This window comes from Pyrgilauda ruficollis, unplaced genomic scaffold (assembly GCF_017590135.1).
Source record: "Pyrgilauda ruficollis isolate IOZ18807 unplaced genomic scaffold, ASM1759013v1 scaffold24, whole genome shotgun sequence".
NCBI classification, from domain to species: Eukaryota; Metazoa; Chordata; class Aves; order Passeriformes; family Passeridae; genus Pyrgilauda; species Pyrgilauda ruficollis.
The window spans coordinates 3819133-3962156 of record NW_024523648.1 but is presented as its reverse complement, the minus strand read 5'-3'; the positions used below and the strand labels follow the sequence as shown (position 1 = coordinate 3962156).

Genomic DNA, 143024 nt, shown 5'->3' with positions numbered 1-143024 from the left:
GGGGCCGCGCGCGTGATGCCGCGGGGAGGCCTCGGCCCGGCCCCGCGGCGCCGCCATGGCGGTGTCATGGCGGCCCCGCGCGGCTCGGTCCACACCCGGGCTGAGGGGAAGTGGAAGGGCCCGGCAGCTGCGGCCCCGGCGTGTGCCCTACGGGGGAAGCTGCCAGGCGCCCGGGAAGGCCCCGCCTCCACACATGGGGTTCCTTTCCCGGACCCCGTGCCCAGGACTGACCGTGGCTGGACTCCAGGTGCCCTCTAAAGCCGCCCTGGCACTGCCCTCCGCAGCTTGGCACGGGAGGGACAATACAACGAGAGGCTCGTGGGTCGAGATCAGGACAGGACGAGATCACTCACGAATTGCCGTCATGGGCAAAAGAATCTTGACGTGGGGAAATGAATTTAATACCAGTCAAATCAGAGTAGGATCTTAAGAAATAAACCTAAATCTAAAAACACTGTCCTTGCCTTCCTTGCTTTTCAGGCTGATTTTTGCCTTCCCACTCACGATTTTTGGGATGCAGTCCTCCAGGAACAGCCTGCTCCAGAGGGTGCCCCCTCAGGGTCAAAGTCCTGCCAGCCAACCTGCTCTGCTGTGGGCTCCTCTCTCCATGGATCCACAGATCCTCACAGGAGCCTGCTCCAGCACAGGCTTCCCACAGGGTCACAGCCTCCTTTGGGCACCCACCTGCTCTGCCCTGGGGTCCTCCGTGGGCTGTGGTGGATCTCTGCTCCCCATGGACCTCCCTGGCTGCAGCGGCACAGCTGCCTCACCAGGGGCTGCGCCAGGGGCTGCAGGGGGATCTCTGCTCCAGCGCCTGCAGCACCTCCTCCACCTTCTTCATTGGAGTCTGCAGAGTTGTTGCTCTCACTCCCATTCCACTCTTCAACTGAAGATGTTGTTGTGCAGACTTTTTCCCCTTCTTAAATCTGTTATCCCACAGGCACTACCCCTGTCACTGATAGGCTGAGCCTTGGCCAGCAGTGGGTCCATCTTGGAGCTGTCCGGCATTGGCTCTGTCAGACACAGGGCATCCTTCTGGGGGCTTCTCACTCTAGCCCCCTCCCCAAGCCCCTGCCACACAAACCAAATACACCAGAGATGAAAGGTCTGGAAGTGGTGGGAGCCTCAGTGTGTGTATTCTGGAGCTTTCTGACCAGAAAAGTAGGCAGGCACGCTTCCTTGGGATTCATTGTTCAAGTCCCTGGTGGCAGTGCTGGGGGATATGAACTTGCACAGCCCTTGTTCACACTGATGAGGCCAGACAGTGGATTCAGTGGGAGGTACGAACAGTTGCTGGCCTTTCCAGGAGCATATTCTGCAGCTCAGGGAAACTGCAGCTCATTTTTTGCCTGAAAATTTAGGTGGCTTGACAGTCAAGCATGTGTCTCATGCTTCTGTGCATTGCCCAGCCATGATGCTTGGGTCGCTGCAGACATTTGGCTGCTTTGGCAGTCACCCATAGGGGGAGATGGACCGCAGCAAGACCCAGATGTAACTGCAGGAGGTCAGACTATTCCAAAACTGAGCTGCCTCTGTAGATGAGGTGCAGGGAGGAGACCTGTGCCACCTGCTGTTGTCAATTGAGAAGCCTGCTGTATTAATATTTTCATAAAGTAGAATAGGAAACAATCCACTCATCATTTAGGCTGGAATGGTATTTAGATGGGGAGAGGGACTGCGTGTCCACATACTCATTGCACCTAAATGGAAAACTAAATGCTCCAAGGTGCAAATTGTCTACCCAAGGGCTTGTTAAAACCAAAACTACTGTTTCTTTGCTCTTTTTGATTTTTAAACCTGTGCCAATCACAAGCATCAGAAAACATAGATAACAAAATACTAATAATACTAAATTCTAGGTATAATCAGGAATACCAAAAGAAACATTGCAGTTGAGACAGCCACAGTACATAGTATCACCATACAATTGCAGAAGATTTTAACATTCACCCATATAGACTAGCACAATACCACATCAGACAGCTTCAGGTGTCTACCCATACAGCATAACACTGCATCACCTCAGAAGGCTGCAAGTGTCTGCCCTCCTTGTTCTTTAGCCCAGCCTTTTATACCCCTCATTGTTCATGCATTGCACCTGTGTGCTTTCTGTTCCCTTTGGTGACTGGCCAGCACACCTCACCACTCCATGGCTCATTACCTTCAATGCTGTTCTCCTGCTTTTTGCACTTGTACCCCACTGGGGATGAGGCTCGGCTGCAGCCCTACTCCCAATTAGCACAAACTGTGTACCTACAAAGAAATGCATTTTGTTAAATTACTTCTTATTTTCTAGAAGTTCAAACAAGCTTACCCAAAATTCGCACTGGTTTTAACAAATGTGACATGTTTGCATCCAAGGACAAGCACTTATGTGGTAACCTGTGTTCTATTTAGATAGTTCTGTGCGAGGCTGAGTCAAAGAATAGGGGTTAGGGAAAAGGAAAGGTCTCTTACTGGCAGTGTGTGCTCAGCAACAATAGCCTTAATCCTTTACTGAAACAGACCTTGATCCTGTGGAAGCTATTGAGGCCAAATTCCTGTCGGTTTCTGTTAGAATATGACCTAAAAAAAGAAAGCAGGCTTGTACTCTTAAGGGATCTAAAGAGTTCAGGCAAAGCTACTCTGACTGCATGCAGCTTTGTAAGAAAGGCAACACCTTGGGAAGACTGTACTTAGTAAAAAAGAAGTATGTGGCTGTGTATGGATAGGCTTGTGAGTTTCACTGCAGCTGCAGATGAACTGAGAAAATGTGCTTGTGAATGAAAGGTTTTATTTTACACTCCATTAGTTATGGAGCAAGGATGGCAATCAAAGGAATATCAGACAGTGCCAAAGTTAGTAACCTGCATTGCACCTTACTAGACTAAAGGAATAAGGAGCATGGAGAGGTATCTAGTTGAAAAGACTGCAATAAGGGGATCAGCTCTAGTAATACATCTTCTAAAATGTTCCCTATATGGTTATCAATCCATGTTACCAGCTCCTATTTCGGTCAGAACAGGTACTATTTAAACATCTTTTTTTTGTGTTTCTGTTTTTGGCAGGGACACAACCTATTCTTTCCACTGATTGCTTTCTTTATGCCTATTACTTTGTACCTGTCTGTTACAGTTGAAATCTCCTCAATTGTACCTTTTCTACATCTATTTGCTTCACATTTCTGTTGTCTGCTATGTTTCTCCTTGTGTATTTTTATTGTGGTCTGCAATGTCATCACTGTGAAAAAAACCCACCACTTTATCTGCTAAGTGTCTACAGTCCCACCATCAATATTTTGCTATGATGATGGAGAACTATTAATCCATATGTGAAACATTTTTTTCTGGTTCTTCAAATCTCTATGATACTATGTAAACCTTTGCAGATGTGCCAATGTCTTATATTCCTCAAGAGCTTAATCCTTGCTGCAGCTGAGATGAGAGGGGAGAAAAGCAGTTTCCTTCTGCTGTGGTTTTGAGTCAATTTATATCAAAGCAGTTTGGGAAGTTGGTGTGGAGAACATCAAAACTGCTGCAAGTCAACACTATCAGCAGAAGAGTGGATGATGTGTGGTATCGTGCCAATTCCACACTCCTGCACCTTCAGCAAACCCTCTGTAAAGTCCAGAGAAGGTGTAAAGTTGGCAGTGCACTGCACTTGTCTTTTCCTTGCAAGGGGCCACAGAGGGGCTGAGAATCGAGTTACAATGTGTGAATGTACTAAAGACAAATCTTGATTTTGCTTGAGTGGTACATTCCTTTATGAACCCCCTGTTGCTTATCACTCCCTGCATTCCTTTTCCTCTAAGCTGTCCTAAAGCAGGAGATTCCCATGTTGCAGTGCCATTTTCATTGAAGTAATAAATGTCATATTGTCATCAAAAACTAAGATAAACAGTTTTTCCAGGATTATTTCTTCTTACAAATGATATTTATAGTTTTTCACAGTCCAAGACACAAGCTTATCCCTTGTGTTCAAGTTTTAAGATGGTGTCAGTGAGACAAAATGGCATTCACTTGAACTCTCTTGAAATGCGATTGCAGTTGTGCCAATGATGTATGAAATGTAAGTTGATTGATGGAAATCCAAAGCCCCTTTGGGTTAGCAAGTGTTTTTTTCATTTTGACTCTCTAGAAACTGCTGAGGTTTATGCCTGTTTCAGCAATCTGCATTTACAGTCCTGCTGCACTGTAGCTAAACTGATTTACAGTTGCTATTTGCAGATCCAGAACAAAGTGTCAGTTAAAGGCTGAATTGGTGTATGGAAATGCAACTACTGTACCTCATGGAATATCTGTATTTTGCTTACATAATCTAGATATGTAGTAACTTCTGCCAAAATTGCTGTTATTTAACAGTTTTGGAAGGATTGTGCTGGTTAGTCATGAGAACAATCCCATTTTGCTTTAAAAACAGGAAGCTGAATGATGCTGTGGAGGAGGAGTGGGAGAAGAGGAGCTCAGGACGAGTTCTTTTTCTCAGTTCTCTCAATCTGTTACTTTTGCTGTATCTGTACCCGTTCTGTCTGTAAACTCCCAAGGAGAGATCCTGATTCTTTTGTTTTCATTTAGTGGCATTAAAAAATTCCACACAGCATACAAAACAAATTTATTTTATTGCCCCAGTTGGCAGGCAAGGTAACATTTTCTTCTGCCAATAAGTAAACATTGACTTTTTCCATTATCCCAGCTGTCAAAATCATATCACAGTATATGTTGCTGTGGAATTGAAGTCATCCATATGGTAATGCAGACAAGCAGAAAAATCCCACCACAAAACAGTTATTGCATTACAATACAGTGTGTTTAAATCTTTTAGTTTTCCAGGCAGTGAGTTTGCAGGATTAAAGCCTTCTTTTCCCAAAAGCAAATCTTGTGCCTTAGTCTCATCATCACTTGAATCCCATTCTCTTCGATTTTTTCCCTATCAAGCAGGGGAGCAACTAAACTCATTAAAAAGAAAAGTATTTTGGTACCTTCAAAATCAGGAAGTTTACAAAATTTACAAGGCTAGATTTTGTTTTTTGTTTTGTTTTTTTTTTTTTAAATTTGCCCCAAGTTTTACATCTGTAGGACTTAACAGTAACTTATATATAACTGCACATATAATATTCATCTGTAGGTATAAGGCAGGCTTTGTTTTAACTTTATTGAAACTGAAATTCTTGCAGAATCATACACCTTCAGGAATGAAATCCTGAAAACTAGCTGGAGTCACAAGATTCTTGATATATGGAAAAACTGTTAATCACAAGGAAGAGGTAGTGCACTCATACTATATTTTATTTTAGTGAAAGGAAAGCAAACTATTAAAAAATGTTGTCATCTTCATCTTTAATTTTTAAAAAGTGAATGAGCAATTGCAATTTCCTTTTGTATCACTAGATGGTATATGGTTACTGTGGGGAAGCTCAGCTCTTAAAAAAAAATGGATATAGTATAGGTACTGCTGTCTCTCCTGATCCAGATGTTGCACTGACCAGACTCCTTGCTTACAGAAGGAATGCCTGCAAAGCTATTCCTGACACCTAAAACTGCTCCTTGTTGAACCAAACCCCTGGCTCTGTTGTAGGCAATGGCAAAACTTACTGAGTGATTCGGTGCTCACGTTTTCTGGGAAACTGCACAGTACTTAGGCCTCAAACTCAGAATTACATTCTTGAAAAGGGGAACTCTACATTAAAATGCTTGAAGACACCCACACTTTATTTTAAAGTTAACAAAGTCCTCAAACATTGTGGATCAGACCCTCTGAACTACCAGCTGGTGAATGCTCAGTAGGAGTAAAAGTCCATATGCAAGCAGAACCAATGGAAGTTTAGGTTTGTAATTTTAGTTATAACAATATGAGCTACCATATAGTTTCCATGCAAGGACCTACTTTTACACTAGAGGGCATATTTTTATTTTCTCAGGAAATATTTTTGAGTGCTACATTATCACAGTCAAAACAGCATCTCCTATAGTAGTTATATATATATTAAAAAATATGCTAGTATAAAATGTTTGCTAGAATTTTATAAAAGAAGCAAGAACATTTTATGCTGTTCCATTTGGCTTAACAGTTCAGCAGCTTAAATGGATCTGTTTCCATGTAGTTGCTGTAGTAGTCCATGACATTGTAGTTTGAAAACTACCAGTTCAAAATTAAAACTTTCCTTGATGACTGTCTTCTGGGCTTTAGTTGTATGAAAAGGGTGTCATAAGTAAAATTTATAGAAACAGTTCCACAGTTAAATCTTATTTCTCCTGTTCCATAGGACCCAAAAATTTCTTAGTGCTTTTTAGAAAAAAAAAGATGTCCAGTTTTCAAAAGAAAAAGGTGTCCAGCTCCTTTGCTGTTTGGTAGCTTGTGCTTTTTGCATTCCCTTGGTCTCTCGTATGCTTAGACTCTGTGACTTTCTGCGTGAGAGACCCATTATGGTGGGCAGTATCATATGAAGCTTTCATAACCATGTCTCACAGTGTCACCAGATTCCCCAGCAGCAGGAAATGGTGTGGAGAAGGACTCAGAATGCAGGGCTCTGTTCTTCGCAGCCTGACCCTGCTGGGCCCTTGCTCCCCTTGGTCTTCTCTGCAGTGTGTGGCAGGTTCCTCAGGAGGGAAGGGAGTGAGGAACAGAGCCGTGGTGTGTGATGTGTCATCCCCCAGCACTGCACCAAGGCAGCGAACGAGGAGAGAGTGTCTTTCTATGGCTTCACCAGACTTTTCTCCAGAAAGAACAAAAAGAAGATGGAGTTGTTATGGTAAAATCTTGGAAGGAAAGTAATTTCAATCAGTGCTTAAATAATTATTCTAATTGCAGTTTTTATGATTGTCATGTCTAGGAGCCACACAGAGTGAGACAGTAGTGTTTCTTCCATCTGTAATATTATTTGCATTATTACCTTAATGGATGGATGATATGGAAGAAACACTATCACTTGCTTTTGCATCTGTCTAATAAAGTGTTCTGAGACAGTATGGCAGCATTGCACAGAAATTTCTTAGTGGCATGAAACTTTGAGATGATAGGAGTTCATTGAGGATTTGATGCATGAGTCAGTAATGCTGAACTGCCTGTTATATCTTAAGAGTTTAATTAACAAATTCAGTAAGGGACAATAGCGTCCATAAGCTGATAAAGGGACATTCAGCATAGCTTGCAAAATAAATAATACAGTAAAAATTTAATAATTCTGATAACCCACATAGCTCCCAAGCCAGTACTTACACACCTTACATTTTGCAAGTAGTTTCATTAGATCCATCAGGATAGACAGCCCAAGTGAATATCAGTATGTGTTTAACTGCCTGCTACCTGCAACCCACTTGGGTTGGCCCAGGGTGCATGTGGAAAGTTTTATGCCTTCTCCTATGGAAGGGAATGGTTTGAAAACATGACAGTGTAATTAACCCCTCTGTAGATCTTCTCTGAGGGGCTGAGAGTGACAAATTTACATCCTGGTTTAATTTGCTGCCAGACTGGTTTAGAAATGGCATGAGCAGGCTGCCCTGATAGCACCATTTATCAGAAAGAGGTGCTCCAAGAGAAGATAAATGACTTGTAATCTCAAAAGAGAAGGGGTGCATTTTCTGCAGCCTGGAGTGCAAAGCCCTTTCCTTCTGTATGCTTAATCCCTTAACTTCAGCCATTTCCTGCTCATTCCGTTTGCTCTAATAGTCCTAGCTTTTCTGATTGAGTTCATATCAGTTCTGTGGATTTCATAGGATGACAAAAATTAGCTGCAGCAATACTATATTCTCTCTCTCAACCCAAGTGAAGAGAGCAAGTAAAGGAAAATGGAAGGCATGAAAGAAAAGTTCACAAAACGATCACAGTACTTTTGGGATCCCAAATTTGCCAGATCAGTGATCATTTTAACTATCTATGAAATGAACTATAATACTGACCTGTTTCACTGGGATCTTATCAGAATTCATTAGATATAGTCCTTTGAAGATGGAAACTACAAAGTGGTAGTATTCTGCTGACCCCAAAATCCTCTCCAGGTTCTTAAGTATCAGTAGGCAGCTCTCTGGTTAGAGCAGCTGTTCTCAATCTGCAGTTATGTATTATTTATTGTGCGTACAATAAATTATTGTATCTATTATGTATGTTTGCATTTATATCTGCTTGGGTTTTCTTTGATGCATTTTTTCTTCTCTTTAGTTTGGTTGATAGGATCTCAAGATGAAATTAATTTCTTCAGCTCGTGGTGAAGCTTCTCTGGGGATGACTCACTTGAGCCTTTGTGTGCACCAGTGCATAATTACTGATCTCACTGGAATTTTAAAAAGTGCTGTTCCAGGGCTTCTTGTTGTGTGAATTAGGTCTCTTGGTACATCTGTAATGTTAGCTTGGAGTTTGTTTGTGGTTTAGGTATGTTTTATAATCATGAAAAGCTTCTGATGTATTAGTGCATCATTAATTTTCAAGAGTATGTATTCTGTTAAAGGGCTAAGGTAAGTAGAGCAGGCATTTTGTTATTTCATTTGAAGTCTTCACATGACCTGCATTTCTAGATGTGTTCTAATTATGGAGGGCATTGAGAAGCAGTGGAGGGAAAAGCAATGGAGTAAGATGTTCTTGCTTATTGGCTTCCAGCAGTGCTGATAAAAGCTCATGAGGGCTTCATATTAGAAACAGATGAGGAGTCTCAGTTCCATCACTCTGGTTTTGGGTGGGATGCCACTTAGGGCTCCATTCTGGCCATTTTTCTTGCTGAGTAGCACTTAACTCTAGAATTATTTTCACTGTTTTCAGTTAAGTCATTCGGTTGTATGATGATCACTTCTTTCACTGCTGTTCTCTCTTCAGGAAATTTGTATTAGGCTTTTTAAAACTCAGGTAAAGAAAATGGCTACACCATTTCCAGTAACTCTGAAACGAGCTCGGAAAAATCTCACTTTTGCATTTCTCCATTTTGTGGCACCACTGAGCACCACTGCCTTTAGCTGTGTATTGCCTAATGTCAAAGGAACTCTCTCACAGCCAGCAGAGCTCAGTGCCATTCTGTGGAGTTAGCAAAGTTTCAGCTACTCACATCAGCAATGATTAATGTGTAGCTTTTAAAGTACACAAGTATGTGATCAGCAAGATGAGTAGTTTGTATCTTCAGATTGCATAAATTCCTGGATTTATATGAGGGCTGAATTTATGGCATCTATTTACCTGGGGCCTCAAGGCTGCTCCCATTACTCATTTTTACCAGGATGCTGGAACTATGTTATTCCACTGATCCTGGCTTAAATTCACTGCTGTTGTAAGAGGATGTAACTAACTCCTTGAGTTCCAGTGAAGTGACACTGGTTTACACCATCCACAGACTCACTTGTATGATTTCATTCAAGATTCCAACACAGCTGGATAGTGAAACAAAATTGAAGCATAATGTAATGGCTTAAAGAGTGAGCAGTAAGGCTAGAAAAGGTGACCAGGTATGAATGAATGAATGAATGAATGAATGAACTTAATTGTGATTCATATTAAAGACTCTGCAAGGCTATAGATTTTAAAGATGTGGCTGTACATTTTACACGATGCATAATGCTTGGTTTGAATGGAGATGATTGATTCTGTACTTCCATTTGAGTTTCCATGGTGTGAAAGGAATCTATGTGTTTTTAACGAAGGTGTGCAGTTGTATACATCTTCACATATGCAGTTGATGATACATTGTGCTTTGTGTTGTGTGGCAAATTTCTGTGATGCTTAGGCCCCGCAAAGTAGATCTTCTCTGTAGGTTCAGGTTAATTAATGCTGGTGTTTTTGGTTCAGCTTGATGTGATATCAACTAATTATGTTGATGGAGCGATTATTTGCACCATCTAGCTTACTACACCTCATTACTCTCACCTAATTTTCTAGTTTGCTGTAAAATAACAGCAGGAGGGATAAATTACAGAACACTACAGGAGAAGCAGAAGGCTTTTCAAGATCTGCAGAGGAATATTCAGGACTTAGGGTATCTGGATAGATGTGGTGGATAGTTAACGATTGCTGAGTATGTGCAGAAGCTGGATATTTCTGCTGAAAAGATTAGCAGTGGTATGATTACTCATTCCATAATTCTAGTCTCTGATTTTATCAGGCTTTATTCTTCAGTGAGGCGCATAGTATCTATCATTGTTTGTCTTCGGTTAGCTGAAGAGCTGCTGAATCTTCTTCAGGAGCCCAGATTCTGTGGCATTGTTTTTTCATTATCTCCAACAATGGGATAGAAAGCTCTTGTAACTAAAATAAGACTGGGAGAAAACTTACAGCTTTACACAGAACAAGAACTTATAAAGGAACATTCTTTGACTGATCACCCAGCTAAAATGCAGTAGCAGTCAAGATCTCTCAGGAAAAAAATGAAAGCCCATACTGGAGAGGCGCCTTGGGGTGATAGTAGACTGAAAAGGGCAAAGAACAGAGGACTCATATTTTAAACTCATTTAAAATTGTTAACTTTGTTTAGAATAGACAAATGGTCTGGTTATGACAGCTTAAGAGCTGATGCTCTTAGCTGAGTGCCCGTAACTGTCTTTGTATAAACTTTTCATCCAAAAGGAGCAGGTCAAATCTGGGTCACATTGGGAGATTCAATATGAGTATTAAATACACTTCAGCCTCTCTAAGTGTCTATAGCTGTGCCACACGTTTAAATTTGTGGAAGTGTATGTAGGCTTCAGGTGTCTATGTGCATGTGTCTTGGGCCTTGTGAGATGCTGTAGAGTTTCTGAGAATCCCAGTGGGGGCTGGTACAACTAACACAGTGCCTTTGGGACACCGAGGTCTGCAGTGGTATCTGAACTCCAGGCACGCTGTCCCAGAGCATCTCAGATGGCCATCCATGAGCTGTTCAGGAAGCTGCACTGAGCTTCTGGGCCGTACAGTCAGAAGAGCCACTGGATCAACTCAGTTTGCCCCAAAGTGACTTAAAAGGCAGGTGACAGCCATGCTTAATTTCAGATATGACACAAGCTTTACAGGAGATGTGCCCTTTTTGACGTTGTGTTTGGAAGTCAGCACAAGCTTGATAGGGAATGTAAAATCGCCCTGGGCACTTATGTTTGGACAACTGCATTACCCTCCAGCCTCCACTACTCTGTTCACCAATTTAATGTTGACAAAAACAGGATTTTAGACATCTTGTCTGTGCAGACACCTCCATGGAAACAGTGAAAATTTGGCATGGTAATCTCAGTGTGAGCCTTGTCCTTTGCCTCAGCCCTGAAACAGAGAGGTGAGAGAGGCTGATTTGGCCAATGATTTATGCTCCAGCAGGTCACTGACTCCTTCACCAAAAGCTGCTCTTTCTTGCTGGGGATCACTCTTGCCTGTATCCAAGCATCCATGTGTTGGTAGAAGCCAAGGGTTTTAAGGGCAGCTGTGAGCAAAAGAGAGGCTGTTGCACTGGTCAGAGCTGCAAAGGCTTTTGTGTCCTGATGGCAGATGATGAAGAATTAGATCGCAAGAGCTTGCACTTGTGTTCTTTTTAAAATATGAGACGTACATAGAAATTCCCACTGTGTGATGGCAGCAAAGAGACAACGTATTCAAGGGGCACCAAAGTTTTCATCTTTCCATTGCCCATCTGTGAGTAGCAAGATGGAGTAATGCCATAATAGAATAATTACCATAATATTCTTTAACAATGGGAGTCTCACTGATAGCTGAGCATATTTATGTCATTTCTCATGATGCAGTGAAAGGCAGTATCATTGTCTGTCAGTATCCATAACTTTACAGGTAATTGCAGTTATGTATGAGCCATGCTCTTGGTTGATTAAATTTGTTTACCCAATAATTGAAGGGTCATTGTTGTATAATTGTAATTGTAGTACACTGTATTATTTCTGAACAATGGAAAAGTAAAGGCTAAAGGGTATCCAGTGGAACAAACTACCTCCTGCATGCAAATAAATTGTCCAGTTGCTGTTATAAACAAGAAGCATTATGTTCTGCCAGACTTGCAACAAAGAAATCATTATATGTCTGGCCTGTGTGTTGAAGAACAATGATCTCTATTTCCAAAATTAAAACCATAATTAACCTATTATTATGAGTCCACAACACAAGAATGAAGAAAATGATAGTGTTAGGCCCCTCTGAGTCTCACATCCCCAATTAGCAACCCCTGAATCAGTGGTTCAGATTTTTCCCACATGAAGATTGCTTCATGCCTGACTCTCTGTTGGTTATGGAGGCATCATCCCATGCTCTGAGTCATTGAAATGCTTCTCTCATTACCTACCTGCTATGCAGGACATTGCCAAGAAAGGCAAAGTCTCATATGGATGTACCTCAAATACCTTAGGAAGCAACTTAGGCCCTGTTAGTTACTGGAAACCAGAAAATTATACAGGAGGCCTGTCACTGGTAAACAGTTGTCACAGAAATTTTTTTAGCTAATGAAAATAAGCTGAAATCCCTTCTTATGCCCTTTTTCATGCCTGCATTTCACTTTCCTTTGGGTATTGCTGGGAGTCTTGGTCTTGATCATTCTGTCTTAATAGAATTGTGGAAAACAGAGTAAAAAAATACAAAGGTAGCATTTCAAGAGTTCTACCAAAACAAGGTCTCTAAATTACAGCTGAGTATTTACTGACGTGTGTGTACGTAAGTATTTGTTCACATCCTTATTACTGTCAGAGGTTAAGGCCAAGATCTTCATAAGTCTTATGTTTCATATGTGTTGTTAATGTGTCATTGAATTTAAAATGAAGACATTGTTCAGGTCATCTGAACACAGTGGCAAATAGTAAAAGTCAGTAAAAAGTCTCTGGGTGGATCTTCAGTATCACCTAAGCTTCTGTGGAAAATGAGTGAGAGCATTGGAGCTAAAGAGTTTGCTACATTATTTAAACTGGCTGACAGTGCAAAAGTGACTTCAGATTTTGAAATACAAAACTGCAGTGAGTCAGAAAAGAAAGAGAATAATTTTAATGTGACTCACCCACTCACATCCTATCTCCAGGTTTAAGGCTGCAACCAGCTGTGCAGTCTGGAATACCCTGCAAGTAGGGTCAAAACTAAAGCCAGATGACCAGGTCTTTTCTTTTTGTAATGAAAACTTTGAGGAAAAAAACTTGATCCGAGCTAGAAATCAAGAAGGTCCGGGCAATATAGGTTTTACTGACTTAATGTTATGGCCAGATTTCCTATCCCATCAGTTGTTCATGTGACTTCATTCTTCTTCTACACTTCTGGTTTTCTGCCTCCTGTCGTGCCTTTGGAGGGACTCCTTAAACCACTGCTTTCCTCAAATGGATCCTTCCTTGTGCTCACATCTCTTCCCCTGCCACATCACTTTCTGCCCTGCACACCCATGTTTTGCTGATGAGCAGATGTAACTCTGCTCAGCCACTGAGGCCGGTGTCAGAGATCTCAAAACAGTTTTTCTTTTAATAGATGTTGCTTTGCTTCCTGGCCATGCTAGCTGCCTTAGTGTGCATGGTCTGAATTGGAACAGTCACACAGTAGGAACGCTGCTCTGCTCGGATGTCTGCTCCAAACTGGGACACTCAGCTGAGAGCCCACCTGTCCAGTGAAATGTCACTGTCTTGGATCTGGGTATTTGGAGTATAGGACTCTCCCTGTCCCCTTGCATGCGTTTGTTTTCCTTGCAGATCACAGCATGTGCATGAAATAAATCACTTGCTTGGGTAGACATAGGCATTGATGCACACACCTGGAGATTCAGTCCAAGAATTCACTTTTTGATTCTGACTACATTAGATAGCTCTTTGCTCTGCTTTCTGATGAGAGCGGTATTGGATCCTTGTTTTCAGGATACACTTGGAGTGGGAGGACTATTTCAATATCGGGAAGTCTGCACATGCTGACTGGTAGCTCAGGATCTGTCTGTTGAACGCCTGCTTTGCACACACTTAACTTTTTTTTTCTCCCCAAATTAGGGTGAAACTGGCCATCAAGGTGGAAATTTGCTAGGCCTGCTCACTACCAGTTTTCCAGCATGGTAGCACTATTTTTTCCACTAAGAAAGATGATAGCATTAATGTTTTGCATTTTTCTTCCAAATTAGGAGGCTCCAGTGTTTCTTTGAATCATTGGGAAACAAGGAGAGTAAATTTTATTTGGAAAAGAGTAGGAAAGGTGTTATTCTTTTCTAAAATAATGAATGAGGAAGCTAGGAATGCAAACACGCACATCCTGAGAAAGGGTAAAATTAGATATTGGCTACAGATGGGATGGAAGAGATATGTTAATTTCAGTGCTGGGAGTCTTGTGTTTTGTTTTCTCTTTTGCTAAATGCTCTCAGTGAGTTATATTGTTTAGTATATCCAGAAAGGGAGAAATTTGTACAGATAAAGAATTATTTATTTCTGTTTCCTACAGCTGATTCCCATTTGTGGCCATATCCCTTTCATCTTTGGCAGTGCTGCTGTATGGCTATTATCTCCTTAATAGGTAGGTAGGTGTGGGAACATTTTCTTTTTTAAGCTTTGATCATTCTCAATGCTTTTGCCTGAACAATTTCTAGTTATACCACTTCTTTCTTCAACTGTGGTACCTTAAGGGGACATTGTAGTTCAGCTGATACTTCTGGCAATACTGAGTAGAACAGAAGAATTGTTTCATATATATTTCAGGCTATATTTCTGCATGTGTGTCCCAGTATGATGTTTGCTTTCTTTGTGATATGACACTATTTACATTCAGCTGTGAATTACCACTGCTGCCTAAGGGGCCTTTTCTTCTTACTCTCTGAATTTGTGTGTTCCTACCTTCATGTGGTGCTCTGCATTCTCCCCTTTGATTTTCATCTTGCTGCTTTACAGAAGCCCACAGGAACCTTCTCAGCCTTTGGCCACAGCCTTCTGAGAGATTTGTTCTTGTTCTTGGTTGAGGAAAGAGACTGTGGGAGCTTCAGACCAGCTTCAGCAGAGCTTGTGCAAGGGGACTCCTGTTTGTATAGACAGCTTTATACAGAATTGTAAGTCACTGTTACTGCTTGCACAAATCATGTGCAAAGACACCTTGACTACTGATCTGTGTCACTGTATTAAAAAATCAAGGTAAAAGCTGTTTAAAACAATACACAGTGCTGTCAATGCATGCTTTAAGTAATCCTTTGAGCGCTTTGCATCACCTGTTGCCTTATAGCAAGCACAGAATGTCCACTTTTCAAATTAATACAGAAATGCCTTTTGATACTGTCAACTGTTCTTCAAAACATGGCAGTTATTGCTGTCCCACAGGGGGACATGGCTGAACCATGAGGAGGATGCTTCTGCAGCTTCCCCTTATAGTAATAAATAATACAATGCATGGTGCTGCTACTGTGATTTTTTATGAAGTAACATTTCAGTAAAACTGGTTATAAAACATGCTAAGTATGATTTATAGGCCTGAAATGATAACTATCCAGCATTTCTGAGTGATGGATTATTTATTCTTGTAGTCAGAAGACAAAGCTTTCTATATTGAAAAATAGCTGATACCTCTTTAATTACAGCCTAGGTACAATGTGCACATTGTGCTTCTTAACCACCCACTGACAGACACTAAAGTGCAGCGGACCTGCATTTCCTAATGTAAGAAATTGCTCCTAGGATCCTGCAGGACCCATGAGAAAATTGCAAAGAATTCTTACTTATCCCTGAGCAAGTCTGTCTCAGCTGAATAAAACTTCTAAGTCTTTCTAAAACCTTCATTCTTAAGAACTTATATTGAGATGGCCCCCTAACGGTGCACCAGAATTTCGGCTTAAGGTGCCCAGCTGACTTTCAAATTGTTACTTTTAATTATCATTCTTTTCTTTCCCCTGGGATTAATTTTGAAAATGTAAGTCTCTGGGTGCATGGGCTTAAGAAATTTTCTTGTGTTGGCATTTCTCTCTTGTACAAAAAAGGAAAACAAACCAAAACAAGAATTTGATATTTCAAGCAAGATTTCTACTGCCATGAGAATACTTGGTTTTCTTTTTCTTTTCCTCTAAGCAGCAAGTACAATATGTCTAGACTTCAGTAATGCATTTGGCACAGCAAATGTAAGGTTGTAGGAAACAGGCTGTGAAAAGAAACCACAGATGAGGGATGCTAATTACATCGTTTGATGCACTACTGGAGCTCAGATAATGCCAGCAAGGTAAAAGGATTCATAAGGAGTAGAATATGTGCTCTTGTTCAAGATTATCTGGAAAACTATCACCAAAAGGTACTCCAGAGAGGATTTGTCAGGATGGAGAGTAGCAGGTGGCTCAGCCCTCACTATTCATTAACTATAATGTAAACAACTTAATTAACATTCAAGAAGACTGTTCATTTGTTACAAATCCCATTAGAAAGTGAGCTGAGCATCCGTAGTGAGGAGAATAATACAGAAATAGCGCAGTAGGTGCTATTTCTACAGAGGTGTAGAAATGGGCCAAAGCTGTAGCCCACAAGGTCCAGCTCTACTCTTGGGATTCACCTCAAAGATGACTACAAGAGGCTAAAATATGTGAATGGTCTCCCACAGGCTTTCAAGGTGTTTTAAAGTATAATTTTGGCTCATCTAATATCCCCCGTTTTTTAGAGGTGTCTAATCCAAAGTGCAGTCTCCACCAGTCCTTACGTCCTTCACTCCAGTCACACACACAGGCACATGAGACATCCAAACCACACAGTCTTGTTCTCAGCAGAACTGGGTTAGTTATCCTACATGAGGCACATCTACATAACAGAAGGCAGGGGCTAGTAGGTAGTAGAAAAATGTTTTAGAAAGAAATAACTAACATCTGGAAAAAATAGAAACTCCTCACACTCTGTGAATGGTCAAAGTCACTCTTTAATGGAAGTAACACAGTAGAAGAAAGTAATATCTCAGGTATTATTACTGAACAGTGACAGCAGGACATAAACCTCTGACATGGGAGACATTATCACCAAACATGACAGAATTGTGCTTTTCAGCCACTGTTCAAAAAGTCTCCTGGTTTAAAAACAGGCTGTTTATTTGGTCTCTGGCTTGCAAAACCAGATGCTTTTTTATCAGCTAGTTTAGGAGTAACGGGGGGTAAAGGGCTGATAAAAGGATGACCATGAGTTTATTATTTTGGATATTGCTTTTCCAGTAACTAGCAGGATTACGCGGTTATCCATCAGTGTCTTGTGGACATAGTTTACTCATTTTTGGTTCCCTCCTGCTGTCTGAAACTGTCAGAGAACAGAATTATTAAAGTAGCTATAGGACAGATTCTGTTGTAATTTACTCACTGGAGGTTTATTTTATGAACAAAGCGTCACTGTGAAAAATAACCTCCTTTACCCTTTGGAATTGTGCTTTTGCTGTGAGATGTTTTTCAGTTTCTACCATTGTTCAACTTTGACAGCAGACTAAACCAATACATCATTTCTAATGAAAAAGGAACACAGCCCTGAGCAGATTATGCTGATTTCCATAAGAAATATTACCCAGATTTTCCCTTCTCATGGCAGATTCCTTTATGAACTGCTATGTATTTAAACAATACATGGATGATGTAGTAAGGATTGAATCATTTGTAAAACCAGGTATTTTGTGCTATAGCCTAAAGTAGGAAGGAACTGCCCTCCTCTTTTTCAGTCACAAAAATTACCTCAAAATCACAAAAGCAGTTCCTTAATATCATGTTCTGGGAAAACACTGGAGTTTTACTAGAGCAAGCCTCCTGTACTGCTTCCCCCTGGACAATGTCTGTGTGAACATCCATAGAACTTTAATAACCTGTTTAGACACAGGGGTACTGGAGTAGACTATAAATGAGTAGAGATTACTTAATGCATAGATTAAATAATGGTGTCAACATGTTTTTCAGCTTCTTGCTTATCTGCAGCCAGCCAGCACTCTGTTCCCTTCTGTGCATTAATTTGTCTCATCTCTGGTTTCCTTCTAAATGCACATCAAGAACCAAATTAATTGAATCCCATTGGTTTCCTTCTGGGATCATTTATCCTAGTGCTTTATTCCCTTTATACAAGAAAATGTGGTTGCTGTTACTAGTTTAATTGTGTTCACATCATCCTTTTAAAGCTGGTAGACCAACTTTTTTCTCTCCTGTCCTTGCTATATGGCCTCATATTTTTGTGGCATCTGCAGAATTTGTTTTGCTTCCACAGTAGTGACTACAGAAGTTGTGCTGCCAATTTTATCCAAGAGAGGCTGCTTACCTTACCCTTCTCTCCCATGGCTGAGATTCCAGGTGAGTCTGCTAGTAAGACTGTTTGGTTTCACTTTGTTTTATATGGACATTGTTAGCACTCTGAAACACTGTATAGAACATTATCAACAAGAATTTGCACATGAAAACACAGAAATTTCTGTGTCAAACCAATCAATGGGTACTCTTACTTTTTAAATGCAATTAGCATTCCAGATCTGAAAGGGCAGGCCTAACTAGGAGTATCACAGTGAGGTTAGGAGAGGAAGAGGTAATTATTAAAATGGTGAACAAACATGCTGACTTCACTTCTCTTTAAATTATGCCAAATTATTGCAAAATACTGGGAAAAATCCAACCCCCCATTAACAAGAGACCACATGAGAAAATTATTTGTGGATGTGTAACAACAGAGTGTACTTGCTTGCAAGAGTGCAAGGTCTTTAATGAGTAAGTTTTGTGCTAAATAACAGCAGTGGAGTAGGAGACCTGAGCCTGCAAATGTGACCAAGCCCTTGCTGATGGACTTAGGAAAGACTGAAGCTGCAGCTGATGCTTGCAGAATGTCACTTTGAAGAGTAGCTCCCATGATCAGCTGTTATGTCATCCTATGCAGAGGTTTTTGTTTGAATTTGTGCAACTTCATGTGAACCATGCGAACTAAACCCAGTGCTGTCTCTGCAAATAACAATGCATAGCAAGTAAGTACAAGTGTCATGGTAAATTCATGCTGCATCAGAAAGTTCAGCTTTCAATAAGTTTCAGATCCTAAAACCACAGAAACAAAAAATAATTATAGTGACTCATGAAGACTACAGAGGGATTCTTCCAAATTAATAACAATATTCATATGCTGCTTTCCCGTCAGCACATCAACCACAAGTACAAGGCACAAGACTTTCATTGTGGGGGATGTGGGTGATGATGATGGTCCCATTCTGCTGATGGGTTCTTCTGCTGCCACTTTGCTACAGGGTACAGCAAAACCTGTCATTTATTAGTGCATTGGTCAGCCTGACAACTCTGCTGTGGTGACTCAGAATAAAGCTGCTGGGACAAATTCAGTGAAGGGTTCAGCAGTTCAGCACTTAAACTCTTTAACATTGGATTCCTTTATTCAGATCTTCAGGTGAGAGAACAAGCTACAGACAGGTCTGAAGCCTGGGACATAACAGTTGTTTGGTTTTCTCTGTCTCTTTGTTACTGATGACAATTCCTTGAGCAGCTTAACTGTCAGAAATAGCACTCAATATGTGTTCATCTACTGGCCTTAACTGGTATTTAGTATTTTATTTCAGATATATTCTTTCATAATTAGTACACTACGAATTTGGCTTATAATTAATGTCCATTCAATTTCCATTTTAAGAAAAGCTGTTCATAATTCTCTGGGAATCACTTCAAATCGCCTCTTAAGATTTTGAGATATTTTTGAACTTGGAAACAATTGTCAGGGAAGAAGTTTTGCACAGATCAGGTCACAGCTACTCCTATCACCTAATCAAATCTTCTCCAGTAAGGTCCTATGAGTTCTCACTAGCTCTTACTAGCATGTAAGACCATTGATTCCTCATTTTACACATTTGTTACTGGATGGGCAAAAGGTGTTATTGCAATACATTTGGCCTACAAAGGTCCATATTCTCCTTCAGTTTCTTGGGAGTGCCAATTGAGTTGTTCACCTACCAGCAGGGTGCAAGGACTTGGGAAAATTTTACTTGCCCAAGTGACTTGGATATACTTCTTAGTGCTTCACCATGGCTATAGGCAATATTATTGAACATTTTTCTGAGTGGGAGGAAGCAACATGACAGCAACTTCCTTGTTCACTTCCAGGAAAGAGGTAGCATGTTTTTTCAGGTAGTTATACTATAAATTATTACTGCCGTGGGCCAAATTCTGTTTACATTTTTATTCCTTGCTGAAAGGCAACAGCATTCCAAGTTCTCCTCTTGTGTAAGCAAGGGATTTGTAATAAAGGTTTTTGTGACAGTGTATAACAGAGATCACATTTGTATCCTAAATTACTTTCTTTTCCTTTCTCCCTCTTTCTTTTCCCTCAGTCTGTAATTCTTGAACTACTTGATACTGCTTTTCCAGTCTCCTGTTTATCTTTGCCAGATAAATGGCATTCCTTTGACTCCTCTAAATGTTGTAGTAGAGAATAACTGAGATCAGGGACATTCTGAGTATAGCATCTAGTTTTGCTTTTTCCTTTTTTTAAAAAAAATTCCTCTCTGAACACTCTTGTTTATTTTTATAGATTTTGTTTGTGCTTCTATCGAAAGCAATTCTTCCATACCAAACCCCCTTGCCATTTAGCTCCTATATTTAATCAAGGCAGGGAAAAAACAATCCTACTGGTTAGTTTTAAGAGTTGCAGACAAATCTTCCCTGAGTGCAACTATTCTTGTGGTCCAGCTGCTGACCTAGTTTGCTAGATCCAAGTAGGGATGCTTCATCTGGCCAAAAACCTGTCTTTGGAGGAAGTAAATTGAACAGTAAATTCTTTCCGAGCAGCTGAACATCCCTGTTTGCCCACCAGCACTGCAGACAGATGAATGACTGCAGCTGTAGGAGAGGGTTTGAAGCACTGGCTTCCCCTTTCTCTTGTGATACCAACACCTCTCATCCCAGAACTGCTACTTGCACCTCCTCTGGTGCCAGGAGTCTGGCAGAGTGAGGATTTCTCCTTTCCTCTCTCTACATCAGCATCACCCAGAGCCTCAGTGGTGCACACAGGTTCTGCACCTTCCACTACTCTAAGACCAGCTCCTCCTCAGCTGCTGCTGCCAGCAAGGTGGTGGAGGGATTTGACTGCTGCTGCTTGAATCAGTAGTGGGAGACTGAGACCAGACCACTCTGGAGGAGGGTATAAACAAGTTATGCAATGGAGCTGGGAGCTCACAAATAGTCACCCCTGCTCCAGCCTTCCACTGCTAGACGCTCCTCACAGGCATTCAGCACACCCTGCTTTGCTCTCTCACCCCTTCAGACTCCATTGTGTGTGAGGTGTGTTACATGTGTGTGATTCTCATCTCTGTAAAATTCAGCCTTTTGTTCTTCTCAACTGCAAAAATATAGTAAATGCATAAAATCTGGGACTGGTTACAGAGAGTTTTAATTAATTCTCATGAATGTAGGAGGCAAACTGTGGAAGCCTTAAACACTGTGTGGTTAGACTACTGCAACTACAAGTATCATTAGAGACAAAGCTCTTACAAAGCAAACTGCAGGAGACCATCCTACATTGCTGTCTAGGTGATTTATATATGAGTTGGAAAGTCACTGGCACCTGTCACTCAGGTGAATTTACCTGAGAAACAGGCTTCAGCATTGGACAGGTCTTTTTTGAAGTCAAACTCACTGTGAGAAACAGAAGTAGTGACAGGGAGGGGAACTGACTCCTGCCACCTGTTCTAGTCCACGCTCCACAGTGGGTGGGCTGCTACCCCCGTGACAGCCGTCATTGGGCAAAACATGGCAACAGAGCACAAATTGTGAAGTATGTTGGTTCCTCGACATGTTTCTGGAAAGGGTAATTCCATTTCTGAGCAGCAACTCAGTGTGTAGCACAACCTGTGTTTCACTGATGGGCTGCTCTAGCCTCTAACATACCACAGGATTTGGTTTGTCCTCTGAGCAGTGGAGATTTTCACTTCTGCTGTGTCAGAGAGAAGAACCAGAATAGGAATTTAAGTAAAATTGGACAGAAGTTTGTAATTAGTATATGTTTGTAATTTCTTTTCGTGGATATTCTTTTGCTAGATGCACAGTGTGGGTGTAAGTTGTGTCCTCTTCTGTCTGTGAAGCTATGAAATTATTCCCTTCCCCAGCAGAAAAAGTGACACCATCACTGTGAAAAACACATACTTACATGATCTATTTTTCTGGTTTTTATTAACTCAACGTTGTCTCCTACAAATACGATTTGTCATTCACCAGAAGATTTGAAATGTAGACTTAAGTTACACATAGGTATAAAAAGCATAAAACAGCACACGGTACCACTGTTTAGACCAGAAAACATTGTGTTGTCCACAGATAAGAGCGTTATTTGAGCTCAGCTCAGTTTCCTTCTGCCTCAGGGATTCAGTCCTCAAAGCTGCAGATGCTTCTGCTTCTTACTCCTCAGCAGCTGAAGCCCTGCTGGCTTTCTCCTGATGTTTCTCACCCCTGTCTGGAGCATGGACCAGGAAAACATAGGGCAATCCCATCCTGCTCCACCAGAGATTGTAAAACCTTGGGCTTCTACTGGCTCTTCAGAAATGTTTTCCTCCTTCTCTTAATTATGTACAATATATGAAGGGATACCATTTTCATCTTTGATTTAGACATATCTCTTGCCTCATACTTAAACAATAACTTGAAAAATATTTTACAAAGAAAAAGAACATTGTTCATCTGAAAGTCATTCATTATTATATTGCTATATTTTATACCCTATTATTATTATATACAAAATTTCTTAATTGCCTTTTACAGATGCATGGAAGCATATAATATAACAGTTTTAAAGGATCCCATCTTTAGATTCTTTTTTCCTTGGCTCATGTCAATCTCTTTAATAAACTATGGTTGCTTGGAGAATATAGGAAGTATTTGGAATGTTGTTTAAAGTTTAATAATAACTGGTAGCATTGTCCATTTGCGGCCTGAATGGTTGGAACACCTGTCAGGGCGATCTGGTAGAGATAGCAGCATCATAAGACTTAAACAATCATGGAGGGCCACTAATGTGCAGTGTCAGCGGGTGCCAGGTCCTGTTCTTTGTTTGGGGCTTTCCTTTTCTTCGGCTGCGTTTTGTTGTTGTTTTCCCTCTGTTCTCGGTTTTGTCTTCGGGCTGCTCGCCCTTTGCTTTCCTGTCTTGTCTCCTTGCTTTCATCTTTGTTCGATTTTTTCCTTTTCTCCTCCCTATTTTTTTTCCCTGAAAAGAAATGATGGCATGTTAGAAGATTTGCTCAGACTACAGAAATTTCTGAGTCCCTCGCTTTGCCATAACCCGTGAAACCAGCCCTGGTTTAGCACCTCCCATTAGGAGCTAGACACTAATATTTGGAAATGTCCAATCATCACACCCACATCCCAGGGGATTCTTGGTATTGCAACATGAATCCCATGGCAAAGTGTCTGCTCCAGCACAGGTGTGTGATGGTCTTCAGGCTAAAATATGTCTCAAATCAAACTCTAGACCATTGTCACAAAATTAGGTATTCAACTACTTTATTGCTTTAAATAAGATAAGATGTAGAGGAATTTGTTTCTGCTACAGACCTCTCCAATAAAGCATCCTGTCCCCTTAGCAACATTAAAACTTTGTCTATTGGCTGTGGAGATTATATAATAGAGTGCATTTATGCTTCCATGTGAGGAAGAAATTTTTTATGCTGAGTGTGGTGCAGCACTGGAACAGGCTGCCCACAGAAGCTGTGGATACCTCATCACTGGAATTGTTCAAGGTCAGGCTGGATGGGGCTCTGAGCAACCTGATCTAGTGAAAGATGCCACTGCCCATGGCAGAGGTGATCTTCAAAGATCCTTTCCAACAAGAACATTTCTGTGATTCTATGATTCTGTTTCTTAGCTTTACAAACCAGTGCAGGAATGATATTGGCTTGAACTTGTAAGTACACACGAGCCTAAAACAGATTAGATTTTTTGTCTGTCTGGAACTACTGAGCTATGCAGCTGAAATTCACCTGCAGTTAGATGAATCCCAATGATATCGTCAAAGGCAATCTCTCTGGAGACTTTCCTGATAGAATGTCATACTGACCCCTATGTCTTCTTGCATGGAGAAATTTCTGGACAAGTATTGAAAAACATCTGGCTAAACTCTCTTTTATGATATCTCAATAATGATACTAATGAAAGTAATCTATCCTTCTTTGTTACAGAGAGAATACTTTTGATTTTAAATTTTAACAGAGATAAGCCAGGCTTTCCTGCACTGGTGTAGAGGGAGTTACACAAACCTGGCAGTAGTTCTTGCTGTTGAGGGTGCTAAATTTTTACCAGTTTTGCCCATTCCTGCCTCAAAACCAAAGACAGTGGTTTTTGATGCCTCACTGAGCTCTGTGGGAGTATGTCACCATGAGAGAGTAGCTGCAGGGGAAGTGACTTTGTTCTGAGAACAGATAACCATCCAAGGAGGTTCAGGGTGCAGGTCAGATAAAGGAAGAGAGATTCAGAGGAGGTGAAGAGAATGCAGAAAGCAAGGAGCAAGATCAAGATGTGAGAATATGCTCTATCTTCTTCTTCTTGTGTAGCTCTATGGGAATATTTTACAGCTTCTCCATTCTCTACCACCACTGCCTGGGATTGGAGAGTAAGGGAAGTTTAGATACACACATTAAGTCAAACAGTGACTAATATCTGCCTTTATCATTTGTTGTTTCTGAAACAGTAAAACTTTAAATATAAAACGACACCTTAAATTTTAGGGAACCACTTAGAGATTACCTGAGTATACACCCACATACCTGCAGAATCCCTCTCTAAATTTGTAAATGCCATCTAAGATGCCCAGAGGTGAGCAGGGGAGACCTGCAGAACTGGTGTGGGAGGCTCAGAAAGAGCTACTACCACTGGGAGAGCTGGGAGATCTCCGTGCAGAAGTAAGGCTGCATCTTACCCAGCTGTAATGCTGTCTCTTACTAATGGGTAAATGACAGTATGGGATTTCATTCCAGTGGTTTGTAAATACTATTGGCCCAAGATGAAATGTTATTTGAATGGAAACTGTCCAGACATCCAGTGTTTGACATTACTCACTTGGTGATTAGCCAAAATCATTCAGCTGTGACTTCCCAGCCACAGTTCTTTAAGTGTGTTGGAATGATGTGTAATGGTTTCCCATTCAGTCATGGACCAGGATATATGTATTTAAACGTGTGTGGATATACTAAGAATAAGATATCTTTGTCTAGCTAGAGACTTATCTAGGCACAGCTTCACTGTTTCTGTTTTAATCAAACTGGTGTCTTTAAAAATGACAAGGAAAACTGATCTCTGGAAAATACTTAAAACTGAATCGCAATTCTCTTCTGCTCTGAGAACAGCTAATTTGGAGTCCTCTGTGCAGTTTTGTACATGGTTTAATGTTACCCCCTCCATTCTGCTGCCATTTGTGAAAAGATCTGACCTCTAAACCTATAATGTTGTGGTAAAGCAATATAGCATAGAAGGGTCACCTTTGCTGGCTCTTTAGTTCCTTTCACTACTACTTTTAAAAATGAATTTTTGTATGACAGTGTAATGTTACTCCTAGTCAGTCTGTGTTTCAGTTTAGACCCAAGAGAAGATTCTAGCAGCAGTTCTCTGCTAGTACTGGGATATATTTTTGTACATCACCCTCCCTGCTCATATCCTTTCTATCTTCTTCCCAGAGAGTTGTTCCTGAATATTTTTTCTTCTTTCTTCTACTTGCTGAAACTGACTTCATAGCAGCCCATTGAACTGGGTACCAGGTATCATGGAAATTCACTGAAAATTTGGGCATTTCGCTATCTGTGAAATGAAAAGTGCAAAAATTACATGGGCCATTATGTTTACAAGTTCATCTCTGAATAAGAGTTGGCCTTTCAGTGCTTAAAGAGAGCTTATAAAAGAAGATGAAGAATGAGTCTTTATATGAAAAGATAGTGATAAGACAAGGGGGAGAGATTTTGAACTAAAAGAGAAGACATTTAAGTTAGGTGTTAGGAGGAAATTCTTTATTGTGAGGGTGGTGAGACATTGAAACAAGTTGTCCAGAGAAGCTGTGGATGCCCCATCCCTGGAAGTGTTCGTGGCCAGTTTGGATGGGGTTTGGAGCAACCTGGTCTTATAGAAGATGTTCCTGTCCACGGCAAGGGTGCTGGAACTAGATGACGTTTAAGGCCCCTTCCAACCCAAACCATCCTATATTTCTATGACCTACTTTGCCTTTGAAGAAGATGACGGACAAGGCCATTATTAAATCTGGAACTCAAGCGAAGAAATAAACGATGCAATAACATGACCTGGAAGAATACATTCTCCTGGAATTTCAACTGACTTTACCAAGAATGTTCCCGCTAGACCCTTCTCCCGGGCTGAAGCCTGTAACACTTCGGGCACACGCCTGTGTCCCTGTCTCTCTCGTCTCTCGCTGCGCGTCGCGGCCCGCTCCCCGCGCTGCGCTGCAGTGCCCGCGCCGCCCGCGCGGGGGCGCCGCGGCTCCGCGCCAGGCGGGGCGGGGGCGGCTCCCGCAGCCGCAGGGTCCCTTCCCCGTCCCCGCGGCCGCGTCCCGAATTCCCGCCCGTGCCCTTCCTGCCGCTGCACCGGCTGTCTGTGCTTTATTTTGCCTGCGGCTGAACTTTCCCGATGAGTCACGGAATTCTTGCTGTGATGCACTAACGCTGCTAACGTTTATTTCTTCTTATGGATTCAATACAACCGTTCAAAATTTTAAAAAAAGAAAAAATAGGCTGCGTATTTTTAGACAGGAGATTAAATATTTTCCAATAGAGTGTTTTGCTTATGAAGAGACTATATGTAATATCAGAGAAGTATTCATGAGAATCTAATTATATATTAGATTTATATATATTATTTACATATAAAATTTTATATATTATTTATATATAATAATTTATCTATATTATTTATATATAAGTTTGTCTATATTATCTATATATTATTTATATATTTATTATTTCTATATTTATAATTTTTAAATAAATTATATATTATGTGATATATATTACAGCTATTGTATTATGAATGTATAGTGCTATGAATATATATTACAATAAAGTAATTAATGGGTGTTAAAATAGCTTTTATGTTGGAACTAAAGCTTTGTACAGACAACTGTACTGGAAGAACTGATCTGCAGGCACTGTGAGTTTTCTGGTACGCAGGAGATATCTTTCTGCTTCTAATAATAGCAAATTCCTATATTGATGAAAATCTAGTGACTTGCTGTAATTTAGAGAAGCACAGTAGTTCAAATTAAATGCAGACATGAAATTAGTTTGGATAACAATATAATTACATGTCTAATCAGATTCAAGGTGCTGAGTTCTTGTTAATATATTTTATAGCCCCGGGTCAAAGAAATTCCTGAGTCTGTATTTACGCAATCTGTGTCTGAATGCATCTATTTAAACAAGCCAGAGTATTTCAGAGAAGCCTGTGCATTATCTCCTCAGATGTGGTGTTTCCACTAGATCTATAGCTGTATTTTATGGATTAGTGGGAGGACGCGTTGGCCATGACTTGGGAGGCCTTGGTGCTCAAAAGCTCTGTATGACAGACAGTTGCTTAGCAAATCATGGCTGACACGGATCAACTACCACAGGTGACAGATTTCTTATGCTTTAAGCATTGTCACTTAGTCCCACTATTATATTCAGCTGAAATGATTACAGGAGACTTGGGTGCTGAAATCCCAAAGCACCATAGGAAGACATAAAATCTGATTGTGCAAACTGCTTCACTTTGATGGGGGGGAAGTACTACAGGGTAGGCTTCATGGAAATCCCAGAGGGATGAGAATCTGGCTTCAGACATTTGTGATGATTGTATTTCTTTCATCACTCCCATGAAGACATTTATCATGGGAAAGCAAAAGGAGCAAGAGGGTCATGGAACTGCTCCTGTTGGGACTGCAGGCACTGATATAACAGGCCCCTCTTTGGAAGGGTCCCACTGCTTCTGCTGTGACTGTCACCACGGACCACAAATCCTCCCCACTACACTGTAATAAGCTGAAGAGCTGCAATAAAAGACCACAAGCCACTGCTGTAACATGCCACAGTGTTCTTTCACACTCCTCAAAGCCTTGTCTGACCTCTCAGCCCTTTCCTGGCCACTGGAGCACTGTCAGCACTGGTGCTGCAGTAGCAGTGACCCAATCCCTCTGTACCCCATGAGACACCCAAAGGTTAAGTGCCACTACACTGTGTTGCTCTCCTTCCCACCTGTCCACACCCTTCTCAGAGGCATTTTTAGTCCTCTTAGACGAAAAGTCTGTCATGCTTTCCTCATCGTGTGGCCTGGACAACATCAGCATGACGCAAAGAAACCATGCTGAGCAAAGAAACCAGGAAGAGAAGCATGCCCCAGGCCCTGAACTCCCTTAGTCTAGCTCTGTCAACAATACAGTCATGCCATATTATGCAAATGAGCAGATCATTCTCATTTTCAAGAAAAGTGACACATTTTTTTTCTGGAACATAGCCTGTAGAATGTACTCACACTACTTGCCAAGATAACATCCCTCCAAACCCCCAGCTCCCAGTGATGCAATGGACTTTCTCCTTTCATTCCCAAGCCACAAGTGGCTGATTCATCTGGTATGTCTTTTTGAAGTTTAAACAGCATAACTGCATAACTTTTTTCACAGCAGTCCTTTTTTTTCTTTTCTTTTTTTTTTTTTTTTTTTTTTTTTTTTTTTTTCTTTTTTCCCTTAGCTATTGTGGCCCTACTTTATAATCACTAGATTTCCAGGTAACCAGAGTGTGAGGGTCAACAACTTCAGATCAATGTAGATACTACAAAACTTAGTGCAGTTCCTGGCCTGCCTTACTGCTGAAGATGTTCCAAATGCTGAAGAGAATATAGGTAAAAATTTTAATAGAGCTAAGGTCCAAAGACATTCAAGGAGCAAATAACTTGGCCAAACCTATGTTCTCCTGCTCTTGAGATGCATGATGGTAGCCTACCTGGTTTCCATACCAGTCCAGATGGATACAGATTTAAGGCACGTGACATATCCAGAGTTCTGTGATTTTAGATAATCCAAGATACCTGGGCAAGCTCAAAAAGTGGGCCCTTGGGAATCTCATAAGGTTTAACAAGACCAAGTTCAAGGTGCTGCACCCGTGTTGGGACAACTCGCAGTGCCAGTACAAGCTGGGCGGTGAACAGATAGAGAGCAGCCCTGCCGAGAAGGACTTGGGAATGCTGATGGATGAGGCTGGACATAACCCAGCAATATGCTCCTGCAGCTCAGAAAGCCAGTGGTATCCTGGATTGCATCCAAAGCAACGTGGCCAGCAGGGCAAGGGAGGGGATTCTGCCTCTCCTCTCTTGTAAGACCCCGCCTGGAACACTGCATCCAGCTCTGGGGTCCCAGGCGCAGGAAGGACACTGACTTTTTAGAGCAAGTCCAGGGGAGGGACACCAGGATGATTAGAGGGATGAAGCCCCTCTCCTATGAGGAAAGACTGAGAGAATTTGGATTGTTCAGCCTGGAAAAGAGACAGCTTTGGTGTGACCTAATTGTGGCCTTATAGTACCTAAAGGGAGCCTACAAGAAAAATGGAAAGGGGCTTTTGACCAAGGCAGGTAGTGACAGAACAAGGAAGAATGTCTTTAAAATGAAAGACAATAGGCTTACATTAGATCTGAGGAAGAAATTCTAGAACTGTTGCCCAGAGAAGCTGTAGCTGGCCCATTCCTGGAAATGTTCAAGACAAGGTTGGGTAGAGCTTCAAAAAACTTGGTCTAGTGGAAGGTGTCCCTGCCCATGGCAGGGGATTGGAATTAGATTATCTTTAAGGCCCATTCTAATTCCAGCCATCCTGTGATTCTATGGTGATGCTATACCTCAAAAGCTATTGATACTTATGGTTGAGCAACTGTATTATTGGATTTGGTGACTAACTTGTTCTTACGTGTCCTATCTCCTCTTAAGAGTGGAAATACTTCTCTAGATGTAGACTTTAGATGTCTTTGTATAAGGATCCTTAAGGTTTGTTTGCCTCTGAAAATAGGATCTGGACCACTAGATTGCATTCACTTGAAAAATATTCTTATTTACATTGTGTGTGCTAGCTTGTCCTTGCAAGAACAGTGCTGAAAGAGGCACATTAGCAGGAATGAGAATGTTGTTTCCAAATACAGAAATAGCTGGGGCCTGCACCACAGCTGTTGGCATAAAGCAGGCAGAGAGGAATGGGAGGAGGCAGACCAGATTAGTTACGCCAAGACAGGAGATGTCGCGTTTTTCACTGCTGTAGGAGATAAGGAGAAAGTTGTATCCTGTTAGGTGTATGGGAAGTCAGGAGATATAATTTCTTATGTGGATGGTTCGGAAATGACACTTCTACACTCATGAGCTCATAAGCAAGGTTTATGGAAAGTCCCTGGCTTGTGATGACCTCTTGTAATAGAAACTGGTTGGATGTGCCTTTCCTGTGCCATAGAAAAGATATTGCCAGTGCCTGAAAATAGAATATCCTTCAGTCAAAACAGCAACCAGAGAAGGAGGATTCCTATAATGAGTTCTGTTTGCTGTTTGTGGAGACATTTACTGCTGCCTCTTCAAACAAGTGCTTGTGGGGATTTATTCCCTTCATGCTTGTCTGTTGGGACTAGGGGAATTTGCTAGCAGCCTTGTTTTAATCAGGATTAACGTGCTAACAACACCAATTTTGTAATTACATTACAGTTTTCATCTTATAAGAACCCGCAGCTTATAAAGCCTGAACACAGCTTCCAAAGACAGGAAAGTAATGGCAATTTAGCAGACCAGAAAATCACTCCCCATTCCTTAGGATAGGAAATTACCTAGACCATGCTGGTATTTAGGAAACTAGCATTTTCTTCTTTTGAGACTTTTAATGGTGACTTCTGAATGGGATTGGGTTTTTACAGCTTTCCTAAAGGAGGGGAAAAGGTCCATGAGTGTCCAAATGCACTTAATGGGCCTCTTTTCAGACTAGGAGAATCAGGAACCAGTACAAATATTGGGAATAATAGTGATTGGTACCAAAAGCCCTTACCCTGTTGTTAGAGCATCGGGATATTGAGAAAAATCTCTAATAGCCTGTTTTCCTTTTAGTCACCAACAATCCAATCCCATTAGCTTGGATTGAGGTCATAAATATAGTCCTTTTTAGAGACTTTTTTCAGCTGGTGCAGTCTTTTGAACAAACCAGAAATAAAAATGTGATGCTGCATTATGTCAGAGCTTCATGTTTAGTCTGCTGCTCTAGAAATAATCAAGAAAAGTTATACATGATAAGAGACAGATGCTGGTACCTCAGCAGACATTTAAACTCTTTCTAGTACAAGAGTAAAATGGAGAAAACCCCCTAAGAAACTTGTTTTCAAGTTTCTCAAACTTGTGCTCAGTGTGCTCTGAAGAGAGGGATGAGTGAGAAAAGATGTTTTCCTTGGCTTTACTTGAACTGATTGCCTCAATGGAACCTGGTAATTCAGATGATACTTATATGACCCCAATATCTGGGTGCATCCCAAGGAATGCCTTTTTTCATTATCGACCATGGCTCAGAGCTGGGCTATACTGGTGATTGGGTACAGATCCTGGAGGCATTTTGCAAGTGCTGACTCCAACACTTGAATCAGGCCAGCAGTTCCTGCCCTGGTACTATACACCAGGACCAGCTGCCTGGGCATCTTCCACCATTTCATTTGCTGGTATAGGTGCACCTATACCCTCCCCCTGGAATCCCCTCCTTACATTTTCTTAAGTTTTCTGATATGCCAGGAAGGTAAAGGAAGATGAGGAGTCAACAGGATGCCTCTCTGGCCCCTCTCGGCATGGTTCACTTGTCCCTTGCACTCTGAGCATCGTTTGTTTGCATTTCTGCCTGGGGTGACACCTGTGCTGACAGGTAGACAGGAGCCCCTGTGCACCCCAGGCCAGCTGAACAACTGGATCAGCCTGTCAGCAGCAGGTAACATACAGGGAGACAGCAGCTCCTGATGGATCCTCTCAGCAAAACCATCAGCACAGAAGCAGGCTGTTTTTACCAAAATTCACCGGGGGCCCAATTCTGACCTCTGTGTTGTACTTGCTCACACACACAGAGGTCACCAATGTTGGTGTTTGGTGTAATTGAAGGGAGAATTTGCTTTCAAGGATACTTTTCAAGTCAAGGTGTTGAAAATTGACTGTCTCTTTCTGTTTTGTGCTCCAGTGTGTGTGTACTATTTCAGCTGGCCAAAGCATTGATCCTCCCCTCTCTAAGTAATGCCAGTATTTCCAAATACATTTTCACATTGATTAAAGTGACAGGTCAGGCTTCTAAATTTCATATGGATCAGAGACTCCAAAAGTTCCCTCTCTAAAAGAGTGACATGAGATTTAACTTTGGCCATCTCCATGTGTTTCTGAAGGATTTTTCTTACCTATTGAGAGCATACCTGGCAGTTTATTGGGTGGAGAGAAGCTTAAGGAAAAGGACATTGGGATCACCAAGACTCATGGGCTGCCTCTGAAAAAGGCTCAGGGAATTTATATGCCAGAAGGGTTCAGAATTTAGCCCAATGAAGCCTAGGAATCTTGGACCAAGTTGCCAAAGGGATCTCAGGTTTTCAGGCTGCTGAATCTTTGTCAGTCTGCCAGATGGGCTGCCAGAAGCCAACGCAATGGACAAGCTGGAAGGATACTAGGCAGAAACCTCACACAAATGCAAGGTTCTTTCAAAAACCTGCCTACTTTCAACTGGGAGTTCATTGAAATCAGCAAGTTTCTGGGAAATGTGATGACTGTAATCTGGTATTTTCACTTTCTTTGGAAAATCAATGCCTATAAAATATTTTTTAAAAGTGTTTCTGAGTGGGGTTTATGGTGGATGTGCACAAAAGGAACTTGAATGCAAATATTTTAGCATTGCTCATAACTCTTCAATTTAACATGAATCACAGATAGGAGTTGTCCATGTGAATTTTATCCAGGCTGTCTTTCCTTCTTTTATTTTTCTTTTCTTCCCCAAGAATGTAATAAGTTTATTCTTTTCAAATTCCTCTGAGGATGAACTTTGCATTTAGAGCTTTTTGTAGTAACACAGCTTTGCACACTGAAGTGAGCAGCCAGCTTTATGAGTAGCTGGAAGTGGAATGTGAAGAATGATTTTGCCATGTGACAGTGCATCACTGGAGCCCACTTCACTTAGGATACTTCACAAATTGACTGCCATGGTTTTGAGATGGATGCAGGCAAGCTTGTGTGGCCCAAAGGCTGGAGGAGATACAGCCCCCACTGAGATGAGAATGCAGCCTCTCATGAGAGAGCACCCCTAAGTGCTAAGAAAGGTCTGGAATCCCTGATCCACCTCCACCAGGAGATCTGCTCCATGTCCTGTCTCACACAGATCCTGCCAGCAGTGCACAATGGCCATTCTGCACAACTTGCATGTTTTATGTTTTGGCTTGGCGGGTGCCTTAAGAGTGTTACAGCAGCGCTGGTAAAGTGGTAACGCCCCTAGGTGTTCCTGTGGTGTGTGTGCAGCCTGTACAGCAGGGCTGGTTACGGGAGCTGAGCTGCTGGAATGCAAGAAAGATCCTAAGGAACCTGACGCAAAAGTTCGGCAAGTGATATTTTCAGTACAATGATGTATTGCACAAAGTCAGGATCCTCTCTAGCCTCTCTGGGAAAAATTGGGACTGTGGGGATCAGCAGCCTCTCTCTCCAGCTGCCTCCTGCCTCCAGGTGAACAAGCCCACTGTACAGTAGTCACCAAATATGTTCATGCTTCTCTTTCAAACTGAGTAACTAATCACTTTCTTGCCTGCTCCAAGCACTTCTGCTTCAGCCAAAAAAATCAGCAATTTCTGCTTCAGAAATTGCTCACTATTTCTACAGATTTAAGCACCACCTGCTTTTGCAACTACTTTGGCACTCTTTCATAAGACCTGAGATCAACCCTGTAGCCACTAAAGGCTAGGGTCTGGAATGGCATGCTCAGAAACAGTTTACAGACAGTGTAAAAACCTCAGGAGCAAGAAACCACCAAATAATTGGTGCACACATACTGTAGCAAGATACTATAAGGAGGAGAATGTTTTGTCCAAGGGATTCAGAACAAATAGACTCTTACTCCAACCTCAACCAGAGACTCTAAGAAGTTACTTGAAATTGTTGTTGTACTTTTGAAAATGTTACCCAAGATGTCTCTATGTCCAGGAAAATAATTTATGTGCAGTAAAAGAGTTTATTTCAGATCAAAACCAGAGATTCCATCAGCCTTAATTAGTCACAAGAGACAAGACTCTTCCATCTCCATGTTATATCTTCCACTGTGTCACATTTAAACTTGAAAGATTTATGCATCATAGTTTAGTTTAATTTAAGTTCACTATGGAAAAAAATCCAGTAACAAAAAAACATACTGTGTCTGGGCCTGCAGTCTTTTTTCTCAGTGACAGAGACTTTTTTCTTTATAATACTGTATTTAAATTACTTTCTCGGGTTCCACAAGTATAAAACAGAGGTCAGAGTTCCTTAATTTTGGTGCTTTAGACTCTATGGATAAAAACCACTACTGCTGCAAATCAGAGCTACCAAAGTGTGCAGAGAGTTCCCCTTACTTCAGTTAATGTTTTGAAGGACCAAATGTCATCCTTCAAATAGAGGGCTCAGGATTCTTCTTTCAAGAATTATTGTTTCCATGCTCCTGCTTAAAGGTAGCAAGGGCTGGATCACCCACTGGAATTCCCCACCACCACCCCACATCCATACAAGAAATAAAGTCAGTTCCTCTGGATTTAAACTAAATACTTCTAGTTTAGCAATGCACGTTTCTGCTTAGGCAATAAACATCTGTCATCTGCCATTCATTAATATTAATTATAAATGGTCACTAGCTCATGGGATCCAAGTCCACCAGCTGAGATTTTTCCAACTCTGACCTTGTGAGGGTTTGTATAAAAAGTGCTCAGAAGGGCTCTTCGATGCTCGAAGCCAGCAATAAGTGCAATTTGCAGAGTGTAGCATTTAGATTGTGCACTTAGAAAAAGGGCAGTCACAAGGGGTGATGGGGAGTGGGGGAGGGAGGGGAGGAGGGAATACAGAGACTGAAATGGAGCTCCTTTAAATGCTTAAAGAGTTTTAGCCCTTTCTGCGGGCTAATGACAGGGAGAGGCATTGTCCATAATGAAACCAGCCCATCCATTAAACATTACTGTAAATGAAAGGTTGCATGAATTAAAGGTTGTTCATCTCATGTTTCAGGAATGTAGCTGTGTTTCATGTCTGAAGCCTGTTTTCCTTTTAAATGGAGTTCTTCAGATGACAAATGAGAGAGAATTTCAGAAAGCAAATGGGCAGAAGTAAATACATGCTCAAGAACAAAGCAGAGACATAACTGTAGCTGTAAATCTTTACACTGAGGCTACTGTTTGCTGTAGATATTGGGGAGGATTAGATTAGAATTGAGAAATTTCTCAATTACTGGGTCATTTTGTTAGTAAAACAAAACAACAATAGAAAATCCCCACAGTTAATTGTCAAATTCTGACCTTAATGTTAGCTGTATACATTTCTCTCATGCAACACCAGTTATTTTTTTTGCTACCATTTTGAATTTCAAGGAACTAAAAATAGAACATTTAGAAAATGCCTTTTCAGAATCTTGAATGGCCACCACATTTTTAAATGAAGAATGTTGGGTTTTTTCTTCCAATAATTTTTTGTCACTGCAAAATTGCTTCAACAAAAATTACTGAAAAATACTATTTGTTGGCATCTGTCCTTATTTCTTTTTCAGGCCTAAACATGCAGCAATATGCCCCTCATGGACCGTATCTGCATCTGCTCTTAAAATAGACACATTTTCTGTGGCAGAGAGTTGCTACCTTGTATCTCTCATAAATTAGCAAGAAAATCCAGCCCTCCACTCTTCCTGTAACAATTGTTCAAATCTGGTGAATGCAAAGAGAAACATGAACAGATATCTCTGCAATGCAAATGACTAAACTAGACAAAAATAATGAAAAGTTGATTTCAGTTCTTTGACCCAGGCCCAAATAAAAGTCTGAGCTTGGTAAATGACAGCAGGAGGCCTTATACTGATGTCAGTGGACAGAGATACTTGGATTTGTGCTCTGTAAATAGGCAGTACACTGTCTTTTTGTGGGAGTTTTCCACAAAGCAACAGGCAAGAAAAAATTTTGTGGAAATTTTGTTGCCATTTTATAAATGCTTCTCAAAGAATTACCTAGTCCCTTACTAGTCTATGAATCTGAGCTACTATACTTAGGCTGGCTCTGATAATTGTTTGTCTAACCTCCCTAAAAATCTTCCATAGAGATTCCCACAACCTCTCCCTCGATCTTTAGGATCTCTGAGAATAACACTGGATGTTGTCATCTCATTGAGAATGTTTTGAAGCTTCCGTGGTCCTTTATAACAGAAGGTTATGGCAGCAAGTGCTTTACTTCATAACTTAACTCCATACCCTTTTCAAAACTTAACTTCATACCCTTTCCAAAGTCATGAAGGTGAAAGGGAGGTGGCAGCCGAAGCAGAGCAAAGGCTGCATGGAGATGCAGAGATCTGGGTGGGGAAAAACAAACAGAGCTGCCTGGGTGGGGAAGAAAAGGCAAATATCCAGAGAGATGAGGAGAAGCAGCAGCCAAAAAAGTCCTCCTTTGTTTTCACTTTGTTACAAAGGAATGCTGAAAATCCCTGCTTTATGGTTAGATCCACAATACTCTGAAGTCAATGGGATTTCAGTGGGTCTTGGATCAGGCCCTTTAAAATGAGGGCAGCTGTAACACAGTAATGAATGAGTGCCATGCTGCCCATGACTGCAGTGTTGTAACAGCATTGCTATACATGGAAGTGTTCCATAGCCCAGGATTTAGCTGATTAAACAGTGCTGGATGTGTCGCCATTAGGCTTGAAACATCCACAGCCTGATTTACTCTGTAGCTCACATACCCCAAATGTTTTGCATTCTTGGACTAAATTTGATAGATGCCCTATCAAACTTCTCTCTTGCATTTGTTCCTCTTTCCAGGACACTCAGGTCAAAATAGTGAAGGGTTTAGTTCTCCAGGTGGTGAGAGCCAGGCGGGCCCTGCTCCCAGCAGCGAGTCCCTTCACGTTTACATTGTAGCAATATTGTCCAAAAGTGAGAAAACAGCTTGATGTGGGGTCTGCTGGAGCGTCAACAGAAAGAAGTTGGTATCCCGCTGAGGCACACATCCTGGAAGAGCCTCATTTCCTCTTCCAGCAGTGACAAACGTGTCCCTTCCTCAGAAAGAGCTCCTTAGATCACTAGGAGTTAGGGGAAGGGCTTTGGAAGCATTAACTGTGAGCTGTGATAGAAGGCCAGCATGGGTATGCGAGGATGTTCTGGCAGAGGAAGGAAGGGATGAGGCATAGGAGAGAATGGCACGCTGCTCTTCTGCACATTGTCTCTGCCCTGCAGCACTGAGAGGGGAGAGTGGTCGAAATTTCCTGTGTGCCCCTCCCTGAAATGATGGAAAGTCGCTGAAGGTGAAGGTGCCATGAATAAGTTGTGCCACAGTTGTTCCCAGCTGTGCCGGGGAGTAAGATCAGAGACTAGGCAGACTCCTGCATGACTGCATAACATAACTGGGAGTTTGTTTAAGGTCTCTGTTCAACCTGCCCTTCCCCAGTCATATCTGCTATGGAGGGAATAGCCCCAGCTGGTTTGGTGGCAAGCCAGAAGGTGGATCTGGACTTTGTGGGCAAGGAGCAGACCTCTGCTTTCTTTTCTTTCGTGGAATACACACAGATGTGGGTTTCACTTTCTGAAGCTGGAGCTTTCAATACCAAACATTTTTATTCAAGAGGGAAGAGTTTAGGCAGGTGCTAGAAATTTAGTGCTGAATGAATACCTGATGGATACTTTGCAAGGGGGAGGAGGGAGGGTTCTTGAGGGGCTTGTATTCCCTTCAGATTTTCCTACAAAGCTCAGGCGTCTAAAATATAGTCCGCTAGCCAATTCTGGAGCACAAGGAGGCACCAAAAGGGAAGATCAGAAGGGAAAAAGAGCTGATTTCTATCCCTTATTTGGTTTAGTGATCTGAAGACAGCTCTCACATTGTTCACATTTTAATAAAAGAATGCAATCAGCTTTTTTCTGATTCACTTCCCTTACAAGAACAATTGACCACATACTTCTGTCTCAGCTTTGACACTATTCCTATTAATGTGGGCTTGATGCTTTTTATCAACAGCATGCCCAGCACATTTTTTGTAGCATGCTCCAGAGGAGCTCAGGGCATCGGAGTCACCTCCTCACTGCTCCCAGGCTTCCAGGAAAGGGAGGAGACAAAGGTGGCAAGAGACGAGCTAGTAGCAGGAAAGGAGAGCATCTTCCAAGGAGCACAGAGACAGTGTCAGGCCAGCACCCTGTGGGGCTTAACCTAATTTTGATATCTGAGGGCACAACCATTTTCACCTGACTGTTCATCAAGATGCATATTATTCTGTACACGTGCACCTTGGCATGGTGCACATGTACAGAAGGTGTGCATTCACGTGCAGTACCATATATACAGAGGCACACAGCATGGATGTACTACCTGCTTGTGTAGTTCATGTGGGTCTGTCAGAACTGAGGTTTGATGAGAAGTTAATGTTCACAGTAGCACAAACAAAATAGCTTGTCGTGAAATTGAACATTACTAGTAATTAGTTCAGTTTTGATGTCTCTGTTTGCAGGTAGTAACTTAGTAAACTTAGTAAAACTTTCAAAACTGCCTATGATCAAGTCTTGAAAATGCTACAAGGTTAAAAATAGTTTTTTTTTCCAACATTTTTAGCCCTTGATTTCTAGTCAGTATATCCTCTACTATTAGCTATTTTGGATTCACAAATCATTTTGACTCATTTTGGCCTTATTTTTCCCTCTGAAGCCTGTTCACCCAGATCTCTTCTCTAGGCTGTGCCCATGTTTGCTGGCCAGAGGCAGTGGCAGCTGGGTGCTGGCCGTGCTCTGCCTGGTTTGGGGTATCCCCAGGATGCCATTTCCCTTCGTGTTGCAGCTAGTGGATTCCCAGTCTCAGCAGCCCTACTATTGGAAGCTGGAAATGTGTTAAAGTTAAAGAGTCAAAACCCTTGCAAGGAAAGGAAATGAGAAGCCCTCTTGGCAGCAACAAATGGAAAATAAACAACCAAACTCTTCACAAGACAGATTCCTCAATTATAGTAACTCAGGCTCGCAAAGGCCAGAGTTAGGGCCCATTGGCATATGCAATATGTAAACACAGGGATGCAGTAATTAGCTTCGTGTTCATTTTGAGGTTTCAGAAGTCCTGTGACCTGCCATGGAGTAAGGTCATTAACCATAACCACACTAGTGACCTTCACACAGGACACCCCGTCTCTCACAGTTACACGAGTGAACTGTGTGCTGGGACGTCTCCCTGGCTCACATGCTCCAGCCCTCTCGTTTTAAATGCCACTGAGCTATATATGAGTGAGAGGATGTGACTTGTGGACTGTGATAGGAATATCTTGCTTTCCCACATAGCCATGCTTAGGACTTAAATGTGATTAAGTAAAAGTAGTCAATACCAGAAATATCTAGAATTGTAGCCAATTTTTTTTTTCTTTTAATCAGAAAAATATTTGCTTAAAAATAGTATTCTGAGGAATTACTGAAGCAGTATGGGCCTCCATTGCCTTGGGAAGAGACTTTTATCTTTGGAGTATGGAGTGTATAGGGATAGACTATTCATTTGAAAAAAGTAGATGTACAGCCATTACTACACGTTTATCAACACAACAAAATGTTGCTCTGACCTGATTTTGCCAAGACTAGGTAAAATTAGTACTGAACATGAATATTTTTCACATCCAATTTTTGTTTTACTGTGGTTCCCCTGAAATGCAGTCATCACACCACAGCCAATTGAAGACTTCTTCAGACATTATCTGATTAATATGTTTGGAAGCATTATGTGGACATATAAGAGGTGGAAGAACTAGCACAAAGAAACAACAGAAATGAGCTGAGTCTCAGTTCTCTAGGCTATTTTATGGAACCTGCAGTTTTATATTCACATGTATGTCATACAGCATAGAAGTTATTATTTTAATTTATTTACCAAAAATTTATGCACTTCCTCCTTAAAATTCCTTAGCAACAAATCTTGTTCCCTTAGTTCCCTTCTGTTCACCAGCCTGCATCTAGAATTCAGCTCCTCACTTCAAAGGCATTTCTCTCTCTCTTATTCCTGCTGCAAACTTAAAAATAATCACAGCATAGTGTCTCTATTCTGTAGAGCTTAAACAATTAGCTGACAAGATACCTCACCTCCAGGGGATTGTAGTCTTTTGAATTTTAACTAAAATTATCCCTCTTCCTCTCATAACAGTATCTTGCTTTCAGACTGTACAAGGTAACAGCTGCTACATTCCACAGTGAAAAGGAAGCATGTTATTCTGCATTCACCCACCCATGTCTTCATGTCCAATGCTTGAAATTTTGCCTGTCAGGAATGGGAACTTTCTTTGGTTTGTATTGGCACAGAATGGGACACAGTTAATATTGCTTCTGTCCTCTAAACATCGAAACACCACCAGTGTGCAAAAATTCAATATAAGAATGAGAAACAATTGAAATGTATTTATTTGCTTACAATAATGCAGCTGTGTAACCAATGTCATCTATCTATTGGCTTGCATAATACCCAGATTTCTAAGGTGTCTTCCTTGTTCATAACGAATACTAGTTTTGGTGAGTTCTTTTATTATCTTCAAACTGATTAAAATATATTCTCTGAAAGTATGTGAAATTGTCTGATCGATGGGGGGTTTAGTTGGGACTCAACAGAAAGTCATATGGTGAATATTCTCTTCTTGGCAGAATTAGTCATGAAAACATGCAATTCTTTCCCCACAAATACTTTTGTATGCAGAATATCGGAATTTCAGAATATTTGTCTTTCGTCCAATAAAGTCAATCTCATACATTTGCAAACAGTAGTCCAAAGGGACTTGTGTTAGGCCAGAGCACATTTATTAAGACAAAGAAATAATATTGATGGATGATTTGCAGTGGTTGAGGAGCTCTGGAAGTTTTACTTTTCCAGGACATCTCTTTGCCATTAACAGACATGCCTACAGGAAACACGTGTCTTAATTTTTATCTGTCAATGAAGGGTAGAAGCCAAGAACGTGTTATGTGTGGGAAGGTAAAAGTTACAGTACACTGCACTGAGTGAACAAAACAAAAAGTGTGAAAAAATAAAGAAAAAAAGAAAGAACTGGAAGAAATAACTGGAAAGAAAAAACTGTAACTTAATATCATATAGTAATGCAGACTAAAAAGAACACAGCATCATGGGATCAAAAGAGGAGAATGATGAAATAAATTACAGTGAGGTTTGGATGGGACTGAACTACAAAAGGAGCCTGTATGTGAAATACATGGGAATTACCATGTCAGATCACACTGGGATCAACTAATTTAGTGCTAAAATAAGTAAAAAGAACGTTTTAGGCTAATTGAGCTATTTGAGTCCTCATTATTCCCATTTGTTTGCATCCATTCTGAAAATATTATCATCTTCTCACAGTAAAACATCATTGCATAGCCATTGAAGGAGAAATAAAGGGTTGCAAGACATCTCATCATCACCATCAGCTTCAATGACACAGCAGCAGATGGAAACAAAGAAAAAAAGCCCCCTTCATCTGCTTTATCTCGTTCTGCGTAGCTGTTCCAGAGACATGTCCTTGCTGCTGTGCGATAGCAGCGCCTCCACTGAGCAACATCCTGTCGCTGACCTCAACGTCTCGAGCAAAGTCATTGAGGCATCTGTGACGAGCACACCCCGTCATCATGTGGTCTTTGACCTAAATCCCTCAGCCACAGACATCTATCCAACATGGAAACGGCCAAGAGTGACCGAGCTGACCCTCTCTTCATGGTCATGGAGAAAAGATTAGCAGCACTGCTGGTCACTGCCGGCTCTGCTGCAACACTTCAAAAGCCAATGCCATGGAAGTTCAACTCTAAAGCAATGCCTGAGTGGCCACAGGGAGTTGTACAATACAAAAGAGCCTTTTCAATATTTCTCAATAGTAAATACAAACTTATCAACTTTCCCTTTCCTTTCAAGTGTTTCTGTTGTCACCTCCTTCTGCACTCACTGACAGGCCACAGCTACCCTTAAGAACACAGCCTGGCTTGCTTTCTTGGGCAATTATTCTATTGTTCAAAGGGAATAGAAATTTATTTTTGTGTAATAAGGGACAGTAGCAGTAGGGAAGATATGTTGCCTGGAGATTAAGTTGGAAAGCTTTTTTTCCCCATTTCAGTAGGAATAGAAGGACAACTTATAGCTTAATTCTTACCTTCCTAGCCTGTCACCATAATTCAACCCTCGAAGCTCTTTTATCCTGATGTTTCATATGTGATATTCCTCAGTTTTATTACAAATTATCTTTCTTTAAAAAATAAAAAAAAATCATCTCCCTGAAGTGATGAATGTGAATGGAAAAGACTTCTGTGAATACTGAGAACGCAAATGTCAGAAAAAAAGAAAAAAAAAAGGGGGCGTCTCAGACATAGGCATACAAATCCCAAGGACACAGACAGAGTGGGAACACAGGTTCCTCATTTGAAGGAATAATCTACTGAGTACAAAACAGGCTAGAATATAGACTGTGATTTGCACGAAAGATGGAAAAAAGCCCACATTTATGCATATTGCAGAAAAGAAGGAAAGAAAAAGATTCATGATTGTGAACAAATTCTTGTGGTGCACAGTATTTTTCAAGTATGGTTTGGCTCAAATCCCATAAAATAAGAATGGATAGCAAAATACGTGAGTAGTTTCTTCTAAAGTTCTTATTACACAGGAACAGCAGGCATTTCTCAAACAGAAATGTCTTGTCCAATCTGAAGTGTTTGCCAAATTGCTATAAGCAAACACATAATATCATCACCTCAAAAAAAAAAAAAAAACAAACCAAAAAACAGTTTCATAGTCCAAAATTACAGTTCAGTTCTATATTTTCATCTCTGTCAAGATTAGGCTTTGGTAGGGAAAAAAATGGACTCTTTCCCCCGTTACAGTGGGCTAATGAGAGGCTGTTTCATCTTGTGCCACTGTGTAGAAACAGAAGCAAGCATGGACATTTTGAAAGTAGAAATCTGTAGGATTTCTAAAGGGAATCAGTAAATGGGTTTTCTTGACTGTGACCTTGACACAGGTACAGCTCTCTACCTCTTCGGGACACTGCCTGACACAAGGAGAAGGTGACATCTATGCCCTATAGATCAGTAAATCTACCCAGTTCTTGGGTGAGGAGGAATCACCTCCTGGTGAGGAGGACCTGTAGCCATCTGGTCCATAAGATCCTCCTTCCAACTACAGAATCACAGAATCTATATTGGAAGGGACTCTCAAGGATCAAGTCCAACACCTGGCCTTGAGCAGGACACCCCAACAGTCACACCATGTGCTTGAGAACATTGTCCAAATGCTTCTTGAGCTCTGTCCGGCTTGGTGATGTGACCACTTCTCTGGGGAGCCTGTTCCAGTGCCCAGTCACCCTCTGGGTGAAGAACTTTTTCCTGATATCCAATCTAAACCTCCCCTGATATAACTTCAGGCCATTCCCTTTGGTTCTGTCACTGGTCAGCACAGAGAAGAGATCAGTGTCTGCCCCTTCTCTTCCCTTCATGAGGAAGTTGTAGACAGCAAGGGGATCTCCCCTCAATCTCCTCCTCTCCAGGCTGAAGATCAAGTGACCTCAGCTGCTCCCCATATGGCTTCCCCTCAAGGCCCTTCAACATCTTTGTGGCCCTCATTTGGACTCTCTCTAATAGCATTATTGCCCTTCTCATGAGGTACATCCCCAGGGAATGAGCTAACCTTCAAAAGGGTTACAAGATCCAAGCTCCTTGAGTGTTTCCCTAAGTCAACTGCAGCAACCCTGGCCATCATTTTACAGTGGAACAGGGGGTTGTTGCTTGGTGCCAGCAGCAACTGCTACCTTACAGATGTTCACATGGAGGGGCAGCTGCTCCACCTCTTCCACTCACCCTCCAAAGGGGTGGGAGGAAAGAGAGAAATAAATGAGATGTGGAAATTGGAGGGACAGAGAAAATGGGAGGAATGGAGAAAAGGAAATAGTCCATAGTTCCTCCTCTGTCAACCAAAGTAACTTCACTGAGGACAGATCAAGTAACTTCCCCTCTTCAAGAAGGGGAGAATAATCAAACAGTATCTACTGAGTGGAATTTGTGTAAATTGTTATTTCATAGACTTTTTAAGCATCTCCCAGTCTTAATTGATGTGATGCCACTCCCTCACTGCCATGCTGGGGAGTAAGTCCCACAAGCTGCCTTTCATGACCCAGATGCAGATGGCAGGATCAGGTTGTGTTGTTCAGCCAGAGCCAGTAAAAATAGTTCAGGCTGGGAGAGAGGCCACAGCACTGCATCTACAAGAGTTAAAATCTTGTAGGGAAGCATGAAATAAGAATTGGTTTGGAGGAATCCCTCTGTTGAAGCACAAAACTTGGCTGCCTGATATCCAACAGACAACACCCACCATGATGTTTTATGATGGATCTGTTTGTTCTGAGCACTACAGTGCAACTTTTCATCTTGGCAACTCTTTCAGCAGACAGAATTGGGAGACAAAATGCCTTCCCTTCCAGCCCACCCTGTCCTCTCTGGATCATACAAAGCACATTTTTTGAGCAGTGTTAGGATTTTATTTTCTGCAGGCAACGGCACAATTCTCTCCAGCCCAAAAACCACCACATCAACGGCAGCTTTGGTGAAGCCTGAAATTGAGCCCTAAGAATTCAGGTGTGAATTATTAAAAAAACCACAGTATCAATCTCATATTATGATGATGATAACTTGGTACCTTTTCCTTCCTTCTGACATCTCTTTCTTTGTACAATACATTTTCTGCTCTCGGTTGTAGCTGGGCAAGGATTTCCCCTTGCTGACGGATGCTGTATGATCTCTTTGACTCTTACTTCATTTCCTCTTTTGAAACCACAAGTTTTTCCTTTCTTCATGCAAGGGCTCCATGGACTCCACTCACTGGTTTCACAGTGCACTGCAATAAACATAGAACAAATTTAGCCTGACCAATATATTTTTGTATACAGAATACATATGGTACATTATTTTCATTCTGCATCAGCCAAAGGGAGGCAAAAACTAATGGAATTAATCAGTAGTGAGTTGCAGCAATAAATTGACAGAAATTGGACTGTTAAGGATATGCAGCAGAAAATACTGTCAAATAATTATGACAGTCACTATTTTCTACTCGCTGTTTTGTACATTCCTGAAACAAGGCAGTAACAGCACAATTGGTCTTAATGGAATCAGTTACTGGGGTTTGTTCTGACTTTGGTTTGATGGAGGTGTAAATCCTTTCAGCTTCAGTGGAATAAACTTTGGTCATGCCTGTGTGAAAGGTGAGTGAAGCCTATGGGTCAAGATGCTGCAGCTTGTCTCAAAGGTGGAAATTTAGAAATTGGTAGTTATAAAGGACCAACTGATATCAAAAAATGTTACATTGGAAGTTAAGTGTCTTTGGCCATCTAAAGACCCATCATCTGTAGCATACACAAGCTGGAAACAGGCAAAGCAGAGGAGAATTTGGGTCATTGTGAGGCTTCAAGCTTTTCAGAATGGTGCAGGTTATCCATTCTAAACCAGAGTGATGTGACTGTGCATCCTGTACTGTTTGGAAGTCAGAAGGTGTGTCATTTCATGCTTATCCAAAGAGTGTGAACAAAAAATGGGAGTAAACTTGGAAGGCTAACAATATGCTTTTAATAGCTGTCCTTCTCTTATGCCATTTCACTATCTTTCTCTTGAAAAAAGATAGTAAATGTATATATTTGCTTTAAGTCCAACTGCATGCTTAAGGTTATAAGTCACCACTGAAGAAGGAAAGACTTCCTGCTCCTCTATAAGGAGGCATTAGCAAGTCAACATTTTTCCAGATCCAGAATTTACTTCTAAATTTTCTGAAACTAGAAATATAACAGACTTTAGGCAATCTCTGAACCTTCCTCCACTGGATTGTCATATGGGTCACTTTTTTCATGTTACACTGAAGCTCTTCTGCTAAAATAATTGGCTTTCACATGCACAAAAATGTTCTGTTTTTACTCCATAGCTTTAAATGGCTTTTCCTCTCTGATACTGACTCATTGTTAAAGCAGCTGAGTCTACAGCAGTTCAAAACAGCCCTCAAGAAACAAAAATGATCCCTTAAATTTCTTTCAAAGATGAAAGTCTTTGCTTGAAAATAAAACCATAAAAGCCTACACTACCACCTGAACTAATATATATTTGAGAAGGAAAATGCCAAACTACTGCACATTATTTTTATTCCTGCATTACTTCCCCTCCAAAACACTTGATGCCAGAGAGAGCTATGTGCATGATACTGTGGAGAAGATCTCCATCACTTGGGCCAGACTGTGCCTGAGTACTCCCTGGTTGCTGGTGGCTGAAGAGGTTACAGCTTGCAGTGCAGCTCGCAGCCCGCAGCCACCACAATTCACAGCCAACATACTGAAATAAGCTGAACCCTGCCACAGCTTCAGTGTGCCCGTGGTGGGGGATGCTAACTGCAGCTGTTCACAGGCAAACATATCACTTGTTCTTCTTTCATTTGGAGGGATGGCCAAGGGATGGAGCAGACAGTTAGGTGTGGTGATGTCCACAAAATTGCCCTTGTGTGAATAATTGGAGCTTTTGAGTCAGAGACTCAAGATACAAAAGCAAGTCTCTTCTCCACAGCCAGTGAGTCACAATGACATCAATCTCACTCCTTCAGTGTCAGTGACACCCTATTTGTAATCCTCATTTTCTGAAGTCAGGTGATTATTGCACCATTTTGGAGATTGGAGGTTTTCTGGGGGGATGTTTCCTTAATACATTAGTTTTTAGCCTTAACCTTTGAAAAGGTTAGCTTCAAAATGTTGTTGCATACATGCTTTGAAGGCTCAGGTGGTACAAGAGAGCTAAAGTAAAGCCGTTAGTATTTTAATCTTTTTTAAACTACATATGGGATCTGACTCAGGGTTTTTTAAACTTTGATGTTAGTGGTGCTGCATAACACAGTAACCAAGCAAGAGATGTGTGTCTTGCTACCTCAGGGCAGACCAAACAGGCTGTCCTTCCTCTGGCAGAATTGCTCTTAGCATCAAGGCTCTTTTTGTGGGACACAACCAGGTTTTGTGCCTCTTGTGAAGTGGCAGACTTGGGAAATACCTTGAGTGTTTTGTGCTGGGGAATACATCTTGTTATGAAGAACATTTAATTTCCCTGGTGTTGTAACTGATCATGCCTTCCTTAGATCCTACACTCCCTCTGAGAAAACAAGGTAGGACATGGGGAGCAGCAGACTCACCGATGCTGGTGCACTCCATCGTGTGGTTGTTGGCTTCCAGCCCATCAGGGCACTTTTCAAGGCACTTTCCACTGTATAAGTAAAACCCACTTTTACACTTTGTGCAGAAGTTTCTGGTGAAGCAGGTATCACAGTCAGCTTTGCATTCTGAAACGCAAACAGTAAACAACAGTGTTGTTGCCCTTTGCCATGATCTGCCATGGGCTCTCTCACATATACCAGAGTCACACAATTCTAGCAAAGTCAGACAATCCTCAAAGGAAGCAAATTATGTTAGGTCTTCTTCCTGGCCAGTACACATGGTGAGGCCAGCCACAAGTGACCCTAGCATGGGTGAGAATTGAGATAGGGTGGCCTGATGCTGAACAGCCTCACACTGCTAATCTCCTTGGAGACCTGTGCAAATGGCATGCAGAGCAGAGCACAAGAGAATAACACTGTGCTGCCTCTGCCCTACTCTGGCACCACATAGGTACTAATTAACCCCATGGGACACAAGTGCTGGGTCAGCTTTACCCTCCTATCTCCTGTCTCCAGGAGATGAAAACTAGTCATCCAGGAGAAAAAGAAAAAAAAAGCCAGAATTTAGAATCTACTTAGGAGTGGTTTTGATCAACATATCTTTCTTTTTCTTTAAATGGTTCCCTGATGTTCAAGCAGATGTTCTGTAGTATTTAATGTATTCTCTATATGACTACCCAAATTGGCATTGCTGCTACATTTCCCAGTTCTCAGAAATTTTTAAGAGAAATGCATAAAACTTTATGTATGGCACAGCTCATGTTTGATATGCAAGGCCACACACTGCTAAAAAGTGAGCAAATACTTTGCAGTGTCAAATTACTCTGTAAGACTTTACTCTGGGGTCCATTCATTAAATAACTTTTATTACCAGGTAAAAACTGGGAAAGTTTCTTGGCCATCACTCTTATGTTTTTATATCACCTGTGGGATTAAAAACAGTGAATTCAACAACAAAAAGAGGAGTGGGGAGGACATAGTGATCTTTTCCAGTTCATTTATGGTTCAAAAATCCATAGTGGGGTCATAATGTTGCCTGAGCAGTAAAGAATACAGTTGGCTTCTCTGTCCCCCAGCCCGGAGACAACACAAACCAGTAAATTTCCCCAAATCAGGCTGAAACCTGGTTAGCTTCCACGGGCATTCAGAGGACTACAGTGAGCATGAGAACAAGCTATAAAGAGACCAGGGCCAACCACATCTCCAAAGCATGCCACCTGCCACCTTATTTCCTTGTCACAGGGGTCAGGCAAGCAAAGGCAGTGGGTTAAACAGCTCCAGCCACCAAGATTCAGCATTCCTCAGTCCCCTCTCTCTCTTCAGAGCTGCCGGCGTTCTCTTGCTTCTGGAGGGCAGTGCCTGGTGCCCACCAGTGCTTCCCCTTCACATGGGGATGTAGAGGAGGAGGAGGCCATCACCTGGGTTCTAGGCAGGTCATTCATGCAGAACCAGGATCCCTGAGCTTTAGGCCATTTTGTGGTCTTTAACTTCTTGCTTGGGTTAATATTTACTGCACTACTACAAGGAACTGAGCAAATAAGGACAGAGCCTGTCAGTCTCCTTCTCTGTTGACTTGACTCCTAAGGAGACACAGCATTCAAGAGAGAACAAACAAATCCACGTGCTTCCCCTTTCCCCAGCACTTACTTGCACACTTATTAATGTCGGGATACCGTGTCCCATAGTATCCGCTTGGACACGAGGAAAGACATACTCCAATCTGTTTCATGCCAATCCTCTCCAGAACAAAAAAGAGCCTGGGCTTACATGACAGGCATCCGTTGTAGTCAGAGCATGTAGCACACCCTCCTTGGCAACCCTGGCTCACGTTAGGATGCACTGAGAAGAAAAGAATTTAAAAAAAAAATCAAACTGTGAGAAAAAAAATACATTAAACAACACCATGAAATAATGGTTCCTCTGCACTTGGAATGGTGGACCATCCATCTCTCTGACAGCTCTTAAAGATTGCTTCATTTTTTCTTGTGCCTCTTATGACCTGACTTGTCATTCAGAAATTATTTCATCTGCATAAAAATGAGAAACTCAGCTGACATCTCTGCATCTTGCAGAAATAGTTGCAGAAATAGCCAACACTAAATAACCTTTGAAATAGATGGTATGGAACAGCAGCATTCTAGAGAATATTCGTTTTTGTTTTCCTTATTTTCAGGGGCTTTTCTATCTTGTGTGCACTTGCTTTGGCAGATAAATTCATGTTCGCTTATTTTTCCTTTTCCTAGTTGGATGATTAAAAATCGATCTAGTGTATATTTTCCTTTGTTGACTAAATGCCATTTTACTTGAGTTCTGCTGTGCAGGAATATGCCCTTGTAAGATCTGATGATACTTTGCCTTAAAAAAAAAGGTGCAGGAGAGCCATCCTTCTCACCCTCCTTCTTTCCCTGGAATGTTCTCTCTGGCATGTTTTTAATCTCTAACAATTACAACCTGATGTTTAGACTTAACTGTGGCATTTACCCTGCTCCAGTCTCAGCATGTAGGATAGGTAGGATTATATTTGCCTTTCAATTGAATTGTTCTAATTCTTCAGACAAGGAAAGTGAAATTTATTACACACACTGCCTAACTTCTTTAGGGGCTTGGGGATAGCAGGAAAGAGGATGCTGTTGCAGACTATCTTTTCAGTAGCAGACATTAATCTGCTGTGTGATATAGTGAAGTGTATTACTTCTCAGTGATAAAGAATAAAGTTTTGCATTCTCCTGTACTTTAGAAGTTGTTACTTACTTTTAATTCTTTCTTGCTTGCTTTCTTAATTAAATTGAAACTAAAAAATAATGGAGCATCAAGTAACTCCAGATCCTGTGTCCACTCTTTTTTTGGCCCTGTCTTGCATGAAAAATGGTCTTTTTTTTAAGTGCAAGTTTTAATGTCTCAGCCTAACACATCTGGTTATATTTCATATATAGAAGAAATACAGTCCTCATTTGTAACTTGTATTTCTAAATGCTATTGGCTTCCTGTTCTGCCTTCTCCTCAGGCCAGTGATAATTTTATAGATATGAACATGCATGGTGTGATTGCCTATTTTAGTGCTTTGATTTTATTTTGATCTGCAGACACTGCTAAATAGCTTGCACACACGATTAACTTGTCTTTTTCAACTCCTTTCTGTGGAGCCCTTGGAGTCAGACCAGGAGTCCATAAGAATCCATGGCTTACATGTTGAGAGGCACCACTGCCCGCTGCTCAGGGCAGGGTTGCCTGGCAGGGAAGTTCAGGAACACCTCTGTACTTTGTTCACTTACACTTTCAGCAGAAAAGACATGTCCCATGAATGGGAAAAGCACTTGGTTGGGCTCTGAGGTTTCAATGACAAGTCCTGCGATCTGAAGAACCTCAAAGGGAATTCAAGTTCACTCTTCCTCTTTCATTAATGAAATGAGGAATGAGAGTTATTACTCTCAGTAGGGCTGCACATACATGAGATGTACACACTTTGGCCTTGCCGTGCACAAGCAATTTCAGTAAGAATACAAGAACTCAATTCTCTGTGTGTACCGAGACAAGCATTTTGTAGCATAACTTAAAGGAAATGTGTTGACAATGAGGACATGACACCACTATGAGAATAAATGACATTCAGCAGTGAGAAGTTGCAACCTAAATTCAATTATCATACTTGCTTTCACTAGACTCTCAAAATACTGAGTACTTAATAAATATAACACTTCTTTTTTCCCCTGAAAATATTCCAGAGGCACAGAGCTTATTGATTTTGAAATTAAGAGCCTGGAAATTTCTTTCTTTCTAAAGTTAAGTAAATGAAAACATCCTTATCTCTCTCTCCTGTGTCTTGTGGTCCTTGTATGAAACAGCTTTAAAAGGCAGACACAGTAATCTGATCTAAGAAGCTGACATTATTTAAAAACTATCTGTGACTTTCCTTCACTAGGTCTGACAGTTGGATGAAAAAGCAGCTGAAGTACAAAATATTTGTCATCAAAGCTGCTGTATAAAATATGGATGATCACTTTTGACGGGAAACATATTATGTGTGAGCACCTGTGACACATCATTATGAATAGATTCTCTTGACAGAGAAAACATTATGTGCAACTGCTCTGAGGTCAAGATGTGTGTGTGAGCTGAGACAGGCAATACTTTACTATTGAAATATGATAATTCTTTATAGCTAAGATCCATTACATGGCCAATTTCTGTTCCCCCTTTAAATCCAGAAGTACTAAGTATAAAATAAAATGTGCTCCTTGCCATTTTCATAATTTCTGCCTCTTTTCATGCATTCCGGATACATTTTGTACAAATAACACAGCAAAAAAGGAAAGCATAGCTCCAAATGGAGAATGTTATTGTTAGTGTTATGGAGCAAGGAATAGGATAAAATATGCAAGTCAAGCTCCACTGATTTCATGTCATCTTATAACTAAATGTGTGAAGCAAAATAAGCTCCAGTTCTTGGAAATTCTTAAAGAAAAATATCACTGAAAAGTCAGAATTAACATTTTACATGAAGCACAGGTTTTTTTCTCTTAAAATATATTAAAGAGATGCACTTTTTTGATTCTCTTACTGCATTTGGCATTTCTTTGAGTCTTGTATCTGTGTAATAAAATTGTTTCTCATTTGTCTTGCAGTAAGGGCAGAACCTTATTCTGGCCTAGGCAAGAATCAAAGCAGGGAGGGACAAGCTGGATGCTCCAGAAACTGGCATTATTTGAAAGCACTGGGCTTTGTCATTGAACCTGGAAGAAAAAAATGTGGAGCAAAAATATTTGTGCCTAGAGAATGCAATAACGTGTTTGAAATTAAGCATCTCCAAGCTCCAGCTGAAGATCTCACTCTTGTTACCTCTCAGCCTCCACCCTCCCTGGTTCAGATCCAGATGCTTGCCATATCCTTGCAATGTATGGGCCAGCCCTTCCCCTGCTGCAAAGGCTGGGTGGGATTGAAGGGATTCCAGAATCCATTCAATCTTCTGGGTACAGAACTGGCCCTTACCCTTCCTCTCTCATTGAATCAAATTGTTAGTACCTGCAGATCTCAAGTGCTTCAGCAACTGCAACCATAAACCCAAGGAAGCAACCAGAAGTTTTACCTCTTTTTTAACCTGTATCAGACACAGAGCTCAGAGTTTAAGTGGTGTGCCACAGGAAGCTGGAAACCTAAACCCACCTAGTGAAATCCAGTCATGGTACACCAGGTATAAGCATTGCTCCAAATTTCTATACTAAGGTAAACAATAGTAGAAATGGGTAAGTAATGTATATCCACGTTAAGAAACACTTTGAAGTGAAAAAGCAGGTGATAAAGCACTAGGAGAGCACAGACCACTCCTGTTAGCCACAAATTAGAGATGTGGTATAAGGGATGAAGAGAGATTCAGTGCCTTGGCAGAGGGTTGGGCACTGTGGCCTTGCAGGTTAGACAGTGGCTGCAGAACCAGGAGGTATGGAGTGTAGCATAGCAAATATGTCCAAGACATGCACTTGCTAAATACACTTGCTTGAAACCACTTGGTCTTTGAGGCAGCCTGCTCCGTTACAAAGACAAAAAAAAAAAAGAGAAACATAAAAAATTCTCAACAACTTTCAGAACTGAATCAATAGGGATGAAATATTCTGTGCATGACCCTACTAACCATTGAGTGCTCCACCCTCTTGTATCCAAACACTTTTTAAGCACAGTGAAATCGTAGACTCTCAGGGATGGAAAATGCAGCGTAGCAGTGGGCAAAGCAAATGGTGGGAGCACAGAGACCCACAGACAAGTTCTTTCTCAGCTCTTAGGCAAATTAGCCAGAAGTGATACCAACTACTCATTTGCAGACTCATGGCTGGCTGTAGGTCCAAAATCTATACTTTCTTTTTTCTTTTTGTAAAACCTAAATAGTGGAGATTAGAGAAGACCCTAAATGGATGTTGAACTATCTCCTGTCTCCTTCTCCTGTCTGACTTTAAACTCTTTTTTTTTTCCCAAAGGCCTCTTTTTGTGCAAGCCATTTGTCCAGATATTAGTTTTAATTCTCATTAGCAAATGAAATATCAGAATATTTTCCAAAGCCCTACTCTGGAAACAATGAGTTATAGTCTCTGTTAAAAATAGAAAGTTAAGGATAAGGAGCTGAGTTTGAATCTGAACTGTCACGGACAATAAGCTAGATTTTCACTGTGTATAGCAAATAAATTCTAAACCTTTGCGATTATATTTTTCAATCAATTTTACTCCATGATTAGATTAAAACTTAGGGGATCAAAAAACCATGGAAATAAGAAAATGCAGGAGAAATCCAGCTGGGCATATGTTCTGACACCCGGGGGAAAGCATGGAGTAGAAGAATATTCTTTGCCCATTTGCTGCAGATGAGGTGCCCTGTCTCATCACCACTCCAACAACAAGACATCCCTTTAGAGGTTTGCTCTTGAAATGGATGTGCTAGCAAATGGAATCCATCCCTGCTGCTCCTGGTTTCTCAGGCTTGCGTGTTCTCACAGGAAATATTTTCACAGCAGAGCTGCTCTGGAATTTGGCCTTCCCAGCTGGGCTGCTCCTTGCCGGGAGAGCCAGACCCCACCTCAGCTTTTTCCACCACGCAGCACCCAAATGGACATTAGCCCTTGTGGTGGTGGGGATTTGGGGTGGGAAATCCCATGGGTTCTCGTGTCATTCAATTGCTCTGTTGGCTCACTCGCGTTCCTTTCTCTTTCCCTTGCCCAGTGAGGAGCAGCTGCCTGTGGTGGTGGCCTGAAAACAATACTTCATGTAAAGCAGAGCCACTCTCAATCATGCAGACCGTCCTTTAGGCAAGCGCAAACAGCATTTGGCAGTCAGCTCTTCTAATGAGAAAGTCATTAAGGAATTCAGTTTGCAAACCACAGCGTATTTCCTCAGACTCTTTCTTGGACAGTGTTTCTTTGTGTGGAAAAGCACTAGAGGTGGGATGCACAATGGTGGGGAAAAAAGCTGAACTGTCATGCAGGCGACAGGCAGTGGAGAGCAAAGACAAAGCCCAGGAGCATAGGACATCCCTGGGAGAGCCACTATGCATGGGCTTGATAAATTTGTATTATCAGCACTAAATAGATTGCCAGCCTGGGCCAAGGCGAAACCTCAGCTCAGTCTTGCAGGCTAAGCTCTGCTTGATCACTAGGCCTGAAATCACCTGCAAGGAGGCAAGGGACTGGATGTGCTGTGATGGGGGAGCAGCTGGGGAAGATAAACCTGTGCATGGCAATTCCTACGCTGGATTGGCAATAAGTTTTCTGGGATGAAGCTGAACCAGTGGTGATAGCTGAGGAATGTGGAATCTCTGTTCTGCCTCCTCTGGATCTACAGGAATCTGAGGCACCCGCAAAAGAGGCAAAAGGGAAAAATCAGTCTAAAAGTCAACTGTTAAAGGCTTAATGTCTTCTGCTTCTCTTTGTGATTTGATCTTCACAAATATTTTAGGACTTCTCTCTGAGAGGGTGGTAATTCCTCCAGAGATTGTCTGACTTCTATTTTACTTCAGAGTATTGCTGCATTCTGATACAAAACATGTAGCAAAGAGGATTACCAAGTGTCTTTCTATATTTTGAAGGGAAAAGATCTTATACAAAACAAAAAAAATTTCCCCAAACATCTGCCTGGCTCGACAATATTTTTCTCTTCAAGAGGCACTTCGCATCTGAGGGAAAAGAAACCAACCTATTTTACTCACCAAATGTCAAGAGTTCTAAAGAGCAACAGAAATGTGAGTGTGGGACCGTTCCACAGTCTCAGGGAGTATCCATAACTGTTTTGTAGTGGTGTCTATGAGCAAGGAGGCCCTTGGCCCAAATGGCTAAGACCTCACTGGGGATTGCCTCATCATTATTAAACACATGTCTGGCAGAGTGATCCTGAAAATTAAGTATACTGGCAGCCAGAACGCATTTCCCCTGAATTCGGTTAGAAAGAGCATCAACAGGCTGAAAAATCTCACCAGGGGTGCAGAGTTTTATGCAGTCTCCTAGCATCTTTAGCACAACAGAAATCAGCCACAACAACCACAAATGGCTCCTTGTCATTCCAGAGAGTTTTGTAAATAAACTGAAAAATTCCTTTCATGGAGAGAGAAGGGAAATTGACTTTTTTTTATCACATACTATGGAGCACCACCAACATTCAAAGAGCCAGGAAGTTTAACCAGTATAGGAACTAAAGAGGATCCCTGAGAAAATTGCCTTAAACAACCCGATAGTGATGATGATGGTGAAGGCAATACTTTCTCACATCAGGTTCTAAATCCTCTAAACAACTACAGATATTCCTTTTAGAGTCAGCTGTAGTTGTTTCCAAATAACCAGCCTTCAAGACTATACATTATAAATTTTTTCTAAAATGTAAACTCAATTACATCATCTCTATCTTATTGCCTAGATAAAAAAAAAAAAGCTGTTATAGAAAGGTAAATATGTGATCTATTAAAAGTAGTAACCCAGTAATTGTAGTAACCTAATAATTCCATAACCAGCTGTGTTATGACAGTTGTCAGATTCACCTACTTGCAAATAAAGCATCTGTGCTCAGATCAAAAAAAGGAGGTGTGACTTTTGGAAAGAGATTATATTTGATGCACATATAGACAGTATTTTAAAAATCTAGTCCTGCAAGTTGCTGTCATGAAGATCCCCAGCTGATTTTATACTGTTCATATGGACACAGAGCTCTAAAAACAAATTTGCCACCACCACTGTGACTCCCTTGACTCTTCAATCTCTCCCCTACAAGAGATGCATGCTTCTACTGAGTGAAGAAGCAAAAATGTATAGTGTACAGGCTCATTCTTTGAAATGTGCAGTCTTTCTGCTTGATGGTAACTTTCCATCTCTCATTTTTGTGTTTCTAACAAAGGTTGTGAATGCTTAGGCTATCCTGGTGGCAGCAGAGCCTGTACCCCCACACCCCATTTGCTTCTCCTGTTTTGTTCTCTTAACATACTGGAGACTTTGATTGTTGCATATTATGCAGATGCTCGTGTATTTCCAATCTGTATAAGGATCACTCAGCTCATACTGTCAACATTACACAACTACAGTAGCATTTGAAAGTTTCTCATTTCCCACAGGGTCTTTTGAGACCAGAGTTTTTCTCTCAAAGTTTTGTTTCAGAAACCACAGAAAGAACAGCAGGATGTAACAGATTTTACTTTCCATGCCGGGGACTAGGGAGAAGGGTTTAGACAGCAAAAGCCTGTAATCCCATGTCGAAACTATGATCTTCTACTACCATGTTTACAGCATTAAAAAATTAATAAGCCAGACAGCAGGCCAGCCCGCTGCCTTGGCGGTGCTCAGATGTGCCTTTGGTCAATTACTTAATATCCTCTCGATTTAATGTATTTTCCTAAGTGGAACTGATCAAAAGTTTGTACTGAATGAAATTATTTCTTTCTGTGTAATGATTAAATTCATACCATACTGAAGCTAACTGGAAGCCCCAAATATGTTGCTTGCAGTGGAACTGTTCTGGACTGACGCCTGCAAACATTGAAATGGAACATGCTTCTTTAAATTCAAGACTCACATCAAGATTTTAAGTCATAGTATAGGTATTAAGGAGTATCACAATGCAAGAAAATCTCTAAAAATTATGTTCTACAACGTGTAACCAGGAAAAACTCTGATCTCACATTTTCTTGAAGGAAAAAGGCTAACTTCTCCAGGCTGACTGGACCATCCACCTGCCAGTGACACAAAATACTGTCCAGAATTCCAAGTTGAAATCAATGATTAAAATAGTGCTGTGTAGTGACACTCAGAAAATGATGATCCAACTGTTTTCACCTTTCACTCATGTCACTGGGACTCATGCTTGTCTAAAAGAGAAAGAAGTCAAAAGTTTCTGACTGCAAAACATGAACAGTGTGATGTGAAATCAGATTAAACTCTGGTGGAAAATAGACAAGAGTCATCATCACCAGTCAGCTTGGACTCATTGACAAAAGTCCTGAGGCCCTAAAGTCAATGGTAAAACTCCTGTGAAGAAAACAGGTGAGAATAATTTGTGAATCAGCATTAGCATAGTCCATGGTTTGGAGCATAGTTATCTGATTTTTAGGCAGTGTGATCGGATGGCCTGTTTAGATTGGGATTAAGTAATAGGATGAGTGAGATTTAAGTAGGCATTTGAATCCTGAGAAACTGACTCAGTTCAACAGCTCTGTGTGCCTGGATTTTCTAGTGAAGTAACTATGAATGGCACGTAGTTAGGGCTTGCTTTATCACCCCTTCTGCGTGCTGCCCTCCCTTTGAAGTCTGAGCCTTTCCCTCCCAACCAGCTTCACTGCCACACACACCGACCCACATGAAAGAAAGCTGGCGCTCACAGGGAGCATCGTTCACTTCCCCAAAACCGTAATGCATCTGACATCACTGCAGTGACACACAGCAGGCAGTTTGCTGTTGAGCTACAGCTGTGCTGCAAAGTATTTCAGCTGAATTATTGGGGTGCTGGTGACGAAATCAAGGCTATCGTCCATTTTGTGCTAAAGCACAAAGAGAAACAGGTCATTTTCTTTGTGGTGATAAGCCACCAATCCCTGAGGACTTGCACACCAATCAGGTCAGTTGATTGGAAGAGAAAATGAATTTAAATGAATTAAAACTTCTGTTTGGTTTTTGTCTTTGTTTTTTGGGTTGGTTTTTTTTAGTTGATGTAACATCTGTAATAGTATGTCTGTTATCCCAAATCAAATTAACAGTATAACACCAACACATCAAACTTTGTCAAAATATTTGACAAAATGTTTCTATTTTTGAAGAGCGTTGTATCCTAATAGAATTTTATTCCATTAAGAATTGTCTGAGTGGCTTTAATTTAAAATAGCAATAGCAACATTTTAAAGGTGATAAACAATTATAAGATACAGAATTTCAATTTAAAAGCAAAAAGAAACAAAAAAAATAAACTGAGGCCACCTATTGACAATATTAGGTAAAGAAAAACAAAACCTCATAGCCCAATAATTATATATAAAATCAAGAATTAAATATCTAGGAAACTTTGGGTTAGTGTTATGAGTCTTATTAAACATTTTATAGTAAGAGCTGAAAAGTCAATGGTTTTGAAGCCATTTTAATGTTTCTGTACAATGGCAAAAAACATGAAAAAAAGTCTGATTTGTCTTTAAAATTTGTCTGTAGCCTAAACAGAAAAAACTCCTCACATTTGGAAAGATTAGTGGGCAAACTATGAACTATAAATTTTAAGAATGACTTTTTTATTTGTCTAATATATTGTGTAATATCACTGAGATGCACATCAAAAGTGACATCTGACACTTTTTATGCACAATTGAAGACGTGATCATAAAAACATACTTTTGTTGAAGTATTTAATTGGTAACAATCGTAGGAGTCACATCATTTAGGCCGGGTCAGAGCAGCATCCTGAGGGTGCATGTTTAACCTTGCTCTGCACATTCAAGTACAAATTTGTAAGACACATCTTCCTAACTAAGCTCTTATACAAGAAAATTATCCATTTACTGTTTTGTGGCCTAAGAGAGATGATTTTTCCAGTGCCAGATGCCTTAACCAGCTTGTAAAATATCCTTAGCACTTTGCAACATGCTCTGTTGAAGAACATTTTTCTAATAACTCCAGTAATGAGGAAGAAAGGACTGTTCTGTTCTGTTCTGTCACGCTGTAACTTAATTAAGTTGATGCAGAATGATAGAAATAGAACCCACAATTGCAAATAGAACTGCCTAATATAAGTTATGCCAACAATTAGTTAGGCTTCAGTGAAAACCCAACATCCCCTAGATATTAGAAAAACATGAAATCACAGCAGTTATTTTAAAAGTATTCAATATGATGAATATTGGGCAGCTCAGCTGGTGGCTAGTGGCTTGCCACCACGTTGGGCTGCCATGAGACAGGGCTCGGATGTGAGATGACCGCAACAACACCACTCAAAATGCTGGGCTGCTGCAGAAAAATTGTGCTAAAAAATGTCACAAGCAGATGCCAAAATGGAATAAGCAAAAGGCAAGACTGAACTGTGCCCTAGAATGAAAATACCTTCCTTGAGTGGCTTCTTGGCCTCCTGGACTTGCACAAAGAAAATCAAGCTGTTTGTCTCACAGAGGCAGCAAACTGCTACCCCAAGTACCCAAAAAGCATATGCTCCTGGTGACAGCAATCAAAATCATCCATGTAGGGATACAGGTCTGAATTAGAATGATGGACCCAGTTGTCAGCTTGTAATCAGAAGACCACCAGAGTTCTGCATGATGTTAGAAATCAGCAAAAAAAATTATTATGGTGTCAGTTCCGCACCTCCAAAGCAAAAATATACACAGTCCAGCACACATGAAAAAGAACCCTTGGTAAAAGGTAAAAGGTGTAGGTTAACTTTCAGCATCTAGTTGCTTTGTCTTTTGCTAACAAAACCACTGAGTTATGTGCCTTTGGAGAAAGTTAGGGGTTCTTGGGTTTGAAGGTTGATAAAGTTGGCTAAGGTCCCTTTCTAGCATTGTAAAGTACTAGAATCTACATTTTCAAATCTAGGACCTCTAGTTAGACAACTAATCTCCTGCTTCATTCCTGTGTACAAACACTCATTTTCAGAATGGCTGCAGAAGATGCAGGTGGTCAGAGGTCTGAAATTGAAGCTATTTATTCAGGAGTCCAATCAAAGAATTGCTATTTCACTTCTAGAGCCAAACTTTAAAATTTTAGCTTTATCATCTTTGAGCTTCAATTTTTTTCATCTGCAAAGGAGAAACGATACTTATCTCTTAGGATTGTGAGGTGTTTAATTCATGGATATTTACAATATGCCCTCAGCTTTGGCTGAAATTTCTGGCTTCTTTGCACAAGCAAGGCTTCATGAGAAAGTCTGTTTCTGGCACCACATTAAACCTTGCTTTATAGAGGGTTCTCTCATATACATCAGATTGTTATGGGCACAACTATTGAGTCATGGGTGCAAGTGTGGTAACAATTTATTGTAGTTATTCACACAACATTTCCATGCACAGATTTCAAAGGCAGACTGAGACAAGTTGAGAAGCCAGTTCTTTTAACTTTCTGATTTCTGCTCTGTGACTGAAGAGATTAGATTATTGGAAAACATGCTATTAGCACTGGCTTGTAGCCAAAGGGTCTGCTATGGATTCTGCAAGGGGTGCTGTGCTCACTGTAAATTAAGGAAAAGAGCTGGGTAAGTTACTCCAGCGAGGAATGTTCCCTTTGGGAATTGTCCACAGCAAACGAGAGCTGTGGTTGGTGAGCAAAGAGCAACAGGGAGAAGAAAAATAACAAAAAAGGTCAGAAATTTCAGGGAAATAAAAGGCTCTTTTTCTCCTCTACACTGAGCACTAAGTTAACAAGCTTTAATGTTCCTTGATCCCTTTTATGCTACTTTCTGCCTACCCAGACCAAATTGGGAAAAAACCCCATTCAATTACCATGTAAGCCCATGATTAAATTCCTCCTCATTCCAAAAAGCACATCAGCATATGGTTACCTACACGCATATGTTACAGACCCCTTGACTTCAATTAGACTTGAATACCTGATTGAAATTAAGGACTCATTCTTGAATGGAGGCTCTTGTGCTTGGAGCAGACACTTATTTCCCTGAAGTAGGCAAAAGCCTAACTCCTAACATACTAACTTTGAAAATAACACCTTGAACTTCTCAGTCATTAACTAATTCAAAGTTAAACATTTCTATTTTTTAGCTTCTTACCCAATAGTTTCGGGTAATTTTGTATCGGAAAAAAAAAATGTTTTCAACATAATAACCATGTTTTCATGGTGTCTGAGAGAGTAAAACCATTATCATTATTCTTTTCTCCTTATTTTTAGAAGATTGGAAAAAAATTCTCTTCCCTAATACTGAAGAGAAAAGCATAGCTGTGTGAATACAAAAGACTTATGTAAGGCTTCTAGCACTACTTTATTAACTTTTTAAAATTAATGTTCATGCATTTTAAATCATTGCCATTATATTTGGGAGTAAGATTCCTACAGTGCTTGGAGTCAGCAGCCCTGTTCCTTTGTGTGTTAGCAAGAGACTCAACAAAGATAATAATTTCAGTGCTTTTTTAATATAAAAGTGTTTGACTTTTAAATTACTAAGTAGTTTTATAAGGGGCTACTAAGCTATATCCTCACAGGAAGGCAAACAGATTGCTTTGATTTCAGTAAGACTCAAACCAGTGTCCTATAAAAGGAGAGACTCAAAGCCTGTTCATTAATCTCTAAAGTATCTTTTTCAGCTTAAATCTGCTGTTTGCCTTATAATACTTTCCATACCAACATCATATGTAACACTCCATATGGAAAAAAGCCAGTACCACAAAGGTGTTCTCACAGAAAATTAGAAAGAGATGTTCAAAGGCAAGCTAAATAAAAAGGAGGTCAAATGATCAGGGAAAACATTTGCAAAGTTTATCTCATACATGGGAAAAAGAGGATAAGTATAATTAATGCAAACTACAGTGATTTCAACCATCCTTAAAACCCCTGAGAAAATTATATAATCACATAGCAACAGCATCAGTAAGACTCCAAATATACGTGCAGTTCTGTAGGACTTTTCACCCTGTGGTCCTCAAAGCATTTTACAGCAATCAAATGAGATGCAGCTCCATGATGTAAGTAAATGCTTTAGGGGCCATATTCCCTTTAACAACACATGTTTGGAGAAGGATGGGAAATGCCTGTCTGTTGGCTGCTATAACCACTCTGAACCGAGACATTTGGGGAACCCCTCAGGCTGAAGCTGTGATTCTTGCCAGCAAGTCCAGATTGGTTGCTATGGGTCTTACTCTGCTTTGTATTGCAAGGAGGAGGCACAGCTATCCCAAAGCCCAGGCAGAAGCAATAGTTCAGTACCAGGGATTAAGAAGGGACAGTTCATCACCTCACTTTTCCACCTATGAAGATCTCTAAGCTTTGAAGGGTCTTGTTGCTTCATAACGCTTGAGAGCTGCTGGTGGCAGGCAGGGCATGGCAATGAGGGAAATTGGGATGTCCTCATGCCTTTGCTTCCACCAGAAACACAGTTTCTTGGTCGCAACATAGGGACAGTGCTGTGTTAGACCCTGCCCCAATTCTCCCATAACAATTTTGTAGGCAAAGAACAGATACATGAATATTTATCACCAAAAGGCTTCCAGTAGCATAGAACAGGACTGAGCTCAGACATGCTGAGGGCTCAGTCAAGTCTCCTCTTAGAGATAAAAAAAGCATAGTAAAATCTGCAACTACCTTAGGGGACTGTTTTCTCCAAAACCAGCCTTGTCTGAGCACACTTCACAACAGTTCTTTGTCTAGGCAGTTAAAAAAAAAAAAAAAAGGCAATCTGTAACAAAACATTGCCCCTAAAATACCTCTGCTATAATGATATCTACCACTGGAAGTAAAGATATAACCAATCAATGGTTGGAAATAGGTATCAGCGAGACTGCATTAATTAAGATAAAATTTAGAAAGCCTTGGTAGATAAAATTATTGCAGCAGTCTCAGGGAGGCAGTATAATCTCAGTCACATGTATGTTACAAATCAGAGGTGAGATATCTGTTAAAAAGCATGCTGTAACTTAGCCATAAATTATTGTGTATAAGGAACCACTGAGTGGATGAACACTTTATGCTGAGCACCTTCTGATGTCCCTTGCTGCTGTGCCCCTGTCTAGGGGCACATGCTGGCAAGATAGCCTTTTGTCAGCATTTTGCATTATGATAGTATCAGCAATATCACAGTTTTCTTACTCACAGTGGGTTGTGCTATGCTTATCACTCTAATTCTAACAATTTTTTTAAAAAAGACAACAAAATAATAGTAGATAAAAGCAAATAAAAGTGCCATATTTCTAATATAAGGTGATGATCCAATATTTTCTTTGTGATTTGAGAACTAGTTGTTTCACAGGAGATTTCAGAAATTAAATAAACTTTAATTTTCTTATAACAAACTGCACATTGTTGCCTTATGAAGAAAATTGGAATTTTATGTCTAGTAAGGTGTCAATGTAGCATATCTGCTGAATGAGGCATCAGGGTAAGCAAACAGATTGTAGGAGACTTGTTGATGTTACCATTATATATTTGTGCAGGATGGAGAGTGGGAGAATATCAAGAAAGTATTCTTTTGATTTCACATAATTTTCTTTTGTTGTGTCTTAGACACTTGTCTAATTGACTAGCTTACTAATGTTCCTGTTTCTTGAATAGACCACTACAGCCTTTCTAGAGCATGAGTATCTTTTCTGCTTGGCCTTCTGAAACTCTTATAATATGCACACACAGAGGTACAGAAGAAGATAAATTGCCTTACATGCTACCTTCTTACCTGCTGTGACACAGAAGCCACCAGCTCTGTAAGTCACCATGATCAGAGATAGGAGTATCCACCACGTCAGCACATTCCTGCTCAGTAGCTCATGCCCAGCCCTCCAAGTTGTCCAGGTTGCTTTTATTTATTTCTCCAGCTAAGATCTAAAGTCACTTATAGAAAATCGTGACTAATTTTGAAAGGTTGGACATGACTATGAAACTGAGTTGAAAGAATGAGCACAGATTGATGTCTAGGATAACCTAGACACATTATCCAGACATTTTATTTAAGGTAAGTGGATAAGATATGGGAAGGAGACTGGTAGCTTCGAAAACTAGACATGATGCTAAGAGGTCCACCTTACATGCATTATTTGTGAGTACCAGACATTTCTACCCTGGGAAAGCATAATAAGTGGTCTGGATAAGCTCCAGGCCTTTTTCTTGCAGGATTGTTCAATGTGGACAATGGAGTCAAATGTTGTATCCAATTTTTACCCCTTCTGTATTGGAACTAGCACGCTCTACTCACTGATCACTGCCAATAAATAAAGTAATTAAAATTTTAAAAATCTGTGTCACCAACCTCTGTTATGATAGAAAAGTCTGCTATGGTGTGTCTGTGCAAAGACATATACCTGCTGCTCATCGTGTTCCTAAAACATCAGTTACTTTTTTAAGCAAACAAATAGGCTAACATGTAGATGTGTTTATACATCTTCGTTCATCTCAGTTGCTTGCAAAAGCAGCATTTTTTAATAATTCTCAAAATTATGCCCACTGGAAAGAGACTTCTGCTAGAATTACTTCTTAAGTATTTCATTGATGCTAGCCACTGGAGTCTTTAGCTAGCTCTTTTAGAACACCAGTGGCTGATCGCAACATTTCATAATAAGATCCAGAACAATGTGATTGTTCATCCTTTCTCAGCCCCTAATATCCTACTGCACAGGGAACGTTTAAGATGCTGTATAAACAGGATAATTTTGGAATACAATAAGAGTTTAAAAAAATCCACCAGACCAGTGCTTGTCTTTTCCCATGTAATACATGAGAATTCTTGATACTTTGAATACTTTGAGGTGGAAGGGGACTTGGTGGTTTGGGGTTTTTTTGATTTTGTTTTTTTTTTGGGTGGGTTTTTTGGGGTTTTTTTTTTGGGTTTCTTTTTGGGGGGGTGGGGGGGAGGTTATATTTTTGGGGCAGACCAGAGAAAAGCAAAGATGTCAACATCTTAACAGAGACTCTGAGCGCTCTTGTGGCTTTATACGGATCATTTAAAATACATTGGTCAGGGTAACACACTCTGCCCGTTGCTGTCTGGAAGATTTGCAAGCATGGTACACGCTCTACAGAATGCTGTCTCTGTGCTGATATTTGTAATGATAACACACTGACGCTCAAATTACTGTGTTCTGGTTGCTGCTTTCTGTCTTGCCCTTTCTCACAAGCAGCCGAGAGGTAGGACTTTCATATGCATTTGTTAAGAGTCTATAGCTGCAAACATTAATAAGAGCTATCACTTAGGAGCAGTTACTTACACTTTGTTTAATCTCTAATGGATTCTTCTAAATATTTACAGTAGAACAGTTGTCAGACCAAATGCTGGACATAACTGGCAACTTCCCAGAAGGCAAAAAGGAAAAAGAGGGAAGAGAGAGAGAAGAGAAGAGAAGAGAAGAGAAGAGAAGAGAAGAGAAGAGAAGAGAAGAGAAGAGAAGAGAAGAGAAGAGAAGAGAACTACTTATTGCATTCTTTTGTGGGGCTTTAGTGAGACAGGTTCTGCATTGAGTACCTTGGTGGCACTGAGCAAAATGGTCCAGAGGACTGTGCAAACCCCAGCATCAAGTTGTGGTTCAGTCATGTAAAACTGCCTCTATTCGTGTTTATCTTGGGGAAAATTACTGTTTGACTGTTTGCTTTGCGGACACTGAAGTAAATAAACTGTGTGAAAGGCCAGTGGCTGCTAAAAGAGGTGGAGGAGCTCCAAATTGTTTGGGCATGTCAGCATAGCACCTGCTGTTCTCTTGGACAATCTCTTGGCTGGTAGATCTGGAACCTGCAATATTTTCCTGTTGTTGTGGCTCCCTGACACAGGTTGATATGGACTTTAAAATAAATAAAGTTAATACTCTGAGGCTGAAAGAAAGCCCTTGGTGGGCCTCATCTCCTCAGGCTCTGAAGTTACCTTGGCTCTGGTGAGAACAGGGTGTAAAGCAGGTGTGGAGGAGTAACAAGAGGATGAGCAGCAGTAGGAGCCTGGGGCTACTGGGAAGCACCTCTGTGCCAGCAGCTGCTGGCTAGCAGATCATCCACCAGGCTGTCCAGCTGTGTCTAACAAGTGGGGTCTTGGCCAGGCAGGAGGACGGGACGGTGGCTGCATCGCTGCTTTACAGCTAGCAGAAGTGCTGGTACATGGGAGGGGGACCTGAGACACGAGGCACTTGTGTGTCTCGCTTTCCCCCACTGTGACACAGCAGGTCTGTACTTACACAAAAAGGCACCAAGGATTGTTGCCTTTCTTTGGAAAAATTTCCATTGACTTGAAAATGAGAGCCTTGCATGAATAAGAATCTATGAATTTACTCAGTTTTATAAGTTTTCTGTAGCATTTGCTATTGTAAAGTCCTGTCTTAATTTTGAGACGTGTGTGTGTCTGTGTGTGTGTATGAATGCATGTATGAGAGGGAGAGAACTCTCACTGCCTACAACTGTTCTGCCAAGATAAACTTTGGAGCATTTTATAAATTAACTCTGCTCTGTGTGTTTATTTTTCTTTTGGAGATTCTAAAAAGAGACTGTTCAACCCATCTTATTAGGGGCAGCACATTTTTTTAAAGAGAAAAATAAGTTCCGACTCTGCACTGGAAAGTATTTGCTATTTTCAGCAAAAAGTATTCTTTCCTTCTGACCTGGCATATTAGATAAGATTTATATTTCTGACCTGACATTAGGTAGTTAAGATTTATTCTTCTATATTAACTTTAGTGAGCTTGCAAGCTATTCATTTACAGCATAGGGAATATATTTATGGCAGAAGCAAAGAAAGTTCACTACAAAGTAGTAAAATATGTTATTAGGAGTGTCCTGTAGACTGATGAAAATTGTGAGTACCCTTGCAGCTGGCTCCCTTCTGACTCTTTTTTCCTTCTTTGTTATTTCAACTTTAAAACTTGAATTTGAAGTCAGTTTCAATGGCATATAACTTAAAAGAGTCCAGATGATTCTAATATATCCACATATATGTACATACATTTATGCTATGATTGAGAGGTGTGGGGAAGGGGATAACAAGTGACTTGAATTCTCTCCCTGTTCTGCTGGCAATGACCCAGGCATAAGTAACATTGGACCTCACTCTCCTGCCAATATAAATCAGGAGGAACTCCACTGGGGTATAAAGCTGGTGTGTGAGTGAGCGCTGAATCAGATCTGGAGCTTTTCTCTATCCAAAGGTGTGGACCTAGGCAATCTGTTAATGTCCAATTGACTTAAAGAGGGGAACCGCAGACTATGATGGAAACCTGGAAGTACTTCAAGACTCTATAGGCAGGTTGGAAAGGTTGGAAAGTTAGAGGCCTCCTATTGAAATCAGTGGCAAAACCTCCCATTAACTTCAATAGGAAAAGAATCAGGCCCTAGAAATGTCTGAAAGCCAGAGAATTGCATGGCTCAAGTAAAAGGTAATAGGAGCTGATGACTTGCACCAATAAATCACCAATGCAAACCTGGCCATGCTTGGTTTAGGCTCAAAATTGCTTTCATCTGATGTTTGTTTGAAACTTTTTCATTGTAAAACCCTAAAGAAGAACTGGCAGCTGAAAGAGCTGTCTGAGCACGAGGCTGACGGCCGGACAGGGTGTGGTACCTCCTCTGCCCCTGCGTCATCGGACAGAGTCCATCTTAAAGAGAAGCAAGAAGCGCTGGCCTGCCCGTCGAGACAGCAGTGCTCACACTTCTGCTGTGAACCATAGGATTTCTAATCCAGAAACTTTCAGACTAACTCTGTAAATCCACTTAGACTGAATATTTTTGGGGGAGGGGGATTATGGCTCCACAGCAAGCCAAGAAGAGGAGTAGATATTTCCATTTGTGGACATTATTTAACTTCTGTCACTAGAGAGAATAGAGATGTGCAGAGCTTTGAGGAATTCAATGTGTTGGAGAAAGGGCTTGGCATAGAGAAAGTTGGGACCATCTGGCATTACAAAAGCTGGGAATTGCTTAAAGAGTGTAGTGAGCAGAGCTGCACATTGCAGTTCAGATGAGGAACTCTGCTGCCCATCCTGTCTGCAACAATGCAGCTGAGGAGGAGGATTCTACTTCTGAATAAACTCCTGTTTGTAAGTTTTACTGAGTCGAGGCCAACTGCCCTGCCACACATCTTGACCATCCCTGATGGAGTGGTGGGGAAAAGCACAATGTTGTGGAGGGGGCTTTCCTCCCTGCTCAGTATTTCTGCAAACAGTGCATTTTTTTCTGCTGGTCCCAGAAGGGGAAAGCAGTAGACAAACTGGATGGATAGCTTGGTATCTGTGCTTGGTCAAACAGCCAAAACATGTTTGATGACACATTCAGAATAGTTCACCACTTTACAAACTTCACACTTCCTGTTCTTGCATTTGATAGACCTTAGGGCTACATTCTCTGTTATTCTATGCAAACCTTCCCATCCTTCCTTATATCTGACATAGTCTCCAAGGAATCACATCTTTCTGTATATGCAGAGATTCATGGCTTTTTTTTTTTACAATCTGTCTCTGTAAATCAAAGGAGTTGTTCAGTGCTTCTTCTCTCTCACCAAGAAAACCCACTGCTGTCATCAAGTCATCATACCACAGCTCAAGGTCATCCTTTCTCTTTTCACCATTTCTCCCCAAAACCGTGATCTCAGCGATGCAAATTGCAATAATTTCTATAATTTATAATTGAAAGGGAAAACTGTGTTGAGGCAGAAACTTCCTTGTAGATATAAACAAGGGAGTGAGGATGAGAGAACAGTAAAAACATGTTTCTTTAGAGTGACACTAAGGAAGAATAGAAGTTTCTAAGACTATGAGAAAATAAATATTTTAAAATTTGATTTGACAAAAGTCACATTATTGCACATCCTGTATATTGGATGTATGACTTCATGTGAATTCTGGTGTGTCTGTTCTGGTTCAATGCATTCACCTGCTAGTTCTCATTTCCAGTAGGCTTGGGCTGGGCTCATGTGTTAAATGGATTATGACAAGGACATGGATCATACATGTGTTAAATCTGGCAGGCTAATGGAGGTGGTCTAGACTTATTACTCCCTCTACCACTTGCCACTTCAGAAAATGCAACATTTTGTGTCCATTCCTGTGCTCACTTACTTAGCTAGTCTTTTCTGATGCATGTTCTCATTTTGTGAATGACATCAGGCACTACTTTGAGAGATAGTGCTCAGGTTCAATATCTGTAAGAACAGAGGGAAGGCAAAGGAGGGAAATGTTCAGGAATACACAGTGCTGGGCAGGGTGAATAAGTGCAACATCAAGAAAGCCATAAAATATTTCTCCTACACTTTTAATTGGCAAATTACATCGGTTCTCTGACAAAAGACAGTGGAATACCCTCATTTCCTGTACCAGCAACTCACAAAGTGAATTACAGACTGCATTTCTGCTCCTTTTCTTGGTGATTGGCAACAAAAACCTCCCACTTATCATGTTTTTTTAGTATCCAGTATAAACATTTAGGCTGGATTCAGTGCACATGCAAATTTTATGCCGGCAGGGCTCTGTGAGATACTTGCCTCCTGACATGAGGTGTATCTATAAGCAGAATCAGTCCCTTAACCTTTGTGACATGTTTATTCTGCCTAAACCATCTCCCATTAAAAACAATGCAGAGGCTGTAATTGAAAACCTCGGGTTAGTATGGCATGTGCCTTATGATTGCAACATTTCTGTTTGCTGATAAAAGAGAGGAATATTGTCTTGCCTTGCATGTGCACAGATGCAGTTACAGAAGTGCACCCATATGCATGGCCAACCCCAGGGAAGAGCAGCAGCAGTGCTGCTGCATTGTCACAGTGGCAAGGAAAGACCCTTTTCACTGGAACCACCAATTTTCCATGCCCAGAGCATAATCTCTGGAGCATCATCTTCCTTCCATGTGGCTAAGTAAAATTCCCAACCTAGTGATACAGGTCTTTTGGAAAGCAAGAAAGGTTTCATAATCAAAAAGGAAGGGTCCATATAACTTTCTGATACAGTTTTAGACATGACGAGCTCATCAGAAAAAAAAAAAAAAAAAAAAAAAAAAGAGGGCCCCCTACCAAGCTTCCCAGACAATTTTTTTGTTGTTGTTTTTGAATTTAGCATTTGGTTTAACCCACATAAAATTAATGATTTTGTTTTCCATGACCAAACAGATAAGAACAACAGGAGAAGAGTTGGAGTTTTCAGACAAACCAAAGGACTTCACGTGGAGTTAAAAACTTCTGCCTGAGGTTATCAGCATGGATTTCACCTATGTTTTAAGATAATCTCAAAGTGAAAATGCTTTAATTCTTGCTTGTGTTGATGTGAACTTTGATGTATGTATGGGAATGCATATATACAGATATAGATATTAATGTGTAGAGGAGAAGGGAGAGATGACAATGCATAAGGATGAGTTTTTCCAGTTCTAGGACAACAGCTGTGGGGTCAGGGGGTTCCAGGGAAATAACTGTATAAGCCAGAGAATGTTTCTGTATGAGTTAAGGAAGACAGGATGAAAGATTCTGCTTCTGAATAAACTCTCTTATATGCAGTACTGCAATTTCTGTGACTAATCTCTTTTGAACAAAATGTGTCCAAGGTCTCTGCATACTTCCACATGAAAAACACAGGCCCTTTTTCCTGTTCCCAGAAGTAACCACAGCCAGTCATGGAACCAGACTAGAAGGCTCAACTAGCAAGTTTCACAGATGAATAACTTACTTCTCAAGAAATTATGCAAGGCTTCAAAAAGGATTATAGATTGACTTTCATAATGCTTGGTGGTCTTTTAGCGGTAGCTATGGTTAGAATCCTCCTCTCTCACATAATCAAGAAAGTATGAAAATACAAGAGAAGGCTACTCTTTTGATTAATCTATTTTATCCAGACTCAGGTGTGATTTATCCTGAGAGAGAAATTAACTTCTCTGCTACTGGGTAGCTGGAAATGATGTGATTTCAGAAAGGGGTGAATAGCAGCCTGTCCTCATCTTGAACTGGTACAGTTCACAGTTTCCTTTGTGGCCAGCCAGATCCTCCCCCACTCAGTGCTTCTAACCTTCATAAAGCTTGGGAAGACCGGTGTTTAGCAGAGTATCCAGGTACAATATGTAAATACTTCATAAAAGAAAGCCTGTTTGAAATTTCATCCATAATTTTCACGTTCACAGAGTGACTGAGACCACACAACCATAATATATGTCACTTCTTCCTACATATACTGAACTTAGAGGTAGTAATGTGGCAGCTTACTTGTTCTATGTTTAAAGGAAACCAGGGCTTTAAAGCAGGATTAGTATCTTAGTTAATTACTCAGATGAAAGAACCCAGTCATGGAAGAGAATAAGCACTTTCAAATCATATTGATTTTGTAGGTTTGTGGCAAAAATAAATTATGCCAATGGAGATAAAATGCAATATTTTTGTCCACAATGTGCCTAGAGGAACTAGTTTTTATGTTTATCTGTTCTTCAAAATGACTTTGGTCTATTCTTCAGAAATAATGTATGACCTAAGCAGCAATAAGGATGCCCTTTTGCTGACATTCACTTGAAGCTGAATCCTACTGACAGATTTTTACACATCTGAAACTTCTCAATTGGTAGCTTAAAAGGCACATTTAAATAGTTTCATTCCTAAAGTCAGGGTCTTCATCTTAAAAATACTTGTCTAGGACATAGCACAAGTTACAAATTCTACACTCTCATACAGAATTCTACTTTCCCTTTTAATACTCCCTCAACTCTGAAACTTGTCAATTGCCCAACTCTTCATAAAACATAAACACAAGAGACAAATGTGTGATTTCATTTTGGACTGCAAAACAGAAATTGTTGTTGGGGTTGTTTTTTTTTCTGCAAAATACAACATCATGTCATTTTGTGAAGGCCTTCATGATCTTGCTATTAAACATCTGCAGCCAACATGCCCAGCACAAGAAGGTCTCATTTCAGCTGATTATTTTTAGTTCTGTGTTATACTAAAACTTTCTGGAATCTTCATCCATCCCCATGTGTTTGCGAAATACTTGCACTTAACATCTGACTCCCATGTTGAATAAATAGCCTTTGCTCTCACTTTTCTCTTTGGGAGGGCTAGCTCTTCCCTCGGCAGTAACATCAAGTAATATAGCACCAGCAACTCATTATTCAGTGGCATAGAAAAAGTGAAATTAATAATGAACATTCTAGGAAAAGGAAACAAGGTTATGAAACACTTGCTGACACTGGTTTGTGTAATCTTCATGAATAAGCAACTCAATAATGCTGGGCAAGTGCGTGTGGGAGGCTCATTCTGGAGAAACTGGCTGTTTTCCTCTCTCTGACCAGTTGAGCTGTTATGATAAAAAATGTTGTTGCTAAAGAAACCTGTAATAAATCCTAATGGGAGTATTGCATGTGCTGATAACATACATAAACTTTGTAAATATATTAAAGTGTCAGGTTTTAGTAGCTCTGGTTCATGTGGATGTTCGTAAAAGTTTTTCAAGGAATGCAATGGAAATCTTGTTCCACCAGCTGGCTGCTCCTACAATTCTGGTTTATGCGAGGACCTTGTCTTCCTTCCCCTTGTAACACAGCCTCACTCTGTAGGGAAGCTGAGTTAAAATATCTCAATCCCTACCTTTGCTGGGACTTCCCATGAAAACACTATTGCCAGTGAAGCTGTGTACCCAGGGAGTTATTTGGGGAGAAGTGGGGTGGATAAGCTGGTGCTTGGTAGAGGATTTATGCTGTTCCAAACATCCTTACTTTGTGCCATGGTGTACTCCATTGATACCTCCATTAAAGTCCAGCTGGAGCTCTGAGCAAGATATTTCAGTTGCCTTTTAGTAGGTGAGAAGAGTTGGGTGCCTACAGAAGGGAAAAAATCCAGCATGCTGAACAAAGTAGTCTTAACCTGTCTGAAAAGATGAGGTCAGAAACTGTATCAAATCCTGGATGTCCAGGGAATTCAGGTGCCCTGGCACTACTACACTGCACTGCAAACCAGTACATTCTTTAACAAAAGAAAGGAGAATTCACTCTTTTCTTCTGAAATGCACCAAGAAGGGAGCAGCAGCCTTGCTGCCCCTTAATGCATCCAAAAGCTTAGCTGCTAAAACATTTGGCCAGGAACGAAAAACCTAAGTTAAATCAATTCTTCCATATAGCATGACTCTAGCCTATCTGTATTGATATGCTCTAATAAAGTGATGTTTTTTCACCTGGATTTGCATGTAATCTCAGGTCTCCACTCACATCAATTTTAGTTTGCACAGGAAAGACAAGGGCTTGAGGGCTGGGTATGGAGCAGGAATGCATGTGACTTTATTCCAATGTCAGTAGGCAATCATCTGCAATATTGTGCGCCCCGTGTGGAGGAACTTCGCATGGATATATTTATTATTTGTTGCTATTTATTCATTGCATTTTTTAAACACAGGGTTTCTCTAAGAGAAAGTCTCAAAGTCGATGCATGAGAGGACCTGAGCTCCGACAGATGTTCAGTGACAGTAAGATGAGAAATGTTACACTTTAGAAATGACAGAGCATCTGAGAAATGTCCATGTGTTGAGGGTGAGGTGGAAATTAAGCATTATTTGAAGGTGAGGTACTCATATTTCAATCCTGTCCCAGACACACCTTAGGCACCTTATGTCCAGTTCTTGGATGTGAGCCTTTTTGTGTTTGCCCTTGGCCTTTACAGGAAGCCACAGGAATCACACATCGTTACTATCCCAACATCTATCAATGACCTCCTGTTTCGTTTTACAGTGCCCCAAAATCTTCTTCACCCTGTAGAATATATTAAATGTCTGAAATCCCATCTAGGACCTTGCAATTTTAAACATGAAACCTATCAGGATGTTATACTGACACACATTAAGAAGCTTGAAAGGATAAAGTTTATATCAGCACTACGAGAACTTGGCATAAACCTGTAGTTCGGGCTTTTACTTTCCTTTACAAGTACCACTATAAGCATTCCTTTATGCTCTTCCTCCCAATTATTCTATTGTGTGGAGCCAAAATATCAGCGCAAGGCAGGGGTGCTGCTTCAAGCTGGCAGGAGCTCAGTGGCACTGCCACAGCCAAAGGCTCTCCCAGTTCAGCTTGTTCCCCACAGGTGAGTTCTTGCCTAGGAGCACTGAAGAAAGATGTGTCTTGTGGCTCCGTTACTTCAGTGGCTGTTACGTTTGTTTACAGGAGTAAGTAACATATTTTAAAATGCAAGGTGGATAGCTCATAATCTAGAAACTGAAACACACAGAAATGTTTATTAGTCAGCTGTCGTACAACCGTAGCACAATCATTCCTTAAGTAGCATTGCTCATTGCACTGCTCTGCACTAGCAACAAAAATAAGGTTAAAGTACTCATTAATAAAATCTGTTAGATTTTATTATGACAGAACATCTAATTTTAATGATTCTGCTGTCACCAAAAACTCAATTATTCAATTAGTTATAAAAGAGTTGGGGTTGTCTTTTTTTTTTTTTTTTTTTTTTTTTTTTTTTTGAGAGCCATAGCACGTTTTGCATGAATAAATGTTCTCTGAGTACTTTTCCTGAAGCATTGTTTGTGGTAATAGCAGACAGACAGACTTTTGTATAAAAACATACATGGTTTCAGCTGCCTTTTGTCATCTGATAAGATTGCTTTGTTCAGAATTATTTTGGTAAAAAAATTGGCAAAGTGATTTTGAGTAGTTCAGACTCCAGAATTAGAAGTGAGACAAAAATATTTTTTTATTTGCTTTTATATCTCCTCCACCGAGCTTTCACAACTTCTAATTTAATTTCAATCAAAAGGGACAATTCACTGCAGGGAAAAACCATTCTTAAGAACATCCATAGTTTTAATGGAGGAGTGTTGCTAGTAGTCACTGTCTATAAATGATTGAGTATGAAATGACAGACAGCTTGTTAATGTTAGCGATAAAGTGCAGTGGTCCAGCCAGCACACTTGCTTTGCAAAGCAGAGAGCAAAATCAGCATGCTGAGCAAGAGAAAATGAGTAAGTCTCATTTTTGAGTTCTAGCTCAGATTTTATCAGGTCTAACACTTCCATAGTCTCCAGTGAAAAATTTATAGCAAGAGGAAACAGCAGAATGGGGATTGGCAAAGGCTTGGTACGTTAAGGGCAAAGCTCAAAAGAAGAAATTAGTCTCAGTTAACTTGCTTGGCTTCAGTTGGCTCAATAGGTGGAAGTAGTAAAATACTGGTACTTTTCATATGATTAAGAAAGAGACTGCCTCCCAAGCAGCTTAAGTATCATAGTTTTGAAAGGTAAGAGGCATTGTTTTATCCTCTTTAGGGGCTTTACATATTTGAATCATGCAATTTTGCAAGTATTTTAGTATGGGATTTCTTCCGAACTCAAAATGTATCCTGCAGAAAAAGCTCACTCCAGCTCCAGCATAGTGCACAGGACTTTCTCCACTGAAAGTAAAGGAGGCAGGTTCAAGCTCTAAAACCTTCTTACTAATAATAGCAATATTTTATTCCATCCGCAGAGAGAAATAGGACTTTTCATGTATTTTCAGGTATACTATCCTACATCAATGTCATTGAGAAGTTGTGGTATCATGTATTTAAAGTCTAACATAAATTTTATATAGTATAAGAAATGTCTTCAGCAGGTCAAAGAAAAAAAATTTAAATTATCACCCTTTCAGATATCAGGTATGAAATGGGAACTGGTCAGTAATGCCCTTTAGTCTCTGGGGATAACAACACTTATCGTTCCACATATGCTGGTATGATTAGGCACAGATTTTACATACATATCAAGTTATTTTTTTAAAAATAACACAAGCAGTCTATCCCTATCATGCTTCTAAAGCTTTCAGTAATTGGTAGGGATTTTCTGATATTTAATTGTTTAAGATATCTCTACAGTGAGATATGTTCACAGTTTACAACAACACGATGGAACAGCTTCTGCTTCCAATGATTGCAATAGGAATTTTACTGTCTGTTTTTAAATGGACAGATTCTCATCCAAAAAAATGAGAAATATAGTTTAATTGAAAAAAAAAATCAAAAAAAAAAAGGACACACTTGTCGCCAGCAAAGTATTTACCCTCACAGTGCTAATATGAAGAGATCACAGAAAAAAATTATCAGCAGCATACAAACACTTTGAAAGAGAACTAACAGTAATTCAATCCTGCCCAAGGGGGCCTGCTTCATGGCTGCTTGCCTGGCTAACTTTTGCTTAAAACTGCTGCACTGAGATACAAAATTATTTCTATTTTTAAAAATTGGTAATAACATCTATATTACATTCCAGCTCTGTAGTACTGCCATCTGTGATGTGCCAACCCTGAACATATGTATAGATATCAATAATATATATAGGTGGTGAACTATTAAAAGAATTGCTTCTGCAATAAAATATTATTTTAACTAATAATGTAATTCCTTGGTTTTTTGCTGACATTCTACCTCCATGTGAATTACACCCTGCTCAAGAGTATAAAAAGACTGAAGAAATAATTTTACTACTTGGTGTTTTGTCAGTATTTTCCCAGTTTGTTTTAATTTATATAGCTATCTATGCAAATGGGCTGTTAAACACCTCCCTAATTTTGAGTTTGTAAGTAGCTGTATGCAAACCAAGTCAGAGATGCAGAGGGTTTGCAGACTGGAGCCCTCCACTAGTAACTGTGACCAGAAGCAGATGCTGGAAGACCTGCAGTCCCGCATCAGCAGAGGAATGTGCAGAGCAGCAATGGAAGGCAGGCAGGAAGGTAGGAAGGTAGGAAGGCAGGAAGGCAGGAAGGCAGGAAGGAAGGAAGGAAGGAAGGAAGGAAGGAAGGAGCACTGGGTATCCTGGACATCCTGCAGTAGTGAAAGGCAGAAGGCAATTTGATGGGCTAATCATGGGAGTTCTATATCCAAATTGCATTTCCATAAAGTCATATACACTCACAAATGTAGGAGTGTAGTAGAAATACAGAATTTTCTATCACTTTGCTTATTCTAGATTTCCAGATTTAGTCCATGGCTCACTGCTAGTCCACAGGGTCATGGCAAATGGTCTGCTGGTCACTCACAGACCCGTAGCAAATAATACTTCATTTCTGTCTACTAGAAGGTCAGTGAGAGATGTACTTAACTGTCAGTACTAAGTTTTGGGGGTTGGTAGTAGTCTACAGAATGAAAATATTTTGGAGCTATTGACTTGATCCTCCTTTTTTTTTTTTTTTTTTTCAAGCAAACTGCAATCACTGGCCAATACACAGACGTTCTTCTTATTTATTGGTACGCTAGTCTCTACTCAGCTGCGTATTACTCTGTCTTGTAAGACTCAGACTAGCAACTTTGTTAATCTTGATTTCTCTTATCAGAATAAAACCACAAATTTCTCTGCTAGAGGTATGTTTGCTTTTAAACTTTCATTGATTGTGTTCTATGTCTAATTCTGGACCCTCTCATCTGTCTGCACTTTGTTGTTGACTTCAGAGGAGTTTTATCTCTCCACAGCCGACTATATCTTTACTACTGATCATGGGACAGAAATTCATGATTCCCCAACTGGAAAATTCAGTAGGAGTTTGGAGACTAAAAGGATTGCAAACTAGACATTTCTCATAGGAAGGATTATTTTGGCAATAGGTACAAAATAAGTAATGCTTCAGGACCAGATCCTTCTGATGGGGTAATTTAACAAATGAACTTCAATTTATACCAGCTGGGACTCTGGCATGGCGTATTCTGAATTAGCCAGCTCAGATTTTATAATTTCTTTACTTTAAAATATGTGAGTCTACAATATAATACATAGAATGGAGAACTCTGATAATAACCAAAACAAAGTAACATGGGCTCAGTGACTGCTTGATAGGAAGTTATTTGTACTATATTTAAAAATAAGTAGGTTAAAGAGAAATTTTAAAACATTTCCCTAGAAATCTCCTTATGATTTGTGATTAAAGGAGACTATCTGGGCAAAAGAAACAGAAATCCAGGGAAAGTCTTCCGCACAGTAGATTAATTTGACAGGTGCCATCTTTATCTGCACACAATAATTATAATAGAGTTGCATTATTCACTAACAGTGATTCATGGGTTTTTAAAGCCAAAGTGATTAGTGCAAGTGATCATAACCACTTTTATAATCTTTCATAAACACTCACTCTCTAATTCTTTGCTTCAAGCTACATAACCACTATTTATACCAAATCATGTTTTACAACCAGCTGGATTTGAAACCTCGGCCAGTAGACGATGTATAGCACGTCCAGGTGAGGTGTTCTGAAAGGTTTTTTGCGTTCACTGCCAAAATAACAAGGCAGATTCCCATTCTGACCCTCTAGCTGTGATTTTCCAGACACTTCTTCTGCTCTGAATTTATCTTAACTCCTGCATTTTAACCATAAAACTTTGAGCAAGTGCTCGGTACCTTCTCCACGGTGTACCAACCAGCTCAATATTCGCGGCCAACACTCCCGCCCCTATTTCCCGAAAGCTATCCCGCTATGCAGGGTGTCTGAGGACGAGCGAGGTGGGACGGCGCTCTCCTGGAAGAGCAGAGCGGCGGGACGCGCTCGGGAGCGGCGGCTGCGCTGCGCCCAGCGCTGCGAGCGGCCGGGGGCAGGAGGCAGACCTGCCTTCTCCCGCCGAAAGCGGGGCAGCTCCGGGGCCGTGCCGAGCCGTGCCGTGCGGCGGGAGCCGAGCACCTGCAGCCGCAGGGACAGCAGAGGTCGCCGCCGGCCCGGCGCTGGCCCGGCGCGCCGCGCACCAGGTGCCGGGGCGAGTCCCGGACGAGGGGGCCCCGCTCCGCCACCCGCGGGGCCGTCCTGCCCCCCGAGCCCTGCCGTGCCCCCAGCCCGGGTCTGAACCTCTCAGAACCTCTGCCGAGCCCGTCGGGGTACCCCTGCGGCTGGGGGTGGGGGCAGCCGCAGCTTGCGGGCCCGCGGTTGCCAGGGGTTAAAGGAGTGGGTGGGAGGTGATGGAGGCTGCGGAGCCCTCCCTTGCCAAGGATAATAAACCGGATGCCCTGACATGTTTTACTTAGCCCTGAGTGCTCCCTCGCTGTGAGGCCGTGGGGATCGGAGGGCTGGAGCCCCGGTCTCTCTCGTGCTCAGCTCCGCTTTAGGGGCACTTTAGGTGAATCAAAACTTGTTTGCAGGAGGCAAACCATACAAAGGAGGCTTTCAAGGGCCAGCCGTGCCAAGCAGGGCAAGGGAGCGAAGGCTGAGCAGGAGAAAATTAAAACAACAGTACCTCCCCTCCCTGAGGAAGTAACTCAGTTACTTCTTGCTGATGAAATGCAGGGGGCTGTGTTTTATGACGTTTCCTCGGTGTCTGCAGCTGTCAGGGGGAGCGGACAGGCATGAGCAGCCCCTCCGCGGTAGGTGCGCAGAAAATGCCTCCTCTCCTGGAACAGCGGCGGGTCCGATTCAGGCGGGGTGGCGAGGCCGGGTCGGGGGCACGTCCCGGCGGCCTCTGCTGCCGCATCCCGCCTCATCCACGGCTCCTTGCGGCAGGGTCATGACAGAACTCCGTCCGGCGGCACTGCCGGAGGTGTCACCCCGGTTTCGAGCCCACTCCGCACCCCCACGCCTGAGCCAGAGACCTCCTGGCCGTGGCAGCGCCCTGCCACCTGGACAGCGACTTCCCAAGGGGGCGACTCGCTGCTGCCTCCCTGTTATTTCTTCCCCGATGACGGGGGCTCTCCTCTCTTGCCCTCACGGGGGACAGGGAGCTTCTGCCAGCACCCTGGGCACTGCACCTCGCCTCCCCGGCCCCCGCCTGCCTCTGCCCCGGACCCGGCCGGAGATGGACCCGGGCCGGTTAAATCAGAAGGGATGGACTCCCCTCATCCCATGGGATCAAAATTTTAAAATTAAAAAAATTTAAAAATTCAGGGGTCATAGTCCCAGGACGGTGGCAATGGGTGACTAGTGGCCAGCGGAGGCTGAAAGCCAACGCGCCGGACAGAGCCGCGACACCCCCAGCCCCCCTCCGCATTGCCAGGCTTAACCTATAGCGATAATCTGTACTGCCCCTTCTTGGGAAGGGGGCTTCTTGGCCGGAATGGAGAAGGGTGCTTAGGGCATACCGGCAAAAAGTTACCTGTCGTGTCATCGCCCTTTCCCTTCAGGAAAAGGGAAAACCTAAGAAAGGACGTTCCCTTTCACCAGACATTAAAATGTAAAGCACCCGACGCAGGTCCTCCCAGAGCCCGCGCCGCTCATCCCGGTGAGGTGAGAAAGAGCAGAGAGAGGTCAAAAATCGCTTTCATCCCTCCAGTTGAATGAAACTGCCTGCAAATCCGCTCGGCCGCGCAGCTGACGCGGGATTTGGTTCCCAGCGCACTCGCCCGGGCACCGGGGGCACGGAACCCCCCGGACAGGTGAACAGCACAACGAGAGGAACCAGAAGTTATCAAAGTATAAATCTCTTCGCACTTACTTCTTCCCTGTCGCCGTACCCTGGAGGCGTGCTGGCTGCCAATGTATTCCATAAAGTTCAAAGTGATAAAAAACCAAGAAATCAGTCGCAATTGCATAGTAACCCTTTGAGAGTTCGACTTCTCCTTTTCGTCCTTTTTTTCTTTCCTTAAAAAAAGAAATAATAAACCGGGACGGTAGGCGGCAAGGGATGAACACAGCAGCAGAAATACCTGCACTGAGATCCAAAGCTGGGTTTGGCCGGCTTGATGTCTTTAGCCTTTTTTTTTTTTTTTTTTTTTTTTCCTTTCCCTTCCCCTTCGCTTTTCCTATTGCACTTTCCAGGAGTCTGGCCCGCTACCTGCCGCAAACCTCAGAGGGCAGTCAGCAGCGGAGAGGAGCCGAGCAGCCGCCGCCGGGGTCCATGCCGGGCCGGTGGCCGGCAGCATGTTGTGAGGGTGCCGGGGTGCGTGCGGCTGTGCGCGCCCGTGTGTGCGCCGGGCGGGCGAGGTGCCGACAGGACGGATGGATGGATGGCGGTGGGAGAGGAGTGTGCGAGGGCGGGAGCGGCGGGGGGGCAGAGGGAGGACCCAGCCCCGCCGCCGCCGATCCGGAGCAGCCGCGCTCTGCGCCGCGGGCACCGCCAGCCGCCGGGCGCAGGTGGGCCGGGCCCCCCCGGCTCTCCCGCCCGCCGACCAGGAGCCCCCGGGCTTCATGAGGGAGCTGCTCCTGAGCGGGGCCCCGGGGGAGAGGCCCCGGGGCGGGGCGCGCCGGGAGGAGGCGAGCCCCAGCGCCCAGGCACGGCGGGAGGAGGCTCCCCGCTCCCGGCCGAGCCCCCTCGGGGCATCGGCGCCCGAGCATCCTCCGGCAGCGGGGCCCGCCGGCGGTAGGGCTCTGCAGCCTCGCTGGCAGCCCCCTCCCGCAGGTCTCCGCTCGCCTCCCCTCCGCCGCCGGCCTTGCCGGGGTCACGGCGGCGATGCCGCTGCCCCCCGCGCCCCGGCCCCTCGGTGGGGAGGGGCGCCCCACTCGCCGGGGGGACGGGGCGGGGTGCTCAGCCCCTTCCCTGCGGAGGGGGACGCGGCGCGGCACCCTCTCTTCCCCGAATTTGCCCCTCGCATCCCGGCTCGCAGTGGAGGTGGGGAGATGGGAGTGGGGCGCTGGGGGGTCTCCAGCCTCTCGGGATTTTATCCCTTGTGGCCTTTCCCCACTGGGCAGGGGTTTTCCGGGGTGGCTTCTCCGGTGGGAAGGAGCAGAGCAGACCCGCATGTCCTGCCGGGGTCGGGGACCGTCCCCACGACCGGCTGGCGGCAGGCGACACACGGGCAGGCCCCGGGCTGGGGTCGAGCGGAGCCGTGAGCCCGGGGGTGACCACAGCAGCCTCTCTGCCGTGCCCCGGGACCCTCAGCAGAGCGCCCGCAGCAAAGGCACGGCTCAGCTGCACCTCGGCCAAGCGACGCAGCCTGTTTGACAGAAGGGTATCGCGTTTCTTTTCTCGGGCAAGAGTTTCCTTTTGGGGTGAAGGGGAAGGTTACAAAGGGGGTGGTGAGATTGATTCAAGGTAAAACTGGCGACTTCAATGAGCACTCTCTCGCTTGCATTCTTATCTCGGGTGCCTATCGCTGGGATGAGTGAGTGAGCCGTGTAAAGCGGCGCTGATCGCGTCAAGAACCTCAATGGTGTGAGGAGCAGCCACTCTTATTTGTAACTGTTTTCCCCACTCTCTCCCCCCGCTGTCCCTCTCAGAGCTGTTAAATATCGGCACCATAAAATGTGGGGGATTTAAAGGTCTGTGTGAGGCTCCCTTTGAAAAGGACTCTGGGGAAAGTCTTTCTAATCCAGGATACTTGAGCCGGATGGGGTGGGATTGCCAGAGAGGCATAAAATAAAAATCATTCCGCAGACAAAACTAGGGGCTACCCTGACATGTAGAAAGTGAGTTTGCCTCGATGTTTTGTTTCGTTGGAGATTGAAACTTCTTGTGTGCTAGTGTGTATGTATAAATAGCTGAGCAAGCCAGGCGAGTGGCATAAATAGAAGGCAGTGGAGAAAGGATGGGACATGTATGTGAGCCAACCTGCAGCTAGCCAGCCAACTCACTCGAGCAGCATTAGCACCAGTGGGCAGAGAAAGCATGTCAAAAAATAAACGCTCTGCGAGAAACATAAGGAAAACATTAAACAAATGGGGAGTGCACTCCCTCTCCTTGCTCTGACAAAGCACGACTGAGAAACTCTGCTCACTGTCTCTCCAGCCTCTTCCCTCCGCTGTGTCCTCGTTCCAGCAGAGATGCGTGGGACAGATGTGTTGGGAGACAGCCCTGGGGACTGCATGGGTCACCCAAGAGCCTCAGCAAAACCGACTTGTGGAGTGTGCACCAACCAAGGGCCAAGCAGTAGGGCAGGGCATGCATGAGTGACCAGCAGCAGGGGGGAGAGGTGGTTTATTTGCTGTGGAAGAGGGGCAGAGACATAGACCGAGGAGAAAACAAAAGCTGTGCCTTGACTCGAGACAGGATCCAAAAAGCGGCAGGGTAAGAGGACGCCAGGAGCCTGGTTGCCTCCACAAACCAGCCCCATTAGGGGGAAAGAAAACCACCCAACAACAATAACAAACTGAACCCATAAACAGTTACTGCTGTTCTGCGATAAAAGGGGAAGATTTATATTGTTGAAATGTGTGGAAGGAGCTTGTTCCAGAGCAAAACTCTGGCGTGCAATTCTCTGTTTATGTCGCTCATCCCGATGGATGAGATATCAGCGGCAAAGTTCAGGCTGACATCAGCCCTGGGGAGGCAGAGCCAGCGACCAGGCTGGGCTGTGCAGGGCTGCACAGCTGTGCCTGGGCCCGTGCTAGGTGGATGATTGGTTTTGGGGTGCCCCAGCACACAAGAAGCCTCCCTTCACCAGGCCAGGAGACGCGAGGAGCCAGAAGCAGCACGCACTGTGGAGGGAGTTGGATGCAGTGTTTCCTTGCAAGCGAGGCAGATGAATCGGAAGCAGTTCCCCGGGTGTTTCAATGTGCCTCTCTGTTTTGGGGTTTATTAAAGAGGGTGGGGAGGGAAAGAATGGCTGATGGTCTGTGTGTTGCCGGAAAGACAAATACGTCTGTTTTACTGAGCTGCAATGAGCCAGCAGCAGGAGTCTGTAAAATCAGCTAGGTATTGTTTTGCTGTGGTTTGGATTTTTTTTTTTTTTTTTAAAGGAGTGTAATCCTTTCATCAAAGAGTAATAGTGTGTGGTGTTTTCACTATCATAATTCCTGCCCATCCCATGCAAAATCCCACAGCTAGAAAATCTTGATTTCAGCCTTCCAAACAGCTCATACATTGTGTTAGAAAAAAAGGTGGCCTCAGGATCCTCAGATTATATCACAAATAAAATATTAATATCCAATTAATAGCCGATATTGTGTTTGCTTAAAATGGCACTCTAGTCATAAAAACTAGCCATGTGAACAGGACAGCTGAATGCTCACCCTTTGTCATTCTTCTCTAGACTGGAAATAGTTTGTGTAAGTGAACAAAAGAGTCACTAATTTGGCTTTTCAACTTGGGAAACACAGTAAAGGAATAAAGGATTACTTCTGATATATAACTTGAAAAAGAAGCATACAGTGTTCGATGCATATCCTTATTTTTCAGGTACTGATCAGGGTGTAGATGGCAGAGGTCAGACTCCACCACCAAGGGGACATTTGTGGTAGCTTCCCCACAGATCTGGGTCAGTAATGTGTGAGAAGGGAGAAGGGTTGGAGGACTGGAGCAGGAGTCCTGAGTAACGGTTGCACAACCCAACACATCTACTATTTGTTAAACACCCACAATATTCTTGGCACCACACAGGACCCCAAATCATGACAGTCTTTGCTCCAGATTTCTCTTTTCCTGTACAAACTAAAGGCAAGCACAGTTGGCAAGGCACACAGAAAGACACCAGTATATAAGAAATTACCCAGAACACACACACAGACACACAGACACACACACAGACACACACACATACACACACATATATATATGTAAGTATTTGTGTTTCTGTGTGTCTTTTACATATTTCCCAATCTGACAGTTGTTACTTTTCTCCATGTTTCCTAACATAACCCATTTGTTATTTAGCCATGTTCAATTTAGGATGTTAATCCCCTGTAACATCATGAGTATTCTCAAAAGCTGTTAATATCACAAACAGAAGATTGTATTTGAATAGTCTAAGTATACTGAAAAAAAGTGAGTGATGAAAAATCCTTTACTCACAACAAGTTGAACTTAAGTATTCTTAATAATATCTTTATGTTTCAGATGTTTAAAATATCTAATGGCAGAACACTAAAAACATGTGCAGCAGAGAACTATCCTACACTGGCAACAAATAGACTAGATGACCTAATTGATTTTTCCCATCTCCGACTTGTGCAATTCTGTCATTGTAATAAAATCCCAGTGTAATCAAAGTTTACAGGATCAGGTCCTAAATTAGCATGTCGATCTGGACTACCCCTCTGTCTGGGTCAGGTCCAAAGCCTGCTGCTGTCAGCTTGACCTTTTATCAGTCTGAGAGAGGTTTGGATCTGGTCTTTGGGATCATACTGGAGGAGGGATGAATTGTTGTTCTATTGTATGTGGGAAAAAAAAAGGCGCATTTGTGGGAAAAACACACAAACAAATTTTGCAGCACAAACCTTCCAGATGCAGTTCAGTTAAGAAAGCCCAACAGGAAGGCCTCAAAATGAGAAGTTTTTGGCACAGAGGAAATTTTAGCAGTTAATATGATGATGATCAAACCGTGCTAAGTCATTGTTTCCCTGTATTCATCTATCAGTTGGTCTTCTCTTGGACTTGCGATCCAATTATAAAACTCTTGGGATGCAGACCAACTTTTTGTTCTGTGTTTGCAGAATCTCTGCCTAGAGCAACTGTGTCTGCAAGAAAAAAATCTCAGCATTGCCATGGAAGTATCTGTGTATTTTGGATGCAAATACTCATTCTAGAGCAGAAGCAATTAATATAAATTTTTTCTAATGTATGTTAAATTGAAAGAAACCCCAAAACTTTTGATGTAGGCTAACTTTAACCACCCAGAAGGCAATACTAGAATAACTGTATTGGCTTAAATTCATGCATCAGTTTGCCCAAGTCTGCTTCTCCTGTGGTGACAGCCCATAGGGTGGAACTATCACTGGGTAAAGCTGGAGGATGTGAGTAACCGGCAACAAAGGTTCACTGCCGTCTGACACATCCATTTGTCTAGGCATTGATTTCTCTATGATTTCAGTATTTGGGAGGAGCTGTTTTCTCACTTTGGCAGTGTTTCCTGTGAATTTCTTTGGTGTTAATGTCCATCTAAGTAGATTCCACACTTGCCCAAGTGACTTGCTCATTCCCACTTCCTGGGCTCTGTTGGTCCAAGGGTTTGGGAAATATCCGGCTGAAAAATGGAACATAAAAAAGGTTTTTTTCAGCATATTCAGTTTCCTGGTCTGGTACACCATAAGGAAATGAAAAAAACTGACATGTAAGACAGTAAGGGGAGGGAGTGTCTCAAATAGGTCAGTGAAGCAATCTCAGTACTGTAGGTGAGATTACAAATGTAGGGTTCCTTGGAAAGGCAGGGACAAGGGAACAAGCCCATTTCTTTATGTGTGTGCTCACTCAGCGCACGGCGTGGGTGACGGGCAGGTTGCCTAGTGTTCATACAGAGGAACAGGTGGGCAGAAGAAGATGATGATGGCAGAAGAAGGATGATGGTGCACAGTGTTGATAGAGCTCATGTGCTGCAGTTCCAGCTGTCCTTAACAATGCCATCCCATTGCCAGGATATACTGAAGCAGTTCAGCTCCAGCAGTCTGAAGCCATAAGACGTATTACAGGGTTGTAGGAGGTGTAGCTGAGGAACTGGGCAGCCACTGTCACAACATGAGGAACAGAGCATAGAACCATGGGTTACCCTACTCTGTCCTTCCATAAACATCGGTAAATGTGTCACTGATACTTATTCTGTGGGATGCTTCAGTATTAGACAGATAGTGCTGAGCTGTCTGGAACAATTCTGTACCCAAATGCTCTTGTTGCTTATTTCAAGGCATAAAGTGAAATTCTGGAAAACTGCAAAATGGTAGTCCTGAAGAATATTTATTCTCTGCTTGACTCTGGTGCACTGGTGACATGGTACTCTTCAGAAGGACTTTTAAGCGCAAGCTGATATCCATCACTACGTGTTTGGAGAGTTTGAAGCAATTGGATATGTTGCATTAGTTCATATTTTGCATTCAGTTCATCAGAGCTGAAAAAAGCCCTTGTACTTCTCTGAAGAGAAGTACAGATGTTCCCTAGTGAGAGCCTTACCCTTTTTGTGTACCTTCCAGCATATTTCTGACCGCTGTTCATGAATGGAAAGAATCACATCGTGTTTTACTTCTGAATATAGTTCTCTTTCTGCATGAGGCTGATGACTGGTCCTTGAATAACCAGGATTTAGTGATGTGGATCTTCTGCTAAGCTGATATCTACATATACTACATTGAACAAACTGCAAATCAGGCATCAGACAGCTACAACTGGAAAGCCAAGATCTCGTGAAATAGGGAAACACCTTCAATTTAGGAGTAGCAAATCCTACCTGGTGGGCATATGACTTAGCAAGTGACATCCAAAATTCAATAGTTAGATGTCTAAACTCTCCAAATAAACTGTGGCAATAGGTGTTCCTTCCAACCTGCTACCAGAATGTACATTCATCCTGAATTGAGAGCAAGCGGGAGCTAGCAATAAGGAAACACTCAGCCCAGCTAGGATTTTCAGCACAACCAAATATCCATTCATGCCTGAGTCAGCCAGCCTCCTCCATCAGGGGAGAAACACACACACAGACATTAAAAAAAAAAAAAGAAAAAAAAAACCAAAAAAACAAAAAAACAAACAGTTGTGTCTTTTTCTAGAATTCCCTTTAGCCCAATGGCAATGAAACTTGGCCACTATGTGGACCCATGCTGCATGAGTACCTTCTGTGGGAGTGTGATTCAGGGTACAATTGCACCCCACACCCTGAGTTCTCAGTTATGTGATTCTTTGGCTGAGGTTGCTTCACAGGCTGCTTTACTGCATCTGTGCCACCATAAACATTTTTGGTGTCAGATGATAAGAAGGAAATTATTTTAAGGCACATGAAGGGAAATCTTATTTTCTGTCTCTTTTTTGAAAGTATGCTTGCACATTTCACATTAAATGGAAATTTATTAGCAGAAACTGGTGTCTTCTGGCTGCATATACCCTAACCACTAAGAAAAGTCGCTATTGTTACCATTTCTATTTTTCTGTCCCTGTTTTGTAAACAAGATTTTACACCCTGCTTGATGTGATGGGCCTGGTTCCATTGGTGGCTGGATCTAGATCCTCAATGAATTTAGCTCTGGTTGGCCCACAGTCTGCTCACACAAGAGTCCTGCCTGTGCTGGCTCTGGGTCTCTGCAGGAGCTGTGCTCTGAGGAGCATTCACCCCAAACAAGGAAGGACATTGTGAATTTAATTAGGTTCTTGCAGCCTCAGCTGCTGCTGAAGATGATTCTTAAATCACAGCTTTCTGCACAGCTATCAAAATCCCTTTTGGATCAAACCCCTTGTACCAATCTGCTTTAACGTGCCTGCAGAGTTTACATACACTGATAACATTCAGAGCATCACAAGGAAGACTTTCATTGTCCTTACATTATATTGTCCCACCGACCTTCCATCTAAGAGTGAAATAATATCTCCAGCTGCCTAATCTGTTAGTTACTTATCTTTAATAGTTAACTGTTTGAGAGGGTTTTAGTACCCACAGACTCATGGAAAGGCATCTAGGGTAGCACTTTGCAGGAGGACTTACTATTAAGGCTTATTAAGGACATTATTAAGACTTTTTAAGGACATTGTTAAGAAATGGTGTATTCCTGGATAAAACATTTATTTATAACGTGTGGAGTTAAGAAGGGGTTTTGTCTACAGCCGTAGCTTCTACAATTGGTTCTGGCAGGCTATTTAGAGGAAGCCAGGCTGTTTAACCATGGGGTATGAATACAAGGAGCACATGTATATGTTTTCAGGAACTAGAAAGCCAATTTTGTACTATGGAGTCAAGCAGGGCATATGGTAGATAACAGTCCCCTTTCACATTCTAACACAGGATTGAGATTTCTTAACAAAGGCAATAGAGTTGCAAAACAGCATGACTTTGTTGCAGTTAGTAATTAATGAGGTGCTAAAAGTGCCTAAACAGAGGATCGCAGACAGAGAATGCATGACTCAAGAGGATAAGAAGCCCCCATCATTTCAAACAACAGTGTCATTTAAATAAACAAGCAGCAAGTCGCTGGGTGTGTGAGGTGGGAAGGGAGCAGCAGGCAGCAGCAACATCCTCTGTCAGCCAGCACTTTTCTGCCTGTGAGAAGCCAGTTGTGCTTTTCCAAATGCAGCCAGAGTCTTTAGGTGTGAAACATTTTGTTTAATTCATTATTGGGGCGCGGGAGAATCAAACACTCATCGATGCTGCAGCTTTTCTGGTGGCATGTTAGTCAATTCGATTTATAATCAAAGAGCAGTAATTGCCCTGAAGGCTGCTACCAGCGACATACTGTGCTGGATGAAGTCTACCTGGCAGGCTGGTTTTTGGTATTTTCCCCTCATAACAGACATAATTTTCTGTGTTCTCAGATGAGATATAAACCACTTGGTTTATGCCTTCTTATTTTATGTTTTCTTTTTTTATTTTTATTTTAACAAGCTCGGGAGATTTTGTGTCATTCTGCAGAGCACTCCAGGATTATTATTTATTTTAAGCAAAACTAATTCCAGTTCAAGTATTATATGAAAGTAGTAAAGGTTTATAAAGTGTTTTTCCTGCAATGTTTACTTTCTTTCCAACCAAACATTTATAAATAGATTGAGAGAAATGTGGCAAAGCACCAAAGTCATCCACTGAAATATTTCATAAGAAACTATAATGTAAAAGTGGAATAAAGGAGCACTTTTGGAAGTGATTGTTGGTGAATTATTTTTGTGTGGGGGAATATGATGCAATATGTCTCTGGAATCTATGGCATAGTGATCCAAATTCATTCCTGGAGGTACTGCTGTGCAGTACATGTGTTTATCTAGACATTGATGCAGCAAGAGATATAAAACTTTGGGTTTCTTCTTTCCTTTCTTTTGTGGCTTTAAAAATCTAGCAACTGAGAATCCATCATATGCTGTAAAGTAATGGACCTAGTTAGTAAGAAATACAGTTTCTCTATTTTCATATCCAGGCAGCTCAATAAGTTCACACTCTTTTTTTTTTTTTTTTTTCTTACCCATGTATTGTATTTTTTCATCTTACTTTCTGGCAAAGAGAGAAGGAAAATTGTGTCTGTCCTGTATTGCCTCTTCATTATTACATATGAAGCTTATGGAATGTATTTGATGTTCTGCTTGCATTTCATTAGAAACATAGACATAAATGCTTTGAGAGACTCTGTGTCTTGTTTCCTCTGGGTTCTTTTTTGAAAATTCAGTTGTTTATTCTGTGCTACTTCTTCTTCTGTTCAATATCTCACTAGCACCTGTAAACAAACCTGTGCAGCTGCCCAGAGTGGCAGGGGGAGCACTAGCAGATACAGAGAGAGGATCCATTGGTGTCTCGTGTCCTGCACAGCAGGACTGAGGGAGTTTCACCAAAAGGCTTCTAATGACCTAAGAGACTACATTGGCCCTGCTCATTTTGAAATGGGTAACGATCCTCATTCTAGAAATAAAAAGACATTTGGGAACTTCAGATGTTGCAACACTGTGTTGAGTTTGTTTGAACCCCCAGGGGCCATAGTGAATGAAGGTCCTGTTCTACAACAGGTCCCCGGAGACATGGGTCTGCTCTGACTCAGCACTGCAGACCAAATGAGAGCTCTGTTACTGCATTTGGTTGATGAAGACAGGAAGGCTTTGGTCTCCTTTTTGGAAGATGTAGGCATGCACAATTACAGCTCTGTTGCCCCTTACTGAAAAAGAAGATTCACCTTTGTTTTCTGGTGTCAGTGAGGCACTAAGGTGCTCTGGTCTGAGCGCTGCAGGGGCTTAGCTGTAACTGGCAGAGAGCTCTGTTGAAGAGAGGCTGCTGGGCACAGAGGGATTCTTGCACTTGGAGAGAACTTCAGCGGGACTACAGGGAGTTTCTGCAACAAAAAAGGAATCTCCTGATTCAAGCTTTTCCTTAAATATACTCTAGAGGGAGTCAAATCTAAAAGTTTATTTATCTTTAAAGTATTTCAATTGCAGTTCCTTCTTTTAAAAGGTTCTGTTTGTTTCCTGTTTATTTATTTTAGACTTGTCTATTAATACAGCAATTTTGGTTGAATGTTTGTACTTTTTCAGATCAGGTAGGTGCTAATAGTACTTTAAGAGGCACTACTCAGAGTGATATGTCACTGTCATGGCAATAAATAGCCCTTGAAACCAGCAGTCAGTTTTATCTTTGAAGGAAGCAGGGCCCTAGGAGACAAAAGTAGAAAAGAAAGTGAAAGAGCTTCATATTCCAAAGAAATTGAGGTATTGCTTGTATCAAAGTCAATTTTTCTACCATAATTGGAATGACTTCAGTGTCTGTTGACACCAGGTCTATAACGTGGGAACCTCATTGTAGAAACATAACTCTGAAACAGATATCCCATCAGTTGCACACTGGTGTCTTGGAGGAAGACTGTGGCCATATTCTATTTAAAAACTAAAGTCCACTTTTACCATCAATATGTAGTTTGAATATGCAACTATCCTTAGTTTACAGTGAACACTGTACTGTGTTTTTTGGAATTAAACCTGTATCAAAGGGCAAGGGGAAGGAAGACTGTGCCCCTTCAAAAATTATTTTGGGTGACAGCATCTTGTGGAGCAGATCTACCTCTCTTTAACCTCACTTTGCATACTTATCCAGTGTAGCAGCAGACAGGAAATTTTCTGCTTTTATTTAACTTCCACTCTTACAGCTGCTAAATGTCTCCTGGCTTTCTGACAACAGCAGAAAACAAGCATTTGTCAGAAAACCATGAGTTGAATTTCTTCCCTTAGAGGAGAGAGCAAGCAGTGCTCCTGAGGTTCCCCTCTAGAGATTCCTCCACAATCATTGAAGGAATTACGCCCACTGCCTCACAGAAAAGACTATCTGGTATCTGGAAACCCAGAAACTCCACAAATTCCCTGAGATCTAAACACTCAGCAGAGATAATGAGTGGGAGGCTACAGCTAGCAGTTGAATTTCAACCTGGTTTCACTCATCAATGAGCACAACCTGGTGTAACTCGGCGAGCAGAGCCCTGCTTGTGCTGAGCTCTGTGCTGTGAGGGGATCTGTGTTTTTTCATGGGGGAGATGAGAAGGATGTGGGGGGTATAGTCATGGAGTTAAAATTGATCTGACCACATATTTGCATATGAACTTGTCTTCTCGACTGCTTTTGTAGTCGTTGGAAAGACGCAGGTATTTTATAACTGATTTATTTGTCTTGTGATAGATGTCTAAAAGAGCTGATCTGAATAGCGTCTTAAAATATGTAAATGCCCAAAGTTAGGTGAAATAATTTCCCTTCTGCACTATTGTGTATAGACAAAGGAATGCATAGAGGCAAGGTCAGGCAACTGATAGACTATGAGAAAGTAAACCCAAGCTCATTGATATTTCTGATTTCCAAAATCATTCTTGTTAGCTTTGTTTCACCCAGGCTTGAGGCATTTTGCATAAACCCCAGGAAAGCACCCCTCCCTCCCTCTCTCTTCTTCTGCCTGTGTCTCCTAGGGTGATGAGGGAGCTTGTCTGTCCTGTGGGAAATCCATGTTCTTTGCCATTACATTTGCTGTGGACTCTGCAGCAAAAAACTGAAAGGCACATCTTACTTAATGGTTTGCATCATGTGGGCAGAGGCTTTTCCAGCCCATCATCTGCAGCTTACTGTCCATATTCCTCCCAGGTTTCCAGGTCCATGGTAGCACATTGCTCAGGTTGCTCTCACTGTCCTGTTCTCTGCTGAGCTGCTGAGAATCCCTGTCATGGCAGGCTGAGGGACATCCCTTCCTCTGTGGCAGTCTCCCTGCTGGAAAAGTCCTAACTGATTTTGGAAAAAGGAAATGATCAGAAATCACTGGTTACATCAGGGGGGAGCCACCTTGATATCTCTGTTTGGAGAGAGGAAGAACAAGGGTTTGATTTCCAGTTCTCCATATTCTAGAAGGTGCCTTACCCTACCCAACCCAATCCAACCAAATGGGCTGTGTTTGGGCCTGGCTGGAAATACTTCAAACTTTCCTGCTAGCATCAATGAACACAGCATGATTTTCATAAGAAATTTTAGCTTCAGTGCATCCTCTTCTCTTACAAAGCTGCTGCATTGAAAGGTTTGGTTCAATTCCTCAGCAATATTTTTCCTTTAGTTCTTTCTAACCACAGCATTGAGCCTCCCTTAGGAACAATGTGGGCCATAGGGCTGGTGGATGAACTATGGCTGTGTTTTTCAAAGAAATCAGATGTATGAAGAGGAAACCAGGGTTAATATGAAACATTGCCCTACACCTCACATTGGCTCAAAGAACATATTTTTCTTCTCTGCCTCTTTCCTTCTCTCTTTTGCTCTCTTCTCTGTTTTTTCTTTTCATTATCAAATGAGATGGATAATTTTTTCCAAAGTTCACAAAGAGGAAGTGCAGATTCTGGTGTCACTGTTTATGTGTAGAGATTGACTGCTGCCCATCAAATTCAAAAAACCAGCATCACTAGAACATTATAAAAGTATATTTTATTCAAATTAAATGACTGGCTGCTGCTTTGGCCTCATCTATGCTTTTACAACTAAGTGGAATATTTCACACTTTTCATCTTCAAAGCCCTTTATAAGTGTTTACTTGTTAGTCTTCACAGTGACCTCAAGAAATATCATTTTTTTATCATGTCCATGAAGAAAGTGGAGACAGAGAGGACCTGATGAAAATCTCATTTTTCTTATGAGTTTCTTCCCAGCAGAACTTCTGTTGTGATACTGATGGTGGGAGATCTGGTGAGGACAAGGCAGCAGCAGCCACCAACATGCAAATACTGCCCAGGCAATCTGCTCTGGGCCATGAATAGAAGATACATATGGTTGTTGAATTAGCAGTGATCAGTCACAGCAACATTGCAATTATTCCTACCTGTTGGTGGAACTGCAGCAGTGGGAATATTCTTTGGACTAAAATCAGTACAGACACAGCAAAAGAGATTTGCCCACAACCAAGCTTATTAGGTATTGCAACACAATTCTTGTGTAAATACTTCCATTAAGTTCAGCTGGAATTATGAACTCTAAACTCAGGATGCACTGGAAGTCATAGCTAGGTTGTGGAGAGGTGAAAACAATAGTGCCAGTAATTCAGTTTAAATGACTTTTCCTGGTTGTTTTTATTTTCTTTTTTTTTTTTTTTTTTTTTTTTTTTTCCTCAAAGAAATTGCTGATCTTGAAAGCAGATGCATCCAACCCTATTCTTTTTCTTCCTGTGGAGGAGTGTGTTGCAAGCACTCTTACATGGCAATGGGGTCTGCTTCCCAGAGGGCCTTGGAGGGCTGAAAAGGCAGAGAACATGTGGCAAAAATCAGGGCTCTTGAGCAGTTTTTGAAGGACAGTGAGTAGCATTAGCTCAACGAGATGCTAATTAACGATAGAAATGCAATACTGTCATCAGAAGTACTGTGGCCCAGATTTGTACTCTCAGATGATCTAGACTCTGGAGTTGTCTGCCTTGAGACAAGAATTTCCACATATATAAAAAACCATACATAAAACCCTTCAGGGATAGATAATTAACTTAAAATTAATAAGCATTCCTCATCCAGATTTTTTTTCAGTAATCATCAGTTTCCATTCACCCAGTTTAGTTAAAGAGGTGAAGTCAAACCCATCTAAGCACTATATAAATATTATTTCATTTCTTAATACTAGCTCATTTAAATTCACTTAACAGTTCTTCTTGACAACTAAAAAGGCATTTTAAAAGAGGTGGAACTACCTCACTAGTTGGGATTTATGCCAGCTATTAAAACCACAGAGAACGTTGTACTGGGGCAGATTACGTTGCATCTGCCCTCCTGGGGATTCTTGTTCCTGCCTCTGCAGTGCCTTTTCCGAATTACTGCCAAAGACAAACACTGCAATATTCACAGATTCAGGCTTGTTATGTCTCTGCTGCACCAAAAGTTCCCTGGTTCAACTAAACCACTTTCACACAGAATCTTAAGAAGGTCCTGTCTCCTACCCAGGATTAAAGAGTAAAGTTCTCAGATTTTTGTCCTTGCTTTTCTGGCTCATTACCAAAACCACAGAGGAGCTCTCCTGTCCTTTGCAAAATCTCACATGAGCAATATGTTCCCTGGCAGTCAGTGCCTGTATGAAAGGGAGTGGCACAAAGACACAGAACTAGATTAAACTCAACTTTCTTCAAGCTGAAGCTGAAGGAAAACCCTAAAGAGACAAAAGTGGGGAAAAAAACCTTAATGGAATGAACTCTTGCAAATGCCATTCTTGTGGCATTAACTTTTTGTGGTGGATTTTGGTAGAACTGAGTCTAGAATGAGTATAACATAGGTGTCAGACAGGATTCTGCAATCCCACCCAGTGCTGGTCAGCATTAACATCTGCACAATTTTGGTTAGTGGTGTGCAGTTTATGTGGCTGGCAGGGTAGCTGTACCATGGTTAGAGACACTATGACAAAGGTTTGTCACCCAGGGGTAATCTCATGAGAATAGGGCTCTGTTTCTTCCAGTGCCTGCTGGGATCCAGAAGCCAGGTATCTGCTTTGCTTGAGGATGAACCCGCCAAGGTGGGAAGCTCTGCTGGACCTGGGTTGGTCCTACAGGGAGACCACTTGGAGAGCCTTGTGCTGAGCCAAGACACCAGGTGATGCAGTCCTTCAGGCACAAGGTCACATGAAGGCTTACCTGAGCCTGGCCCTGTGCTAAAGCTCTCATCTCTTCCCAGAGGCCCACTTATGGGGTAAGCATGTGCAGAGGTGGCTTTGTTTTGGGATGGCTGGCACTGCCTTACAGAGCCTGCATTGCCTCTGTGTTCCACATACTCTCACTCATCTCTGTCTCCCCATATTATCTGAGCTTCATTGAGGGTCCCTGCTCTCCTCATCCTCCACTCCAAACAGCACAGGGTTAACCAAATTTGTTGGGCTGACTGAGCCTAAATCATAGTTTTCTCTTGCAAAAACAGGCTGCAGGAAAGGCTTTGGTAGACATTGGTCTGATTATGAAAAGAGGTGTCTGTCTGAAGACTAAGAATAAAAGTGCCACCCTAAAATGAAAACCCCAGAAAAGACCAAGAAAACAGGAGAAATACATCCACTTAATGATGCCCCAGACTGTCTAGGTGGCAGCCTGCTGGGGCAAGCACCCTCGATTAATGGAGTAACCTCTCACCCCTGGAAACTAGTTTAAATCTTGCCTTAGGGTAATAAAGGAAAATTGCATCTGATGGTGTCAAATTAGTCCCTAGTGGACTTTCCTGCACATCACAAATTCACCACAGATTTCATGTAATTTGTCATGATTGGCAGAATCTGCTGGGGAGAAGTTTAGGATGAGAATAGCTGAGGTTTTTTAGGCTGGAAGTCAAGAGTCTTTTTGCAAATGGCTTTAACACTATCGGCCCTTCGCTGTCAGAACAAAGCTTCAGATTCACCCCCACTCCTCAAAGCAAGGGACACAAACAGAGGAACTGCCATCTCATGACAAAATTGAGCCATTATTCTCTCTCTTGGCTCTAGAGCCAAGGTGGTTTGTCAGAGACAGATCTGGCCTATCCCAGACCAACAACAATGTCTCATTTGTGAAGATATTTGGGGTTTCCATAAGTCTGTAAGAGACAAAAATAATATAGTCACATGCTAGGGTTTAAAATAATCAGACCTTCTAAAAAACGGTGGACTTGGCATAAATAAACTGCAGATTCTCTTGAAATGTGACCATTTCACACATCCTGCACTGTGTGAAATGGCAGCTGGGAAACTCCTTAAGTCTGCAGGTGTAATCTGCTTCAGACACAGGCACATATCTGTGCCTCACACTTACTCTGTACACACAGAATTTGAGGATAAACAACTCAAAAAGCCTATCCTGTGAATTAGAATTTTGAAAAAATTATCTCTAAAGAAACAAAAAGACTCTTTTTAAAGGCTTCAAAGAAGATTTACAAGAGCAGGGGAGCAAATAGGAAAAAGAAAAAAGAATGCAGAGCAGCAGCAGGAAGATGGTGTCTGGGGTAATTCTCATAGCTGATGGGATGTCACATCTCTCTTCTCTTGGTTCTGGTATCTGAGCAAAACCAACTTTGATGGAGCTGCTGAACAGCGAATGGGAGAATTTACTGAAAATGAAAGTCCCTTTATTCAACAGTGTAATTTGAGAAAAAAAGACCTTTTTTCGGCCCCTGTGAGAAAGAGACAGTGTGATGGCCCACATGGTGTTGGAGTAATAACACTACCTACTGATGCAGACTGGTGTTACCATACAGTGCTTTGAAAATATCACAGCCCCTGTTTGTGCTGTTGCTGGATGCCCTTGCTGCCAGCCATAGCACTTGTCAAACAGCTGCTTTCCAAATTTATTGGCTTTGCTCATATGCTGTTGAAAATCCTTAATAATGGTGTTGAATTGGATATAAACATGTGCTTAATGTCTTTGAACATGAAACTTAAGCACTTTGCAAAGATTAGCTGAAATAAGCCACAGTAACATGTAAGTTTTCTTTTAAACAACAGGAGCCTGTTTTTATGAACAGTCTCACTTGACAAAACAGAATTTAGAAACACTGAGCTACCCTGTCCTGCCGGTCGTTTTGGCTGAACTGCCCCGGGGTGGAGATGGCAGTGCCCTGCTGAAAGCCTGGTGCTTCCCTGAGCCCATGATGGATGTGCATAGGCAGGAGGATGGCTGCCAGTGAGTCTGCAAGTGGGAATGGGCTAGAAGCCATTGGTCCGGAAGTTAGGATCATATCTGGGGGTGTTGGAGCATGAGGACAGCACCAAATCCAGCCCTTGACCTGTTGTGTGCCCCACAGGAGGGCAGTTTCGTGGACACCTCTGGGAGCTCTCTTTTGCTGCATTTTCTGCTCATCCTTCTTCCCCAGCCTGCCAGGATGCCTTGCTGTGTCATTTTGTGGAGACCTCTCAGCACAGTGCCTGTACCTACTACAGGGGGTGGCCTCTGAGTAATGCAAATGAATAGCATAGTGGGAAACATAAATTAGAACTTTTTTCCAATATATGCATGTGTAATGTCATTTCCTACATAACTAAGAAACATGCAAATAAGGTACACCTTAGAAGTTCTGTCTGAACAAAAGGATTCCAGTGTCCATTCCTACCTATTCTCACCTTTAGCATCTCCCTTTGAATGATTAATGTCACAATTTTGCGTAAAGATTTCCTCTAGCATAATCTGTTTTATTGCAGATCCCCATCTAGCTCCCTAATATGAGCAAGTGCTAACACTTAAATCTATTTTCTGGTGGAAGTAAGTAGCTGGATCGAGCTTTGAATGAAGTGAGCTTTTGTAGCTCTAAAATCTGTCTACAAAGCTGAGTTAAGAAGTGCATTAATACGGAATACTCAGGCTCAAGTCATAGAATCACAGAATTACAGAATAACTCAGGTTGGAAAGGACCTTTAAAGGTTATCTAGACTAACCCCTCTGCAATTAGCATGGACGCCTGCAACTAGCTAAGTTTGCTCAGGGCCCCATCCCCATTCTTTGGAGACCTTGAAGGTTTCCAGGATGAGGTATCTACCACCTCTGTGAATCACAGAATCATTTAGGTTGGAAAAGACCTCTAGATCATCAAGTCCAGCCTTTGACTGATCACCATCTTGTCAACTAGATGACAGCACTGAGTGAGTGCTATGTCCAATCGTTTCTTGAACAACTCCAGGGATGGTGACTTCATTACCTCCCTGGGCAGTACATTCCAATGTTTAACAACCATTTCTGTGAAGAAATTCTTCTTGATGTCCAACCTGAACTTCCTCTGGTGACTTCTGAGCAACCTGAACCCACCCTTCTCCTCTGAGTAACCTGTGCCAATGCTTCACCTCTCTCATAATAAAAAATGTTATCTTTGCATCCTCTCTAATTATACCTATTTTTTAGTTTAAATTCATTGCCCCTTGTCCTATTGCCACAAGACCCTGCTAAGAAGTTTTTCTCCATCTTTCTTATAAGCTGTTTTCAAATACTGAAAGGCAGGAGTCTTCTCCAGGCTGAACAATCCCAACTCTATCAGCCTGTTTTCATAGGAGAGGGGCTCCAGCCCTCTGATCATCTTCATGGCTTTTCTTTGGATCTTTTCAAAGAGGTCCACGTATTTCCTGTGCTGAGGGCTCCAAAGCTGGACAAAGTACTCCAGGTGGGGTCTCACCAGAGCAGAGTAGAGAGGCTGAATCACCTCCCTTGACCTGCTGGGCACACTGCTTCAGATGCAGCCCAGGACAGAGATGGCCTTTTTGCACTGCCAGTTCACATTGCCAGGTCATGTCCAGCTTTTTATTCATCAGTATTCCCAAGTCCTTCTTAGCAAGGTTGCTCTCAATTCATTCTATGCCCAGCCTGTGTTTCTTCTTTGGGATTGCTTCAAGCCAGGTGCAGCATCTGGAACTTGGCTTAGGTGAACCTCAAGCAGTTCCTAGGGGTCCAACCCTTGGGCTTGTCCAGGTCCCTCTGGATGGCATTCTGTCCTTCAGACATGTCAATCACACCACTCAGCTTGGTGTAGTCTCAAATGTGGTGAGGGTGCACTCAATCCCATTGTCTATGTCATTGATGAAGATATTAAACAGTACTGGTCCCAGTATGAGTCCCCAAGGGACACCATATGCAACTGGATATTGCAGAAAAAAAGTTGGTTTGTACTTCACCCTTCTTTACAATTGTTACCAGTTTGTCAGCCTTGTCCATCTGGGGGGTACGCTTTCTTTCATCTTCCTTTTCTGGTTTACATATCTGTAGCAGCCTTTCTTGTTATTCCTTGCATCCTTTTCCAAGTTCAACTCCAGCTGCACCTTGGCCTCCCTGACCCCATCCCTGCACAACTGAGCAGCAATCCTCTGCTTATCCCAGGGTGACTCTCCCTGCTTCCCCTGCCTGCACATTTGCTTCTTTTCCTTTATTTGGGCCATCAGGTTTCTACTCAGCCATGCCAGACCCTTGCCATTCCTGCCCAATTTCTTGTGCATGGTGATTGAGAGCTCTTGCACTCTTGCCCTGTAGTGGTAGACACAAGATTTCCTTTGTTACTTCAGTCTGTCTCTCACCCATAAGCTTTCAGTCTGCTGCTCTTCAGAGGCAGCTCTTCACACTCCATCCATTTCTGGACCTAGAGGGCAACCCATTTGCCCCTCCTTCCTCTCCTGTCCTGCCTGAACAGCCTGTAGCTATTAAAAGCTGCATTCCAGTAATGGGATTCATCCCAGCAAATTTCAGTTATGGCAATCAGGTCATCACTTTCTAGTTACACAGTGGCTTTCATCTTCTCTCTGTCCTAACTTGGTACCAGAAAGGTGAGGAAAAAAAAGAGAGGAGTAAGAGCTGAAATATATTCAAATTAATTTAAAAATATGCCCCTTTTCTAAAGTACTCTCCCAGTTCCTGTTTTTCATAAAAACTAAAATAATCCCCAGAGTGTCCTGAATCAAAGCCTCCTGTACCATTTGCCACTTTTTAGGAGCAAAGATAACCTGGAATTTTACTTCAGCTCAATTTCATCTTCCATATAAGCAAAAGAGCAAATGATTCTCAGCATGTGCAGAGATGAACAGAGACATGCTTGTTTCCTGTCACACATAGCCTGCCCCAACCTCTTCAAATAATACTTTCATCAGAAAATACTGGTAGAGGGAAAGGTCACGGGATGTGATGTACAATGGGTAGCTGAGGACAACCTGAGATGATGTCATGGGCAAGATCTGACAGCAGAGGAAGGATACAGATCTACACTTTCATTAGTCATGGTTTCTGTACAAATCCGTGCAGAATTTTTTCCTTAAAAAAAAATACATGCCTTAACCATTTTAATCTAAACCAGCACTGTTAGCTAGTAAAAACAGTGAGGTCTCATCTTTTTGCTGTCTACTCGCTAACAGCTTAAATTAGACTTAGAAAATTCTTTCTTCTATGGATGTCTGGGGCATAAATAACACCATATGTTCAGCAGTAGTTTAAATAAAATATCATTCTTACCTTGACAATGACACTGCAGTTTCGGAGCCATGGCTGCAATCATAATGCAAACACTGAAGTATTCTGCCTAATTTTTATAAAATATTGTAATACTTTCTTGCTGCCTTTAAACTGCTTTATAAATATAGCATTATATTTGTGAGGGGAAAACCCCATGATCTTCTAGCTTTGTGCTGCCGATATATACAAATCAGAAAATTTAAATGTCATGAGGAACAACCCACAGAGTGAAAAACTTGTTCCTAAGAACATATGGACCTCACTGGCCTCAGGAAATATTTGAAGAGTGAACACATATTTCATCAAGATTTTTGAAATCCCAGGGGTGAGGAAGGAATGAAAACATGACAGACTAATTTAAAATGGCAGGTACTGCACTTTTCCTGTTCAACACTGGAAATCAGATACCTAATATTAACAGAAGTAATTATTTTTATTACTCCTATTAAAGAGGCTAACACCTGCCATCTCCCAGATTTCTGAGAGGAGTTGAATTTTTCCCCTCTGCAGCAGTGGTTATATTGCCCTGGCTGGGGGCAAATGCCGTTACTTTATAGAGTGACGTCTATTTTATCTTCCCAGAAGACTGTACCTGGAAGAGTCTGTTCTGTGCAGAGGGAGAAATAAACTCTCACTGCTAGACCAGAAGCAAAGGCAGCAGCCTCTGTATGCAGCAGGGGCAGATGTTTCGTTTGGGGAGGATGGGAGGCAGCTGCCCTGCTGCCTGCTCATCCCAAGGATGACCCCTGCTGCAGCCTGGCTGTTGGAGGTAGTTGAGGTCAGGGTGCTCAACACTGCACCATGGGGATCTGCTTTCCCCTCAGCTCTTCTGCTATCCCACAGTTTGACTTTGGGAAAGTCATTCACCTCCCATGTTCCCCTCTGCCCTTTGTGGGGGTTATTTAGATGGTAAGGAGACATTTAGATTGCTCATTTTCCTATTCAGGGCTGAAGAGTTTTTAAACCCATTTCCATAAATAAAAGTGGGCATAACTTAAAATTGATGACAGGAAGTTGAATTCCTCCTTTTCCTGAGTGCCTTTCACTGCCTTCAGCCACTTGCCTGCTCATCAGACGCATTTTACTTCCAAAGTTCTAGAATGACACTTTAAACATTTAATTCCTGCAACTGAAGTGTCATTTTCAATGTTAGATATTACCACCTCTCTTTTTTCTCCCCTACTCTGGTAAAGCTGAGTTAATATACAGAGATAAGCTTTTTAACCTTCTGACTATATGCAAAAGTGTCTGACATAAAGTCTGATTCCAGGGAATCTTTGCAGTTGTTGCTGTTGTCGCAGTCTCTCAGCACAGGCAGGTAGGCATACAGGATGGTGATGAGAAATTTTCTACCAACCCTAAACCACAGGATTGTACATGTTTTTCAGGCTACTGCATAAAACATTCCTTTGAGAGCCCAGAGGGCTTGGATTTACTGCTGCTGGCAGAGGGTATGTGTTGCACTCTAACTAGATGGGTTTTGCCTATAAATCACATGCAAGTTACCTACTTTTGCCTTTGCAGCAGAGGAATGGGAAGCCTGTCCTTGGTGACGCATGGCTGATGCTTTCTAGTAGCATGTAGCTGAAATGTTGCAAAGTGGGAACATTTTACAGAGATGAGTTTGCTACGCCGGCATCCAATGCAGCAAAACACTGTCACCACTTCCGAATTTCTCAGAGGTTTTCACAAGGTTGGTTTTTCTCAGGTTCAAGGGCACATGAGTCATGTTACTGTCATCAGGGGAAAGAAAGCTTTGGTGACAGAGTCCTCCTAAAGACTGCTCCTTCATCTGGGCTTGTGTGGTCGCTGATTTCCCCAGAGGGGCAGTAAACCAGTGAGGCTCTCACACAAGCGATGTTCTAAGTATATTCCTTCCAGCTTTGAGGCCTTTACTGCTGCCAAACCCCGCTAAGAGGCGTGTTAAGTGGTATAATGGCACTGAACATCACTGGGCACAGACACATTTTCAGTGGTTGTGGAGAAACAACTCTGCCTTGGTAAAAATGAATGTGTGCTGTGAAAACCCTGATAAGAAATATGAGATGCTAAGATACATCAGTCTGCCACCAGTTTTTAGTGATCATATTGGTGGCTATGTCTAGAAGCAGATCAAATAGCCAGCCTCCCAGACTTCACAAGCAAATGACATTGGTGTCTCTTGCAGGTGGCTTTCTGCCTATATGAGAAGATCTGCACATGCTGGAAGAAAAAAGAAGAAGTGAAGAAGAAATATGAGAGAAATTAAGAGACAAGAAACTTCACTGTGTACACCAAACTCCAGGTTCAGAGGTATGAGCCCAACTTCAGCCCTTCTACCAGCATCGATGGTTCACCCTTCCTGGTTTTCAGCCAATACTTAAGTAATAAAGGGAATTAGAAATATGGACTGATAATTACCATTCATAAGTAACACAGTTCATACAGATCTGTGATTCGGTGCCAGATGTCTGGGCTGGCATTGGATGAGATTTCTCCAGGAACAGAAAGGGTGTCACCACATTGGTATGGCACAGGACCCAAGCAAACGAGTCTGGGAGAAGCGGCCCAGTGCAGTGCTGCACTCTGCTGCCTGTCTTGTTTCTGGTGTTGTCACTCATGGTGCTGCCTGGTGCCATGAGGCACTGAGAGTGTGCTCTCAGATAACGTAAGGACATAAGGTCTGGCTGGATGATAGCTGCCATTTCCAGGGCAGAACTGCAGAGGAAGCTGCCCTCACTACTGCCAATGCAAAATCAGTGCAGGACTTAAACAATCCTTACTGTGGGATGCAGAGGGATTTGTTTCAACACCCAAATCTTAGTAAGCTTTTTTCTTTCCACACTGCTCTATCTTATGGAATGGGGATGCTAGAGGCTTGCAGGTAGATCTGGCCTGTAGGCTTGATCTCTCCTTCCAGAGTAATGTAGACAAATTGAACACGGCACATACAAAAACAGTCCTCTACTTTTTTTTTAAAGAAAGACATGTCTGGACAGGAAGCTTGGCTGGCTTTTCCCTCTCTTTCTCCATTATGCTGACATTGGACTGTGGTCCACAATCCTGCACTAGAAATACACGGTACTGGAGAAGGGAGAGGAATTATCAAGAAATTGATTAATAGGAAGGTAGAGATTGCAGATAAATGAAGTGGGTGTTTCTGACCTCACCAGCCTTTATCTGTACATAATTTATCTAGACTTTCAATTAGCCAGCCATGGGTTCAGAACTCCCAGAGCAGACCCATGTATCACTACTTTTAATCTAGCAGTACTTATGAAGTCAGGCTTTGTGATGTGTAAGTCACTGCTTCCAAGACCACTCAGCCACTTTTCAATGTCATCCAGGCTAATAAAACTTGACAAGCTAATTCTGATTTCCTGAAGGGACAAAATTAAGGTCTCTGTTCTGCACTCCTGGCATATTGGGGTCCAGAGGGTTTATTAATGACTTGAACACTGCAGTAATTTGCTTGAGGCTGGCGTTCACCAATACATCAACTCCACCTTTAAGGCTCTTCCTACCAGATCAAGATGTACCAGAAAAACATAATGTAAAATAGCGAGTAACCTTATTAGTGAATAAGCTCATTTTGTTAGTATCAATTAGTTGAGTTGATTCTGTTGGCTTATCTCCTCATCAGTTAGGTTTATGTGGCTCTGGCATTGTCTATCCTGTGGTTGCTACTTTGAAAGGATAACATTAACAAACTCCAAATAATGTGTTCATGCATAGGAAGAAGGGTTGCACACATTTTATCTGGATAAAATGTTCATATCTAGATGAGCTGGGAGGACTGAGATCCAGTGTTGTCATTGTGGACCCATAGCCAGGCACAGGAGGAACTTGGAAGGGAGCAAAAGAGCAGGAACTGGCTCCAATTCCAGTCAGACATTGTGGTCAGTGTCTCAGTGCTTCTCACTATGCTGATCCTTTGCCTCACTTTGTCAGGGCTTTTACATTATCTGGGAAAATTCCAACCTCGCAGTCATCCTGTGACACCCCTTGGGAAAAGAAAAATGACACAAAAGCATAATAAAAATAGCTGCTACTGTATTACATTGTAGCTCTCCCACAATTAAAACCCACTAGCCAGATTTTGGATTCCTCATGGAACAGTAACAGTCCTCAAACAGTACAGAAATAGTTATGTAGGTGGGAAGACAGCTCTAAAGATATAAAGCTATTTATATCAAAGAACACTTCCCTCATGAATGAAGGCTTTTTGCTGCCCCTGAAATCCAGTCCAAAAACTTCCAATGCCGTTGGTTGTTTCCTCTGCACATTCTGCTGTAGCATGTTTAAATTCTGCTTTATGAGAGCACTGGTCAGCAAGCACATGATTTTATGAGGTGGGTGGCAAAAAGACCCAGTGCAAGATGCAGTTTCTTTACAGGTGATAGAGCGCTGGGGTGATGACAGCACCAGATCTTATTTCTGCTGGCTTAAAATTTATTTCACATGTGTTTTGCTTTCTGCTTTAACCAGATGATGATTTCATTTATTTGATTGCTATCTTATGAACGCTATAACATCTTATATTATGAATCATCTTATATCATCTGCCTGCAATGACACAGCCCTCCCACTGAGAAACAAACTGCCTGGTCAACCTGGATTCATACTGGTGGTACTGATAAGTGCCTTATTGACAAAGTGCAGAAGAGGATAAAACAGCATGAGCAGAATACAAGTTTTAGAGTAAAAAATGCATTTCCAAGGATTAGGAAATCATGTTTCAAAAGTACCAGAGCACATTTTGATAAGTAGAATTTACTGTAATGACTCAAATCCCAATTTTTCTCAAAGTTTCACAGTCATAGATCCATGTTCTATGTCTTGCTTGAAAAAGGGTAAAATCAGCTGAGATTAGACCTTTGTATTATACATGATTTCAAATTAACAATGCCTTGTTCTGTATTTCAGAATTCTGTATTTTATACATTGTACAGCTTTTGATTCTTGTATGATTTTAAACCAGATCTTTTTAGTCTCCAAAAAAATCAAGCATATGTCTTCTGGCCAAGCCTTTGCAAGACAGAGCTCTTGGTCTAGTAAAATACCACTAACAGTGATACCATTACATCCTTTCACCCACAAGGTGAGATTTGCTTTTATTCTGCACGTCTGCAGCAGTGGATTTGAAGCAGCCCATGGTGGTTTGCTCATCTCACTATGCTACATTTCAGAATAGTTACATCTTTCATTTTCATGACCAATTAGCGTTAATGTCTGCAGGAAAGCTGGGATGACTGGAGCTAGCCCCCAGGGCACCATATCCCCACCTCAGCTGGTTAAGGTCGAGCAGTGGACTCTTATTAACCTACTCCTCCTGAAACAAGGGCACACCAGGGAGCAATAACAAGGTGAAAGAGGTTGATATTTTGGCAGGTACCCCTGAACTATTTATTTTGGAATAGCCTTGGAAATAGTACCTGACCAAATTAGGATTGGTAGGAATAAATTCTGCCTTTTATTTAGTGCAGGCTATGTTACTGAAATTGGTGGGAACAATGCACTCCCAGGAACAGGGACTTTTTTCCTGAAGCCTCATCCTTTCCTTTGTCGACCAAAGTGAGCAAAGCTGATATGAACAAGTGGCTTAATGAAGCACAGCTTTTGCTGGAAAACCCCAGGTCACAGCCGTGAAGTATGCAGCTGGCTTTCAGGTTGCTCAAGCCAGGCCATTGCCAAGGGGTAGGTGTGTGCCACGAGGCAGTGCCACCCTGGCAGAAGCAGGGGTTCAAGTTTGCTTGAAGTTGTACAGTGCCGTGGATCCACAAATATTTTCACTGGAGGGATGAACAATCAAGATAGCCATTACAGGAACATGCTGTCAAGGAGAAATCCTTGTCAGCACTTGTCCATCAACCAAAGGTCTCTGTTCCCACCAACCCTTATATCTTGCCTCCTCTTTCTGTGATACACAGGGGAGACCAGAGAGCTGCAGTTTTTTCATCCTCTCACAGGCTGAAGTCTCTGATCCACATTTACTCTTTCTCATTGCTGTCAGGCAGCACAGCCTTGTGTTTCTGAAGCTTTAAGAAAGGAGTTGATTCAGCAATAAGCATAGGCTGTGCTGATTTGGCTTTTCCAGTGGCTGTCAGCCATGAGTATTACTCATGCCATACCTCCAGGATCATTTGAATCTGCTAGGAATCCAGTCTGCTGCTGAAAGTGGAGCTCTCATGTTGTCCTGTGGGCTCAGCCTTTCACTGCCACAGCCCTCCCTAGTGCTGTTATGTGGGCCTGTGGTGGGCTGGATCAAAGAAGGTTCCCCATGGCTAACTAAAGTCCCTCACACGCTCCTTTGCCCATGGAAAACTCCATACTGACAGAAGCAAGTGCTACCTCAGAACTGCTTGATCTGTCTCTGTGAAGAGTTTGAGAAGATAAATGTCTCAGGATACCAAAGAAGGAAATTAAAAGGGCGGAGAGGAACTTCTTGATCCCTAGCAGTCATGGCATTTGTGTTATGCTTGTTTTCAGATTATCTCCAAATGTCAAAATTGGGGTAAGACAGATCCAGTTCAAAATACTTGTGCCTTCACAACACCTCTGTGTACAAACCAGGAAAGTTGCACCTGCTTAGTCCACACTGCATAATGCTGTTTCATGTAGTGTTTCAGTGGTTCCTACTATTTGAGAAAACTATACTCAAGTGTCAGGAAACCTGATTGAAAATATATACAATGAAATTCTCAGGGTAGTCTGTGAAAAAGACAGTGTAGTTCAAGTAACATCACACGTTTAAAACTGCAAAAGACACTTTGAAACCATGTGTTGTGTAATGATCGGGGTGCTAAATCATGTGTCAAAGCTGAGAGATCTAGTTTCTCTGAAAAGTGCTGATATTTTTTGATGCTGAAGAGAAGCTGTGTTTAAAAGAAATGATCAGAAAGCAGAAGTCAGTTTATGAGACCATTAGTGCTTCAGATGTGGTTTGTCTACTTAGCAGCAAACCCAGCCTGTAGCAAACACATTTTGGACATAAGAAACGAATCATCTTATCTGTGCCCAAACCTCACAGAACCATTTGCCTTGATAGTAAAAGTAACCAGTGATTAAATTCCTGCAACAGTGAAGTTGGTAAAAATGATGTGTCAAAGAGACCTCACTGTTTAATGGTTGGTGTCCTTCTGTTGGAAATGAAGGCTTACTGCTGCTTCCTGGCCGAATCTGAAATGCATTAGTCATTTCAGTGATTTGAACTTCATCCAAGACTTCCTCAGAACTGTTCTTAATAATCTGTCTGCCCTGTCTTGCTCTTGGAATTGCCCCGGAGTGTGCCTGCAAATCTGTTGTACCTAATATACCTGTTGTCCATAAGCCCAATCAGTACTTTGATCTGGTAGTTCACTAAGAACCTGTCTATGCTATGATGAGCTGGACCAATTACTCACCATTTCCATAAGAAGAAAGTTAATTTCCATTCTGAAAACTGGAAGCTCTGAAACTCAGCTAGAGACAGAAAGACAAGTAGAGCTGGAATGGCAATTAGCAGCATCGGAACAGAGGGAATTAAGCAGGATTCAGTCAAGACAATCCCAAACTGGGATCCTTTGACCCCTGTATGGATAAGAAGGAAGACCAGACTGGAGATGCCAATGGAGAAAAACAAAACACAGCAATTTAGAGACCACTGTCTTTATTACTATGGGGCCATTAACAGCTCCAGATCTTTCCTAGTACTGACAAATCACTTATTCAGGTGTAAAATATTACCTGAGCTAAACTGAGATTTTCTATATAAAGCTTTAGTTGAGTGTAGGACCTCCATTTTCTTTGTTTCATTTTTGGTCCCTAGCAAGTGGGATTCAAGGCAGCCTCTAAGTAGAGAAACCACATCATCAAATACATAAAAAAGTTTACAGTATCCAGTGGATCACAATGCAGACATTACTGATAGAAATCCTGCAATGCTTGCAAGTAAAATTGCAGGATGCACTACTATAGGTATATTGATCCATATGTTTTTGGGTTTTTTTAAATCACTTGAGATTTTAGAGGAAATTTGGGTTGAGAGCTCAGTGTGTAACTTCAGTCTACTGGCCGACCCAAGATCACTTGAAGCCCTGAGCGCTTGCAAAGTGCACAGATCTCACTGCAGCTTGTAATGAACAGTGTTCCTGCAACTTCACTTAGCATCCTGCTCCTATTAGCCCAAATTTCAATGGCTGCTGGCACAACGGTGCTGGACTATTTTTTTGTAGCAGAAATTTCTAGACACTGTGTTGGAGAATGAACTCCTAGCAATTTTTTGGTAACACACATATTTCCTCAGTCTTCATTGTACTCTGTCACCAAAGCTTAAAAGAGGCCCACAGACAGGTAGATATGCTGCTATCAAAGGCCTACTCTAAGTTCAGCTCTTCCAGTGCCAATTCAGACTCAAAGTACTGTCAGCATTACAGACTAGTAAGGAACAAACCACATGGAACAAACCACGTGTACCAATATGACAGCAATGACTTACCTGTCACTACAATCCTTTGCAATTGGCAGGATTAAACTGTTATAAACCGCAAAGCTTTAGCCATCTGAAGGTCTCTTATAGGGAGATGTTTAAAAACAAGCATCCATTTCTGGCTTGATAGTTTTTTTCTGATCTGTGAACCCTTGTCTGGGCTGGAGCATGCCCATCATGCATCTTCTTAAAGCCTACCCCAGAAAGCATGGCAATGCAGTCCTGGCACTCTGTTCCAATATTGACATTCAGCATGAGGAAATGCTGTAGTTATTAAAACCTGCTGTATACACTTGTAATCTCTGTGATCTCCTTAACAAAGCCAAGCTGCCTTCTTCAAATGCCAGTTGCCCTACTGTACACCTCACATCTCAAAATATGCTCTGAGGCTCAGAAATGAAAGCTGGATTAATGTCAGCAGTTAGAACAGGTCTGTAGAGTCTGTGTCTTACCATCTGTTAGAAACAAATTCTAGACAGAAATATGGAACGTAACAAATAGGAAGGAAATGTTGCTAAGTTGGTGGGCTGAGAGCACTTCAGCATAGGCATCTGGAAAGGAACAGGGTCTTTCCCAACACATGATGAAAACAATTCAGGGTAGTGCCACTTTATACCACACTGTGAGTCACAGGATATATCCTTCTGAATCCTAGCACCTCATGTGAGGTGTGCACATCTGGTTGCAGTAGTGAGAGGATGGCTTTCTGCAGTAGCTGTTCAAATCCACACTCAGCTAACCCAGATACCAGGGAACACCTGCACTAAATTCACTAGGGGTGGCCCATCCTGAGACACTCTGAGAAGACATGAGACTCTTAAGATTTACTCTCCACACTTGAAAACCTATCACATGACCTTTGTTTAAGCAATAGGACACACACACAGTCCAAATCAGTGTTTAGTATGAGGATCTGGGTTCAGGGACCAAAACAAAGTCAGTAGCCAGAAGTCAAGCTGAAGGTCAGGGGAAGGGCTAGCAACACCAGGCTTCAGTTGTCAGCCAGCCCAGGAGCAACTGCAAGTTCTGGCTGCTCTTTCCAGCCAGCAAAGCAGGATTACTTTAGCATGACCCAAAACGGTTGCTTATTCAGTCATTCCTGCCAGGCCTCACTGGCAGGGAGGTCTGGTCCAAACCTAGGACCCAGAAACATGCTCTCAGTTTTCATTTGAGAAAATAAACAGAGATAGGGTTTCAAACTGTGGGTGTTAAACGCCCATGAAGAACTTGCACGGTACAGGTCATCCTCCCTTCTCAGCTTGAAATATTCCACATGAAAATCTGGCAGACCATATCTAAGCAACAAACACATTTGTCCCACTGTGGGACTATTTTGAGGCAATACTTAACCAAAGGAGGACTCAGCCTGAGGAACACATTTTTTCCCAATCACTAGTAACTTGCAGAAGCAATTTGCAAACATGTCTAATGTTGAGCAAAATTTGGTATTAAAATGAATGCCTAAACCCATGGGCATCAATGGAAGCCAATTAAGAGCAGACAGAAAACACATTTGACAGAGTCTCCCAAATAATTCCCTGTGTTGGAAACAGCATAGAAAGATTAATATCCAATAAAACTAATATGAAGAAATACAGAAAGTGATCATCCTTTCAGCTGCTTGCATTTTGTAATTCTCTTCTTGCAAACAGTAATCCTGTCAAATGTCATGTCAGTTTTGTAATTTTTTTTTTAATGGCAGGATACTTTAACAGTCATTACTAATATCTTTTGGTATGCAAAGCATGACCATGATACAATGCAGGAAAACTTCACAATTCTGAGAGAAAGTCTATTACATGCAAACCTCAAAAACCTTTTCCACTTGTGTATAGATTTGTATAAATTCATTTCTTTAAAAGAGGCTTGCAGATTGTGTATTAATATACTCCTCTGGAGTGGAAATTGAGCGAGGATATCAATTCCATCACAGTGCAACACTTTAGGAAGCTAAACTAATTTGATTGGCTTAAACTGGAATAATTCCAGATTTGTATAAATATATCTGAGAACAGAAATTAGTACCTATCTTTCCTTTAATTAGGGAAGTAGCTCAGGAAGTCTCACTGAAGCTGATGAAATATCTATTTGTTGTAGCACAACTGATTTGTTAGGCTTGCATAAATTAAAGATGTCACTGAGGATTGTGATGTACAAGTTTTAGTAAATGTATCAAAAATTTTTGCACTTCTCATGTGACATTTTGACATGCTGACAGAATAAGCATCATGACATTTGATGGTATTGCAATTTGTAGGAAATTAAAAAATACATTTGCCACAGTTTTAAATTAAATCCAGTAGCATGAATTCTACGTTCATTATAAAGGATAAGTACTCTTTTTTTCCCCCAGCTTTATTCATTAGAACAAGAATGGACTAATTTAGAATAGGTGATTCCAAGTTTTATAGAAGGTCATGTGTGGATTTACTTGTAGCTCTGGAAATCCTCAATAGAATGGAATTGCAAACAACAATACAAAATGCAGCTTTTTCAGAAAATGTGTGGTTAGAATACCATATTTTCTCAGGACGATTACATGAGCAAAAATTTTGATGGCAAAGACATGCATTCTTTGCTTTCTTTCCCTGCACTCATTACCTCACTGCACCTTGTCATCCTGCTCTGAAGCTCATGGCTCTCTCAGGTAAGCCAGGGAAATCTGCTTCTGAGTCCATACCATAAATCAAGGTATTCTGATGTTAGCCCAATTTAAAAAAAAAAGTAAATAAAATTACTTAACAAGGAAAGAAAACCCCAAAATTTCTACAGACTTGTGATTGCTTTCACAGAATCACAGAATATTCTGAACTGAAAGGCATCCACAAAGAACATCAGCTCTTAAGTGTGGGGATTGAACCCACAAACATTGTCATTATTAGCACCACATTATAACCAGCTGAACTAATCTCAGGGTCTTTCTTCCATATATTTATTTATAAAGAAGATACTGGGAATTCTAGTTAATGTTCCAATTTACCCTTTCTCTTTAACTTCATTTAATTTCATTTAATTAAATTGTTCCATTTTTAGCTCTTTCCTTTCCTCCACTTTTTTGCTAGACCAGATCAAGAGGCCCTCATACATGTGCTGAGATTGAAACACAATCACGTGATAAGAACATAAGTTTTTATTCATTACGATTCCTGGTTCCTTTCCTGCAGAATATGACAAGTTTGTAGTGAAAAAGGGGATCTCAAGGAAGGGACAATCTCACAGTGAAAGAAGCCAAGTCCTCTCCCAGACAATCTTGATTCCACCACAGCAAACTTTCCTGCACAGGGATTGGTAAAACTTTTCCATATCATAATTCATTGCAGCAAAGGTGGCACATTAGCTTGTAAGATGTACATTCTTTGAGCCTTCTCATATGTATGGAGTCCAAACACTAATACATGGAAGAGGGAAATCGAAACTTTTCATAAATATCTCTCCATGTTTTGTCTGGGTTTTTTTGGGAAGTATAGCGAGATTTTTACTTTCTGGAAGTTTTTTTTCCAAGTCTATAGTTTGGAAGTGTTCAGAAAACCACAGTCTAGCTGACAAATACACTATACATTTCCAGTGTGTTCTCTGCTGTTTGGCTACTAAACCCACCATAGGAAATGTAATTCTGTTCAGTAGTGTGACCCTATTTCTCTCCAACAAATATGAGTCCATTCAGCACAGGCAGGGTTCACTTTCTTGTTTCAAAGGTTTTCTAGGCAATTTTCTAAGGTACTGAGATATTCAGAGCAGTGGAAAAAAAAATCTTAGTTTTTCATTTAAGTGTCAGTACTTTTTTCTGCATCCAGTTATATACATGGGACTTATTGATATTTTGTGTTAATGCAATTTAATTGGCTAGTTTCTAATTTCTTGGCTTATTTGCATGAACTATAATACTTTAGCTCTTCTTTCATGCTAGAAACCAGTCTGTTACACGGCAAAAATCTTCCCTGGCAGTTCTGCTTTCTGTTACTTCCAGACTTTTCTTGCTGATTTTCCTGGTACAAAATATTTCTTCTGTCACATGCAATTTTACTGTTAGTATCTCAAAAATTCTCTCTCAGGATATTCAGTCTGTAAGCATTTGTGAGGAAGAGCTATTTGCTACCATGAATTTTTGTCTTTGCTCTTTTAAACACACACAACTAATTTCTTATTTTTAGAATATGGGAAGAACTGATGCCAAGGAATTTCCCCAGAGAAAGGAACTTATTCTTCTTTGGCCAGACTTGCAGCACACCCAAAATGGTATAAATCCATTGAAGACAATGAATGACTTATTGATAATTTCTATGGTGATAATCAAATACATTTTTGTTTAATTATTTTATAACACAGGAAAAGTTGGTGAGTATGTATCATTTTAATCAGTTCATATATCTCAAATACTTAAGGAAGAGGGATCCAGGAATAAATTTAGAGGCATCAAAACCCCATAGTCTTACAGTTGTTTATCTTGGGACATATAGGTGAAGGTTGGTTACTATAGAAGATTCTTTTCTGCACAACCATTTTTATGCCTCAAATTGAAAGATTTATGCTTTGTTTTATGGTTGGTAGAGTCAATCATTGTTTAACCTTTTTTTAGGAGGCCTCAATGTCTGAAAAAACCCAGACAATAATGATAATTTATACAAAGAGGAAAACTAAAGGGAAACAACTCCCAACACTTTGATAGAAAGATTATTAATGATATTCATATAATCTGTTGTTCATATTGCTGTGTGCATGATTTTGATCAAACCTGTTTTTTTTCCCTCACTATTTCAATATAAGATGATAAAAATGGCATACTAAATTGATATTTGCAGGACAGAACTAGGATTTTCTGAAGTTAGCTTTGCTCTTTTCAGATCTTGTTGTCCAGTTCTGTCAAAAGAGAAAGGAACCTCAACAGACTTGAACACAACTTTACAATCTGTCTGCTGTGGGCTGTGCCAGCATGCTGACTTTAATGCTTCTCTTAAGGAGCATAGATTCACTAAAAGCAATTATAACCACATGGGAACATTCAAGGCAAGCAAAGAAGGGAATGAATTAAAAATGAAAGAACATGGAAAAGTGTCTTGCACAAAAATCAATGGCAAAAGCAACCAGTGTTTTGTAGGAATGAAACTGTGCAGATATCAACCACATCAGATAGTGATGAAAGGACAGCAAGTGACATTGCCATACAGATGATGTGGAAAGAAGTCCAGCCAAATGATATTTTCTGGATGAAGCCAGCAGCAAACACAATCATGCTGTGCTGTGCTGTGGCGTGACAACCTGTCACCCTTGTTGCACATTTATTTTTTGTTCTCTTTAATTGAAAACTAGGATGACTCAGCACACCCAACCTTTTTATCTGCTTTAGGCACTTGGTACTTCTTGGGATCCAAGTTTGACTATCTGCCCAAGACTACCCAGGTAGCATGGGTGAAAGTAGAAATTGATGAGGAAACATAGGCCTTTCCTTCCTTTGGAACTGATGATGGTCAATGCAATATCTGTGTCCTTCTAGAAGTGGGCATTTGAACATTCCATCATCAGAGGATGGACTGGAAATATTCCAGTGCCTGCTGCAGTTGTGAAAATGGAAACACTAGGAGAAAAGTATGTAGCTTAAGAAAATCAGAAGTCCAGAAAGCCCAAGTAACTCATGATCTAAGAGATTCTGGGATCCACAGACTGGACATTGCTTGGCCTTCTTCATCCAAAGGTGAGAAAATGCCTAGTGCACCAGGTCTGTGCAAAGCAGTGTCTTTAGCCATTACCCCTCATGACAACTGGAAGTGGTACCAGTCCTCACCCTCTCCAGAGAATGTATGGTATGTGATGGCATTCAAGAAGTGTGAGCATCATTGAATATTCTCCTGCTCTGAGAGGGTTCTCAGTCTCCTTTCCATCATAGAGAAAGAGCTCTAAACTGCATAGGAATGCTTATGGTAGTTTCTTCTCACCCTGTTCATGAATATTTAATTACTAAACAAAAAACTTAAACTGCTGCTAGCTAAATGATGCATTCCATTAGCTCTGCCCCCCCAAAAAAACCACAAACAAACAAATAAACAAAAAAAAAAAAAAAAAGAATTGCAGGAACATAAGAGAAGTAGTGTCATCTTTTTTTTTTTTTTTTTTTTTTTCAAGTAGGGAAAGAAATGAGACCCAGAAGGAGAGCTGTGCCACAGTGGTGCTGAGAAGGGAGTTTATCATGGAGAAGGAACATTTAAAGTATTATCCTTCTTTCCACATTACATAGGAGTTGCAATGGACACATCTGTGTGGAATGAACCAGCTTCTCCCAATTCCCCACAGATCTCACTTATTCCCTTTGTAGCTGCAGACCAGTGGAGCAGACCAGGGAGCTCCACTTCAGGCTGTCAGATGTGAGTAGCAGGAAATATCAACACAAAAACCCTGACAGCCAGCATCCAGACCAAATAGACATGAAGACCCAGTCTTTGATTTCATTAAGGTCTACTTACCCATCTGTAAGATAATGAGTTTTTAAGTCTCAGGCTGGTCAGTGGAAATATCTAAAGACAATAAGAAGCAGAAGAGAAGACTTACGGAAATACTTGTATTTGTACAGATCTCTTTTGAAATGGAAATGTGCTTGCAGTACTAGGAAGACAACAATAACTTTTATGGCAGCTGGAAATTCCTCAAATAGCAGTTAGGACTTTCAAAATTAGTAAAAAGTTCTCCTTAGACACTACACATAAAAGCCTGGCTCCTAGAATTTGGTGGGAGTTTCATCATCTGTTCTGGTGGAGTCTGTATTTCAACGCACAAATATGAAGTCATAGAAATCAGAGATGGAAAAGCTGCTTAACCTTCCTTCCTTCCTTCCTTCCTTCCTTCCTTCCTTCCTTCCTTCCTTCCTTTTCCTTCCTTCCCTGACTGAGAGAGGTCAACTCAGTTCAACTGGCAGCACACAGGAGCCTCCAGTAGCCCAGGTTTGACCACTATGACTTCAATCTGTCCTGTGCCAGTTCAGCATCATACCCCACAATGGACTTTTTCCATTTTTTTAGGCTTTATGCAACTAATTTTTCAGATTATTTAATCTCTGTTAAAGCATATCCCAACCTTAACAATCAGGATGCAAATGGAAAAGGAAATCCAAGATGTTCTCCAGCTGGGAGGAGGATATCTACCCATAAAATATCGTTTGAAAGCTTAGCAGATTTGGTCTGTGTAATTTAAACTATCTACAGTCAGTCAGATTTCCTAAAAGGGGTAGATAAGTTAAGTGGACATGAAAGTCAGGATATTTTTATTAATATCTTAGCAACTTTGTGGAGCAACACAGGAGATCTTGTGAAGACAGTTGAGCAAGTGCTCTAGAAAGGTTAAAAAAGGTGGAGCAAAGTGCCAGATATATAAAGTTATTAAAGTAGCAGATCACCTGCAGAGATATTTTCAGAAGAGTCATGGGCCCTTGCACCTTTTGATCATGAGCAGGTCTGTCGGTCTGTGAGTGCACTGTGACTGTCTGCTGTGTAGTGCCTCTGAAGGTCAGGCTAGAAGACACTGAAGAAAAGGCCTGTAAATAATGAGCTTCTTTCCTTTTATGCCTGTTGAGAGTTTACTGGTAAGAAGCTTTAGGAAACTTTTTTTCCATATACTTATTCTGTTTTTTCTAATTTCTACTTCATTATTTCTAGTCATGTGTTTTGGTGTAGTCTTCTCAACCCCTGGTGATATATCACAGAATCTTCCCAAGGTGGTGAAACATAAGACTGATGGAAGACGGATGGTGAAAACTGAGTCCTCAGAGGTGGGTACAAGCACAAGAGGTGACAGCAGCTCCTAGAGGGCCCCATGGCTGCATTACAGCACAGGTGGGATGCTGGTACCCTCTGGTGTCATTCCTCCCACATTCAGAGGTTGGCTCATCCCAGCAGCCTGAAAGCAAGCTCAATCATACTTCCAGTCAGCTGAGAAAGGCAAAGCTCGGCAACTGCAGCACATCAGAAAAATGAGTTTTTCTTTCTTGCTTGCTATTTGTGATGCTGAAGAACATGAAGGAGGGCTTGTGTAACAGCAGAATCAGGCTGCACTAATGTATTACCAGTTCTACTCTGTCCTCATATCATGTTCCTCTTGCTTCCCGTTTTTAAACCTGATTGTTTTTCATTAGCTCTGTGGGTTAGCATGCAAGGTGTGTGTGGTACCCACAAGATGGATGTCTACATGAAGAATAAATCCCTAGCTTCTTTTTACTGCCAACACGTTAAATAAAAAAACAAACAAACAAACAAACAAACAAAAAGACACTTTTTTTGGGTGTGCTTAACAAATCTACTTTAAAATTCTACTTCAAGAAGACTTGATAAGGCGCCTTCCAGGAGCCTCTTCATCTAACTGCCTGAAAGAAGAGTTAGGTGACCAGCTCAGATGTACATCTACTCTGCTGACACACACATGAAATAAGAGGAAGCCCAACTAGATACCTATTAAGAAATCTATATACCCAGATGACATTTTCATTTGGAGGTGCTGAAATCAAGTCTTACAAACCTGAAGTGAGCTAAAAACCAGAAATTGATTTATTTGTTCTAGACATTCGAATGTGAAAATTGCACTTTTCAAGATTACAGTGAAAAAATGCATTAATCTCTTTATTGTATTTTAGTTTTTTTAAGACAGAATCCTGTAGTTTTATTCTTATAGGGCTACATCCTGTATCTACAGATCAAGATCTAAGGATCTGGTGATCTGGAAATCTGTAAAATCTTAGATAAGGTCTAGAAGATGCAAACCATATGTTCATCTTCCTCATCAAATCCTGGAATTAAACTCATCTGTAAATCTGTATTTTATCCACTGTCATATGGGAGGGGTATATTGCACAAAATATAGAAGAAAACACAAAAGTCTAGGTAGAGATGAAAAGTGCCTGGTAAGAGTACTTTGCCTTGGAGAAGGAATGCCTTCATGAACATACCACTTGCTGTCTGAGGTGGATATGTGCATTTTGCCTACACTTATCTAAGGGTCTGAACTACAGCCTAGTGTCAATAATTTCCCAGTTTTCCTCTCTTCTTAGGAACCGTTGTGTTCTATGGAGGTTTATAGTTTAACATGTACTTGTTGGAGAGGCAGATCATATTCTCCAAACCTTCCTGCCTGTGAAAAAATGGTGTAGCAATTAATGCGAAATACTACTTGTCAAGAACTGCATAGCAAATTGCACATGATCTCTCCTTTTCCCAATCAAAAATCTACCTTTAAGAAATGTGGCAATAAGCAGAGGCACATGGGCTGTTTGGCAGTCTGCCTGAAAATCCTTGCAGCCAATGAATAATGATTACACTACAGGGCATCTGCTATCCAGAAATAGACTGTACTGTCTCCTGAACCTGCTATTGTGTCTTTGGACACAACATGGTGGAGGTGAATGTATTTTTTCTTCTGGTCACAGTGAGGAGCCAGATTTTCATTTAAATTAAAGATGTGATCAAACAAAGTCCAATAACACATAATGTTAGCAAAATATTAATATATATAAACTATTTTGTTTCAGAAGTTTCTAGATGAAAGGTAAATATTTTGCTATAAAACTAGAACAGTTCTAATCGAAAACTATTTTTCAGAGGTCTTCTATACAGAATTCAACATGGATAGAGATTAATGGCTGACATACCAAAACAAAAGTTTCAGGCAAGTTAATAATACAGACAGCTGTCAGGACAGGTCAAGCCATTGCAACTACTCTTTCTCCACCACAACAGGAAAATATTTTAATTTTATCAGGGACTTAGCTGATAAATCAAAAACCAAGCCTTCCTCTCTTTACAGGTAGAGACATCCAGAGAAAGTGCTGAAGGATCATGAGGAACAAAAATTCCTCCAGAAAGCTGCATGAAAAGGCCAAGACATAAAGACCTGGAAAAATTATGAATTTAAGAGAATGAAGAAAATAACTGCTTTCCTGCTTTTTCTTTGTTTGTTTGCATGTTGTGAAGCCATGGTACTTGTGACTTGAGTCTCAGCCACAGAGATTTTCTTTGTCTACTGAGCAAGGGAAATAAAAAGGATTCACAATTCTTAGAACTTCAAAAAGAATATGATATTCTCAACTGAAATGAAATTTAGGAATTTTACCTATGGACAGCTAATTCCCATATTTTGGAATTAGCTGGGTTTTGGCAACCAAGTAGAGTTTAAGAAGCAAAAGATTGCACATTAGTATCTTGTCAGTAGGGGAGCAGCATTAATAGAAAAGCCAGCTCAAGTCTCCCAGATGCTAAGAGGCTCAGTTTAAAAACTTGTGGATATAGAATAAAACCTGAACATAACACATGTAAAAATAAGTTGGCTAAACTTTGAAAGAGTTTCAGAAATTTTGGAGTTGGTGGATTCAGCTTTACTCAGAAATCTTAGAGAAAAAAAAATATACATATATATATTCTGAGCAAGGCTTCATTTATGTTTGCTTCCCAATGCCTTAGCAAGTGTGTTAATTTTAGTCAGGTTATCACAACTTGATAAGATGTACGAAGGTGAAAATGATCTCTGTTGTGTTGTGATAATGATTTAGATGTGAATCTGCAATCAGTTATGCATTAGCTGCATCTTTTTCGCTGACAACATGAAGGTCAGAATATGTAAAATTATGCATAGCTGTAGACATTGGCTGGATCAAAGTCACAAAGTAAGCAGACAGCTTTGGAATCGTGGATCCAAACTTCACTTGGATAGTTTATATCTTATTAATTTCTTTGTGATTTTTATAAACAAAAAAGTTTACCTGATCTTTCAGGGTTGGGCATGTATCCCTCAAGAAATTATTGAGGTTTTGTAAGTCAATAAAGAGAGTTACGTATTTCTTCATCTGTAACAAATATTGAAGAAGCTGAAATTATACTCCTAACTTTAATACATGAAATGAAATTTATCCTCTGGCATACAAGCTAATGCTAAAGTAAAAAAAGCATGTAAAAAGGTAGAACTGTTTATAGCTTTCTGATTCTTTTCCTTATGGGGAAAGTCTCTTATTGCAATTGTTTTCTCTTAACATCATTCTCTTATTATATATCAACCTTGGTTCAGGCATTTTGATACTATTGTCCCACATCAAACTAAACATTACTTGGCAACAGGCAAGGACAAACAGATAGGCTTACAATTTGTTTTTATAATTAGCTACTGTGTCAGGGTGAAAGCTAGGATACGTGTCCAAGGTATATGATCATGAAGTGCCATGCAAGGTTACCTGCTAGGTTCATTCTCAGCATTAACCACCACGAATAAATGGGTACATAGCAGTGTGTAATCTCGGTCTCAGCAAGGGCTGAGACCAATTATTACAATGTCTCATTACTGAAGCTGCTTCTAGACATTTAAGGGGAGATAGACCATGGCAGGAAGTTAAAAAGTTGGAATCATCCCACTTATTTCAGATCATCGGCAGTGCTGCTTAAGTTACGGGCAGAGACTTTCTAAATTTCTTTTTCTGTCAGTGGAAAGAGAAAAGTTCACTGCCATTGGCAGATGTCTAAAGTTAGGGGGGATGAGTGAAAGCACAACTGTTTCCAGGCATAGGCAAAGTGGCATGTATTGCCTTCACATCTCTCCACATGTATTTCCATAGAAGGGTAGCTCACATAAGGTGTAATTGAGCTTGCGCTGCTACAATTCAGCCAACCCCCCCTCCCCCGCCAAAGAATAGATGCCACCCATGATACAAAAAAATCAAAATTATTTTACTAGAGGGATCTTCATGCATGGTAGAAGGAATTGTCTGGGCAAAGAGGGGAAATGACAGTGCTGGGAGCAGAAATGATGGGAGCAAAAAAGCTGGTCATTGGTATAGCAGCTACTCTGGGAAACACCACCCAGAGTTCTGGTACAAAAGGAACTTTAGGACCTTCTTAGGTCCCCAACATCCAATCAGGCAATTCACCACTAAATAACACATCTCCTTAAGCTGTGTGAAGCTACAGTGCAGTTTTAAATATGCTTCTCTTTGATAAATGCATTCTGTTTGATAGGGGAACGTGCTGTGGTGGTCTATTTGACTCTGTTGATTTCTTATGCCTTGCAAGAGCTTAGGAAGTAATGAAAACACATTTAGATGTACATGTATAGAGGAGTTTGTACATACATTAAGCCAAAACTGTATTCTGAATTTAATAATTTCTGTGAGTGGAATTTCTGTTCTCATCTGACAGAGGTTTTGTACTGTATTGAGCTGTGTGATTGATACAACAGGACACATCAGAAAACCAGAACCATGTTGTTCAAGTTTACCTCTAGAAAAATTAGAGATTAATTTTGTATTTTGTATTTTGAATCACTTGTGACCAAGTGGTTATGTAGATGTCTTACTCTGAACACATTCTTCAAAATGTTTAAATATCTTTCTTTGTCAGGGTTTTGTTTATATTTATGCTTTTGTTCTCTACCATGAATGCATCCGGTCAATATTTTCCTGATGGCAGAACCTCTCTGTGTAATGTGTGCATTTGTTTTCTTGAAAATGCAATGAATCTGAGGCACTTTCAGTAAAACAAAGAAGTGTTCTGCAAATTCTCTTAATTCTTGACAGCTCTGCCCCAAGGACAGGACCACTGTGCTCCCAACCTTGGGCAATTGTTTTTGTCTGAGAACAGTGAACCATCAGAAACTCCTGGTAGTGCTCAGGAAATGTGTTGATTTCTATAAAAAATCTGCAGGATAGAGAAAGGCATGATTTGGGCTTGACCATTATTTGGCCCAGTATTGATCACACACTAAAGGAAATCTTGTGTCATTCCCCTCATCTTGTTTTCCTACAAAGCAGTAAAACTGTTTCTTTGTTGACTCTATCCACAAAAAAATTTTAAAAAACTTTAGACTAATGGCTTAAAGTTTCAGATCATTCACTCCATCATTTTGATTCACAGCATGATGCAGATAAGAGGGAAGGTGTTTGAATACTTCAGGGATAACAGGAGGGTTGCAGAGAACCCAGATCTATTTCACTGGACTCAACAGAAAGCAGAAAATTTTCCTGGAGCTTAGGGAAGGACTACACATACTGTGTGTCAAAACAGACATATCTGCATTGCAAGCTGATTTAGGTTACTCAGCTATTTCTCTAACCAGACACTTGTAGCTCCCTATCTTTTATTTCTCTGATCTAAAGCAGCCATAACCTGCAAGCATGGATTTATCACAGAAGTGAGAGGAGACATTCTTCTTGCCTGAGCCATCAATCTGGGCAATATGTGCCCCTGTATTACGTCAAGCAGCTGTGGCCACACAGCTGTGCACCCTCTCCATTCAGATCAGAGCTTCAGCTACCTCTGTCTTAAAAGCATTTCCCCTCCAGGACCCCACCCCAGCAGCCTCTGTGGGTAAGATTTGAACAATAAAATGAAGAAAACTTCCAGTAGTTTCTATATTCTCTTGTCCCTCCTTGCAGAAGGGATTTGGGCAATTTGGGTAAAAGTGTCATAAAAAAAAAAGTAATGGTAAACATTTTTCTTTTCTTCCTAAATGGCTGTAAAGGGAAGCAAAAATGGGCAGCTCAGGGATTGATACATGCTGTGTCACATGACTAGAGTTTTACAACCTCAAGAAACTTGGAATATTTATGACTCCACCTACTAGCCTGAAAATCAGGGTTACTGTTAGCGTGATGTAAATTGGTTGAATTTTCAATATTGAAAATTTGGCCTCAAAAATGTAGGGGCCAGTTGCTGTAGAGAAATACACCTCTTCCAAAGCAAGCACTGTCCCTGTCCTTACAGTATAGAATCACCACAGGCAGGCATCATCATGTCTATGCTTAATGTGTGCTAGAGGGGAAAATGACAAAATTCCTACTTATGCCTGAAAAACCAAGGATATGGGCAGAAATACTTTTATTCAACTATCTAGAATATTTATCCATTCACTGCTCTGTCAATTTGTTAAAACAGGCCCACCAGAGCTTATTGCCACATCCCTCACTGGAATGACGTGTATTAAATGGAAATGCAGTTCAGAATATGTTTTGGAAGCAGACTTTGCAATGGCTGGTATAAGTTTATCCTCTGGTGTTCTTTTTTACTTCATTAACTTGACCATATTCATGATAAACTGGGTAAGGCAACAGAACAGTGACAAAATAAATGGGGCCTTTACAAAATAAGATGCTGCCTTGTACTTCTATTTGAATAGAACTGGCCCACCATGCCTTGGATTATTCCAAAATGTCTAGACTTTCTTATTAAAGATATCCCATTTTTTGGCCTTTGCCAAGATTAATAAAAACATCAAAACTTGCATAAAACGGCAAATGGAAGCAGTAGAGAAGGGGAAACTAAAAACAAACTCCTTAACCAAACCCCAACAATTTACATCAGTGCTAAGAAAATTATTGAAATTCTTAAGAACACATGTTACTTCAAATTCACAGGCACAAATCAATGTTTCAAAGAGCAAAGAAGTTTATCATTTAAAGATTGTGCTGGAATTCAGGAGCTGAGAAACTACAAGCAGAAGAGATGTTATATTTGGATTTGGTGAGGCTATATGCCTGGATTCACAGATGGCAACTCCTATGTACCCATTAAAAGTTCTTAAAAAAGTTAGAGGCTATATAGGACATTCAGAGTCGTTTTCTATGGTCATAGGTGAACAGCACAACTAGTTTGCTGGCATTTCAGATTTTCTGCATCTTGTTTTAAATTCTTTAGATTCACTGTACTGTATAAAAATGTGATAGTTTGCATATAGGGAATTGTGGTTTTGTTCAGATCTGTGGTTTTTGCATCCTGGAAGTCTTGTTTTGAGACCAAATCTGGTCATTCCAAATTGATTACACAAAAGCTATAGAGTAGGTTATAATTTCCATGGTGTGTGTAATATGTGGTGTAGCTGATTGGGCACTCAGAAATTGTGGTAGACCCTCCAGCTTGCTAACTTCCTAACTCAGCAGATCACAAGCTTTTATATACATATATGTCCCGTAACAAGGATGGTGATGTTATTACTGTAGGTCTAATTAGATATCCTTTAATGTTGCTTTCACTCAAAAATCTTGGAGATGCATTTCATCCGGATTTGGTTCTTTTCCAGATTTGTTAAAAAGGAAATAATTATTCAGTATTTCCACCAGAATTTAAAAAATAACACTAAATCCTTGCAGGACATTGCAGACTGAAGGGAATTAAAATAAAACCTCATCAGGAAAAGGAAACTTACACCAAGTTACAATAAGCAAAACCAAAACCCTGCATGAGTAATTGGATCCCAGAATGTAATGAAGTGTTGGCTGAACGTTGTGCTACATACCAAATATTCCCTTTAACAAGATGAAATCTGAAAACAGTGGAAACACAGATCAGAGTTTCAGCTCAGAAATGGTAGTATAAGAACAAGGAGCTGTGTTTGAAATAGGATTCCTGTTTGTATATATTTTTAAGTTAAACATATTTTTGAAGAGACCTATTTTTTGTGAGTAACTAGAATCAGAATGGAATAAAGCCTCAAATAAAATCTACCAAGGGCTTAAGGGAACTGGCACATCACATTAGTAGGATAACATATTTTCTCCTAAGACGGTATTGGCACTAGTTAGAAATTAAGAAGAGAATGAGGAGATAGAAAATGTTATTTATACTCTGGCAATAAATTTGAGTTGGACAATTTTTGATTGAAACATAGTGTCTCACAAAAATAAAATAAAAATTGGATTAGTTTGTTTGTAGTCACTGGATCTATTGATAATAGATATTCAGCTTGTCATAGCTCTGGAAAGAGTCAAAGATGGAATGCTGCATGAATACACTTGAAAGAGATTTCTCTCTGCTTTTCCTCTCTCAGGCTCTGTAGTTTCCCATGCTGTGTAGGACAAGGATGGATTAAGCAGAAAGGGAAGCTGGACAAGACTGCTGCAGCCCAGGCCTCCCAAGGTGTCAGCAGAAAGGCCACCAAGAGCTTAACACAGCACAAGTGTTACTTGACTAACCCTGACACAAGGGTGGGATGCTAAAAGAAAAGCAAGATATTAAGTCTCAGCTCAGTTTGTAAGTGAGGAGCAGTTGCAGGAGCAAAGGAGAAGGAGGACTGTCCTGTGCATTCTGCTCAGAAATCACTTCCACACTCTATTCCAGCATACAAAGTAGCACACCAGTACCATGGGACTCTACTGTCCTCACTGTAAACAGGAACTTCAGTGTCTTATGTCAGTGTCTGGAGATAGAAACAGACACAAACTTAGGGAGAAATACCTGCTTTAGGTCCAGGTTTACTTTACAAGGACCTAAAATTCACTGAGGTCTGAAACTTCACTGTTAACAGGCTGTTATTTAAAGCTCTAACTGCATTTTTTAAAAATAGAGACAAACACCAAGTGAGAAGAATTTGAGTTTCTCCTCATTGTCTATTCTCGTCACAAGTTAGTGATATTCAATTCTTTGATTCTGTGTAGTTATAACCATTCCAGGAAGATGAATTTTGCCATGCCCTTTGCTTAAATGTGGCACATTAAAATGTTCCCACTGAAGTGATTAGATCTCCTCTGAATTTTACCGGCTGGCTATGTGGCAGCAATGCTTCTTTTCAACAAAGAATAAAAGCAATTGAACTTCTTCCTGCATACTGCAGGCCTTAGGCCTTATTTCATTGTCAGAAACTGCCCTTGGTTTGATAATTTTGAATTTAAACTTTCTATGATTTGGGGAGGTCAGATATATAGGTATTGTCAGACATCCAGGGCTCAGTTCTCCCAAACATATGGGAGCATCCCTCCCTTTCCACTGCCCTTATAATAGAGGTATTCATGCTATGGTCCAGAAATGTCTGATTCTCCTGAAGATCCTATTCTTATCTGCCAGTCCTCTGTAGCAGATATCCCCTCTCACACACCATCACGTCTCTGGAGTGACACTGAGTATCTGTGTATGAGCAACTGAATCAAACACATTAAGACATTTATCACAGCATTTTCAGAAGTGTTTCATCACTCATCTCCTACTAAAAGGCGCTGGAGATTGATTTGGATCATTATCATCATTAGCAACCTAAATAACTGGTCTTAATACTCTAACCATAACTCACCATACAGCAATTGAAGATCTTGCTTTATGGCTAGCACACATCCACTAGATAGTTTGCCAGACACCAGAAAAGATGTAGAAGAGTATCTATGGACAGGATAAACCACAGGACCTGAAAATCAGCACACAGCTGACTACGTTTAGAAGACAGTTTTATTGTCATATAAAAACGTTATAAATATCCATGAGTAATATCAACCTGTTATCACAGAAAAAAAGAATTATGTATAAACTTGACTGCATTTCAATTAACAAACTTGAAAGTTTTAAACATGTTTTTAATATGTTCTCACTGGCTGCCAAGGCTGCACCTCTGCAGAGTTTCTTCCTCGCCATTTCTCACTGATGCAAGTTTCCCTTGTGTAGGATGGGTTGATGCCTTGAAGGTGTAGGCATCTTTTGAGGAGGCTGAATGAGGAAATCCTGTTCCTGAGTACTGTCCCTGATTTCTGCCACCCTGACCTGCCTGCCTTGGCCCCAGAGATGTCAAAAAATCTGGAAGCACAAGCCAGGCTTCACTCCCTTTAGAAATGTGTAAGAACAGTTGTAGAACAAAGGGAACAAATAATAGTCCACAAAACCACAGTAGAATCCCTTCTCTTTTGTTCTTGCAAGACATTTTTACACTGGAAAAAGGAAGCCATTTACACCACAAGAGTAATATAAAGCAAGCAAAGTCTACCACTTGAACAGATAGACCCTTGCATGAAAGAGAGATGCGCCTCGTTTCTTCACCTCATCCCTTTAACTCAGATTTTACCCCAAATTTTGGCTGACAGGTTGTGCAGTGCATTGCAAAGAAAGGGCCAGCCTGTGTAGCAATATTTCCTACCACCACTGCTGCTAAATCAGTTTCCCTCAGACGAGGACGCCTGGACAGAGGAAGGAAGCTCTGTGAGTTTTGTCTCTGTAATAGGCAGAGCATTTTCCCTCTCCAATGAGACCATTTTCCCAGCTGGCATAAGGTCACTGACTTCACTGGAGCTCACCCAATGTAACACAGATGAAGAGCTGGGCCAAAATAGAGTCACAAACATTCAGATGAATAAATACTTTAAAATGTTTATACCTAAGGGAGAGAAACAGAGGAGAGAGAGGATTAGCTGTGCTAGAGGCGTTGAATGTGTGGATAAGAGAGTCACTATTAGGCATCCATCCATACCTTTCAGGCTGTGAATAGGGTGTCCTTCACCTCTGGGTTTTCTTCTCTCTTTTCTCCTCCCCCCACCACAACATGTTTGGCATTTGGAAGGTTTGAAGTAATTTCTTCCTTTGGCCTCACCTGGGATCTTAGCTGTCCCAGAACCTCCTCCTGACCTCAGTGTTGTGTTTTCATTTAAAGTCGGGGATGTCTATAAATGTCAGCAGTACAGGGTAATTAGAACTTTGAAAAGGGCTGTAACATAAACCAGCATTATAGTGAAATGGATACTGCCTTAAGCTGCCTGAAATTCACTTGCTGTTGGAAAGACAATATCCTGCCATTCTCCCATGGTGGCCTTCAATTGAACACATTTGGCTAAGGGTTGACCCATTATTAGGATAAGTCTCTGCATGGCTTGAAACAATGAAGAAACACAGGGGGAGAGAAGACAGCAAATTGGGCTGGTAGTTAGCCAGCACTAAGCAGAAATGTGACACTGGATTAGGCCTTTATAGCTGTCTGTGGTGCTATCTGTGAAATCCAATGCTTTCCTTGTTTCCCTGCATTGCAGGAAAAAGCATGTGGCTAGATGTTGAACGAAATCCCCCCTTCCTTTTTTTTTTTTTTTTTTTTTTTGACTAATAGCCTCTAAAACATACCTTTTGTAGCTCTAAAAATAAACATTCATCACAATAGCAATTTCACTCCTTAGTACAGTGCCTTTTTGTCATATGTCATTGCACTGTATTAATTTATGATGTTTCTGGGTACCTTTATCCTTGTCCCTCCAGTGCACATGTGCTGCTTCCCCTAGTTGCTCCAAGTTGCTATATATAAACTCTAATTCTGCCTTAATATCAGCTCCATTAAAGCTGTCTGAACACCCCCAAAACTCAACACACTCTCTCACCAGGAAGGGGAAGGAGAAAAATTTTCTGCACAAAATATGTTCTGAATTCATCAAAACTATTTTACGTTCTTTCATGATGCAAACTAATGTAAAAGCAATATGGTAACGTTCCCTGAGCAACTGGGAGTATGTGTTCACGTCAAGCAGTACAAAAACAAGAAGACAAAAGCTCCAAAGAGACCAATTCAATGCATTTCTATGCAAATACCTATATTTCTGCAGAGAGATTTCATGGAAACCATCTCTCTGCTCCTAAGGCAACATTTCATGTTATTGCACTTTGTTATATACTAAGAGTCTATACAGGCAGAATCTTGCCAATTTTCTGACAGGGAATTTTGAAAAGAGATTTCTCTGAATTATAAGTGTTTGGATTCATGCACTGCATTTTTTCCTCCTTAAACCTAGTATGGAAACACAGAGCCATGAAACACGCCTGTGAATATAATCATGTTTTCCTGCAACTTCTTGGAATTCAGTCAGTCCACTGATCCTGACTACTACCTAACAGATAGGAATGTTCTTTTATAGTACCTTGACTTTTCTCAAAGGTCCCACACTGCACATTCACCTATATACATTTAATCACAATCAGATTGAGGGGTTCTGATGCCAAACCTTCAAGAGATTCCCAGCAGACTTTGGGTCAGGTTGTGAAGGTTTTTGAAAGGACACTTTAGCAAAATGGTAGGATTTCAGCAGAGCCACCACACCCAACAGGGACTTTCTGGGGCTGGTGGCTGAGCATTGTGCGGTGCTGTCCCACGAGTGTCCCTGGCTTCATGTTGTGAGGAGGTACACAATGAAAAAAGCAGGTACACAGATAAGTTGTAAAGGCTGATTTCAGAGCACGTGTCTAAACTTCCTAGTCAGTATGATGCCATTTTAACATCTGTAATAAAACTAGTCCTCTCCATGAGATACACAAACAGGTCACGGCCTGTGAAATTGTCAGAGCTGTCAAGGGAAAACCAAAGTATGAGGTTGACGCTGGAAAGAATGTGTAATTTACTACACAATGGTCAGTGCAAGCTCTTTTTCCAAGCAGAGCTAACTCCCTAGAAGCAAATCTTTGTGGCTCCATAGGGCATAATATGGTTGTTCCAGCACATTTCTAGTCACCCTGAGATGTTTTGCAAACAGCATGGTGTGCAAGTTTTATCTCTGACCTTAGCAGTCCTGTGATGAAACTTAAAGCATGCATGTCTCAAGTAAATATGTTGCTTACACAGGAAGCAAGCCTGCACAGCAAGCAGTATAGTGCTGTGTACCTCATCTTCACAAGGGTCAAGTCCACCTTTGGGAAACAGGCAGGAATGCAAAAAGACTATTAAATTCATCTAAAATCTGTGTTGTCTGCTGAAGAGAGAGAGGTATGTGACATCTGGAACAGGAAGAGCTTAAAACAGGGGAATGGATGCCTTTTATACATATTTTTTTTTTCCTGATATAAAGTATAAGTAAGCCTTTAGACATTTTTTACATACTCTTGAAAGTTGTTTAACCTACCCACTCCAATCTCTAGCTTGCAAAATACCTGAGTTATATTCCACTATGGAAGATATAATTCCTGTGTTACATCTCCCACTAGCAATTTTTAGTGATGGAGGAACACAGAACCATGCTATTATTGACTGCAAACTCTTTTTCAGCTGTTGATGCGCAGCCATCCAATCTAGGACTCTGCAAAGACCCACATCTCCCAAACTATACAGAGATTTATGGTTCACAGGTCTTTGTCAGTGAGTTTCAGAGGCTGGACACTGAAAGCTGAATGATCTTCATTCTGTGAGTCATGCTGTGCAGGAAACTTTTGTTGCTCTGTGCAACAAAATAAAAGCATAGAGGAATAACTGTTTTTTTTATTTGGGCTTGGGAGAACCTGGCCCCAGCTGTGCGTCAAAACATGGGCCCATGGAGTCTGAATGTCCTGTTTAGTATAGTTTTCTGTTGCTCTTACACGCCAGTGTAAGAGCTGCCAAATATCCCATGTGTCATAGGGTTTTCCTTACTCTATAGTCAAATACTATGTCCGACACAAAACCAAAAAAGGCATTGGTTTCACCACATTTTTGCAGCAAGCACTTTCCCAGGTGCCCAGCAGACGGGATCTTAGAAAGAGGCTACTGAGCATATACAGACTTTCTAAGGGGAGCTGGTAATGCCTGGCTGAACATATCATGAATCTGATCAAATCTCTCCCAGTCCCAGACATGAAGCAGAGCTGATCCATGCCACTTCCCTGCCTGCTGCCTCCAGGGTCTTCCTCTGATCCTGCCATACTTACAGATCTGGCTGTCTCCCACAGGCATGAAATCCCTTTGACCCTCAGTGCTCATCCAGGTTTCTGTTGCTCTGGAGCATAGGTAGAAGCTCCTCAAAAGTCTTCACTATGAGCATTACAATCTCAGGGGTATCAGCTTGAAAATCCTCATGTTTTACCTGCTTAACTGCCTTAGGCCAGGGTAGGATAAGGACCAAAATTATTACTTAATATGAAGGACAGTTTTAACCAATATAAATAAGTGCACCTCTGAGAAATAGTAATTTGCTGCTTTGCTTTGACTATATTTAGTGTCCTCATTGGGAAAAAGACATTCAACCACTGGGGTAAATTCTGCACTCAGTTATCACAGTGTAAAACCTGATTACTCCTTCAGCAAAAAGCAGTCATTTGAGCCTTACAAGGGCATCGCTAAGAAGAGAATTCGACCACAATTTACAGTATTTCTCACAATACCAGCTGTACATCAGCCACAAAAACATCTCAGAGATCTTGGATTAGTCTCAGTGGTAAATGAAAACAGGTAATCCCTTCTTTAGAGATGATTGTGTGGGACAGTTTACCCCCTTCCATGAGAAACCTTCCATAGGGCTCTTAACCAACTCCTGACTTGAGACTCTAGTTCTAATCCTTCCTACATGACTTTAGACCACAGAGAGTACAAGCCAAGCCCAAATCTGTATATAGCAAGCCACAAGATTGTACAGCAGAACACCACCAGTTTGCAGGCCAAACGCAGAACAAAATGTGGGATGCCCATAGACCACCAGATTGCCTTCTGGAGTGCCCAACATAACAGGCAACAGAAGGGGCTGCAACTCAAGGGACTGGGTCAAGGCAGATACTGAGGCTACTGCTGCCTTTTCACCGGAATATTTATAAGTGCTCCTAAAGAAAAATGGGCTGGATTTCTTGGGAGGTCGGCCTGGAGAGGACAAGGTTCCAGGGAGACCTTATAGCAGCCTACTTGTTTCAGGGCTGTTGGACTAGATGACCTTTAAAAGCCCTTGCCAACCCAAACTATTCTGTAATTCTATGATTCTGTGATATAGCAGCATAAAATGTTAGTCATTGTACCCAAAAATGTATACACGCCTATTGTTATCTTGTGGTTAAAAATCACACCAATCTGGAAAGTCACATCCATTTCAGTTATGATCTCATTTCTGTACGTGCTGCATGTCCCTTCCACAAGTACCCTGTTCATAGCAGCTGACTGAATACACATGAAACAGAAGAATTATCACCAAGTTTGCAATCATATTTGCCACACAGATAAATTATTTGGTAGATCTACATCTGTATTACTGAACCAGAGTACAAAATACATGGGTCAATGTGTTTGTGGAAGTGTGCAAACAGTGGCATAAGCCACTGATGCTTTTATTTGAAGAAGCTGAAATTTTAAATTTGAATATGTTATGCAGAAACCAAGTAAATACTTTAAATAAATTCTTAAATTGAAGAGTTTGCTTTAACCAAATAATATATATATTGTCCCTGGTACACTTTAAAAAGACAAATAATGAAGGGAGGTAATATACATACTTTAATCTTTTCTCTTGTAAGTCTGGCTGCTAATGCTCAAGAATGCAAGATAAAATGAATGAGAGCCTACCTTGGGAACCCTGAGTAAATTCCTTGCGCACCACACTGGCGCTTTGTTGCATAATTAAATTTATTGCAAAGGTACTTTATCTTCATTACACATGACAACTTCACCTTTTCTTGCCTTGCAATCTCCTATTTAAGTCTTTAAATTCAGATATTCTTGCTTCTCCAGACTTATGTGTACATGCAGTTTAACAAATTACAGAAATAATTTATCTGGGAAGAGTCAGAGTATATTTTTTACTCTACACCTCGTTCAGAGTTGTCAGATAGGCACAATTAATGAAATGTGTAGCAGTCTGGCCCACAACTCACCTGTGTGAATGCTAAACTTACTGTATGCTGCACTGCTTCCCTGTGTGTGGTTACGTGACACCACTGACTGCCACACCATAAAACCAAACAGAAGCCATTTGCAAGGTACCAAACAGTCTTCAGCTATCACACACCAGCACACACAGCACTGAATTGGAGAGCTAAGCTGTGATTTCTCTTTTAAATTTTCAGTGTAGTGGTCTAGCACTATTCAAAGGCACCCAAGCTTGTGTTCTGGTTGATAAAGTGCAGCAGAAGTTGTAGGTCAGCTGCTCCTAGTGAGTGAAGAACTTTAACCAGGGCCAGAGGACTATAGGAAATCACAGAAGGAAAAGGCTCTCTAGAATCCTATTTGTGTCTTTAATAGGATGGCTGGAGAGGATGAAAGAGAACCAGAAGCCAGAAAGTGGGAGATGCATATACCTGGAAGATGGGCAGGGGAAGGAAGCTGTGGAGAAGGAGTAGCCCAAGGCAGTGCTGCATGGAGGAGAAGGGCAGGGGCATTTCCCACACAGGAGAGAACAGCCCGCTATGGCTGTCCTGAGGACAGGAGGGGAAAGGGATACAGATGGGCAGAGAGGGGGATGCAGGTCTCCGAGGGACATATCAAGGAAGAGAGCAGCATAAAGCAATGCTCATTCTCTGAAATCTGTTTGGAGAGGACCTTGGAATTACAGACATCAGCTGAAAGGAGGAGTTCAAATTCAGAGCAGAGCAGGAGAAGCAAATAAACTGAAGGGTGTGTCTGAGGGGTGGAAAGAACAGAAAAAAAAAGGAACTGGCATCTCTGTTTGGAGGAGATGAGAAAGGGGCCCATGGAAAAAGGTCTGTAATTGTGCTGAGGAAAGGGAAGGAGGTTTGATGGAGATCAGCCTAGTGGCATTGTGGTGATGAGCTGTGGGGAATGGTGATAGAAGTGGACAAAGGATTCACAAGCAGTAAATGGGAAGAGTTTATGGAAAAAGCTGAACCCTAAAAGTCAATGAGTTTTTTCAGAAAAACCTCTCCTCATGTCATGCCACCTGTGAGGAAGGCTGCTTATGTCCAATACAGGAAAAATAGGGAAGAACAGTATCTCTCCTCTTTCTGTGACAGCTGTTCCCTGCTAACCCTCTGAAGTTTTCTCATTTCACTGCTTTTCATCATGTAGGATACTTATATCACACACTAACTGGACTTTCTCAGACAAAGATTCCAAATCTGAGCTTCAGTAAATAGGTACAGCAGAGTTCACAACCAATTATTTTTTTCCCATGCTTTTTAATAAGTTTGCCTGCTGTATTGTAGCCAAATAAAGAACATGTTCCATGGTCTGGATACCTTATCATCTAGGTGGGATTTGAATGGGAGTTCTGCTTTCAGGAGAGTCATTCGTCCAAACCATCACACCACATTTTTCACAGTCTACAGTTCTTGACCAGATTTGAAGTCTGACTCTTAGTGGTGAATATATCAGTTTGAACCAGACGAGGGACATTTTTGGATCTGCCTGACAGATTGTTCTGTTCCTCTCTTTTGTGAGAAGTAGCAAGTGGACCACAGATATCAAGAGTACTGTTTGCACTAAAACACAGCCCTCTGACTGCATAATTCCAGCTTGCTGAAATACAAAAGGCAGTTGGAGAGGTCTCAAGGAGAAAAGAACTCCTCGAACACTTGTGCCTCATTTGCTGACCAGTCCTTATGTTCTCGGTGGAGAGACAGGTCATATGTTATTAAAGAAAAAAAAAAAAAAAAAAAAAAAGAGAGAGAGAGAGAGAGAGAGTGAAAACTGGATTCTTCTGCCTCATTTATGTCCCTTTCTGTCATATGATGTTCATAGGGATCATGGTACCAATGGAGATTGTGGCAGAGAGCAGGATCATTACATTCCTTCTTTCACTGCCTCTAAAATGTGCTAAAATACAATAATGGTTTGCACCACAGTAAGATTAAAAATCACTGTATATTTAGAACTGTTATACCTGAGATGCTACTGGTTTCTATTTCAAAGCACATGAAAACCTACAGCACTGGTGTTCCTGGCAGCCTGGACCTCAGTAAGCTCATATTACATTTATAACTACAGCCTTTCTTTTGTTTCCTTTTTTGTATGGTATATGCATGACATTTTATTTTTATGTTACAGTTCAGGAAGTCTTTTAGTGAAGCCTCATGGCTAATTTTGGAGGACTGAAGACATCCAAACGTTACGTACCCAACCACGCCAGCCACCTGCTGCATCTACATGACAGAAGCAGGGAGGTGGTATCAGCCTGGATTTGGCACTTGCCTTTTGTAATCAGCATGTGAGAATCTGAAGGAACACCCACGTGGCTCATGTGTGCATGACATGTTGGTAGCTTCTCCTGGGCAAAAATGTCAGCTCTGTTTACCATTGTAGGTTCAAATGTTGGTTATAATAGCATGGTTAGTATTGCTACCTCAGAGATGAGCTCTGATAAAACCTTTAGTGGTTTTTAGTTGCAGCTGGTTTGTATTTCCCTTCTCTTTCTCAAAGTCTTGGGAGAGGACAGGTGTGGGATTTTCTACAATGCTCACCAGTTATAATCACGTTTATATGAGAAGGGAGACATTTATTAACGTGCTACCACTGCAGCAGCACATATGTAAACAGAAACCCCAGCATGCCAGGAGCTGCATGAGTAGGTGTCTGACAACAGTGCCTGCCCCCAGGGAGCTCACAGCCCAGCCACACAAGAAGAAACTGCAGGAGAGACCTAGGAAAAGTCCCTGTGTAGGTCACTGGGAGAGACTGGATCTAGGGAAGGCAAATCCATTTTCTCAGATCTTGAGTCACAGCACAAGTTTACTGTCACCACTCAAAGAATTTATTCTGTGGGAACACAAAAGAGCCCCACTCTGCTTTAAGGCAATTAAACTCCTATCTCTTTTAATTAACATTGTAGCTCAATTTCAAAATTAAATTGGTATTCTGAAATGACAAATTAAATTAACTTCTCTTACTGCTAGTGAAACAAAACATTTTGATTTTAGAAATGCCTGCATCTCCTCTTCATCTTTTTGAGTGGAGCAAATCTATCAGTTCATAGTTGCATTATGAAGCAGATAAATTTTATATTTATCAAAAATGCATTCACTCTACACATAGCCTTTCAGCTTCTGGATTGAAATAAATGAAATGAAACATCATGTTTAACTTTTTAAAATATATGCTATAGAATAAGAATCATAAAATGATAGAATGGTTTGGGTTTGAAGGGACCTTGAAGATCATCTGGTTCCAACACCCCTGCTGTAGGGGTACTAGACTTGGTTTCTCAGACCCCCATCCAACCTGGTCTTGAACACTTCCAGAGATGGGACAACCTTCTGTGTGCAGCCAGTTCCAGTGTCTCACCACCCTCATAGTGATGAATTTCTTCCTAATATCCAAAGTAAACCTACCTTCTTTCAGTTTAAAGCTGTTCTCCATTGTCTTATCACTGCATCCCCTCCCTCTCCAGCTCTCTTGTAGGCCCCTAAAGGTACTGGGAGCCTGCTACAAGGTCTCCCTGGAGCCCTGGTCTCCCTGAACAACTCCAACTCTCAGCCATTTTACATAGGAGAGGTGCTCCAGCCCTCTGATCATCTTCATGGGCCTGCTCTGGACGTGCTCCTACAGGTCCACGTTATGTTTGCATCTCCAGAGCTGGATGCAGCCCTCCAGGTGGAGTCTCGCAGGAGCAGAGCAAGAATAACCTTCCTCAAACTGCTGGTCACAAGCCCTTTGAAGCAGGCTGGGGCAGCAACTTTTCAAATGCTGGTATTTTTTCTAAGGGTGAACTAATCCACATTAAGTTACTGGAAATCAGCAACAACAAGAATACCAAGACCCAGAAGGACAGGAAGCAGCCAGATAAGTTCATTTTGTGAGAATTATCTTTAAGTAATTTAATAGTTTTAGGTCTTTAGGTAATTTATTTGTGTAAGAGCAGAACAATGCACTAGGTAATATTTTCCTGGTTTGGGAATATATAGCAGGCAGATAAACAGCGCCAAACACTTCCAGTTGGATATATAGTATCCTGCTGTGAAAATAAGGACCAACTTATTTCGGGTAAAAAGCAAATAGACAAGCATATGAGGAATAGGAGCTGCCAGATTTTCAGTAAGTCAAGCATTGGCTGGGCTGTCAGCACACCTGTACATGGGTAAGGCAGGGTCTGAAGAGATCCAGGGATTTAGGAGAGGAGAGGCTAGACTGTGAGGTGTGACTGGCTTATGGGAAGCTAGAGGGAAACTCACAAAGGCCAAATGAGACTTTCAGTATGACTATATTATCCTAAGTCTGCTGGGATTTCTGAATCCTTTAGCAAGGGTGAAAAACACCTTGTCACAGGGGTTAAAAGTGACATAGTTTGGTTTGGGAGCCAGCTCCCCATCGTGCCATATAGTGAAGCAATGTTATCTCTTTCTGTGTTCATAATATCATACGCTACATCTGTGTGCTGTTCTTCAAGCTTTCCCTTCTCGTGTGTTCCAGAAACAGCTGGTGGTTCTTATATATCTTAGTTAGAGATGGATTTGGGAATGTAAGTGGTAAGGACCAGTTGCAGGCAGTCCCCTTTGCAATGTGCTCTGCGAGGGCCAATGCACACAGGCAGTGCTGCAGCTGTCCCACTCCCATGCTGTAGTTAGTGGGGAGAAGTAGGCAATGGCTCCAGGGAAAAGACGGGATGAGCACCGAGGTGCTGCTCCCAGTCTGTGTCACTGAGTGGGCTCCTGTGGGCAGTGGTGCACAGGGAAGGCTTCACAGAGCTGTGGTGGGACCTGGCTGTGTACAGCAGTGTGGGCTGGGTGTGAAGCAGAGCACTCATTTCAAACCCAAGACTTCTTATTCACTGAGTAACATCCTTCTTCATACGACATGCTCTCGACTCCAAAAGCAGCCCCAAATACATCTGCTCACCCTCTCCCACTGGATAATGTTGATAATCCAGTCAACCTCTCCCAGAAATGAGTGCATCATCAGCCAGAGGAAGCTTTCATGCAGGCTGCCTGGCCAGGCAGCAGCCTGCTCTGGGAGCAGCGTGGCTCCTGCAGTGCATGGGCTCAGGGTTTCACTGGGTGAGCTGTTCATCTGGATCCTGTTCATCTTCCCTTCAAATAAGGGAATCTGAGGAGTTTGTCTCCGATTTCTCCAGTGACACCAAGTTATGTAAACACTCTTGCTGCCGTTAACAGCTCGCCATTTTTGCTGTTTGAAACATAATCAGTTTGTATAACAATATGGACTGATTTGGGTATCCAGTCCAACACGCCCTGATTGCCTTCTGTCTAAACATTTTAGTGCTGTAAATTTATGGGGACTCTGCTGGCCTCTCCGAAAGACCTCTCAGAATCACAGCAGTTTATAATGATACCACAATGCAATTCAGCATTTCCAAGAAATACTTTTGTTTTCTTTAGAACAGAAAGGAATTATTTTTTTCTTAAGGGTGGGTTTTTTTTCTGTTTCTGACCAAACAGAAATATTTCTAGTTATTGTATTTTAAAATAAGCATCCTCTTTTTCTGTTATGTTTTGATTTGTTTCCCCTAAGTGTTGGCTTGACCCTCTGACTTCAGCAGGAGCCTGGGAAGGTTGTCTTAGTACCTTGTTGAAAAGACTGCAGGCATCCTGCTCAGAGCTACATGAGTGCCCAGCCAGGTCCTGCCAGTGTGCCTCAAAACCCAGCCTCAGACACTGGGGAATGTATGCCTTGGCAAACTTGAGCACAGGGGAAACTATCAAACATTCAGAGCAATTGTTGACAATTTCCAGTTACCACTAATTGCTTGGGGCTTTCTTGGACCCCTGCCACATCTATACCTTTGTGTCCTTAATCACTGTGCACCCTTTGGATATTATGTCACACCTGGGACATAGGATAATTTATCACTTGCAGACGGATTAGCATCACAGCTCGCTTAGATAAATTTTACTTTAGCCTCAGTCCCAGAGGCCCTTCTTTTATAGCACAGTTTTATCCATTAAAATTATGACTTCCAAAATTCTGTTGTATTTTATGGCTTCCATGAGATATTTATGACTGTTACTGTTTAAGTGGACATTTCTAGAGATTTACTGCAGAAATAATTCAGGCAAATAGCTCAGAAGAGGTACTGCCAATAGCTTACAGTTTAGGTTTGGTGTTGTTTAAAGACATGCTGTTTTCAGTGTGCATGCAAGTATGGACCCTTAATGCATAATACTGAAATGCCTCTGAATATGTATTCAAAAAGCCCTTTCCATATGGACTATTTCTAGACAAAATCCAAACACTTAGTTTTAATCTTCCAAACTCCCTCCTTCCCCAAAGCTGTTCATATTCTTTGCTTTTCTGCAAAGTGTGAGGGATGAAAGCAGAGGCCAATTAAAAAGAACTTGTAGAGCCAGGCACTTTCACCAGCTCTGTGAGGGGGGACATATGAGAGGTGTTTCTCTTTTCCTAGTTGCTTAGTTTGGTCCTAATTGGGGTAATGCTATGGGTGGTCAGGGGCCTGAAGGACAGAGCTCAGGTTGCAGTTTGACAGAGCCAGTGAAGGCTTAACTTGCTGCAAGGGGAAAGTTGATCTCTGCCCCTTTGATCCTTTTAGGGCTAGAAGTGGTCCTCCGTTCTATGCCATGGAAAGTTTGAGGATTAGGAAGGTAGCCTCCATGGCTTACAGCTCGTCTCTGTGAGAAGCGACTGATGCTGTCAGGCAACTCTGCAATACATTTCCCAGCCTTTTTCTCCTTGAGGTGTGTGTGAAGGCTTTTACAGCACTGCAGCACAAGAGAAGGAAGTACTCTCATTATCATGCTGGCTTCCACACTTCCAGCATGCTCCTATTTTAAAACCTTCAGCATCCTGATGCCTTGGTGAAATTGCTCTGTTGAGCAGCTGAGGGGAGCCCCATGGAAGGTCTCCAAGTGTTTCCCTCTTAATGACACACCCGGTGACAAAAGTGCTGGGCTCAATGGGGCACAGAGCAGCAGGAGATTTTTCACAAAGTGCCTCACTCCCATGGATTTTAGGTAAAAATAGCATCCAACTAGGCTTGCAATGCATACTTTGAATAATAAATCAGAATCCTAAAGACTTCTGAAATTTGACATAAATTACTCTTCAAAACATGCATCATCAATAATTTTCACTAAGTTAATGTGATTCAAGATAAAGGACCAAATCCCTCCCTGCAGCATCACAATTATTTCCTCAATGAGTCACCCTGTATGTGTGAAAGGTACGAATATGGCCCTCACAAATGCTTAAACTTACTGATTCCAAGAGGATTTGTTTGCAGGAGCAAATTCATAAGAAGAGACAGGAGGAAGACAGCCAAGTTTAACTGTCAGTTAAAGGTAGCATGTCTTCATCTGTCTGGAAGAGAGATAAGTGTATCTGTGGGAAGAGATCCTGACTGCACATAGCATCAGCTGCAGTTTACTAATGGCTCACTTCAGTCCTAGCATCCCTGCCTCTGTCAAGGAACTGCAGAGGCTGCTGCAGAAAGAGAAGGGGTTTAAATTAAAATAATGTGATTTAAGACTGACGTGGGTCTTGGACTGACCTTTACACATGGCAAATTTCATCTTTTGAGTTTCTTTCTTCCTCTTTCCTCCCCTCTCTTCCCCCAGATATGCTCTTTTTTTCCTTCACTGCTCTCCCCTGCTGAACTCACTCTATAGAGTTTTGTAACAGAACTGAAAAAACAAGAAACAGACACACTATTGTATGCTCAAGCTCATGCAGGACTCTAAAACTAATCTTTGTTCTGGCAAATCTCATGCAGCATTGACTGCTTTGCTGGCTACTTCATTCATCATATGGAAAATGCATTTTAGTGACTACCAATTACAAGAGCCAAACAGTGGCTTTGTCAGTATTACATGGTAACCATTACCTTTGTAATTGCACAGTGACTGATGTTCAGTATGATGTAATGACAGGTTAAATAAATGCATACTAATTTGTCCTGCTAAAAGAAAGGAACGCCAGCACATTAACACAATTGCAAGTTATTTTATATGATTATACATGAAGGAAAGGTATGCATTTATCATAAAAGTTGTGTGTAGCTGCTATGTTTCAACTTCTAAAAATTCTTTTTCGCCTTTAGAATGCTTAGAGATGTATAATCTCTCTTCACCCTTGTTAATGGTGTTTGCAGAAGAAACATTTCAAAATGTGTGAGATATGTTGGTGTTGGAGTTGTTATAAGATCTGAAATAGGTTCCTTCTTTCTTTGGTAAAATGTTATCTTAGAAATTTTCCTTTATTTATTGAAAAGTCAGTTATTAAATATAGTTTTATAACTACTTAAAGCAATGCAGGCCTAAATTTTGGATAGTATATGTTGTCATGTATTAAAGAAAAATATTAGAAAATTAGTGTGAGGTCAGTTATTTACAAAAATAAACCTCATATAGTTGAAGAAAAAGATTTCTGAGAGACATCTTGATGTGAAAAATGTCAGTGAAATATAATTGGGAGGCTGGGAATTAATTATGTGAAGTTTCATGGATAGAGAAATAATAGTAAAATTAATGGCATAAAATGAAAAAAAAAATTACCACAGTTGGGAGTAAAACTTGGAGATTTAATTTTTTTAAAATTAATTAAATTAATTTTTTTTTTTTTTTTTTTTTTCCTGTGCAGAAAGCACTAACTCAGGAAACCAAATGAAGAGCACAGGAGTTACCCTGAGCCAGAAAGGCAGGTCCACAGGAGAAGGAAATTGGGCAATTTGAAAACTTTTGTGCCAGGAAAATTCATGCCTGAAATCTTTTAGATCCTTTCCACCACACAATTTCTTACCTTTTCACCATATTTTAAATTCACCTTTCAAATCTTTCTCTTCTGTCTAAAACTGATGTGTCTTTCCTCCTGGTCTCCAGATTGGAGCTCTCCTAAGTGTTTTAACATTTCATGCTTTTACTATAGGATGTCTTCTCTTTCCTTGATATAGCCTGGTCTTACTTTGCAATTCACAGACCTTTCATGCTACCTACAAGTTCTGGGGCAAGAAATAGTTTATAGAGGAAAAAGATTACTTTTCACTATGTAAAGAATTTCACAAATTTCACAATCATCTAGAATTGGAATTTAGCTTTTAAGTGTTCTGTATGCAAGTCTTCTGTGGAAATTTTCTTGCTGGCAAATACAGTGATTTTTGGGACTGTTTCCACTGTTTGTGGTAATAATTCCAATAGCAGTTTTCTAATACAGGTGAGGTTTTGACTAGATACAATTCCTACACGCACAGGCCTTTTGACAATGGTTGGAAGTCTTTCCTCTCTGGTTGGAAGTCAGCAATATTCCCATTTTGGCAGAAAGAGTGCCCAAACTGAGAAGTTATATTCCTCTTGTAACCTTATCTTCCTATACCTCACAGAGGTAGGCTTTATCATTTCAGGCTGGGTATGTAAAAGTGAGGAGACTAAATGTGGTTTTATGCCAAATTAAGGAACAGAAGTCACAGAAAAAAATGCAAGAGCATTCTGGCTGTGTTTCTTGTCTGCATGGCAAATACAATGAAGCTAAATTCTATGGAAAGTGCCAAAATGCTCCTGTTGCACCGAAGGGTTTGTGGTGTGGGGCATCCAAGTACATCTGCAGGACAAGCTGGGTGAAAGCAGCGTCCATCAGGCTGGTCTGTGGAGGGGTAGCTCCAGTAGATCAGTCTTCTGGTACCACCTCTGCTGCTACTGTGATTCAGAAAAACTGGCTTCACACACAGGTGTAAGATGTAGCACTGACTGTGGTAGAAATGTAGTGAGGAGGGGTGAGGGAACAGAGCCCAGGAGGCAGAGGACCAAGGAGGAGAAGCTGCTCATTAAAGAGGTGGGTATCACATCATCATCGTGTGGTTTCTACTCCTAATTTCTTACAATAATTTCTTAAAATTAGAAAATCACTTTGCCCTGTCATACTGGGTAGAGAAACATTGTTTTGAATGCCTTTATGAAGACTCATGGACTTTGGGAATTTTGTCAGTTGTATACATTCCCTCAGCTGTCTTTGACTAAAACACAAAGGAAGCAGTAAAATGTAATAACAACTATAGGACATGGCCTTTTTCTGATTCATTATGCACAGCAAGATTATGTTCTTGTGCAGAAGGAATCAGTTGCTCCTTCTTTCCAAGCATGCAGTAGATGTTAGAAGCTGTGAGAAACTTAGAGAATCTAGGTTTCAGTTACAGAAAAACAGTATTACATGAACAATCTTAAATTGTCTTGTCTGCTAAGGCTTCAGAACAGATTGCACAGTAACTTCCATATCCAGATGTGGCAATTATTAAGGTGTCATTACAACATAAATACATTATCTATCTGTCCTCCAAGCTGGGAGTTTAATTTAGTGAAATTTTACTGTTACCAGAGAGAAGTAATTGCTAGATTGACACACCATCTTAACACATCCTACTAGCTCTATAAGGTTGCATAATTGCATCCAGTCATTCAGCAATACTTTTTTCTCTAACTTCAGGTTACTGTCATGCAATTATGATATAATTACATGGTTATTTCACCATATAAAAGAAAGCAAACCACAAAGTTTCTGAGCTTGCTTCACAGGCCCTGTTTAGCTTTAAGCAGAAGTATAACCTTAGACAAAGTCACTATGGCTTTCCTTGGACTTGATGCTAAACAGGGCTGGGGCAAAACAATGTGTAATGTGCCAAATTTCTGAACTGTCTTTGAGTCTTAGTACAGAAATTCAGCCTCATTTTGGAGTTTTAGCTTACTTGAATGCATTGATCTTCATATACAGATGTGAGCACAATCTGGTTCATTTCCAATTAGAAAAAACAGGAGGACAAGAGATGAGGAAAAAAACAACAGTAGAAAGTCCATGGTTTTGACTATTCATGTATATGTATGTGTGCATTTCTAAATTTAACTAGATTTCTATTTAAATTTCTTCATCATTGAAATAAAATGTGT

At 41.3% G+C, this 143024-nt stretch overlaps 1 protein-coding gene across 1 annotated transcript; it reads right to left on the bottom strand.

Annotated features, from left to right (window-relative positions):
* Nucleotides 1-21972: 21972 nt before the first annotated feature.
* On the bottom strand, nt 21973-80419 carry RSPO3 (R-spondin 3). Its single transcript, XM_041469958.1, has 5 exons — nt 80159-80419; nt 48866-49057; nt 47198-47344; nt 44681-44878; nt 21973-23018 (listed from the first exon to the last, which is right to left on the bottom strand). Exons 1-5 carry the CDS (start codon nt 80253-80255, stop codon nt 22825-22827), a joined length of 828 nt encoding a protein of 275 aa, XP_041325892.1. The 5' UTR covers nt 80256-80419; the 3' UTR covers nt 21973-22824.
* Between the last annotated feature and the right edge of the window lie 62605 nt (nt 80420-143024).

What these genes read in the sequence shown, in the direction of transcription:
- RSPO3 (XM_041469958.1), bottom strand. Translation starts at nt 80,255, where the DNA reads ATGCAATTGCGACTGATTTCTTGGTTTTTTATCACTTTGAACTTTATG. An exon ending in GGTACGGCGACAGGGAAGAA is followed by an intron (nt 49,058 to 80,158) that starts GTAAGTGCGAAG and finishes TTTTCTTCTCAG; the next exon opens with TGCATCCTAACGTGAGCCAG. An exon ending in CGACATTAATAAGTGTGCAA is followed by an intron (nt 47,345 to 48,865) that starts GTAAGTGCTGGG and finishes TTTGCGTTTCAG; the next exon opens with AATGCAAAGCTGACTGTGAT.